General features: G+C 41.9%; 1 protein-coding gene across 10 annotated transcripts; it reads right to left on the bottom strand.

The window, feature by feature from the left end:
• Positions 1–36,121: 36,121 nt before the first annotated feature.
• NIN (ninein) lies at positions 36,122–129,727 on the bottom strand. Of its 10 annotated transcripts, none has more exons than XM_032871140.1 (31): positions 129,596–129,726; positions 129,075–129,128; positions 120,592–120,795; positions 108,848–108,929; positions 96,830–96,990; positions 83,871–83,910; positions 82,129–82,319; positions 77,878–78,024; positions 77,264–77,431; positions 76,637–76,773; positions 76,189–76,329; positions 75,764–75,938; positions 73,191–73,301; positions 72,708–72,797; positions 70,519–70,657; positions 68,608–68,729; positions 66,811–67,313; positions 63,811–65,958; positions 62,397–62,522; positions 62,215–62,284; positions 60,604–60,819; positions 57,761–57,874; positions 54,507–54,629; positions 53,333–53,446; positions 52,398–52,544; positions 50,667–50,846; positions 49,242–49,391; positions 46,609–46,713; positions 42,359–42,559; positions 38,768–38,881; positions 36,122–36,575 (listed from the first exon to the last, which is right to left on the bottom strand). In XM_032871140.1, the coding sequence occupies exons 3-31, from the start codon at positions 120,772–120,774 to the stop codon at positions 36,366–36,368; spliced, it is 6,408 nt and encodes a 2,135-aa protein (XP_032727031.1). In that variant the 5' UTR covers positions 120,775–120,795; positions 129,075–129,128; positions 129,596–129,726; the 3' UTR covers positions 36,122–36,365. The 10 variants fall into 10 exon arrangements, with proteins under 10 accessions (XP_032727031.1, XP_032727032.1, XP_032727033.1 ...); XM_032871141.1 differs by having other exon boundaries at positions 46,609–46,710; XM_032871143.1 differs by having other exon boundaries at positions 36,425–36,610.
• Positions 129,728–130,904: the final 1,177 nt, after the last annotated feature.

The raw sequence follows: 130,904 nt of genomic DNA, 5'->3' as shown, positions 1-130,904 counted from the left end.
TTTTGAGAACTAAAGGTCAAGACCTGAAATTTTTTATTTAAAACAGAACTTAGTTTCTTCTGTATAACTTAGAGGAGCTGCCAAATGTACACAGCATTCGGAAAATAAGGGGGTCCATTCTCTAGTAAACAGATTAAGGCTTTGATAATGGAGAATGCTTTCCCTGAGATCGAAAACGTGTTAAAACAGATGTAAAACAATTAAGCAAGGATTTTTTTTAACTACATAAGATTAAGAAGGTGATCAAATTTTGTTTTGCTGTGAACAAATGAGATGCTTAGTGTCTGTCTCCATCTTTGTATGATGTTCCCTTGGTATAGAGTTTCTCACAATTAATTCAATATCCAACAAATTCTATTGAGCATCCACTATGCTAGGCACTGTTCTAGATGCTTTGATCATAGCAATAAACAAAATGGACAAGAATCCCTACTCTCATGGGGAAGAGAAACAAAGAAGGAAAGTAAGTTATACATTCTGTGGCTGAAAATAAGAAACAGAGGGCTTTGATTTTAGGCAGTGTGACAGAATGACCAGAGAAGGCTCATGAGAAGAAGGTAATGGAGTTACTTGGCAAACTGAAGGACTGGGAAGAAAGTCTATGTGGCTGGAGTAGAAGAGCAGGGTAGTGGGAAATAAGTTAGGTAACAATGGCTGGAGCATCGAGAGCCTTGTGGGTTATTGCAAAGAATTTCACTTTGAGCAGAGGAGTGACATGATCTAACAATGTTATAATAAGATCACTTTGGATGCTGTCTTGATAATAGATTGAAAAAGAGAGTGAAAGTAGGAAGATCAGTCAAACTATTGCTGGCTTGGACCAAGATAATAGAAGAGAGAATGAGAAGTGCTCATATTTTGGGCGTATCTTAGAGACAGAGCCAATAGGAATTGCCAACAGATTGAATATGAAGTGTGAGAGAAAGAGAGAAATCAAGGATCACTCCTGTAGGTATATAAATCTTAATGATAGAACAGAACAGAACACCCAGTAGAATAGCAAATTATACATCTAGACGAACATGAGAGAAGCAGTGACTTGTTCCTGTGGCTCACATAAGAAGGCCCAGTACTGCGGTATTGGTTGTGTGGATGGAGAAGAAGGAGTAGAGAAGACAATGGGGTTTTGTTATAGATAGGGTATGGAGGCGGGAGATGAAGGAGGGAAGGGGGGCACTCAAAGTCTCAGGTTTCTGTCCAGGACTTACCTCAGAAGGATAAGAAAATGAAAGGATATTAGGACTTTGTTAATAAAGCCAGCTCTTCAACACTGGGGTTTTCCCAAAGACTGAAATACAAGCTAGCTTTTACATCCATGGGAGAAAGAATCGGAATCTTATAGCTGGAAAAGAATTCTGAGATCAGCTAGGCTAACCTCATTTTATTGATGTGGAAACAAAACTGGAAAAATTAAGTGTTTTGCCTCAAATTATACTCCCGGTTAGTGGCAGACTAGTCTCAGAACTGGAGTTTTCTGTTCCCATGTTGCTCCTTTTTCTGCTGTGGCACTGTAAGAATCCCACTAATGTGAATCCAGCCCTTTTCTAACACAGTTGTTTTGAAAGCTGTCCACGTTCCCTACTAAGTACTCCCCTTTTCAATGCTATTTCAATTCTTTGAATTACAGCACAGAGAAAGCCTCAATTAGGTGCTCTTTTTAAGAGTTATAATTTGCCATCATATCAAGTAGGGTGCATTCCAGAATCCACAATCTGCAGACAGTCTCAGCAGTAACAATGCATAGCGGTATGTAAGTTTTGAATACAAATCCTTAAATCCAGAGACTTTGAGTTCACATCTGTTTTCTAGGAGATCCTGGACTTCTGAAACTTTTATTAAAGAATCCAGACATGGGGTGCCTGTGTGGCTCAGTGGGTTAGAGCCTCTGCCTTCAGCTCAGGTCATGATCTCATCTCAGGGTCCTGGGATCGAGCCCCACATCAGGCTCTCTGCACAGCAGGGAGCCTGCTTCCCCCTCTCTCTCTGCCTGCCTCTCTGCCTACTTGTGATCTCTGTCAAACAAATAAATAAAATCTTAAAAAAAAAAAAAAGAATCCAGACTTTGCAACTATAGTTCTCCAGACATTGCTTTTGATAAGACTGATACTATATTACATAATAGAGATATTTCCCCCTTGCAGTTGCTTTCTCAGTGGAGAAAATCAATTAGGGAGTTACTTATGTCTTAACTATTTTTTATTAATTTAGGATTAAAATTTCTTTTATAGAAAGTGATAAGGTGTGATTCTTGGCTAATTTCATGACTCTGTGGGTCTTAGTTTTCTCATCTGAAAATGGAGGAATTGGGGCACCTGGGTGGCTCAGTTGGTTGGGTGTCTGCCTTTGGCTCAGGTCATGATCCTGGCATCCTGGGATGGAGCCCCAGATCAGGCACCCTGCTCAGTGGAGAGTCTGCTTCTCCCTTCCCTCTGCCCCTGCCCCCTGCTTGTTCTCTCTCTCTCAAATAAATAAATAAAATCTTTTAAAAAATGAAAATGTAAGAATTGGACTAGTTGATTTTCAAAGTGTCTTTCAGTCCTATAGTTTTGTGCCACATAGGCAGAAGGACATATACAAAAATTAAGAGTTGCCCTAGTAGGACAATGGGCATCTTCTTTTAAAATATTTGTGTTTATTGTTTTCACTAAAAAACAAAGTAAAAGTTACAATGTCGGCATTATATGTAATCATCATTAGCATAAAAATGAAATTTCAGCCTGACCACTACTTTCAAAAAGAGCCAAGTTTCTTATGCTATTTTTACTTTGTCTTGCTAGAAGTGTATAATTTGAAAGAGTAAACTATGTGATAAAGGATTGTTTAAGAAAGGACTAAATGGAAGTAAGGACTACATATGGAGCTTCAAAAATAAAGGGGCAGGGAAGAGGAGCTTCTACTCTCTAACCCATTCTTCTTGGTCATATAACAAGATAAGCTAAATCTGAATAGGAGAAAGTAATAACTATGTGAGGGTCTAGGGCTCTCTAAGCCTCCAAAGTTTTGTTCTTACCCTTTGAAGCAGAAGCTTTAATTGTTCCCTATGAAGGATAAGGATGTGTGATGTTTATATAGTTCTGAACATATAAATGCTTAATATTGGCAATGAGTTGAGTTCCCCCCAGCCACCCCAGTAATGTCAAGGTTTAGTATAATAGTTAAGGTCTGTCCCTAAGGTTAGCTCTGGTTCCTATAGACTGTTATTGCCCAGATGTAGAGGTCCTCTGAAACATTGGCAGGCAGCCAAAATGAGTCTTGTAGCTTGGCAATGATAGCCTTTGACTTCAGTTGTATGTTCTTGTAGGCCTTTCTGTATCTTTACCTCTCTAGCCCTAGCAACTTTCTTCTTCCAAAATTGGGTCTTACATTCATCCACTTTCAGTTCTATTTTTAACTGTTTTTTATAATTAACAACTTTTGCCTGGCCTACAGTAAGTTGTTTCTTTGTTTGTTTGTTTTTTAAGAACTCATTGAAAGTTTGCGCAGGGCTATCATTATTGGGGAGGTGGTGACTATTGATGTATACCTAATGTGGAAACATCTGCATCCTTTCCTCACTACATAGGAGCCAAGGGATACTTAGAAACCCCATTTCTACTCCATTTGCCTAAATAAGCCACACCACTATTTCTCTTTTGCTGTAGCTACACCATTCTGATGTAGAGTCCTCCTATAAAGATGATGTCTGGAAGTCCCAAATGGAAATTGAGACAAAATATTCATCTGTCTTCAGTAGCTATTGGGGATTTCACTAGTCTTTTAATACTACCATCTCTTACTCCAGCCTGGGGCCTACTCTCCCTGTGCAGGGTTTTTCTGCCTCAAATGCTTTACTTCATTTTATGTTTTATGGGAACTTCAATTATAAAGGAATGAGAATCAGACTAGCATCAGATTTTTCATCATCAACAAAGACTACTATAAAACAATGGAACAATACCTTCAAATAAATGGAGGAAAATCAGTTTTAGTTTATACCATATCCACCCAAAGTGTCACTCGAAAGTAAGATATTTTGGGGCATGAAGGAACTCAGAAAGCATACTTCCCATATATCCTATCCTAGTAAGTTACCAGCAGGTATGTTCCAACAGTTAAGATATTTTGGGGCATGAAGGAACTCAGAAAGCATACTTCCCATATATCCTATCCTAGTAAGTTACCAGCAGGTATGTTCCAACAAAATGAGAGAATAAACTCTCACACACCGAACAAGCAAAACAAAAAAAGAAAAGTAAGGTTTAAAGAAGTAATGACTCTAACCCAAGAGAGTAATGAATTTAAGTCTATGTATCACAATTGGACAACTGGAATTCAATCCAGATTGGAATTAGAATTAAGAGAACTCTAGGAGGAAGTACCTAGGAAAAGATGGAATTTAAGAAACATGTACAATTTGGAACAAATTAAGATGATAAAAGCTGAAGTTTCAGAAAAAAAAAGGCAAAGAAACATGAAAAACTTGTGGGTATAGAGCAGCATGACCCTTCTGAAAAGGACCTACATGAGTGTGAGAGCCAACAAACCAAGAGATTTGTCAAAAATTTTAACTTGGCGGGGGGTGCCTGGGTGGCACAGTCAGTTAGGCATGTGACTCTTGGTTTCAGCTAGAATCATGATTTCGGGGCCATGGGATTGAGCCCCATGTTGGGCTCTGTGCTCCATGCTGAGTGCAGAATCCGCTTGAGGGTCTCTGTCTGCCACTGCTGCTTGCGTTTGCTTACTCTCTCTAAAATAAATAAATTTTTTAAAAATTTAAAATGGGGATTGGAGTAGTTGAAAATGAACAGGTGGTTAGCATTAAACACATTTTAATACAGAAAAGCCTAAACAATTGTGGGAATTAAGACATTTAAAGAAATCAGAATTTGTCTTGCATTTTCTCATATTAATACATCTTTAAAATTGTTTACTTTAAAGAGTTTAGTATCTTTAAAAACTTAATCCAGATGCATTTAGTCAGGACAGGTCTAAACAGGATATTAAATATCAGGATCCTTTGCCTTTGGCTGGTGATGCTATTTACCTCATACTGATCAGGATTGAGGAATTAGAAATAACAAGGTAGACAAAGAGCAGATTCAGTGGAGTGAAGAAATAGGAGGGATGAACAGGTGGTTGTAGTCAGAGGGGAATTTTATGAGTTTTGAATGATGTTACCAGTTGTGAAACATTAGCCAGCAGATGGAGGAGAGTGGAAGGAATGGAATTGAAAAAGTTAAGGAATGTGAAGGCAGCATGTCAGAAGACATGGGATCTGGCAAAAATAAACTATGAGACATCGAAAAAGGGTGAAGGGAATGTCTCAGAAATCAGTAGAAAAGGATAGAATAAAGGGCATAAAAATACCAGATTTCTTCTTTATAATTAATGTATAACAACAAGGCCTCAGAATCCCATTAACTTCTATTGAGAACATGCAGTAGTGACATTCAAATATTGTATTTCTCTGATGTATTGCATTGTTAATGCACAGTGCTATTAGGCCTCTAAACAAATTGATGATTGGAATTTCCATAATAGTCTCCTCCAAATTAAGAGCACATACAGACTTGATACAGGGCCTGATTATTTTATACATGATAATTAATAGAACTGAATGACCATATCTGGCAACCAGGAGAGTTTCCTTAATTATAGTATCAGCAAATTACATTTGTCTGTAGGCTAACTGTAAATAATGTATAGTAATGGTTCTCAAACTTTTTGGTCTCAGGAGTACTTTGAACTCTTAAGAATTATTGAAGACCTCAAAGAGATTTTGCTTATATGGATTATAACTATCAACATTAATGACCATGTTAGAATTGAAATTGAGAAAAATTTTAAAGTATTTTATAATAAGGCCATTATATGTTAACACAAATAACATATTTTGTGAAATATGACCATATTTCCAAAACAAAAATATTTGGTGAAAAGAGCTATAAAGAAATCTCTTCAGGGGTGCCTGGCTGGCTCAGTCAGTAGAGCATGCAGCTCTTGATCTCGGGGTCATGAGTTCAAGCCCCACATTGGGCATGGAGCCTACTTAAAAAAATAAAGAAAGAAAGAAATCTCTTTAGAGTCTGGGTTAATACACAAGAGCTGAATTATCTCCTCTATTTCTGGATTCAATCTGTTGTATGTATGCATTGTTGTGGTTGAAGTTATATGAAGAACACCTGGCCTCACAAACGAAGTAGTAGGAAAGCAAGGGAATACTTTAGTATCTTTTTCAGATAATTGTGGTTATCAATCACTGATACTAAATCAGTGGTTGTGGTTATCAATCACTGATACTAAAGCACATTCAACAAATAGTAGTTTCTCAAAATAAGTTGTAATGTGGAATCAGAAACCAATGAACTTCTGGGAGCTCTCTTACATTAGTATCTACGGTCTGTCCTGGACTTTGGATCTTTTATCTTGGCAATTTTTTTTTTTTCCAACAGAGAGAGTTTAAGAGATAGAGAACTACACGAGCTGGGTGGGGTAGTGCAGGGGCAGAAGGAGAGAGAGAGAGAGAATCTTAAGTGGGCTCCACTCCCAGTGTGGAGCGCAACACAGGGCTCAGTGTCACCGCCCTGAGATCATGACATGAGCGAAAATCAAGAGTCAAATGCATAACTGACTGAACCACCCAGGTGCCCCTTTACAAGATTTTATAACTTCATGCATTGATCAAATATTGGTTAACAAGTTGTACATGTCTTTTTTGACACATACCATGATATAATATCTTGAAATCATATTAATAAAGATCACTACTGATTTAACCTAAGAAATCTTTAAGTATTGGGAGGCTTTAAGTATTGGGAGGCTATCAAAATCACCATGGCAGGTACAAGTTTTTTCAGAATTCTTTCTCTTGAAAGCTTAAACTTGGCCACTGACAACAAATATAGTCAGTTATTGTTTAAAATTGTAGGCTCACTTCCTTCATTTTCAAGGAACTGTCCAGATATCATACTCTGAATAACTATAGTTTGTCTGCCTATCTCCCCCGCCCACTTTATTGAGGGATAATTGACATGTAACTTTGTTAAGTTTAAGATGTACAACTTGATAATTTGATATATGAATATATTTTGAAATGAGCAACATAATTTTAGTTAACACCTCCATCACCTTATGTAGTTACAGTATGTGTGTGGGGGGGTGAGCACTCTTAAGGTTTTTTCACTTAGCGATTTTCAAATCTATAACTCAGTATTGTTAACTATAGTCACCATGCTGTGCGTTGCATCCCCAGAATGTGCTCCTCTTATAACTGGAAATGAGTATGCTTTGACCACATTCACCCACTCCTCCACCTGCACTACACACCCCTGGTAACCACCAATCTACTCTTTCTAGGAGTTTAGTTTTTTTCTGTTTTTGTTGTTGTTGTTTTAGATTCCACATAAAATGAGACCATATGGTATTTGTCTTGACTTACTTCACTTAGTGTAATGCACTCAGCATCTATCTATCCATGTTGTCACAAATGGCAAAATTATCTTCTTCTTTTTTGTTCTGGGTAAATAATATTCCGTGATACATACACACACCACATTTTCCTTAAGCATTCATCCTTGATGGACACTTTAGAAGTTGATTCATGTCTTAGCAATTGTTAAATAGTGCTCCAGGGAACATAGGGGTGCAGCTATCTTTTTGACCCAGTGTTTTCATTTTCTTCAGATAAATACCTATAAGTGGAATTGCCAGATACAATAGTTCTAGTTTTAATTTTTTTAATGTCTTCATAAACGATGAATCTTGGAACACTGAAAAAATAAAAATTTAAAAAGCATTTTTAATTACAGTATAATTTTAACATATAGTATTATAGAAGTTTCATATGTAAAAAATCATGATTCAGCAATTCTATACATTACTCAGTGCTCATCATAAGTATATTCTTAACCTTCACCTATTTTGCCCATCCTCCCACCCACCTCCCTTCTGGTAACCACTAGTCTGTACTCTATATTTAAGAGTCTGGGTTTGGTTTTGTTTTGTTTTGGTTTGGTTTGTCTCTTTTTAAATCCGTTTTCTTGAAATTTCATGTATGAATGAGGTCATATGGGATTTGTCTTTGACTTATTTGACCAAGTATTACACCCTCTAGATCCATCCCTGTTGTTGCAAATGGCAAGATTTCATTCTTTATTATGGCTGAGTAACATTCCATTATATTTATATATGTATATGGGACATCTTTATTCATCTATTGATGGGCACTTGGGTTGCTTCCATATTTTGGCTATTATAAATAAACTACAGTAAACATATACGCTCAGGGGTGCCTGGGTGGCTCAGTCATTAAGCATCTGCTTTTAGCTCAGGTCATGATCCCAGGGTCCTGGGATTGAAACCCACTTTAGGCTCCCTACTCGGTGGGAAGCCTGCTTCTCCCTCTCCCACCTCCCTGCTTGTGTTCCCTCTTTTGCTGTGTCTCTCTCTGTCAAATAAATGAAAAAAAAATTTTTAAAACATATGCATGCCTGTATCTTCTCAAATTAGTGTTTTTTAATCCTTTGGGTAAATAAATACTCAATAGTGAAATTACTGGATCATATGGTAATTCTATTTTTAATTTTTTTGAGGAATCTCCATACATACTGTTTTCCACAGTGGCTATACCAGTTTGCATTCTTACCAACAGTGAAGAGGGTTCCTTTTTCTCCACATCCTCGCCAACATTTGTTTCTTACATTTTTTATTTTAGTCATTCTGATAGGTGTGAGGTGATAGCTTGTTGTGCTTTTGATTTGTAGTCCCCTAACAATGAGTAATGCTGAGCATCTTTCCATGTGTCTGCTGGCCATATGTATGTAGTCTTTGGAGAAATGTCTCTTCATGTCTTCTGCCCGTTTTCAAATTGGATTAATTTTTGGTGTTGAATTGTAGAACTTCTTTATATATTTTGAATGCTGACTCCTTATTGGATATTGCACTTGCAAATATCTTCTCTCTTCAGTAGGCTTTTTGTTTTGTTGATTGTTTCTTTTGCTTCGTGGAAGCTTCTTATTTTGATGTAGTCTAAATAGTTTACTTTTGCTTTTGTTCGACTTGCCTCAGGAGATCTATCTAAAAGGATACTGATCCAGCTAGTGTCAGAGAAATTACTGCCTGTGTTCTTTTTTAGGATTCTTATGGTTTCAGGTCTCACGTTTAGGTCCTTGATCCATTTTGAGTTTATTTTTGTTTATGGTGTAAGACAGTGGTCCGGTTTCATTCTTTTGCATGCGCCTGTCCAGGTCTCCCAGCACTATTTGTTGAAGAGATTCTTTTTCTAATTGCATCTTTTGCCTCCTTTGTGGTAGATTAGTTGCCCATGTAATTGTGGATTTATTTGTGGGCTCTCTGTTCCATAGATCTATGTGTCTTTTTTTGGTGCCAGTACCATAGTTTTGATAACTACAGCTATGTAGTATAGCTTGAAATCTGAGATTATGATAACCCCAGTTTTGTTCTTCATTTTCAAGATTGCTTTTGCTATTTGGGGTCTATTTTGGTTACAGACAAGTATTAGGATTATTTGTCGGTTCTGTGAAAAATGTTGGTATTTTGATGGGGATGGTATTAAATCTGTAAGTTGCTTTGGGTACTGTGAACATTTTAACAATATTTGTTCTTCCAGTGTATGAGCATGGAATATCTTTCCATTTGTTGTCATCTTCAATTTCTTTCATCAGTGTTTTGTAGTCTTCAGAGTACAGGTCTTTCAATGCCTTGGTTATGTTTATTTCCAGGCATTTTATTATTTCTGGTGCAATTATAAATGGGACTGTTTTCTTAATTTCTCTTTCTGCTGCTTAATTATTGGTGTAAAAAAATACAAAGTTTTTCTGTATATTGATTTTTATGTCCTGTGAATTTACTGAATCCATTTATCAGTTCTAGTAATTTTTTTGTGGAATCTTTAGGATTTGCTATGTATAGTATCATGTCATCTGCAAATAGTGAAAGTTTGATTTCTTCCTCACAAAATTCTGGATGACTTTTATTTTTCTTTTCTAGTCTGATTGGTGTGGCTAGGACTTCCAGTACTATGTTGAAATATGTTGAATAAAAATGAGAGGACATCCTTGTCTTGTTCCTAATTTTAAGGGAAAAGCTCTCAGTTTTTCACCATTGAGTATGATGTTAGCTGAGATTTTTCATATATAGCTTTTATTATGTTGAGTTATGTTCCCTCTAAGTGCACTTTGTTGAGGTTTTTTTTTTTTTAAACCATGAATGGATATTGTACTATGTCAAGTGCTTTTTCTGCATCTTTTGAAATGATCATATGGTTTTTATCCTTTCTCTTGTTGGTGTGATGTATTATGCTGATTTGATTTATGAATATTAAATAAACCTTGAATCCCAGAAAGAAACCCATTTGATCATGATAAATGATTTTTTAATTGTATTACTGGATTTGGCTTGCTAATTTTTTTTAAAGATTTTATTTGTTTATTTATTTGTCAGAGAGAGCACGCAAAAGCAGGCAGAGTGGCAGGCAGAGGCAGAGAGAGAAGCAAGCTCCCTGCCGAGCAAGGAGCCCGATGTGGGACTCGATCCCAGGACTCTGGGATCATGACCTGAGTGGAAGGCAGCAGCTTAACCAGCTGAGCCACCCAGGCGTCCTGGCATGCTAATGTTTTGTTCAGGATTTTTGCATCTATGTTCATCAGATATGCTGGCCTGTAGTTTTCTTTTTTGTGTGTGACTTCATCTGGTTTTAAAATCAGGGTAATTCGGGCACCTGGGTGGCTCAGTGGGTTAAGTCGCTGCCTTTTGCTCGGGTCGTGATCCCAGGATCCTGGGATCGAGTCCAGCATCAGGCTCTCTGCTCAGGTAGGGAGCCTGCTTCCCCCTCTCTCTCTCTGCCTGCCTCTCTGCCTACTTGTGCTCTATGTCTGTCAAATAAAAAATCTAAAAATAAAATAAAATAAAATAAAATCAGGGTAATTCATTTATAGAATGAATATAGAAGCTTTCCTTCCTCTTTAATTTTTTGGAATAGTTTGAGAAGAATGGGTATTAACTCTTCTCATTTGGTAGAATTCACCTTTGAATCCCTCTAGTCCTGGTTTTTGTTTGTTGAGAATTTTTTATTACTAATTCAGTTTCACTGCTGTTCAAATTTTCTGTTTGTGATTCAGTTTTGGGAGGTTATATGTTTCTAGGAAATTTTTTAAAGATTTTATTTATTTATTTGAGAGAGAGAGAGTGAGTGAGAGAGCATGAGCAGGGGGAGGGGCAGTGGGAGAGAGAGGCAGACTCCCCTCTGAGTGGGGAGTTTGATGAAGGACTTGATTCCAGGATACCAAGATCATGACCTGAGCTGAAGGCAGATGCTAATCTACTGAGCCACCCAGGACCCAGGTTTCTAGGAATCTATCCATTTCTTCTAGGATGTCTAATTGGTTGGGCAGCATTTTTTTTAATAATACTCTCTTGTAATCCTTTATTTTCTGAGGTGTCAGTTGTTATTTCCCTTTTTTCATTTCTGATTTTGAGTCTCTATCTCTGAGTCTGGCTAAAGGTTTTTCAATTCTGTTGATCTTTTCAAAGAACCAACTCCTGATTTCTTTGATCTGTTCTTTTTGTTTTGTTTCTGTATTGTTTATTACTGCTCTGCCCTTGAGTCTGTCCTTTCTTCTACTGGTTTTGGTTTCTGTTTGTTCTTTTTCTAAATTCTTTAGGTACAGTTGGGTGGTCTATTTGAGATTTTTCTTTCTTTTTGAATTAGGCTTGTATTGCTTTAAACTTTCCTCCTAACAGCTTTTGCTGCATCCCAAAGATTTTTGGACCACTCTATTTTTCATTTTCATTTGCCTCTATGTATTTTTTTGACCCATTCATTGTTTCATAGAATGTTACTTGTGCTCTTTCCAGATTTTTTTTCTTGTGGTTGATTTCTAGTTTCAAAGCATTGTGGTTGGAATAGATGCATAGCATGACTTTAATCTTTTTGAATCTATTGAGACTTACTTTGTGGCCTAATGTGTGATCTATTCAAGAGAATGTTCCATGTGCACTTGAACAAAATGTGTATCTGTTTTAGGAGGGAATGTTCTGAATATATCTGTTAGGTCCATCTGGTCCAATGCGTCAATCAAAGCCCATTTCCTTCTTGATTTTCTGTTTGGATGATCTATCAACTGATGTAAGTGTGGAATGAAAGACCCCTACTATTAATTGGATTATTATCAGTTACTTCCTTTGTTAATAGCTGCTTTGTGTATTTGGGTGCTCCCATGTTGAGTGCATATTTATAATTGTTTTATTTTCTTTGGATTGTTCCCTTTATGATTATGTAGTCTCTTTCTTTGTCTCTTTTTACAAACTTTGTTTTAAAGCTCATGTTTTCTGATGTCAGAATTGAGTATTGCTACCTTACCTTTTCACATTCATTTGCATGATAAATGTTTTTCCATTTCTTCACTTTCAGTCTGCGTGTGTCTTTATATCCAAAGTACATCTCTTGTAGGGAACATATAGATAGGTCTTACTTTTTTATCCATTCTATCATGCTGTCTTTTGATTGGAACATTGATTGGCTGCCTCAGTCAGTTAAGTGTCTGACACTTGATTTTGGCTCAGGTTATAATCTCAGGTTTGTGAGATTGAACCCCATGTCAGGCTCCACACTGCGCATGGGGCCTTCCTAAAATTTTTTCTCTGCCTCTCCTGACCCTCCCACAACCAAAAAAAAAAAAAATCATAAGGATACTGAGCTGGGCTTGAGAAAAGCCTAGAGGACACTAGAGAATCACTTTCTGCAGAGATAAAAGAGCTTAAAAGCTAGTCAGGTCAAAATAAAAAATGCTATACTCGAGATACAAAACTGACTGGATACAATGACAGTAGGATGGATGAAGCAGAGGATCAAATTAGTGACACAGAAGATAAAATCATGGAAAATAATGAAGTTGAAAAGAAGAGGGAAATAAAAGTATTGGATCATGAATGTAGACTTAGGGAACTCAGTGACTCCATAAAGTGTCATAACCTATGTCCCAGAAGAAGAAGAAAAGGGGGCAGAAGGTTTATTTGAGCAAATTATAGCTGAAAACTTCCCTAATCTGGGGAAGGAAATGGTCATCTAGATCTGGGAAGCACAGAGAACTCCCATTCAATTTAACAAAAGCCAGCCAAAACCAAGATACATTATAGTACAGTTGGCAAAATATGGAGGTAAGGAAAGAATCCTGAAAGCAGGAAAAGAAATCCCTAGCCTACAAGGGAAGACAATCAGGTTAGAAGTAGATCTCTCCACAGAAACCTGGCAGGACAGAAAGAAGTGGCATGATAAATTTCAAGGGGCTGAAGGGGAAAAATATGCAGCCAAGAATATTTTACCAGCAAGGCTATCATTCAGAATAGAAAGAAAGATAAAAAGCTTCCCAAACAAAAACTAAAGGAGTTTGTAACGACTAAACCAGCCCTGCAAGAAACAGTAAAGAGGACCCTTTAAATGGGAAAGAAAGACCAAAAGCAACAAAGATTAAAAAGGAACAGAGAGGGTTCCTGGGTGGCTCAGTCAGTTAAGCAAATGCCTTCAGCTCAGGTCATGATCCTGGAGTCCTGGGATCAAGTCCTGCATCAGGCTCCCAGCTCCATGTGGAGTCTGCTTCTCCCTCTGACCACTCCCTCCCTCTCTCTCCCTCTCTCTCTCAAATAAATAAAATCTTTGGGGGAGGAGAAAAGGAACAGAGAGGGGTGCCTGGATGGCTCAGTGGGTTAAAGCCTCTGCCTTTAGCTCTGGTCATGATCCCAGGGTCCTGAGATCGAGCCCCACATCAGGCTCTCTGCTCAGCAGGGAGCCTGCTTCCTCTTCTCTCTCTGCCTGCCTCTCCACCTACTTGTGATCTCTGTCTGTCCAAAAAAATAAGAAAGGAACAGAGAACATCGTCAGAAAGAGAGTTTACAGGTAACACAATGGCACATAATTATCTATAAATAATTACTCTGAATATAAAGGGACTAAATGCTCCAATCAGAAGATATAGGGTAATCAAAATATATTTAAAAAACCAAGACCCAAACAAATGCTGCTTAAGAATTAAAAGGCATCCAGATTGGCAAGGATGAAGCCAAACTTCACTATTTGCAGATGACATGATAATCTATGTAGAAAACCTGAAAGACTCCACCAAAAAATTACTAGAACTGAAACGTGAATTTAGCAAAGTTTCAGGATATAAAGTCAGTGTAGAGAAATCTATTGTATTTCTACATACCAATAATGAAGCAGCAAAAAGAGAAATCAAGGAATCGATCCCATTTATAGTTGCACCAAAAGCTATAAGATACCTAGGAATAAGTCTAACCAAAGAGGTAAAAAATCTGTACTCTGAAAATTATGAAAGAAATTGAAGAAGACACAAAGGAATGGAAAAACATTCCATGCTCATGGATTGAGAGAAGAAATATTGTTAAAATGCTTATACTACCCAAAGCAATGTATATATTTAATGTAATACCTATCAAAATATCATGAGTATTTTTCACAAAGCTAGAACAAACAATCCTAAAATTTGAATGGAACTACAGAAGACTCTGAATAGCTAAGCAGTCCTGAAAAAGAAAAGCAAAACTGGAGGCATCACGACTATGGACTACAAGCTATATTACAAAGCTGTAATCATCAAGACAGTATGGTACTAACAGTAAAACCGGCACATCGATCAATGGAGCAGAAAAGAAAACCCAGAAATGAATGCACAACTCTATGGTTAGCTAATCTTCAACAAAGCAAGAAAGAATACCCAATGGAAAAAAGACTGTCTCGGGTACCTGGGTGGTTCAGTTGGTTAAGTGTCTGCCTTAGGCTAGGTCATGATTCCAGGGTTTGGAATTGAGCCCCACATTGGGCTCTCTGCTCAGTGGGGAGTCTGCTTCTCCCTTGGCCTGCCACTCTACTTGCTTGTGAGCTCTCTCTCTGTCAAATAAATAAGATCTTTAAAAAAAAAAAAAAAGATAGTCTCTTCAACAAATGGTGTAAGAAAGTGGTCCAGTCACATGCAACTGGACCACTTTCTTACACCATACACAAAAATAAATTCAAAATGGATGAAAGATGTAAATATGAGACAAACTGTTAAAATCCTAGAGAATAAAGGCAGCATCCTCTTTGACCTGGCTGCACCAACTTCTTACTAGAAACATTCATTGCCTGAGGCAAGGGAAACACAAAACTGAACTACTGGGACTTGATCGAGATAAAAGCTTCTGCATAGGGAAGGAAACAATAAAACTAAAAGACAACCTATGGAATGGGAGAAGATATTTGCAAATGATGTATCTGATAAAGGGTTAGTATCCAAAATCTGAAGAGAATTTGTTAAATTCAACTTTCCCAAAACCGATCATCCAATTAAGGAATGAGCAGACATGAATAGATATTTTTCCAGAGAAGACATCCAGATGGCTAACAGACACAAGAAAAGATGCTCAACATCACTCCTCATCAGGGAAATACAAACCAAAACCATATGAGATGCCACCACCTACCTGTCAGAATGGCTAAAATGAACACAGGAAACAACAATATTGGTGAACATATAGCGAAAGGGGAATCCTCTTAAACTGTTGGTGGGAATGCAAACTAGTGTGGCCACTCTGGAAAACCATATGGAGGTTCCTCAGAAAGTTAAAAATAGAACTAGTCTACAACCCAGCAATTGTACTGCTGGGTATTTACCCAGAGGATACAAAGATATGATTTGAATGGGCACATATCTATAGCAGCATTATCAACAATAGCTAAATTGTGGAAAGTGTCCAAAAATCCATCAACTGATAAATGGATAAAGATGTGGTATATATACCATGGAATATTACTCAGCCATCAAATAAGAATGAACTCTTGCCATTTGCAATGACATGGATGGAGGTAGAGTATATAATGCTAAGCAAAATAAGTCAGAGAAAGACATACCATATAATTTCACTAATGTGGAATTTAAGAAACAAAACAGATGAACATAGGGGAAGGGAAAAAGAGAGGGAAGCAAACCATAAGAGACTCTTAGCAACAAAGAACAAACTGAGAGTTGATGGAGAGAGATGGGTGGGAGATGGGCTTAAATGGGTGATGGGCATTAAAGAGGGCACTGGTGATGAGTACTAGGTGTTATATATAAGTAATGAATCACTAAATTCTATACCTGAAAGCAATTCTTACCTTATGTGTTAACTAACTAGAAATTAAATAAATACTTGAAATAAAAAATATTTTACTATAGGGCCACATGGGTGGTTCACTGGGTTAGGCGTTGGTGGCTCACTGGGTTAGGCATCTGACTCTTGATTTTGGCTCACGTCACGATCTCAGTGTCATGATATCAAACCCTGCATCAGGCTCCATGCTGGGTGTGGAGTCTGCTTAAGATTCTCTTTCTCCCTCTGTCCTGCTGTCCCCATAGCACCCCCCCTCAAAATTATATGTATATACATTTCTATATATGTTTATATATATTTTAGAGATTTTATTTATTTGTCAGAGAGAGAGCACAAGCAGGGGGAATGGCAGACAGAGACAGAGTTGAAGAAGCAGGCTCCCTACTGAGCAAGGGGCCCAATGTGGGACTCGATCCCAGGACCCTGAGATCACAACCTAAGCCGAAGGCAGATGCTTAACCCACTGAGCCACCCAGGCATCCCTGTTTCTATATATTTATGTTAGTATATATAAAAACTCTAAATTTTTTCTCCGCTCTCCCCTCATGTTTTAGGTATATGGTGTCCTACTTCACATCCTTTTATTTAGTGAATCTCTTGACTGAGTTTTATAGATAACACTTGATTTTACTGCTCTGGTGCTTCCTACTTTTGTAACTCCTGTTTTTAGTCTTTCTGTCCCATCTAGTTTTAATTTTTTGAGGAACCTCTGTATTGTTTTTCAGAGTGACTGCACCAATTTACATTCCCACCAGCAGTGCACAGTGTTCCCTTTTCTCCATATCCTTGCAGACCTTTACTATTTCCTTTTTGATGGTAGCCATTCTAACAAGTGGGAGGTGATACCTCATGGTATTTCTAAAAAAATTTTTTTAATTTATTTTTAAAAATAACAAAAATAGAAACCATTCATTCGTTTCTCTGACCCTCACCCCCTGCCTCTTGTAACCACCCATCTGTTCCTCCCTGCTAAGATTCCACATATTAGAGAGATAATACGGCATGTCTTTCTCTGACTGACTCACTTCACAGCCCAATGCCCTCAAGGTCTACCCATGTTGTCACAGGTGGCAACATTTCATTCTTTCTTATGGCTAGAGAATATTACTGTGTGTTTGTGAGGGGTGAGGTGTGTTTTAACAAGTGTGAGGTGATACTATGATTTTGACTTGCATTTCCCTTGTGATTAATGATAAGAATTTCATCTTTTCCTGTACGTGCTGGTTATCCAATGTCTTCTTGGAAAAAATGTCTGTTAAGATCTTTTCCTATTTTTTTCATTTTAATTTAATTTAATTTTGAAATCTCAGTAACATAATTTATTTACCTCTGTTTGGAGTCTGGCAAAATAAAAAACCAAAATGTGGGATTTCAGTTAATTTGGGTCCATTATCATGCAATAGAATTCCCAAAATCTTGGTCATTTTGGTTGTCTTTTAGCTTTCTCTTGTGTCATTAGGTCTCTAAGAGGAAGGAAGAAAACAAGTTCTGGCTGTAGAAATCCTATAAATGTTAATTGTTAAACAAATTGAAAAATACAGAGTTCTCATTTTTTAATTGGGGCTTTGGTTTTTGTATTGAGATGTATGAGTTCTTTATATATTTTGAATATTAGCCCCTTGTCAGATAAATCATTTGCAGTTATTTTTCTCTCATTTATTAAGTTCCTTTTCATTTTGTTGATGATTTCCTTTACTGTGCAGAAGCTTTTTAGTTTGATATAGTTTCACTTGTTTATTTTTGCTTTTCTTACTTTTGCTTTTGGTGTCATACGCAAAAAAATCATCACCAAGACTGATTCAAGCTTATCTCCCATTTACTTCTAGGAATTTTATGATCTTATGTTCAAGTTTTTAATCCATTTTGAGATGATTTTTGTATATGGTGTAATGTAGTGGCCCCATTTTATTCTTTTGCATGTCCCTCCAATTTTCCTAGTATGATTTATTGAAGAGACAATATTCTTGACTCCTTTGTTATGAATTAATTGACCACATATGTGTGGGTTTATTTCTGGACTCTGTTTTGTTACATGGATCTATGCGTCTGTTTTTGTGCCAGTACTATGCTGTCTTGGTGATCACAGCTTTGTAGGAAAGCTTGAAATCAGGCAACGTGATGTCCCAGGTATTTTTTTTCTTTTTTGACATTTCCTTAGCAATTCAGGGTCTCTTCTGGTTCCATACAAATTTAGGATTGTTTGTTCCAGCTCTTTGAAAAACGCCAGTGGAATTTTGATAGGGATGGCATTGAAAGTATAGATTGCTCTGGGAAGTATAGACATTTTAACAATGTTGATTCTTCTGATCCATGAGCATGGAATGCTCTTCCATCTTTTCGTGTCTTCTTCAATTTCTTTCAGGAGTGCTCTGTAGTTCTTCAAGTACAGATCCTTTATGTCTTTGGTTAGGTGTATACCCAGGTATCTTATGGTTCTTGGTGCTATAGTACATGGAACTGATTCTCTAATTCCCCTTTCTATTTTTTCATTGTTAGTGTATAAGAAAGCAACTAATTTCTGTATATTGATTTTGTATCCTGCGACATTACTGAATTGCTGTATGAGTTCTAGTAGTTTGGGGGTGGAGTCTTTTGGGTTTTCCAAATAAAGTATCATGTCATCTGTGAAGAGAGAGAGTTTCACTTTTTCTTTGCCAATTTGAATACCTCTTATTTCTTTTTGTTGTCTGATTGCTCTTGCTAGGACTTCTAGTACTATGTTGAACAACAGTGGCGAGAGTGGACACCCTTGTCGTGTTCCTGATCTCAAAGGGAAGGCTGTTAGCTTTTCCTTATGGAGGATGATATTCGCTGTGGGCTTTTCTTAAGTAGATTTTATGAAGGTGAGGAATGTTCCCTCTATCCCTGTTCTTTCAATTGTTTTAATCAGGTACAGATGCTGTATCTTGTCAAATGATTTTTCTGCATCAATTGAGAGGATCATGTGGTTCTTCTCTCTTCTCTTATTGATTTGTTCTATCACATTGATTGATTTGTGAATGTTGAACCACCTTGCATCCCATGAATAAATCCCACCTGGTCATGGTGGATAATCTTTTTAACATACTGTTAGATCCTATTAGCTAGGATCTTGTTGAGAATCTTGGCATCCATATTCATTAGGGATATTGGTCTGAAATTCTCCTTTTTGGTGGGGTCTTTGCCTGGTTTGGGGATCAGGGTACTGCTGGTTTCATAAAAAGAGTCTGGAAGTTTTCCTCCTGTTTCTATCTTTTGAAACAGCTTCAGGAGAATAGGTGTTATTTCTTCTTGGAATGTTGGGTAGAATTCCCCAGGGAATCCATCAGGTCCTGGGCTCTTGTTTTTTTGGGAGCTTTTGATCACTGCTTCAATCTCGTTACTAGATATTGGTCTATTCAGGTTGTCATTTCTCCTGATTCAGTTTTGGAATTTTATAGGCTTCCAGGAATGCATCCATTTCATCTAGCTTGCTTAACTTATTGGCATATAGCTGTTGATAATAATTTCTTATGATTGTTTCTATTTCCTTGATGTTAGTCATGATCTCTCCCTTTTCATTCATAATTTTATTAATTTGGGTCCTCTTTTCTTTTAGATTAGTAGTCAGAGATAAAGAAGGATGCTACATCATTCTTCAAGTGTCTATCCAACAAGAAGTTTTAACAACTGTAAATATTTATGCCACCAATATGGGAGCAGCCAACTACATAAGATAACTGTTAATATAAAGAGTCATATTGATATGAATACATTAATTGTAGGGGATCTTAACACACCAGTCTCAGTAATAGACATATCATCCAAGCAGAAAATCAATAAAGAAACAAGAGGATTGAATGACACATTGGACCAGATGGACCTCATAGATATAGACAGAACATTCCACCCTAAAACAACATAATACTCATTCTTCTCGAGCGCACTTGGAACTTTCTCCAGAATGGACCACATACTGGGTCACAAATCAGGGCTCAACTGATTATTGAGAGATTGAGATTGAGATTATTGAGAGATTGAGGTTATTCCCTGCATATTCTCAGACCACAATGCTTTGAAACTGGAACTCAACCACAAGAAAAAGTTTGGAAGGAATTCAAACCCTTGGAAGCTATTTATCACCCTACTTAAGAATGCTTGGATTAATCAGAAATCAAAGAAGAACTTAAACAATTCATGGAAACCAATGAGAATGAAGTCACTTCGGTCCAAAACCTATGGGATACGGCAAAGGCGGTCCTAAGGGGAAAATACATAACCATCCAAGCTTCCCTCAAAAAATGGAAAAATCCAGAATACTCCAGCTCTCCTTAGACCTTAAAGAACTGGAGAATCAACAAATTAAGCCAACCCCACACACAAGTGAAATAATCAAGATTAGAGCAGAGATCAATGAGATAGAAACTAGGGATACGGTAGAACACATCAACGAAACTAGAAGCTGGTTTTTTGAAAGAATCAATAAGATTGATAAACCATTGGCCAAACTAACCCAAAAGAAAAGCAAGAGGACCCAAATTAAAGCAGGAGGAGGAGCAGAGGCAGAGAACCTTTCAATCAGACTCCCTGGTAAGCTCAGAGCCAGATGCAGGACTGATTCCACAACCCATGAGTTTATCACCTGAGTTGATGAGGTGAGTCAAGAGTCGGACACCTAATTGATTTTGCCACCCAGGCACTGCTCTTGTGGTTTTGGTTTGCATTTCCCTGATGATTAGCGATGCTGAGCATCTTTTCATGTGTCTGTTTGCCATCTATATGTCGTCTTTGGAAAAAATGTCTATTCAGATCCTCTGCCCATTTTTAATTGGATTATTTAGGGTTTTTTTTTTTTTCATGTTGAATTGTTTAAATTCTTTACATATTTTGGATATTAACCCCTTACAGGATAAATCATTTGCAAATACCTTCTCCCATTCAGTATGTTGCCTTTCAATTTTGTTGAGGGTTTCCTTCACTGTGCAAAACCTTTTTATTTTGATGTAGTCCCAGTAGTTTATTTTCACTGTTGTTTCCCTTGCCTCAGGAGAAAATCTAGAAAAAGGAGATGGCCAATATCAAAGAGATTACCATATATTTTCTTTTAGGACTTTCATGGTTTCAGGTCTTACATTTAGGGCTTTTATCCATTTTGAGTTTATTTTGTGTATGGTATAAGAAAGTGGTCCAGTTTCATTCTTTTGCATGTGGCTCTCTAGTTTTCTCAGCAGCATTTATTGACTAGACTGTCTTTTCCTCATTGCATATTCTTGTCTCCTTTGGCATAAATTAATTGGCCTTAAAGTCATGGGTGTATTTATGGACTTTCTACTCTGTTCATTGATTTCTACATCTGTTTTTGTGCCAGTAATTATTGTTCTGATTATTATAGCTTTTGTAGTGTATCTTAAAATCTAGGATTCTGATACCTCCTGTTTTGTTCTTTTTCAAGATTGTTTTGGCTATTCAAGGTCTTTTGTGGTTCCATACAAATATCAGGATTGTTTGTTCTCGTTCTGTGCAAAATGCTACTAGTATTTTGTTAGGGGTTATATTTAATCTGTAGATTGCTTTGGGTTGTATGGACATTTTAACAATATTTGTTCTTCTAACTCATGAGTGTGGAATATCTTTCCGTTTGTCTGTGTCATCTTCAATTTCTTTCACCTGTGTTTTATAATCTTCAGAGTACAGGTCCCTTACCTCCTTAGTTAAGTTTATTTCTAAGTATTTTATTATTTTTGGCACAATTGTCAGTGAAATTATTTTCTTAATTTTTCTTTCTGTGACTTTATTATTAACATATAGAAATGCAACAGAATTCTGTATATTAATTTTGCATCCTGAAATTCTACTGAATTCATTTGTTCCTTCTCAAAGTTCTTTGGTGGAGTCTCTGGGGCTTTTTATGTATAGTACTATGTCCTCTGCAAATAGTAGAAGTTTTATTTCTTTCTCACCAACTTGGATGCCTTTTATTTCTTTTTCTTGTATGATTGCTGTGGCTAGGACTTCCAGTACTATGTTGAATAAAAGTGGTAAGAGAGGACATCTTTGTCTTGGAAAGTTTTCAGTTTTTCATCACTGAGTATGATGTTACTGTGGGTTTGTCATATATGGCCTTTATTATGTTGACGTATGTTCTCTTTAAACCCACTTTGTTAAGTTTTTATCATGAACAGATGTTGAATTTTGTCAAATGTTTTTTCTAGATCAGTTGAGTTGATCACACATGATTTTTTTATCCTTCATTTTTTTAATGTGGTATACTGCTTTGATTGATTTGCAGATACTGAACTATTGAATAAACCCCAACTTGATCGTGGTGAATGATCCTTTTAATGTATTGTTGGATTCTGTTTAATATTTTTGAGGATTTTTGCATCTATGTTCATCGTGGATATTGTCCTGTAGCTTTTTGGGGGGGAGGTGATTATCTTTGTCTGATTTTGTTGTCAGGGTAATGCTGGCCTCGTAGAATGTATTTAGAAGTTTTACTTCCTCTTCTATTTTTTGCAATAGTTTAAGAAGAATAGATAATGATTTTTCTTTAAATTTGTGGTAGAATGTGCCTGTAAATCTATCTGGTCCTTTTGATGGTAGTGTTTCAATTATCAATCCAATTTCATTACTAATAATTAGACCGTTCATATTTTTTATTTCTTCCTGATTCAGTTTTGGAAGATTGTATATTTCTAGGAATTTATCCATTTCTTCTAGGTTGTCTAATTTGTGGGCCTATAATTTCTTGTAGTAGTCTCTTATCCTTTGCATTTCTGTGTTGTTTGTCCTTACCTCTTGTGTATTTCTGATTTTGTTTATTTAGGTCCTCCATCTTTTTCTTGAGTCTGGCTGAAGTTTTATCGATTGTGCTTATTTTTTCAAACAACCTGTACCTGGTTTCACTGATGTTTTCTATGTTTTTATTTATTATATCCTCATTTATTCCCTCCAAGTTCTTTATTCTTTTCTTCTTTCTACTAACTTTGGACTTTGTTCTTCTTTTCTAGTTCCTTTGGGTGTAAGGTTAGATTATCTTGAGATTTTTCTTATTTCTCTAGGGAGACTTGTATTGCTATAAAGTTCCCTTTTAGAACTGCTTTTGCTGTATCCCGCAATTTTCGGACTATTGTGTTCTCACTAGTTATTTTTTATAGACTTTGTAGTCTTAGAAAATAAGAAAAAGCTTAAGTGATTTTTCAAAGGGGATCTTCAAAGATGCTCTTTTAGTGTATTCTCTACCTATTTGGAACTCCTCTTCATTTCAGATCCTCGTTGTGAGTGACTGTTCCTATGTAGGTGAGAAAATTTGTAAAAAACTGCCTTGTGTCTATGTCCTGATAAACTGCTATCTGTGGGCAAAAACACCATGGCTTCTCTTCTGAAGACCCTAATTTCATGTATTCACTGCAAGTGTTAGAGAAGTAGTGCCAGAAGGCCACCCCTCCAGTACCATATATGTGATTATCTGGTTCTGCCTTTTGTTCAGTGAGACTAAGACAATCTTATTTCAGGGTCTATGTGCCACCAAGTTAGTACTACTTGAAAAGTAGAATCTAGAGACTGTTACATGGGATGTCCATGTAAAAATAAAACTGTTGCACTTAATTTTCTTCCAACACTGAAGCCTGCTGCTTTTCTCTCTCTCAGGATTCCACTTTTGTCCTTCCCTAGTGGGTAGATCACCTTTAAAATAAAATTAACCCTGTTCACTCTAGGAAAGCTACTGTGGAATTAAAGTCTACCTTTCTTGGTCTTCTCCATCTTCCCCAGATTGGCATGCATCTTACATCTTCTCTAGGTTCAAGTTAGAAGGTCAAGACCACACCATGCCATCCCAATGTACGACAACCTCTTGGTCTCCATTGGGATTACATTTGGCTACATGTGACCACAAGATCTAAATTAACAATGGTTAAAAAAAAAAAAGTTCATTCCTTTAACGTAAAGATATCTAGAGGGATTTTTAAATAAATTTCTTAGACTTAACTTCCAATATGTTTAATATGAATCAATATAGTCCACATAAACACAACTTTCCAAACTATTGAAGTCTTCAATAGTTTATTTTTTATTGCAGTAAAATTGACATAACATCCTATTAGTTTTAGGTGTACAACATTAACAATTATTTATATAATCATTTGAAATGATCTCCATTATAAGTCCAGTTAATGTCTATCACCATCCATAGTTACAAATTTTGCTTTTTGTGATGAGAACTTTTTTTTTTTAAGATTTTATTTATTTATTTATGTGACAGACAGGGATCACATAATAGGCAGAGAAGCAGGCAGAGAGAGAGAGAGAGGGGAAGCAGGCTCCCTGCTGAGCAGAGAGCCTGATGCGGAGCTCAGTCCCGAGACCCTGAGATCACGAACTGAGCTGAAGGCAGAGGCTTAGCCCACTGAGCCACACAGGTGCCCCTGTGATGAGAACTTTTAAGATTTACTCTCTTAACAAATTTCAAATATTCAATGCTATATTATTAATTATAGTCACCATGTTGGAATTACATTCTCATGGGTTACATATTTTATCACTGGAAGTTTGTACTTTTTGATCCCCTATATCTTTTTTGTCCTCCTCCCCACCGTTTGCCTCTGGAAACCACCAGTCTGTTCTCTGTATATATGAGCAGTTTTTAAATTCTACATATAAATGAAATCCTATTGCATTTGTCTTTCTGTCTTTGACTTATTTCACTTAGCATAATGCCCTCAAAGTCAATCCATGTTGTCACAAATGGCAAGATTTCCTTCTTTTTATGGCTGAATAATATTCCACTGCAGATGGATTCAATTCAGGCCTCACAGACACATGCATAAATTTGTCAGAGATATTAGCCCTTTCCAGCAATCTGCTCTTCCATATGTAGGATGAGGCCCTCACTTTCATGGTCCAAAATAGTTATAGATCTCTAGTCATCATCTCTACTGCAGATAGGAGGAAAAAGGAAGGCACAAAGAAAGGTATATCTCATCCTTTTAAGATAATCTTCTCAGACTTCTTGTGTATCAGTGGCCAAAACTTAGTCATCTGGCCATAGCCAGCTACAGAAGTGCTATGGAATGTAGTCTTACCTTTTGGGTAATTCCATGCATGGTTTAATTTCAACATCCATGCTTTAAGGAATAGGCAGGAATGGCTAATTAGAGGCAACTGTTTGTTCTGCCTTTCTCTCTGTACTCAATACACAGACACAGCACAGCAAGAGATAGCCTTGTCCTTTGGGAAGTTGACCAAAGTTTAGTATGGCTGAATTGTGGGGCATGGGGGGCAGTGGGCAAGGGTGGGAAGTTAGGTTTTGAGCATGAAGGACCTATATGTAAGCCAGTTAAAGCACAGGGACTTGAGCTTGCGGACATGGGGAGACACTGAAAGACTTTAAACAAGAGTGTGATGTTTAATTTTGTTTTAGTGTGGCCTACGGTTTTGTTTTAGAAGGTCTAGCTTTGGAGGCTATGTCAAGTACAGTTTGGAATGGGGCAACTTGAAGAGGTTCCTAGTGACCTTGGCAAGTGCAGTTTTGGTGAAATGATGGGAGCAGACATCTGACAGGAAAGCAGTCCCAAACCTAGGCCTTTCAGATCCTTGATCTCTTCATTTCTCTTGATCTTTTCCTCTCCCCACTTTATGACCCTTATATGTATTACCTCATAAATTCTTTTAACCTCCCACTCTTTGACCATCACTTTCTACCTTCCTACGCATCTTTTTTAGCATCCTCCCTTCAAAAAGTCTTTACCTCCGAGCACTGACTCTACTACTTTTCAATATATGTCAGCTATTTACCCACATCCAACTCCTGTCCCCACTGGCCTCTTAACCTACCTTACATTCTGTGCTTCTTCCCTAAACTTTTACCCTGAATGTACCTTCAAACCCCTTGCTCTTTTCTCCCTTTATCATGACCAATTTATCTATTATTCCCTCCTTTTTTACTCTCACCTACTTGTCTGATGTCCTTTAGACTCACGTTTGATACTTAAGTATCTCCTATCTTAAAACAGGTCTTCTCTGTGTGCTAAGTCTACCTCCTACTCTCCTCCCATTCACAGCCCAACTTCTCAAAAGAATTGCCACCTAAACTCTTTACCTCCCTTGGACTCTCATCCTTTATATGGAATTGAAGTCACCAAGAATAATGACAGGAATAGTTGTCAACAAGATAATGATCCAGGTGTTAAATTCTGTAATAAATGGGGTTAATGGAGGGTAGTAGACTAAATATTAGTAGATGAGATTCTTGTACAATTTTTTTTTTTGCTTTTCAGTGTTCCAGCATTCATTGTTTATGCACCACACCCAGTGCTCCATGCAATATGTGCCCTCCTTAATATCCACCACCAGGTTCACCCAACCCTCACTCACCTCCCCTCCAAAACCCTGTTTGTTTCTCAGAGTCCACAGTCTCTCATGGTTTGTCTCCCCCCTCCAATTTCCCCAGCTCACTTCTTTCCATCTCCCAATGTCCTCCGTGTTATTCCTTATGCCCCACAAGTAAGTGAATAGATATGATAATGGACTCTTCTCTGCTTGACTTATTTCACTCAGCATAATCTCAAAAAGGAGGAGAACCATCCGATTATGACCAATCACTGACAGATTGAGGAAATTGAAGTTAGACTTACACTAGTTACAGAAAATAATGTGACATTTGTTACATAGGAGAATTATGGAGCACACCATATATATGCGTGTGAGTATGTGTATGTATATGTATATACACATGTATGCATTATGCTGTCCTTTCATAAAATTGTGTAAGTGTGAATGTGTGCCTATGTATACATATATAAGCATAAAATTATGTCCAGAAGAGATTTTACCCAAAATGTTAACAGTGGCTCCTACTGGGTGTTAGGATTTGGGGTCATTTTTACTTTATAGTGCTTTAAAAAAAAATTTTTTTAAAGATTTATTTATTTGAGAGAAAGACCACACATACACAAGGAGAAGGAGAAGCAGGCTCCCTGCTGAGCAGAGAGCCCAACGTGGGGCTCAATCCCAGGACCCTGAGACCTGAGCCAAAGGCAGAGGCTTAACCTACTGAGGCGCCCGGGTGCCCCTTTGGGAGACAGTTTTAATGAATTGTTCTGAAGTGGCCCTGGTCCTTGCCTACCTTCATTTTCAAGTACTAATGAGCAGAAGAATAGAAATAAAGGAGTGGGTGGGAAGAGACTGTCTTCTTGCATCATGGGATTGCTAGGTTCAAGCAGGTGGGTGACAGTTTATTGTGGGAAGACATTTAAATCACAGACAGGCACAAACATTGAGGCAAAGGCTGACCCCTTTGCATGCAAGCAGAACATGAACTTGCTTTTATCAGAAAAATGATGAATGCTGCAATTTGTTGACTAGCAAAGATTAAACAATTGTAACATTATGTGAGATAATTTAAGCCCAACATCTCTATCAAAAAGAAATCACTAGAATTTTGCCCTTTTCTTTAGAAAAAGTGGTACTTAACTTGTTATACGTTCTTACAAACCATTAGTCTAAGTAAATGTCATGAGCTTTTACTACTTCTTGCCAGTTATTAGATTGTGATTTAAGGGCCTGGAAAGGAAATGTATTCTTTCAACTGCTGGAATATAGCACTTGATTTTATCCTGCTAAAAGATTATTTTTCCTTAAATTACTTGGAAAATTCCCTACAGCTTCTTACTAATATATTTTTAAATTTTGGCCCTTTTCATAAACGCTGAAAACTGAGAAGAGCACCATTAAATCCTATACTATAAGACAACTGGTGTACATACTCTCCTGGGAGGGCAGTGCCACTATAGGATGGAAAACTCAAACATGTATACTTTTCCATTCATGTAATGAGTGTTAATCAGGCAACAATTTTTTTTCAGACATTGAGGTGCGAACTGGGAATACCTAAAAGTCAAATAGAGATGAGACAAGTCATAGGCAATTACACAGGGTGGTACCAACTTCACCTGAAAACGCACAGAGTGCTTATGGGAGCACGTGGGAGGGGCTCCTTCACCAGATTTTGAGATTAAGGAAAAATATCTTGAAAAACTTTGATAGAATTTCTTTTATGCATAGTCTTAATGTAAAATTTAAATCTTCTTTAATTATATATATATATATATATTTTAAGATTTTATTTTATTTATTTATTTGACAGAGAGATCACAAGTAGACAGAGAGGCAGGCGGAGAGAGAGGAGGGAACAGGCTCCCTGCTGAGCAGAGAGCCTGACGCGGGACTCGATCCCAGGGCCCTGAGATCATGACCCCAGCCAAAGGCAGCAGCTTAACCCACTGAGCCACCCAGGCACCCGTCTTTAATTATATTTTTAAAAAGACCTTTAACTTTTGCCTTCCCTGTCAATATTTTAAATACATTGCTACAAGGTGGCACGGCTTACGTAGGTTATGGTAGGTGGTATTTATTATACCCACTGTGACTTGGATGGACACCCTGACGAAGCTCTGTATGTGATAACTGGAGAAAATGTAGGAATTAGGACAAGGGCGTGGGGGCAGGGACCAAGGACAAAGGATAAGAATAACATGAACAGTAATGAGCAACTACTTTTGTCACCAGATGGCATCTTAAAATGGCACTTATTTTTGAATAGGCTCCCATAATAATGTGGTTAAACAAAAAAATCCGTCTTCAAAATCCTACCTTTAAAATCATCATTTTTATCCACTGTCTATACATCTTAAGCCCAAATATCCCTCACTATCTATCATAACCCCTTATCTGTGAGAGAATTCTGTCTCCTGTGGTAACCTCTGCAGATTGTACCATACCCCAAGACCCTGACCCTTGCTGTCCATAGTTGACCAGGCAACGGTCTTTCCATAATCTAATCAGATTCTTAAAGAATTTGGATGTGTGACTTGGAAGTAGTTGTTGAACTCTATTCGGCATTTGAAAGAAGAGTGATACCAGAAAAACACTGCTGCAGCCCCCCACTCCCACCACCAAACAGGTGCAGAGGGAGAAACAAAAACAAGAGACCATGTGATGAGAGATAAGGATAGAGATGGGGGTGGGTGGTGATGTGGTAGGGCAAAGCACCAAAGGTCTTTGATTTGATACCTCATGAAGTCAGTCTGTGTATTTTCTGCCCTTTGGTTCCATGAAACAAAGATGATTTCTTACAGTAAATCCCCCTTTACTTAAACTAGCTGGCACTAGTTTCTCTTTGAGTCACATCCTCCCTATGGTAACAGGAGAGTACAAGCATTTGTAGGCATGGATAAAGTGTGTTTTCTACCTCAGGAAAATTAAGTACTTGTGTGCTACCAAGTGAAGAGACAGAAGAGGGTGCACTGTTTATCCTAAGCTCCTACTGACCTTTATGTCTTGCTTTAAGGACTGTCCTTTGGTATCTGGAGGGAGGATTAATTTCCTGAACATCTTCTCTTTTGCCTTATAGACCCCCCTTGTTGCTTCCTTCTGGCTTTTACCTCTTCTGCCAAATGCCTCCATCTTCCCAATGTTTTCCCATTTTCTATATTTCCAGGGAAATAGGAAAAATATCTGGATCTGCCACACTTACATAATAAGAGCATAGGCATATGGATAGGCTGCATACATGGTTTCTTGTCAGTTTCCTTTTCTCTGACATTGGAGTACCATCTATGCTTCAGAGTTGCTGTGAGGGTAAGGAAAATTAAAGTTAAGTGCCTACTACCACATTTAATAAATTTCTATCTATATGTTGTAGATAGAAATGTTTTATTTGGAAGTAACTGCAAACTTAAGGTTGCAAGAATATTACAAATACTTACATACCCTTCCCCTATATTTTAAAAAAGATTTTATTTATCCATTTATTTATTTGAGAGAAAGAGAGTGCAAGGGAGTTGGGGGGGAGGTAGGGAAGGAGCAGAGAGAGGGACAAGCAGACTCTGCACTGAGTGCAGAGCCCAACATGGGGTTCAATCCCATGACCCTGAGATCACAACCTGAGCCAAAATCAGAAGTCATTCAACTGACTGAGCCACCCAGGAGCCCCTCCCAATTTTTTTTACACATTGTCATCATTGCTTCATTACTCTTTGTGTGTGTGTGTGTGTGTGTGTGTGTTGTGTGTATAATTCTTTGTTTCTGAATTGTTAGTTGCATACTTTATGCCTCTTTGTCCCTAAAAACTTCAGTGTGGGGACACCTGGGTGGCTCAGTGGGTTAAGCCTCTGCCTTTGACCCAGGTCATGGTCTCAGGGTCCTGGGATTGAGCCCCACATCGGGCTCTCTGCTCAGCAGGGAGCCTGCTTCTCTCCCTCTGCCTGCCTCTCTGCCTACTTGTGACCTGTCAAATAAATAAATAAAACCTTAAAAAAAAAAAAAACTTAAGTGTGTCTTTCCTTAGAATATAGTCTTACATAAACATACTAATTATCAACTTCGTTAACTTTAACACTGATGTAATACTATATTCTACTGTACCATCCATTTCCAGTTGGCTTCTCTGATATAGAATTCCAACCTAGGAGTACGTATTGCATTTAGTTGTCATGTCTCTTTAGTTTCCTCTAATTTAGGACATTCCCAGAGGCTTTTTTTTTTTTTTTGCATCTTTTTGTAGCATTGACTGTTTTCATTGTCCATAGCATTGTAATACTGGATAACGTTTTAGCCTGGGACTGAGTTGGTGCTTATGTGTTGTTTGAGATCTTGAAGACAGATAAAATTCCAAACAAGAAAAAAATGGTTGGTGGAAGCTCATCTGGGCTCTAAGGACTGCACAGATTTTTACTTTGCTTTAACTAGTAAAGCATGTATCATGCAATCATTTAGAATTAAATATTTTAACATAAGTGTACCTAGCTTTGTTTTACATGGTTGCCTGCTTTTTTTCCCCTTAAGTAAGCTCTATACCCAATGTGTGGCTTGAACTCATGACTCTGAGATGAAGAGTCAAATACTCTACTGACTGTACTAGCCGAGCATCCTGGGTTGCCTTCTCTTCAGCTGACATTTCTTTGATTCAGTTTTACAGTTCCCCTTTGTGGAATTTAAATTTTTTTTTAAAAAGATGTTTTAATTAACATTTTTTCCTGACTTGCAAATGAGGCTAAACCAGTGAATAAAAACCGCTTTTGTGACTTATCAACATATTTTATCTAGATTAAGTTTAACATTTTAATCAATAGAATATAGATAGTTTATATACTTTAGATCAAAATTCTGATCCTTTGGATAAAATCTAACCATTATTGGAAAATGAACATCAAATTAGTATCAGAGGGAAAATGGGACTTTTTGAATGCAACATGAATAAGAGACTACAAAACAAACAGTTTACACTAATTTCAATGAAGTACATACACAATTACACTTAACACCCTGGGTGAAGAACCTTCCCCATTTTACATTAAAACACCTGAAGATTTGGGATGCCTGGGTGGCTTAGTTGGTTAAGCATCTGCCTTCAGCTCAGGTACTGATCCCAGGGTCCTGGGTTTGAGCCCCACATCAGGCTCCCTGCTCAGTGGAGAATTTGCTTCTTCCTCTCCCCCTACTTGTGCTGTCTCTCTCACTTACTCTGTCAAATAAATAAAAATCTTAAAAAAATATATACCTGAAGATGCTAATCTTCCTTATTCTAATGCCCATAGTACTGAATCCATCAACAAAACTTAACCATCTTCTATATGTTATATATTTTTTCTAGTTTTTTTGGTGCATAAATCTTACTGCTTTACCCCAATCCAATCATAAACAGAAAACCAGGAATGATTTACATTTTTCTTTATAGTATGCATGGTAGGTATTCAGTCAACACATTATATGTTGTTTGATGGAAGTAGAAATTGAGAAAGTGTTTCAATATATTAATACAGACCAATCAGGGTCTTAAATCCTGAGTGCCAATTTTAGCTGGCTGCATGGACTTAAGTCACAAGTTTGCTAAGTTTCAGTTTACTCATCTGTGAAATGGGGATAATTATAGCTCTTGCCTCCTAAAGGCATTGTAAGGCTGATATAAAAGCTTTGAAAATAGTGAAACAAGGCCTGTGAGATGGGTCTACTTTGGCCAGCATTTCCATTCTACATTTCAGTATTCAGCATTGTGGCTTAATGTATTTCAGGCTGATTTTTTATGTATATGCTTGTATATATCTCATCACTCACAGCTCAACTAAGAAAGTCTGAGTCACCCATAAAGATGGCAAAAGGAAAAAAGTGCACCCAAAATCCCAAGTAGGGCCTCAACTGAGGTTAAGTCAGGATTTTGGATGTGAATTATGAACCACTACAGGGTACAGGGACCTCAAACTTGCTGGTGTAAAAGTAATCAATTCTGTGACAGAAATGGAGTCCCAGTGCTCTGAATTGCATACAAATCACTTGGGAATCTCCTTAAAATGCAGCAAATGAAGAATATGATTTATTAGGCTGGGGTGGATGCAGAGATTCTGCATTTGTAAAATGTGTTCGGTGCAGTATTTTAATGCTTTTATTCTAAAGACCAATGATGAACACACTGACACTGTATGAAAGTTTGGGATATATAGAACACAAGAGCCACATTTACAAAACTCTTTATTTACATTTTAAGCTCACATTAAAACCTTTTAGAATGGCTAAGATAAAATATACAAAGTTGATATCCACACATACACATTAATTTTTCTCTCAAAAGAATCCTATGGATGGCTTCTTGATGAAATCAGCCCCCGCTCCAGTTAGTGTTCCCTTAAAACATGGTATGAAAATGTTTTCCCATAAGAATAGTTAACTTAAATCATTCAAAATTGAGAAATAAAAGGTTAATTTTATTAAACAGCTATCCCTACTATAAAACAGTTTATTTTATTTAGTGTTGATATGTTCAAATATGTCCAAATTTGATATAATAAATAAGCTTTAAATATAGAATGCTTTGGTTATTAGGCTTTGATGTGGCTTTTGGCATTACTTGCATATCATTCCAATGAGCCATTACAGGTAATCCATTTAAAACAAGACTTGCTTAATACTATTACAAAGCGCTTAGCCTTGCCTTGATAGGGAATACCTTTAAGATGCTGACAATAGCAACATATTTCTCTTTTTCTTCACTCAGGAAAAGAAAAAATCAAACAAATTCATTCCCATGTTAAAATCCACCATAAAGTAGACTTTTTATTCATTCTTAATAATACATAACCTGGGTATTTGTACATTATTGAAACACTAGACTGTAAGAGCTCCTTCTGTGTCCTGAAAGCTTGACTTTGTGATCTATTTATGTAAAATATGCTCATGATTAAATATATAAGCAGTGTATTTGAAGCTTCTGGGAAGGATTCACATTTAAAAGTTTTAAAATCCAGGTTTTAGAAAAATAAATAAAATACTGTGATCGGTTCTACCCCTCCCCCTCTACTTTTCTCCCTTCACTATTTGAGCTTAAGAGTTCAGGCTTCTAAAATGCAGAAGAAAGCAAAATAGAACAACACAGGTTTTGTGATCCACATTTTCTTTGTCTTAGCGTAACATATTATCACAAAGGCAAACTTGACTCTTTCCTTGAAATGAATAGCCCATCTTCTCAGACTAATTTAAATAAATCTGAAGAAAGCCAAAGAAGTTTAACCAGTGCTTTTAATAAGCGAGTAGCTAAATGCCAATAAAAGAATATATTACTTGTGATTTTAAAGAATGTTGTTAAAGTCTGAAAGCCAAACCTAAACATTTAAGTTCAAATTCAATCTCTTTAAAAGATTTGTTAAAAGCTGTAAATGCTATTATAAATTGCTAGTTAAATTCCCACTCTAGGCTACAAAAATAAACTGCTGCACAAATATATAAACTTAAGGTAACTATTTCTCATGTTGATCTTTTTTCCTTTTATAAGTGCAGTAAAGCAAAAAAAACAAAGCACCTAGATGTTGATCCAATTAACTTTCATTTGAGCAGCACTTTGATTTTGGATAAAGGGATTCTAAATGTGGTCTAAAACTTTCCAGAAAGTCATATTTACATTCATTAAACAGCATTTTATATACATATAAATACAGATTTTTGAGAAATTAACCTACACTTTTCATAATGTAAAAACAAAAATAACAACACATGTGATCACATGCTAAAGCCAGTTACTGGAGCAGTCTGCTTGGTGTTCAGTTTTGATAGTAATAACCTTGAGTAACTCGAAGCATATCACATAAATACACCACAGATGCATAGTTTATTTATGACCTAAGTTGCCTAGGTCTATCCACAGTTTTAAGTGAAAAAGATTCTCTGTTAAAAAGCCAATGCCATATAAATAGTTGGGTTTACAAGTACTGTTTGCACTGGGAAGAAAGATTAGGGAAGGGATGATAGCAGATGTGACATGTTTTGAAGGGTCATTACAGGGAAGGATTAAAATTAATTATTTTTCCAGGGGGAAATTAGGACTTTCTGATAGAGCTATCCAGACCTGAAAAGGTTTGTTTCGTGAGTGTGAATTCCAGTCCCACAAACTGCCATGCCTTGTCAGAGCTCTTGTAGTAAGGACTTGTGTTGGCCCTAAGCTTGTCAGGTGGGACCAATAGATGGTTAGGCCATGAGGAACCTGAAAGTTGCTTGATGCAAATTATTTTGTTGAGATTTTGAAACATCATATGATTTCTTAGGCAGTGTTCTTGAATCTTTTGTTCCTGCCCATAACGCTGTGTGTGATTTTGCTGTTACCTGTCTTATAAATCGATGGTCTTGGCCTTCTAGAAATACATCAGAGTGAATATTTCTTACCTAATTGCTGTTCCACAAAAACAAACAGGTGACTATACTGAGCTTTGTTGGTGTCCTAAACATAAGTCCTCCACCCATGGCTGGCCGGCTGAAGTAGGCTAAGAAGCAAAGATTTGATTTGGGGGAAAATGATTACCCATCGTAAAAATGTTGACTGCTCTATAAAGTTCCAGTCTTGAGAACTGAATGGAAAATCCCACTTGGCACTCTTTTACCTCAGATGGCATGCCAGTGCTTATTGGGGTAAGAAATTCCTTTTTTTTTTTTTTTTTTTAAGATCTTATTTATTTCAGAGAGAGAGAGTGAGTGTGTGCGCGAGCACGAGAGGGGGTAGGTTCAGAGGGAGAAGGAAACTCCCTACTGAGCGGGGAGCCCCATGTGGGACTTGATCCTAGGACCCGAGCCAAAGGTAGATGCCTAACAGACTGAACCAAGCCACCCAGGCGTCCCCAAAGTAAGAAATTCTTATAATTAGAATTGAAGTGTTAGGTTAAAATTTCCATGCTTCCTATTCTTCTATGTTAAACAAGCAAGTAACTCTTCCATAAGTTTTTAATTCTAAAATCAAGGATTTTCAGAAGAGTAAATTCACCAAAAATGTAGAAATAAAAATCATAGTATAGCTCTAAATAAGGTCACATGGTTTATGCATTTCAAATTCTTAAAGAGGCCCTACAGTGTTTCAGGAAGACCATTCGAAGTATTGTTCCCTGAGTTCTTGAAGCAACCCTAAAAGTAAGTTCATGAACTCCAAGAGTTGAGAGAGAAACCTCTCTCTCAAGTAAACATGGTTTACTTATCTCCCTTCTAAGAGCAGATGTTTACTCCAAAGTGATTTGTTCCCTGCTTTCCCTATAGTTCAAATGCTTTAAGAATGTGGCTTTATCCATTTTTTAGAAGATAAGCTCCCCAAATGAAACTTCTAAGAAGGAAAAAAAATGTTTAAAGAAAGTACAGTTTTAACATTAGTTAACAGTGCAGTTGAATAAATCAGTTTCACATCTATTATACATTGAGAGCTGTAATACTGTCACAGGTGTTAGAAGATAGAGTACTTTGGACTCTGGCTTTTCCGACCTCTGTGGTTATTGAGTCCAGGGTCTGTTACCAAAGAACCAAAATTATTGGAAACAGAATGACTTTTCCATATTTGAATGTGTAAGAATACATTTTTTTTTTTTTTGTAAATAAAGATTAAAAGTCATCAGATCTCAAACTTTAAATATCTGGGATTGACATATAGCATTGTACATAGTATTTTTTTTCTTTTTTTAACTCATTCAAAACGGGTTTTAAGACTCTTTGTGTTGTGTTCATATATCTACTGTTCTGGTGGCTATTAGGATTTTTTTTTTTTAATTCAAAACTTGGGGATGATTTAGTCTCTTTAGAAAAACTAATTATACTGAATGGAGACTCCAGGTCTGTTGCTGGCAGTTTTAGGTTGAGCTTAACTTTAAACCATTAAAGGTTAAAAAAAAAAATGGTTGAAAGAACCTACTGAAATGTTCCATCCATTTTAGTCAAGTGCACAAAAATGAGTGTATCCTTTGGCTTGGCTATGACCTCAATGGAGGCGTAGAAGTCAGTGGTGCTGGTGCCAGATTCCTGACTATATTACTGAGGCTGGCAATCTTTTCTTCTAGGAGGTAATTTTTCTTCTCTGCTGTTTTTTGTCGCTGTTCAGTCATTTCCAGAGCTTTCAACAACTGGGCATTTTCAACATACAAGTCCTTCACCACTGTATCTGCTTTAGTATTCTTGCAGAGCTAGAAACAGAACCAGAAACATCTTGACTCCATTTCTGTAATTAAGTTTAAGGGGTGACATTAGGACAGTTGTTCATAAAGGCAAATGACTTCTATCGGTTACATTCTTTTATTTTACAACACAGGTTTAACATCAGACCTGGCATCAGGGATACAAATAGAGCAAATCCACTTCTTCCAAGCTGTTTCTTTGCATGTTTTTAGAAGTCACTAACAAAAAGAACATATTGATATTTGAAGGCTCAAAAATCAAACTCTTTTTCCACCTAAATAAATGGTTACTGCTTTTTCATTTTCTAAAAAAATATCAGAATATGTTTATAGTTTTTGAGGTATAGAGTATGAACTTTAACTCTGGGAAGCTCAAACATCTGTTAAGAACATTCATAGCTATAACCTCCTGATTATTTTAAACTTTGGTCCATGTATTACATAGAACAAAGAGGTAAGATCTGGGCAGTTATTTTTCCTTAACTCTTCCCCTTTTGCAAGGTAGAGCTTGCCTAAAAGATATATTTTAAATTTTTTAGGGTTAGAAGACAAAGTCTAGGTTGGGCTAGGAAAATTTGTCAGCAGCCTTGGGATAATTTTATTATGGTTCCTATTAATGTATTCCAATCTCCCATTTATGCCTCATTTTACACCCAATTTTAACCAGGACATCTGAAAGTATAGAGGTTTCAGGGAATGAAGAACTGAAACTTAGCTAATTTATTAGCATTTCAAAAGGGTTAACACTGAAGCCCAGGACCCGGATGCCTCTCAGGTGTAACATACTGACCTATTCTACTGAACTGGCCTAAGACAACTTTTCATCTCTCTCTCCCCCTCCCTTCCTTCCTCCCTTTTAAAAAACACTCTGATGGCTCTTCATCACCTGCAGAATGAAATGCAAACTCCAAAGCTCAGCACCTAAGGCTCTCTACCACCCACTCCTCCCTATTGCTCTAGTTTCTTCTGCTTCTTTCAGGACCGTATGAACTGTTAATGCCAAAATGTTCGTAGATGTCCACACCCCATATGTTGCCATAACTGCATGATGTTCCCATAGCCTAGGCTGCCCTTCTCACACTTCATCTGTTTAAATCTTATTCAGCATCAGTACTTGCTTTAAGAGGCCTTCAGGAAACTCACTTTAAACTCCTGAGTTGGATCAAGTACTTCTTCTCTATGTTCCCCTCTGCTGAAGTAGACTCCGTTTTATTTTTTGCCAAATGCTCAATACCTTGTAAATGAACTACCTTCCACATGGGCAGGATTTTGTTTTGTTCTCTGCTGTATTTCTAGTGCTTAGAACAGGACTTGGCACATAGTAGCTATGTTTTGAATAAGTGAATGATTAAAGGATTGAATAAATGCTTATTGTATAAGACTTTCCTTTCTTTCCATTTTGTGATTAAGACATTGAGCAAAGGAAAATTCCAGTCTACCTCTGCATTAAGGCATTTTCTTGGGCGGCTGCTTCTTTTTATATATCTAGAAAACCACTTGGACAATTTCTGCTCCCGCCCCTCAGTTCTTAATCTCAGTTTCCAAAGCACTACAACACATTCCTATAAAGTAGTCCTTTTTTTTGCATGTCATCAGATGTTACACAAATACTTTACAAACAGAGGACCCACCTGCCAGCAGTAGGTGAAAAGGATCAGTCTATACAGTGGTCCTGGAATTCCGGGTCCCTATTCTAATTCAGAGCACAGCCTTTTGGGGTCTGATTATAGCCATGAGTACTTTTACAGCCATAAGTACTTTTATAGCTGTTGCAAATAGGAAGAGCTAAAGTTCCACTTATTATCCCCCCATTTTACCAACGTAAATTTTGTGTTTACTTAAATTGAATGTTTCCGGTCTTGGGCAAATAAAAAAATCTACAAAAATTAAATTTGAGCTGAACTTTGTTAGGAATTAATTTGTTAGGTCTGCATCAGTCTCTGTCAGCAAACGTACATTTTTAAAATTGTGGACCAACCTGCCTTAAAAGAGCTTTGGGAGAATAATGCAGAATACAGAATTCATGCTTCTGGAGTGGTATGGGGGAAGAGTGAGTCCTAAATTCAGCTATATACATTTGTAGTAGCATTTGCCTTTATTTGACAGCAAAAGTGAATGAGTTAATGGCGATAAAGGAATGGAAAGCTGGAGTTAAAAGTGGAATGTGAGGTAGGCGGGTAGAGGTGACCCGGGAGGCTCACTTGTTCTTTGAGCTGATTCACTTTCTCCTGAAGAAGGCTTTTCACCAGTTTCAGTTTCTGTTCAACTTCCATCATTCGTTCCTCCATGACCGTTACCAGTTGCTCCTGGCTTCCCTGAAGGGAAGAACAGAAAAGGGTATTATCATTGGAAAATCATGCCATACTGGAAAGAAAACACTAGTAATTTATTTTTTCCCACAAGATGCCTAGACAAAGGACAGGAAATGTTTGCCTTTGGAACTGGAAGGGTGGATTTCTGGTGAAATGGGGGGTTCTGAACACCGGGGTTGCACATTAGGAAAGAAACCCTATCAGAGAAAGAATCAAAGATTTAAAAAAAATCTTACCTGTGTTACCATCTTCCCCTGAGATAAAGCAATATTCTTAAAACCCAGAATTTAGTACCTGTGTGCATCTCTTCCAGTAAAATAGGTATCCAAAGTAAATTAAGCTATGGTTATCAAACTTCCATCTGTCACTGGGGCCTTTGCCATACTGTGGGTCTCTCAAGAATAAAACAAACAAAACAAAGCCAATCGGCTTGCAATGTGTGTGTCCATTTCTCCTGCATGGAATGGCTGGTTACTGGAAGGGTGTTAGTGTTCCTTTCCTCATAACAAACAGCTTCTTCCTGCCAGTTACTGTAGTCAGTGGTTCCCAGTTTGCTTGTCAGTGTGAAGGAAACATGCGTACTGGAGGTTGGGTTTATACTAAAAGATGTAAAATCAGGAATCATCTCTGCCTCCATGACTCCTAGGTAGAACAATAGGGGAGAAGACCCTGGCTGTTCCTTCTCTCCCCACACAACAGTGATGGATTTAAGGAGTTGTGTGGGGTTTGGAGAGCCCGAGGACCCAGGGAGAGACTCAGTACTACCAACTGCCCCTCCCGGCAGGCCGCTAAAATGTCCACATAAGAAATTTGAGATTTTAAAAGGTTCTTCAAATGTTTAAGCAAAACTCAGGTGTTAATGGCTGATAGTATTATTCCTTTTAAAAGCACGCAGAATGACCAAACATGGGTTGAGAGCCAACATTGGTTGGGATAAAATAACAGCATTTATTCAGATAAAAGCAACTAAACCATGTGATTTGAAGACAAAAACTGTAGTAGGCAGAAGTCTAATGCAGAAAGTAAACCTCAAGAAATCAGGCCTTGACCACATCTAGCTCTAAAAAACACTCTTTTAAAAGCTATAATGGCTTTTTAAATTTCAAACATAAACGGAAAATGCCTGATTTCTACTTGCCTAAAAAAACAAAACAAAGCAAAGCAGCAACAACAACAACAACAAACCGTAACAGATAACTCAACGAACACAGAACACGGCAAAAGGGGAAAGAGGAAAAACAAAGGCAGTCATATATTTAAAATTTATTTTATTGTTTTGTCAAAATTTTCCTTTTTTCCTGTCAAAAAAGCATTATACATCTTATACAAAACAATATAAATAACCCAAATTTTCTTCAAATTCCATATATAAAAGTAGTACCTCTCATTAAAAATAGTTACAGCATATGGAATGAGAAAATAGAATACATCCTTTTAAGAATCTCAAGTCCACACTCTTTAAATGGTATAAATAAAACGATTCAAAACAAGCTTAAGTTTGTGAATTTGATTCACAAAATCTGTCATTTCTACATTAATAAATAAGAGACATAATACTGCAAAGGCATAAAAATAAAAATAAAAATTTAAAAGAGCACTTGATTCCAAAACATTTTTCAGCTTATGTGTGTGTGTGGGGGGTTGTGGGTGTGTGCACTGAGTATCTGCCAGGGTAAGAAATGTCAGCAAAAGCAGCCCAGTTTTCACAGGTGCCCAATCCTTCTGTAGGAATCTGCGTGCACTGCTCGCTGCTCCGGTAGCAAGGCCTAGAGAAAGAAGGCAAGTGGTACACTTCACCCTGATGTCAAGATTATGTTTTGGGAGGAGTCTAAATTCACACATTTTATAATGCAAACAGTTTTTAAAAGCACACACATTAACACTCCATCTGCAAGCAAAGCAACACAGAGGCAGGAGAAATCATCACTCCACACAGGCAAGGTGCAGATTCTAATAATGTTCTGTCATCTTCAAATTCGTGTCAACTCCGTTCTAACAGAAGTAGGAGAGTGGGCAGTGGCGTTCGAGTGAGAACAATAAGCAGTCGACTCTGCTGTTGGCTGGAGACATTTTTTTCTCTGTACAAAAATCTTAACAGTTTTTGTCCTCCTAATCCTGAAGTAATCAGAGTAAAAGGATATCATTTTTAAACACTGGCAGGTGGGGTGGAAAAGCGTGCTCTGAAAACAGTGTATATGAGAAAGCAGTGGATAAAGTCTTCCCCTAATCCTTTGGTTTAAAATGTCTGTCAAAAAGTGAGGTCAAGATGGGATGGGGAAGGGAGACAAACCATAAGAGTCTCCTGATCTCAGGAAACAAACTGAGGGTTGCTGGAGGGGAGGGCGGTGGGAGGGGGAGGAGTGGCTGGGTGATGGATACTGGGGAGTAGGGTATGTGCTAAGGTGAGCGCTGTGAGTTGTGTAAGACTGATGAGTCACAGATCTGCACCACTGAAACGAATGACACATTATATGTTGATTAAAAAAACTGAGGTCAAGGTTTTATAATTCAGTTCTGTAACTGTTGAATTGTTGAAGCATCTGTTCAATACCCCACCGGCACAGCTTTACTATGGGAAACTGAAGTGGAATAGCAGAAACTTCCAAAAACGTGGATTCTTAAAGCACAAAAGACAAAAATAATTTTAAGATTTGTTTGAAAGCAGAGCTGACAGAAGCGTATCATGACAGAGCACAGCTATCTACTACTAGAAGGGGAAGACAGAACTGCTTCAAGAGTATAATTCTGGTGCTAATTTGACTTGTAAAGCCACTTTGAGAAGATTACAGAAAAGGAGGTGGGGAAATTCCTTATGAAAAGTCAACTGAGAGAAAACAGAAGAAAAGCATCCAAACCAGAACGAATTCAGAATTATACAGACTAAGGAGTATTTTTCAATTTTATCCCTAGTTCTGAATAAACAAATTGGGCAAGCAAAAAGCGTTAAGAGACTTCTGAAAAAGCTTGACTATGAATGAAGCACTTTAAGAGAAGTATTTGAAAACCCAGGTAGTATCACATTGTGTCTGCAGCGAGCTAGGGTAATGCTGCTTCAAAGGAAAGGGGGAAAGATGTTCCTTTTCTTAAAAAGAGGTTTTCAAACTCGATCATTTGCACTGGAATTCTGTAATATTTTTGGCATCAGACAAAGGTCGAGTCAAAAAAACTTGGTCCGTTCGGTCAGTTGTACATTATGCTCCGGTGATCTTGATACTTCATCAATTACGAAGGTGCAATCAAGACCCACAACACACTGTTACCTAGCTTGGAAGCCGAGAGCACAAGAGCATCACTGCAAAAACACCAAAACCAAACCCCAAAATAACACTGCAGTTCTGCGGCTTTGTCCTACAGGAAAGGTGGAGCTCTCTGACAGAGATTTCGGTTCTCTGCCCCCACCCCAGAACGGGTACAACTTTCCTATAAACAGGCCAAACTCCGCGAGCTGAGTTAACTGGCAGGGAAGAAAGAGCCTCGTACCTGTGGTGTGTTGGTTTCGGAGGTCTTGTTTTCAAGTTCCTCCTGCAGGCACTGGTTTATCCTCTCTGCCTGCAGCAGCTGGTGTTGAAGCTGCAGAAACTGCTCCCGGGGCACCATTGGACAGGCTTGCTGCTGGCGCAGCGGGAGATCCCAGGCGTGAGGGGACGGGCTAAGCATCACAGTGGACCTCAGGTGCTGCTTCTGGAGGACAAAGGCAAAGCCCGGGTCAGCGGTGCTGCGTCCCAGCACAGCGCTACTCTTAAAAGTGTCAAGCAGAGTGAATGAAGCTGACAGATTCAGTAACGGCCTCTCAGACCCCCTGATAACTTGAAAACAGGACAGTACGTGACTGGAGTAGAAGTAATGGGGAAGCATCGTTTTCCTTAGGAGATAATATAGTTTTCGACTTGAAACACTGTACTTCCTCACTCTTGAGGGACTCTAAAGGCATGAGGTACACGATATACATAGTGTGTCTAAATTCTACCTCACTGTCTCCTTATACTAGAATGTTTAATTACGCCACTTTAAACAAACAAAACACAGGGTTGGAGTAAGCGAAGGGGAGAAGGTGATGATGCTTTAGGGTTTTGCCACTTTACTTACCATTCATAAAGATTCTTAAAAGCAAATGTTCAGGGACCACCTATTTTCCAGGATAGCCACAGAACCTCCTATCTAAAATTATTGGACTCCATTTTAGTTTACCAACGTTAAACTTTTAAATAGCACTGTAAGATAAGCAATTCTGGGACAAAGGGGGGATATCCGAGAAGCCCCCGGGGAACTGAAGTACGTGGAACAGAAGTATGTGTTCAAGACAATGAGGAAATGGTATGTGTATCACATGCCAAAGCTGGGGAGAGGAAAAAGGAGAACACACTGCATTTGGCCAGGGAGGCATGCCCCTTCCCATCTATCGACACATTCAGCAGACACAGGACTCCACAGAAGGCATGCAATGAACGTGACCAGGTACCAGACTCGAGCAGCAGCTCCTCCAGGCTTGTGAGAAGGGAAAAAGGCCCTCCAAGACACGACTCTAATTAAACGTTAGGAAACTTCAGAGCCACTATCCATTTTCTGAAATCTAAACTTCGGAGGTGGGAGAGGACCCATTTTGAAATTTTCTAGTTGTAGATTCAGAAACCCACCATTTTATTTTCAGGAATAAAAAATAGAATTTTGATCCCATGATTTTATACCAGCAGGATGATTTTCTTCAGGTAGGTCTTCAAATACGGAGGGAAATCCCGGTGTACATTTAAACAGAGACCTATTCCATAGTCAAAGCAAGATGAAAATGAATATTGGCTCTTATGTATTTACTGTCACAATCAGTAGAAATGATTATGTGAACAAAGAGGCTAATGAGATATCTCCATGCTATGAAATTCATTGAAAGAGAACGTTCTACCTTCACACACTATCTCAGGCAGAGAACTGCACCCTTCTCTGCTAGTTCCAACCACAGACTTCTAGGTACAGGTTAGCCACAGATAAAACAGAAACAAAAGAAAATTACAGGAGTCATAAAAAGAGGAAGAAACGTATGAGTTATAAAAAGAGAACAGTTAAAACTGGGTATATTATATACCCGAACATGTGTGCTCTAGTCCGTAAGAACTTACAAGGGACCAACATTTACATTTCTCTGTGTATCAGTTTCGCAGACCTTAAAATGTCTCATCGCTCTACTCCTGTAACTGCTTCTTCACCTACTGTGGTTTGGTTAGTTTGTGAACTTACCACCCTTACCTCCACCTATCCCTAAAGAATTATTTAGAACATTCCAGGTCCAGTCTGGATGGATCAGATACTAAGTTCTTTTATAGTTTATATTCTGCATCTCTAAATGACAATTTTGTTGCTCAAATGTTGGAACCGTTGGCTAAGGCAGAGCTGAGAACTGCTGATACAGATGTAACCCTTTTCCTGAACGTTCACATTGAATTGTTTATAGAACATTGCCTCATGTCACTGAAAAAGCCCTGGAGTGGGCATAGAAGATTCCAGATCACTAGATGAGGAAATGGAAGAATTTAATTGCCCTAGGCTATGGAGGCTATGGGTATGTATTGTATTAGCTCAGTGACGACTTCTTCTTCTTTTTTTTTAAGATTTTATTTTTAAGTAAAATCTCTACACTCAACACAGGGCTCAAACTCAGAGCTACACACTCCAATGACTGAGCCAGCCAGGGGCCCCTAGATCAGTGACATGTAAACTGGCATACAAGGATGAGGAGAAACTCCTTCCCGCGAGGGAGGGCATACACCAGATCAGAATGGCCTAGAAAGCTTTTCTTAACATCCTCCGATACCAAAGATTCTGATGGAGGAACATCTCCCCGCCTGCCTCTTGCTCCTCACCCAAACCCAGTGAGAATCCCTGCCAAGTGAGAGGAATGTACCTATCTCTCAGGTGAGGTGGGCATAAAAAAATGGTATGAAAACTACCATACGTGCCCCAAAGTGGCCTAATTTATAGATAGCAGAACATAAATAAGAACCTGTTTTGTAGGGCTAGCATGATGGGGAGAGTTACTGCTTAATGATTAGAGTGTTTGAGGTGATGCAAAAGTTTTAGAAGTAGTGGTGACGGCTGTAGAACACTGTGAATGTAATTCATTCATGCTGCTGAATTTTAAAATGGCAAATTTTGTTATGTAAATACCAAAGTCATAAAATTATACTTTAAATAGGTGTGTTTATATGGTATATGACTTACATGTTAAATTTGTATCTGTCTATACAGAGTTAATAGCTCTCCTATTGCCTAAAAAAGTTTCATTAGAATAGTGTTTCATTAGAAAAGATGTTCTTTTCAGTGTTCCAATGGAAAATTCATGCCTTTTCTTTATTCAGCTCTGATGCCAGGAACATTCAATTTGCCTCATTCATGAGCAAATATTTACTATTCAATCGAGGAGAAAAATAATGAAGGGAAATTGGTTATGATGGTTAATCATGTAAAGCGGAGTTAGGAAGAGAGAGGGGTTTCTGAGGCCGGTGAGAGCGGGTGGGAGAAGAGTGGGCCTTCTGGCAGAACATTTGGAGAGGCTCTCCCAGTGACTAAGTATACCCTGTTACTGTTCAGTTTGGGACGAGACATGTGGAGCTTAGCTTCAGATCTCTTATTCATCACAATATATAATTATTTCATCAGAAAGCATGTCTACATCAAATCACAGCCTGCAGCTCAAGCGCTGGAACACATTTATTATATGCTGTCAGAGAAAGAAAAAAAAATGGTTTGGATTTCACTATTTATAGTTTAATCTCCCTATTAGTGAATAAATCAGAGAACATAAAATTGGCAGAAACCTCAGTGGTCATTTAAACGCCAGTATGACATATCTGCCCGTATTTCACGTTTAAAAAACATTTATTTAAAGCTACTTCTGCATGTGTCCAGCTTCATAAAAGATTTAAATCTCTCTCATCCTCTAATTCTGGCTCTAAAATATTTGTATACCTAGTACTTTCTAAGAGCACAAAAAGACATTTCCTACCCATGCCTCTCTACCTTAAATAAACTTTACAGCTCACTACATGACATGTTCATCTACCCAAGCCAAAAATCTTGGTGCAATTTTTACTTATTAAGGAGGATTTGTACGTAAGTTGTTTTAGATCCTAAAATTGCATTTATATTCAGAAAGCGATCTAGAAACTCAGTGTCCAAGCTGAAAAGTTTTACAAGTCCATTTTTGTATTGAACAGATTACCCCTCACAAGGCCGTGCTGAGTTTCGAACGTAGTAATGCACAGTGACAGCACTTGAAGATTAAGCTTCTAAATGCTAATGCTCCCAAATTCCCTGCATGGATTTCCTAACTAAAAAGGCTGTTAGCAATCCCATCTGTAAAACACTACAACGGGGGAGGTATTAGGAAACTGTTATAACCCAAGGAGTGGGGTGGGGGGAGGGGGAGCTCTGGACCTCCTGGCCAAGATCAGACCAAGTCCCCATCACCTGAATTTGTGGAGGTCTGTGTCCTTCCTTGCATTTTAGGACAGTCAACATTATTCCTTCCTCTGTGAACAACTATGAATCCCTGTGACTATGTAATGAGCAAAAATGACTATCAGTCTTGGTAAGACAAACCAAAGAATTCAGCTTGGTGGCATACTTTTCCACTTTTCTTCATAATCAGAATTCAATGCTAGGTTAGCCTCTCCCAACAAATGTCACATCCATGGATTAAAATATTCTTCATAGCTAAGGCCAGCTGCTTAAAAACTTACCTCCATTAGCTGCTCGTCCAGTTTTACTTGTTTCTTTTTCAGGCCTTCATTTTCCAAATGAATTGTTTCTAGTTCTCTTTCAAGGGAATTCATCGGACTGACCTGCTAAAAAACAAATTCCCTTTAAAAAAGCCAAATCCTTGGATTGCTCTACTTTATTTTGACAAATTTGTGCTAGTCAGAAATCTTAACCCTTGGAAGAAAGCAGAGTTCACTCAGTGAAGGAAAATAACAATATAACTGAGTGCATTGGTTACATTTAAGTAGGATAGTGTTTTTTGTTTTTGTTTTGTTTTTTTAAGATTTTATTTATTTATTTGTCAGAGCACAAGCAGGGGGAGCGGCAGGGAGAGGGAGAAGCAGGCTCCCTGCTGAGCAAGGAGCCTGATGAGGGGCTCAATCCCAGGACCCAAGGATCATGACCTGAGCTGAAGGCAGATGCTTAACAGACTGAGCCAACCAGGTGCCCCTAGGATAGTTTTTAATGACCACTGCTTATGTGGAACAGATTCCAGAAGGCACTTGGCTTTCAAACTTCAGTGCCGCCCACTATACAAAATATATCCAGGACATAAGCCCACACCCATAACCAGTTATAAGTACATATCCCTGAAAGAAAGCTTTCATGAAATGAAATTTATCCTTATCATGAGCCATGTACTCTGATACTTCCTCGCATATTTTATTAATAAAAAAGGCTGAATCACTAAATTTCATGACCCCCTACTATGGAGTTGCAGTGGGAAAAACGTTGTCTTTAAGGCAAAGCTTATTTATTCTTTTTTAGGATTTTAATTATTTGACAGAGACACAGTGAGAGAGGGAACACAAGCAGGGGGAGTGTGAGAGGGAGAAGCAGGCTCCCTGTGGAGCAGGGAGCCCAATGTGGGGCTCGATCTCAGTACCCCAGGATCATGACCTGAGCAGAAGGCAGATGCTTAAAGACTGAGCCACGCAGGGGCCCTAAGGCAAAGTTTAAAGTTTTAAATCAGAGAGTACATAAAACCTGAGTTGGAGAACTCCATTCTCAATTTTAAAGATGAAATTTGAAGATTTCGTGAGTATCCATTTTTGGAATTCTCTATTATAGGAGGACTTCAATGAGCTACATGATCCTGGAATTCAGAATATTGCTAAGCAGAAAATACAGGACACTTCTAGAATGCTGATTTTGGTTTCTATCAAAAAGAGCTGAGGAGAGGAGCAAGAATTGTTAGAAGTGTAATCTTCTCAGGTTAAAACTACCATTAGAGGGGCGCCTGGGTGGCTCAGTGAGTTAAGCCTCTGCCTTCAGCTCAGGTCATGGTCTCAGGGTCCTGGGATGGAGCCCCGCATCGGTCTCTCTGCTCAGCAGGGAGCCTGCTTCCCTTCCTCTCTCTCTGCCTGCCTCTCTGCCTACTTGTGATCTCTGTCAAATAAATAAATAAAATCTTAAAAAAAAAAAAAACTACCATTAGACTTTTCCCTTAGCAGCTGGATGAAACCCTTTATCTTTCTGAAAAGTTTACTTGAATGTACCTAAAATTGAATGATATCTCCCCCTTGAGAGCACAAACCAGTCTTCTTACTGCCTATGGTCATGATAAATTTTACAAACTTAAAAGTTTCATATAATTTTTATAACAGAAGTAATTGTTCATCATTCTTCCCATAATTTTTACACAAACCATAATTTTCAGAAGAGGAAGGTAACAGTGAAAACTCTGGGTTTTAGTTTAGAAGAAAAAAAAGAAAACAAGTAACAATAAGAACTCCCAGGGTAACATTGGTTTTAGAACTCTTACTTCATGGAACAAAGTACAGAAAGCAAACCGAGTGATGCCACTGAGGTTTAACCACATGGTAACCAACCTCCAAGATGGTCCCTCCTGATCTCCACCCCCTTCCTGGGGTTCAAACCATTGCATAGTTTTCCTGTAACAGGGTCAGTCTGTGTGACCGACGGAAGACAGCAGAAATGATGGTGTGTCACTTTCACGATTAGCTTATAAAAGGCTCTACAACTTTTGGGATCTTTATCCTGTCACTGCTATGTCCTGGGAAAAGGCCCGGGTAGTGAGGAGCTGAGGCCTCTGGTAATCAGCCAGTAGGGAGCAGAAGCCTCCTCCTAACCATTACATCATTGAACTAGGAAGTAGAACCTCTAGCACTTCAGAAGCCTTCAGATAAATGCAGTCCCAGCTGATACGTGGACTGCAACCCTGTGAGCCCCACAGGCAGAACCACTCAGGTAAGCTGCTTCTGAATTCCCCACCCCCAGAGACGCTGAGACAACAGACGTGTTTTGTTTTAATTTGTTACACAGCAATAGGTAACTAATAACATACTAAGATGTTTCTAATATTCAGGATATATACACTTAAAAATAGATTTCACTAACTTAAAAGGGCTATAGTACTACTGAAGATTATTAACCATCTTCATTATGAATATTATACTGCTCCTATCTAACCATCACTAAATCAGAAAGAACTATGATACTCTTTGATAAGATCACAAAAGTATAGAAAGATGGAAGAACCAAAATAGTCCACTGGAATCATTTCCCTGGAAGCCTGCAGGCAAAGAAACCTATGCATGGGGACACATCATGGTAAGGACATAGACACATGGTACAAAGTCTTAAAACTCACTTTCTTATTAGTAGGAGATTGTTCCTTTTGAAACTGTTCACATTCTCTCTTTAAGCTCAACTTCTCTTGCTCTGTGGGCTTCACAGTACCTGATGGGTTTAGATGTTTTTGGTGCTTGGGGGGAAGAAGGTTGGATTCCAGCTGATGGACCTAACAAGAATGTGCATGAGAGGAAGAAATGGTAATCTAGTCATCCAGCAAGAAAGAAAAAAAATGAACATAAAATTTTTTTTCACCCTTGGGTTTTGTTGTATCAAAATGCTTTTTTCCCCCCCCAGTTAAGTCTGCCAATTTTTTTTTTTAATTCTATTTATTTATTTGAAAGACAGAGTTGGGGAGACAGAGAGAAAGACTCCCCACTGAGCAGGGAGCCCAACATGGGGCCCAATTCCAGAAACCTGAGGTCATGACCCAAGTCAAAGGCAGACGCTTAACTGACTTGAGCCACCCAGGTGCCCCAAATCTGTCAATTCTTGAAGTCTGCTTTTTTGCATTTCAGAAAATCCTTCTGGGGAAATCGATTTTTAGTCTGGCTGGGTGTAAAACTCCAACCCTGTAAGGATCAGACTGAGACACGGGGGACCTCTGAATCTACCAAACTACAGGGAGTCGGATAGTGTGACGTGGCTGTCGCAAAAACAGATGTAGTCCTAGGCATGTTCTGACAGGAGCATAGCTTTTAGGAGTCAACGAGGTGACAGTCCCCTCCACTTTGTCTTGGACTGTTCACACCTGAAACAATGCATTTATATCAACCAAGTTCCATGAGGACAGCGACCCCGTCTGTCTTGTCGACACTGCACCTTCTGTGAGCGCAGTCTCGGGCACAGAGCAGGTCTTCTAAATGACTCTGCGGCTCTTCTGAGAGTTCTTTCTTAAAAGAGGTGTTCCAGCAGAGTTGGTCAGCTGCTTAGTGGAAGAAAAGAATATAAACATCGGTGGCTAGAAAAGCCCCTCTTCAGAGACCATTCTAACCTTAAATCTTTTTAAAAAGAGGTCCCTTTTCTCTCCAAAAAGTCTAATTTTGCCATTTTTTTATTACCAGTCTTTTTGAACTAGTCCATTTGAACAAAGAATATATGGTTAACATAATTTCCCTGGGGCACCTGGGTGGCTCAGTGGGTTAAAGCCTCTGCCTTCGGCTCCGGTCATTGTCCTAGGGTCCTGGGATCGAAGCCTACATCGGGCTGTCTGCTCAGCGGAGAGCCTGCTTCCTCCTCTCTCTCTGCCTGCCTCTCGGCCTGCTTGTGATCTCTGTCTGTCAAATAAATAAAATCTTAAAACAAAACAAAAACTAAACATTCTGAAAGTAAGTCTGCCATGGCAGAATACTCAAATCCACACCCTAGAGCCATTTCAATCACATTTTCCCGTCAAACAAAGTATTTTCACATCTATGGCAGCAACTACAGCTTTTCAAGTTACCTTGTCCCGGGAGTGCGTGAGTTCAGCTCTGGTGTTCCGCACCACGGTTTGGAGTCTCTCATTCTCCTGCCGAAGTAGCTGTTGTTCGTCCTTTATCAGATGATCCATCTTGTCCCAAGTCAGCTTTGGCTGCTGCGTATGGAATCCTGGTGGATGCGTGGCTGTTTCTGGGGCACGGTTCTTAAAGAGCAAAGGGCAGAGTTAAGCCTTAAAAACAAGCTCACTTCTGTTTTGAATGTATGAAACTCAATGACAATAATTCTTAGCACCTTTCATTCTTCACTCTTTCTAATGGAGGTGTGACTGTATGTTGTATACATAGATATAAAAACAGTATTTTGGGAGTTTGATTTTAAAAAGGTTTGGAAATTCTGCTGAAAAGGATCTTTGGCCAAATAGCCCCAGCAAATCTAATAGGAAAGATGACTGTAGGGCAAGTCCTGATTCTATAGAGAACCCAAGTGTATAGAGATCGGTGGCCTTAAAAATTGCTCCATCCTTATGAAGGTAACGCTTTGGGCCCCAGATAACTATTCTTTTGGTTAACAGAGGACACAAAGGGGACTTTAAAATGCACTGCTAACTCGAAAGCCTTCACAAGCTAAACTCTTTTCACATTTGCAGTCAGATCCTTTTTTTAGAATCTAAAGCACATACTGTTCATGTAATTGAGGCCTGAACTCCAGAACATGCTTTTAGCTATCAGAGATTTTTTTGGATCCTGGAAAATGCTTTAAAAAAGGTAACAAGTAGGTAAGCCTTTTGCTTTTTAAGCCAAAACATGAAAAAAAAAAGTTACGATTTCATTTTGAGGAAAACGTCAGCCCAGAAGTAATTTTAAAAAATGGAAACAACTATTTTCCTTTAACAAAATAAAAAATAAAAAGGAGACACCTAGATGGCTCAGTGGGTACAGCATGAGAATCTTGGTCTTGGGGTCATGAGTTCGAGCCCCACATTTGGTATGTAGCCTATGTAAAAAAAAAAAAAAAAAAAAAAAAAAGATGTGAAATAACTGGATTAAAATAACTGTCCTACTTTTACAGTAGGCAAAACTCTTAACATCTCCACAGGGCTGACATCAGTAACACCATTTTTCATTTTTTTTTTTTTTAATTTATTTGACAGAGAAAGATCACAAGTAGGCAGAGAGGCAGGCAGAGAGAGAGAGAGGAGGAAGCAGGCTCTCTGCTGAGCAGAGAGCCCGATGTGGGACACGATCCCAGAACCCTGAGATCACGACCTGAGCCGAAGGCAGTGGCTTAACCCACTGAGCCACCCAGGCGCCCCACCATTTTTCATTTCTATGCACACAGATGAAGCAGAATTTTGATACATTAAAATAAGACATACTTTACACAAAATCAAAATGTTTTAGTTTTGTTACTACAAAATAACTCAGCATGGTCTTCTGTCTTGCACATTACAAAAAACAACCTTGTCACTGTGGTTCCATTTATCTGAAGTTCAGAAACAGGCATCCCTAACCTACAGTGGCAGACGGCAGAGAAGTGGTTCCCTTGTGGTTACCAACCAGAGAGGAGACCAGAGAACCAGCTGGGTGCTGGAAATGGTCTGTATTTTGAGCGAGGAGGTGTTTACACAAATATAAACATATGCACATAATAGATAGGTATGCACATAATAGATAGGTATGCACATAATAAGTTATAGACTTAAAACTTGTGCGCTTTACTGTATAAAGTTCTACCTCAATAAAAAAGAAATTACCTTGTCACCAGCATTCTGAAGTTGCTTATATAAAGACATCACTTCTTGTTTTAAAGCCTCCTTTTCCTGCTGAGTCACTCGTAGGTCAGATTTAATCAGTGACATTTGCAAATTTACATTCTGCAGGGTGTCTTCTAAACTCTGAACCTGTATCATAAGAACAATCTTACACTTGACACAGATCCTCACGGTCTCACCAAACATGTCCAGGAACATGTCTAGGACAAGAGGTCCTAACAAGGTCCCTTCTATTTCTTTTTATTTATATACAGCTTTTTTCAGTAGCTTAGTGGAAACCCCAGATATTATGTATATTTACAGGATGCAATATTTAGGTCAGTGATGAACTGTGCTCTGGAACAGGGTCTTGTTGATAGCGTCATCTGGTATATTACCAAGTGGTATCTCACAGAACCAATGAGAACCAACTGGCATGACAGAAGATGGCTTTACTCAATTTTGTAGAGATTGTGTTTTAGCCAGTGGTGTTGGTTTGTAAAGGATCTCTTAGTTAGAAATGAAAATATGTAGCTGTCAGAACCCTACTCTCCATGCTAAGATCTAGTATATATTTTAATTAAAAACAATTTAAATTTGTAAAAGCAAGGTTGATAGAGATCTTTAATAGGGCATGAATCTGCCTTAGAAACCCTTTTTCTAAATGAGAAAAAAAGCAATCCTTTCTACACATTATTCTCAAGCTTTCTTAAGTAATCTCATAATGATGAGATAATCTCATAATTCTAACAATGAGCTTTGAGGGAACTGTTCAAATTATTTCATCATACCATAAACATGTGACAGGTTTTAGTCAAGTTGCATCATCTGAGCCCTCATAGGCCAGTTCCACCTGGAATATTCTTTCTACTGGGAGTTCTGCTGGAATATCCAGGAAAATATTAACTGGGCAGATGAAACAAGAATTGGCCACATACCTTTTCCTGTGAAGCCATGAGTTGGGACTTTAAGGTTTCACTCTGGTGTTCCCAAGACTTCCGTTCTTGCTTCATAGTAGCAATTCTGTGCTCTAAAAGACTTGATTTTGCCAACTGTTTCAGGAAAAGAAAAGAGGGAACAGGGCTTTTTGCACACATATCTAGCCTCAATTTCTGTACTGTTGCGTATACTGAAAAGATCAAGCACCGTCTGTTTACATGGGGGAGCAGGGCAAGGTCAAAGAGAAGTGTCTTCCTGACTCCCTTTCTACCTTTAATTTTGAGGAGTCTCTTCTTTTTGGCGATTTCCATTTTCCTCTCTCATTGCCTCATTGTGGGTGAGAAATGGTAGGCTGGAATGCAATTAGAAATTTCAAGAGGCCCCTGGGTGGCTCAGTTGGTTGGGTGTCTGACTCTTGATTTCAGCTTAGATCATGATCTCAGGGTCGTGAGATTGAGCCCCGAGATGGGCTCTGCACTGGGCATGGAGCCGGTTTGGGATTCTCTCTAGGCCTCTCCCCTCCTGCAACCTCCCCACTTCAGTCTCGAGAGAGTACCATAACAGGAAAATATGAAATGCCTATCAAGGCCTGTGGGACAAATATAGTGTTTGGGGATTTGCTAGGGAAAATAGAAAAAAGTGTCGAAGTAATAGATTTCAGGTTACTAAAAGCAACAATATTTATATGTTAACAGTGATATATCTAATAATATACCTTAAGGGGCACCTGGATGGCTCAGTCAGTTCAGGGTCTGACTCCTGATTTTGGCTCAGGTCATGATCTCAGGGTTGTGAGATCGAGCCCCTGGTTGGGTGTGGAGTATGCTTAAGGTTCTCTCTCTCCCCCTCTCCCTCTGTCCCCTGCCTCTGCTCGTGCTCTCTCTCAAGAATAAATAAATGTTTAAGTAATATACATTAAGTAACATGGTTATATACTAAAATGAGATAAACTACATATTACTATATATATAAAAATATAATTATTAACCAACATAAACGCCTGTCAAAATCATGACCTCGGGAATTCTTAGGTCACATAAGGCCAGCTGAAATGTAGTTCTACTAGAAGACCTTGGAACAATTAGGCTAAAATGGGAGGCCCATATGCCATTGTCCAGAGAAATGCTCATTATAGTATACACTAATAATGGTAAAATGTCTTATGTTTACTACCTTATCCACACAGCTATTTAATTCTTCACTCAGAGCTTCCTTTTCTTTCAGCAGTTTTTCATTGTAGCTTAGAACACTAGAAAGTTTTTGCTGGAAGTCGGAGAGATCAGGACATCTGTGCAGCTGTAAGAGATCAACAATCCCATCACATCTCATGGCTGTGTTTATAAAGAGTATTTATAAACAAGGCATTTTCGTGGTTGCTGCTATTTCCTATCTATATAGATATTTCAGAGGACATATAAACTGAGGGGACTAAAATTAAATTCAACAGAATGCTCCCTGCTACATTCTCTCCATTCTCCAATCGACTGCCAAAACGTCTGCCCAGAGAGATTCACGTAGACAGATACGGTTACATCATGGTCCTTGCTTTCTGTTTAACTTCAGGGCAAAATAAGTAACATACCGCCATTCTGTCATCACTTTAACTTGTGCACATATATAGCATAGTACATTTTCCTCAGGCTTTTTTAATGAGAAAAAAATCTTTTTCAGAAATCTTAGTCAGGGGGCACCTGGGTGGCTCAGTGGGTTAAAGCCTCTGCCTTCGGCTCAGGTCATGATCCCAGGGTCCTGGGATCGAGCCCCACATCGGGGGGTCTCTGCTCAGCAGGGAGCCTGCTTCCTCCTCTCTCTGCCTGCCTCTCTGCCTACTTGTGATCTCTGTCTGTCAAATAAATAAATTAAATCTTTAAAAAATAAAAAAATAAATCTTAGGACTACAGAATTGGCATGAACAAAGTACAGTAAATCAATGCAAGGGCAAGTCTTAAAGCTAAAACAGTGAGTGTTTTTCAGTTTGATCCACGTTCCCTTCCCTTTGGAAGAAGCCAAAACTGACTTGCTTCAGAAAATGTTCAGCGTGGACAAACTGGCTTTCTCCTCTCTACTGAGAACAAGACAAACCAAGTTTCTGTTCCATTTCAGCACCTAACTTACAAGCATGGACATTTTGGGCCAGATAATTCTTTGTTGGGGAGAGTGTCCTGTGCACTGGCGGATGGTCAGAAACATCTCTGGCTTTACCTGGTAGATGACTGTTGCACTCCCTTCCCCACATACCAGTTGTGAAAGCCAAAAATGGACCAAGACATTGCTAGACGTCCCAGGGTGGGGGAGTAATTCCCACCTCCAGTAACAACTGCTCTAAAGAGACTGACTGTTTCTTATACTTCTTTACCCTTTCCCATAGTTCCTACATTTTTAAAAAAAGATTTTATTTATTTATTTGACAGAGATCACAAGTAGGCAGAGAGGCAGGCAGAGAGGGAAGCAGGCTCCCCGCTGAGCAGAGAGCCCGAGGTGGGGCTCGATCCCAGGACCCTGGGATCATGACTGAGCCGAAGGCAGAGGCTTTAACCCACTGAGCCACCCAGGTGCCCCAGTTCCTACATTTTTAATTTCCCTCTGTTTTACTTGGCTTTCCCATCTTCAATTCTTTATTATTCATTATGATTTTATGGTCATCCTTCTACTTCCTACCCTACGTTCCTTTACATTCACTTTAGGAATAATATGACAAACCGACTCTGAGGGTTGAATCTTGTCTTCAGCTGACAACAAATCCAGCATCCCTTACATATCTAAAGTCAGAAGGACATAGTAAAATGTATTTTAGAGTACCTGGGCTTTGGTTGACTAAAGGACCTGTCTCCTTTGCTCACTACCTTGCTTCCGCATCCCCAGACCCTCACAAAGTCTGGTGCCATTTTGGGTGTAGACTGGTATGAGACTTCTGCTGATGCTACTCTTGTTTCTTTTCTGTGCAACAGAGAATCTCTCACTCACGAAGTATTTTACTTGTATTAGGTCCTACAGAGCCACACATACTTCCTAGGTCCAAACTGTATGTCAGCAACAATGGGCGGATACTATCCCACTGTTGGGATCCAAAAGAGCCCAGGGGCCATGAAACACCTTCTACCAGAGGCAGACAGGGCTCACCATTTTTCCACTTCACTATTTATACCAATGCCTCTGTAAAAAATAGACAATAAAAATGTGCTGTATAATGTCCTCCCCATGCTGCTTTACTCCCCCCATCCACTCCTCTTCTGATCTCTAGCTTAGTGAAGTCACAAAACATGGACTTCTCTTGCTATGGATCTGGAGTCCATCATTAACCATCTTAAAGACTGCACAACAGATTTTCAAGAGGTAAAGGAGAATAGTAAGCCCACAGTAATCAGGATGAACTTGGTAGTAACAGCTTTGGAATACTTATGCATCAACAGAAAGGCCTTATGAATTTTAACTTCTGGAATGTTTATAATGGCAGACAGCTTTTGTTATGGCAGAAGGCTTATACTTTACATAGCAGCATCTGAGTTGAAAGGTTCTTATAAAGCTCCTATCAGGTATCAATCATGAGGCATTACGGGGGACACAAATTCCCTGGAAGTCTTACAATCCTATTAGGAAATCAAGACTTATCAGAGTCAAGTACAGATCAACACAAACAGAAAACTCAGTGGTAGAGACCCAGTGTTTCAGCATGCAGAGGACACCTTTATTCTCATAAGCTGAATAGACACAAGCGAGAAAATTTTATAATCTAAGGATGTCATAATATCAAAATAAACCTTCAGTGAGGCAAATTAAAAAAAAAAAAGAACCAAATTCTCCTATTCATAAATTTGGATTGCTCATATCCTGTACCCACTGAAAAGTTCAGAATAAAGAATAAAATAGAGCAACATTCAGGATATAACTTTAAGGTGAGCCCTCTTTTATGTTTAAAATTAAGTCTTTGTTTGAAACTTTGAAATAGGCTTCTTAAAGCCAAGTTCACAAGTGAGACTGCATCCCTGATAATGTTTTAGAATCTACTCTTTAGTCCAGGATTGAAGCCTCAAACTTGCTGTAAGAATAAAGGGAAAGAGGGAGGAGCTCCACCTGTGTCTTACAAACCTAAATGAATAGTTATTAAAGTTATGAGCAAGAAAGTCGCTTTCTTTTTAGACACACTTCTATTACTTTATCACCTGGCTGGAAGAAGGCAGAACAAACTTCTTAAACTGAAGTGGTTGTGACTGATTTGTAGTGATAGAACTTCAGTCTGCCACATATGTAAGTTACACACTAGAACAGCATTTAGAGAACTGGCAATTGGAGCTCTGTTAGTGGACTTGTCCTGCAAGCCCTCAGGACTCCGTAGAAAGGACATCTGGTTGCTGAAAAGCCAGACCATCAGGTACCATATTGTTCTATGAGCCTCCCCGACGCCCACTCCAAGCAGCAAACAGTCTTACTTGTTTCATTTGCTCCAGTTCATCTTTGAGAAGGAGGTTTTCCTGTTCCACGATATGAGTCTGTATTTTAACTTCAGAAAGTTCTGCCTCCAGAGAAGACACTAAAGTAGAGGACTAAGACGAAAAATTAGGAAGTCAAGACACGGGCATCTTCACGTAGCCTGGGGACACGTACGAGGCTCACAAAAGGCAGAAGTCAGGGAATCCAAGCCCCAGTTCAGTGACACTCTGAACCAAAGCTATCCTCTGAAAGGCTGGGTACCTGAACAGTAGGAACTTGATTTCTGAGATGGGTTTTGTGGGTTTCTCCACGGCAAAGTTACTTTCTCTTGGGGGAAGATAGTTTGAGACTACAAAAATCATGTTTCTCCTGAAACTTCTGTTTGTTTTAGTTTCTCTCAGTGGATTTTGTCAACAACAGTTATTACCGGCGTGTTCGCCTGGTGATGATCTTCTTTTTCCTTCTTTCTTTCTACATTCATTAATTGGAATTCTACTGTGAAGAAGAGTTGTTATTTCTCCCCCATTTATTTAATCAATTTTTAATATCAGGATGTGCCCATACATATTTCATTTTATATTTATCTTATGCTATACTAGAATTATTTATTTTGTTGATCACACCATTCTAGCTTTGGCCAGTAAGAGCTCCTTCAGGTGGGGCTTTGTGTCCTTTGAATGTGCCCTTCTTTTTTTTTTTTTTTTTTTCTTTTAAACACTTTTTTCTTTCTGGCACTACAAGGTATTCGGGCTCATCTTGAATTCCAGGCTCCAGCCCTGGAATAAATCATTTTTCCAAGGAGTTCTGGTTTTCTATAGGAGAATGGTATTTAGAAACCAAGATTTGGGCACTCCATCCATACACACACATTTCTATCTCTGTGTCAATCTGTATATATACTAAGAAGCACGAGTTTATATTAATGCCTCAAATTCCAGTCCAACACCAGAAGATAGTTTCCCCATTTTCCTACTTGAAGCTTCCTTCTCCAAAAGTGAGAGACTCAGTTCTGTTGCCTATAATCTATTTACACATTTACTCACTTCTATTATATACAGTTTCAGAATTACTAACTTATCCCCCATGAGAAACACATTTACGGACTACATTATTATAGCATTTGGGTACACTTCTATCTTTAGCCCTACAGTATGGAGTCAGATAATAATTTCCAAATGAATTCTTTTCTTGCCTATCGTAATTACATTATCCATTTATAATACGGTTAGATTCAATTCTTAAGTGTTTGCATTACATGTTGGTATCCCCTGCCATCTTGATTGATTCTAATTCTGTTTCTTTTGGGGTATGTGAAGAGTTTGGAAAACACTGCTATGATTGCTTGAGTCAGAGTTATGTGAAAAGATACACTCCCTTCCTTCCTCCCTTTGCCACCATTCCCATTTCTCTCTTCCGTCCCTTTCCCATCTACCCACTATAGGTAACCTTATCTTTAGTTTCTGGTTTATCATTCTTGGGTTTCTTTCACACAAATGAGCAAGTATATGTGTATTTTTTCCACATCCCCTTCTCTCTTACATGAAAGAGGCATCCTATACTCTTCTGTGCTTTTCTTTTTCACTTAACAGTATGTCCTGGAAATAATTTCATATCAAATAGAAGTCTCTCTTTCCTTCTCTCCCTTCCTTCCTTCCTTCCTTTTATAGCTAAATACTACTTTGCACTGTGACTGTATCCACATTTATTCAACCATTCTCCTACATATGAACATTTAGGTTGCTTCCAAGCTCTGTGTACATATGAATATTCACACTGTTGGAGGTGTACTTTTAGGGTAAATCCCTAAGAAATAGTATTGCCGGGACAAATGGTAAGCCCATATGTAATTTTGATAAGAATTAGCAAATCTCCCTCCAGAAGGATAACCTCAGTTTACAGCCCCACCAGCAATGTATAAAAGTGCCTGCTTCCCCAAAGCCTTGCCAACAGAAAGTCCTATTTTTAAATTGTTTCCAATCTCATAGGTGAGAAAAGATGTATCAGTATTGTTTTTATTTGCAGTTTTCTAATTATGAGTGATTTGGGGCATTTTTTCTTAAAGATTTTTTTCTTTTAATTTATTTGAGAGAGAGAGCATGCATATGACCATGGGGTAGACTGAGGGAGAGCCAGACATGGGGCTTGATCCCAGGACCCTGAGATCATAACCCAAGTTGAGGGCAGACACTGAACTGACTAGGCCACCCAGGTGCCCCAAATAAATGGATTTTTAAAAGCTCTTTACACAGTAGGGATATTAGCCTTACTCTCTGCAGTATGTGATGTAAACATTTTTCTCCCAGTTTGTGAATTATCCTTTGACTTTGTTTATGGTATTTTTTTTTTTTACCATGAACAAATTTTGATTTTTTTTTTTTTTGCCTCTGGTTTATGAGTCATAGTTGGACAGCTTTTCTCTACACTAAGGTTAAAGACAAATTCATTCATGTTTTCTTCTAGGACTTATGCAGTTTTGTTTCTGATATTTAGACTCCTTACCCAATTAGAGTTGGTCCTTATGTACTGTACAAGATATGCATCTCATTTTATCTCTTCCCAAATGTCTACTGAGTGTTCCAGGAACCACTCATTTAAAAAAAAAAAAGAAAATTCCATCTTTACCCCAGTGATTGGAGAAGGTACCTTTGTTATATACTAAGTTTCCATCTGTGCTGGGGTCTAATTCTAGACTTTCTAGTCCATGTATCTATTTGCCCATTCATTTGCTGGTACCACACTGTTGTAATTATTAAGACTGTATATGTAAGAAATTTAATACCAGCATTGCTTTATTTCTTGGGATTTCCTCCCCCTTGGGCTGGAGGGCGGCTCTCCTCTGTACCTGGGCTCTACATTGTTCCAGTTCTTCTTTTAGATGAGACTCTCGTTGTTTCCACTCCTCAAATGCACCGGGTCCCGGCTCTTCCTCCTCCTGGCACAGCATTTCCGCCAGACGCTCATGAAGTTCCTGCAGTTCTTTCTCATTCTGAGAGTTCTTTAGGCTAAGTTCAGAGTTTTCCAAATCCAACTCTTGGTTTTTGGTTTTTAATTCTGAAATCTAATTAAAATTGAGATAAGTTTTAAAAACGAGTTACCCCATGTCTACTAAAAAACAGATATAGAGACTAACTGGTTCTTACCCCTCTGTAGACAAGGTTTTCTACATAGATACGTACACACACACACACTCCAACCCCCATCCCCGTACTAACAGGATGAACACAGTACTCGTTATTACAAATTCCATCAGTTGGGAAGTGTATGAGGAAGTGAGAGACCTTCGGTTCAGTCTAACTGCAGGGGGATAGCACACTGTTCACAGCTGGGTCTGTCTCCCTCCAGATTGCTTTCTGTGTATATACAAAACTCAAATGCACATAGAGGTTTTTCTCCTCTTTAAAACAAAAATAGGAATCATTTCAGATGTTTGGACGACCTGCTTTTTTCCACTTAGTCTCTTGCAGACTTTTATCTAAGTCAGTGCATTTAGAAACTACCACATGCTCTGTTTCTTAGTGGCAATAGCATATTCTATGTGTCAAGACATTCTATAACGTATTTATCATTCCCACATTGACAGACATATAGGACAGTTATTATTTTTTTAATTGTGTAGAAACAATAATATTTTGAAAAATGATACCATTTTGTATTTAGGATAATTTCCTTAGAAGTGGGGCCGCTGGGTTAGGAGGTCTGCATACACATCGCTGTTTGGAGAGAGATCCCAAAGTGTCTTCCTCACAGTGCTACCAACTTATACTTCTCCCCAAAATGTATGAGTACACTGAGTTCTTCGCACCCAATTATCTGTCTTTCAACTGGATTTTGCCATTTATTTGTAAGAGTACAGAATATATTTTGGATGTTAAGACCCTGTTTCAAGTCCTGAAAATGCTCTTTTCTTAGGATGTCCTTGTCTTTTGGCTGTTTCATACACACCCTTAAATGGCCTTTCCCTGCACAATTGCCTGTTGTGAGATTATACAAATTGGGTGCCAAATGGCACAAGCTATCAGAATATACTGTAATTCTATGCAAAGATATACTGATGAACAATTACTCTGTATCTGTGAAAATTGTGTCCTTAACTTTCTGGTTTCAATCATGGTGATGAAAGAGGAAGGTGTTAACATTACATGAAAGAATGTGAGGGATAGAGCTAGTATTTCATAGAAATGGTTTTAGAGGTATCATCTCCCCATTCCCACTGGTTATAAAGCTTATATTAAGCACTCAGAATCTGGAAGTAGTATATATATTATGAATTCACCAAAAAATAGAAACCTAGTTTAGAGTCAACATGGGGTGAGTTTCCATTCTAGAACTCTGGATTTACAACTTGACTATCATTAGGTACATGCTCTTCTAGTAGCATATAAGTTTATAAATAACAAATAAGGAAAATTTCAGAGAATCAAGAAACACTGGGAAATACTAAGTATCTCCTTACCTGTTTCTTTAAACTTTCGACTATCTTCTGAACTGCAGCTTTTTCCTGTTTTACAGTTTCTATTTTTTGCCTAAAGGGACAGTGAAAATATAACCTAAGAGTTAGCCTTTAAAAGTTGAAGGAAGCAAAACAGTTTTAGTCCTTGCAAAAATGCCTTAAGAAAATTTAAGTATATGTCTTACCACATTTCTTCCTGAGATCCATTTAATTTCCCTAATTTCAGGTTAGAATTGCTATCTTCTTCATTCAAAGTAGTAATTTCATTTCTCAAAATAGAATTTTCTTCTTGAAGCTTCTCAGATTCATATCTGAATTACAGAGATTAAAAAAAAAAAACAAAACAGTTGTAACAAGGCAGTCATCTGGCATCTTTGGAAAATGCTTTCTAGTAACTTCCAATAAAACAAGTTTTCCATGCCAGTTAGAAAGAGAAGTCTAAATTAGTAGACTCTTAGTAATGGAAGTCAAGCTATGACATATTGATTCATTTCTTTTGGGAAGTTAAGAATTTCACGAAAAGACATTAGGGAAGTGTCTCTAAAATATTTGAGCATAGAGATAGGAATTGAGACTCTGCCCACCAAGGTTGCTAACTTTCTCAGTGGCAAGCATACTGCTTTGAGCAAATAACTTCATTTATCTCAGTCTCAAGCCCTACTTGCTCCGGATGGGAATAAGCCTATTACTTAAGCTTATTAGCTTTAGTTATAGACCTCAGGTTTCCTAGAGAAAGAAAATTCACTACATAAATCAAAAGACCACAATGAAATATGTACACTCATGTTTACTTTGTCATTTCTTTTCAGCTCATTATATTCTGATATTTAGAACTTCAAAATGGTCTGAAAAGGAAAAAACTACATCCAGAATTACTTTGTTTCATATCAAGATATTTCAGAAACATGTAATATTTTCCAAGTTTTTTTTAAAAAACCAAATTTGTTAGAAGACAACTGCACTCATAGTATATAAAGTCAAGTGAGCAATGGTTCAAATTAGTCTTATTTCTGTCTTTATTTGGAGCACATTTATTAGAATCTGATAGCTCTTCGATAAAATTCTACATTCTATGATAAATTTCCATCGTTTGCAGAATACCAGCGTGTACTTCAACTGCTACCAGTGAAAAACTATACGCCACAAGGCATGACCTTTTTCCTCTCTGAGTACAGGATCGGAGTTCTGACCTGCCGCATGAGTTAACAATACACAAAAGGCATTCTTCTGGAACGCGTTCCGCCACATGACGAAAATAACACTGAGCCAAAACCCAAACCGAACCACTATCAATCCAAATGAGACGCTAGATAGGAGTTAAAGACTTGACGTACACTGATGAGGCACACGGTTAAACGGCAAACACTCTCCACTCCGACACGGCAAACGAACGACACGCATCTCCTACGGGGGACGGGAGCGCCTCCTAGGCCGGGTTATTCTACTTGTTAATACGACACAGAAGCAGAAGGAAGTTTACAGTAGTGCTCTCTCCTTGAAGACTAGCGGGTTAGTTTCTCTAGGCAGAGCAAGCAGTGGGAGTTAGATGTGGTGAGGTGCTCTCGGGAGTCCGGGGAGCTTAAAAGGTACATACGTTACCTCAGAAGTTCAACTTTCTGTTGCATCTCACTGCACGTGCTTTGCAAGTCGTGCATCATGGCCTTCAGCTCTTCCTCGTTTTCTCCTTGACTAGGTGCGTCCTTCTGCCTAACTACAGCAGTGACTCGCTCCCTCAACTTCCTGGTCAGCTCCTGCAGCTTCTCCTTCTCCAGTTCTAACTCTGCTAGCGTGGCCTGACGCTGCAGGTGTCTGTCTTGAAGGCCTAGGAGAGCGGCGTCCTCCTCCTCCCGTATCACCGGGCTCTGGACGCGGGGCCTTTCTCGATGTGTCCGGATGGTTCTGCGCAGCCAGGAGATCTCACGGGCCTGTACTCTTTCCAGGAGCTGTGTGTTCTCCTGCTCGAGGTACTGGTTTTCTTGATAATGTTCCTCTATAACGTGGTGCACATCCGTCACCTTCGCTGCACGCTCTTCCGGGGTCTGACGGAGTTCAAGTACCTTCCCGTCGGGCGGGGCTCCCAGGGCGGCAAAGGGGGCCTCCCGGGAGGAGAAGCGGTCCCGCCGCAGCCCGGTGCCAGCCTGCAGCTTCTCTAGCTTGCCCCGAAGTCTTAACACCAGAACATGCAGCTCCTGGTTTTCCCTTTTGACCTCCTCGTAGCTCTTCTCCAGGCTAAGGAACGCGTCCATCACCTCGGCCGCCTTCTGGAGCTCGTCCTGCAGTTTGAACACTTCCGAAGCGAGTTCTTTGTTGCTCTCTAGGGCTTCGCCGTAGCGCAGCTCGGTCACTCGCAGCTCCTCCTGGAGGCAGTCATTTTCCCTGCTGGCGTCTTCATACAACAGCTTATACTTGGCGGAAGCCTCGGGGATTCGCTCAAGCATCTTCAGTTTCTTCTTCAGCACGCTAACATCAAAGAGCAGGTCCTGTTTCTTTTCGGAGGCTCGACTGCAGTCTGCACGTAGGATCATCAGTTGTTCTTTAAGCTGACAAATCTGATTCTGCAGGTCCCACGTCTCAGTCCTGGTCCCTTCGCTATTTTCCAGCTCGGAAAAGCTCCCCATCGATGCTTCAGACTCCTGCATCGTGACCTCCTGTCTCTGAGCAGAGCTCGTCTCTGGACTGCCCAGATCCCGGGTCTCATCGTCCGGGAGGTCACTGAGGACGCACCGTGGGCTCACACCTTCCGCCTCTTTCATCTGGTTTTGCAGCAAGAAGGGCTCTGTTCGTTCCACAGAGTTTCCAAATAAGCCAGTCGCTGGCTCCTCTGAACAAGAGGACGTTACCGACCCCGGCTCTAATGTTTGCAGCTTCTGTCGCAACCTCGAAATTTCCGCGGCCATTTTCACATTTTCCTTCACCGCTCGCTCATGAGCTCTCTGCAGGCTTAAGAGGACATCTCCATTCTCTTCCAACAACTGCTTTCCTTGCTGGAGCAGGGACATGGTTCCACTTCCGTCCGCCTCCTCCCCTCCTGCTGCCTGGCAGCCAGACTCTCTCCTGGATGAAAGACAGGCCACCTGCTGCATTTCCTTAATTTTGTTCTGAAGCCTGGAGATTTCGGTGCTCATCTCCGCCCTCTCTCGGTCTGCTTTCTCACAGGACACTCTGTGAACACTCTCCATGGCCTGAAGCTTGGACGCCATCTCCTGCCGCTCCTGGTCCCGTTCCGTGGCGAGTTTCTCCAGCTGCTGGCTGGCCAGGGGCTCTGAGGCCCCCGCCCGGCCCGGGACCAGCTCACCGTCCCTCAGCTCCCTTTCCCGACTGCTCTTCAGCTCAAGGATCTGGTCGGACAGGAGGCTCTGCTGACTCGCTGACACGTTTCTTAGATCTTCCAGGTCTTTGAGAAGCTGCTCCCTCTCAACAACCATACTATTCAAATGTTCTTTGTAGGTTTTCTCCAGCATCTCTCTCTCCTGGGTGAGGACCAGAGAGGTTGCTTTCTCTCTTTGGAGAGTCTCCTTCAGCTGCTCCTGGGCTTCTGCGCACTCCTGGGTGAGCTCGTCCTTCTCGAACTCCCACTGGGATCTCTCCTCATGCTGTTGCTCCAGGAGCTCCTTCAGCTGTTGGCAGTAGCGCCCCTCCAGGCTCCGTAGAGCGTTCTCACATCTCTCAGTGACTTTCTGACAATCAGCCTGAAACTGGGCTTCTATCTGACAGGTTCTTCTATTACACTCAGTCTCCATTTTTTCCCTAAATGTAGTCAACATACAGCATTACTGAAACTGCCACCAACTCCAGAAGCAAACAAAACACATTTTCCCATGCACAGAGGAAGCTGCCAGGCAAATAAATTTAAATGCTTTCTAAAAACGGTCTTCACTTATTCCTACGTAATGATTTCTACAGAGATAGGATCTCATTTCTGAGGGCTAAGACGGGCAGCCATAATCAATTTATAAGACCTACCTCTCTGTCTGCATTTAGGGGGAAAATTGAGACATGGGACTTCCTTGGCATACTCCTGGGTATATTTGTGTGTGGAAAACGTAAACTGATACTTCACATCAATGATCAAATGCATATTAACCTAATCTGTAACTTGGGAAATATATAAAATTCCTTCATTTTAATTAAGTACACACTGGAGGACAGTAGTCCTGTAAACCATACCTATTAACATAATCATTGTTTTTTTCTTCTTGTTTAATAAAGCAGCACTCAATGAATCCAATGAATCAGAGTATGAAGCATCAAATCCTTCACATATACCCGAGATTTCACGTGAGGAAGGGAAGCACAAAGCAGCATTTCATACTTTTGGCAGCAACAGAACTTTACCCAGAATTTAGCTCACAAATAGCGTTTCTCAAACACAATAATTATTCTCATCTGGAACCTGAAAGGATACTTGTTGATATAAGAAATATGGTCTTTGAAAAAAACAAAACAGTTCAATAATCCCAGGATAGGCTTATGTCTAAACAATGGCAAAATGGGCTGAGAAACTAAAGAGCCTAGTCAAAGTCACCCTATGTGACTGGAACTTCTGGTGCCCCCAAGGGACAGTGCCCCAGGTTTCTCCATTTTCCCCTATTTTCTTACCTTCCCTCTTGAAGTTCCCTTTGGTGTTTCTCCAAGAGCTCTTTTCGCAACTCCTCTTTCTCAAGAGTGTGCTTCTCCATCAGGCTTTTAAGCTGCTCCTGGTGAAACTGCTCTAGTTCCTGAGTCAAGCCTCTCACCTTCTCTTCTGTCCAGGCGCCACTTTGAATGAGTTCTCTCTCTCGGTTAAAGCTTTCCTCTGCCTGCTCCAGGTGAGCCTTGAGTTCCAACTCGTGTTCCAACCTCAGCTTCTCCTGCAGGTGAGTCTTTTCCTCCTCCCATTTCCTTTGCAGTTGTTTTTTCTCGTCCTCGTGTCTGCAGATAGTTGTATCTTGTGACTCCTTGAGCACCACCGCCTGACCCTGAAGTTCTGCTAGTTCACTTTTAAGGTCACTTATTTGTTTTTCCAAGACATGCACTTCATTCTCATACTTTTGCTTCATGTTCTCTTGCTCCTTTTCATAGGCGACCTTGGTTTCATCTAGCTGCTTTTCATAATGGTGCACCTGAGGTCAGAAAGCGAAACCACCACAGTGTTATTCAACTCAAGGCTATGGAAAGGTGACAGGGGCTGTGGCCACTTTTTGCCTATGACACATTCTTCAGTTTTCCCATTTTAATGACTTGAAAACATGTCAAATAAGATATATTTGAGTCAGGCATAGTTTGCTTTCCTTTTTAACTTCACTGAATCTTATTATTATTATTTATTAGAGATGTTATTTATTTATTTGAGAGAAAGCGTGCACACATGCACATGAGCAGGGCAAGGTGGGGTGCAGAGGGAGAGAATCTCAAGCGGACTCTGCACCGAGTAGTGAGCCTGATGCGGGGCTCTATCCTATGACCCTGGGATCATGACCTGAGCTGAAATCAAGAGTCTGATGTCCTATCAACTGAGCCACCCAGGTGCCCTGAATTTTATTAGTTTCAGAACAACTCTAAAAAAAATGACTAGACTTTCCCATAGATACCATCTGTCTTCCCAGGTATCCTATCCAGCTATAAATGTAGGGTCTTAAAATACTTAATTAAATTCAAGCATTTCTTAACACCTATCACAGGCACTCTGTGGGCCTTGTGGGGACCCAAAGTGAGATAAGATGTAGTCCTGCCATCCAGGGGAAACCACCCTAGACATGGTTTTGACAAGTACAAAAAAGCATACCACAAGGCAGAATGAAAAATATAAAAGGTCTAGGAAACAGAGCTACATTGTAACCTGGAGATCCAAAGATGGAAAAGAAACCACATTTGGTCAAGGGTATTTGGGAATGGGTTCATGCAAGAGGTAGCATCTGATACAAACTCTGAAGAGTAAGGAGACTCTTAAGAGTAGGAAAGAAATAATGTAGCATGTAATAGCATGAACAAGAGAGGACAGTTTGATGGAGAACAGTGAACTCCTGGTTTGACTAGAGAAGAAGGTAAAAGAGAAGACTAAAAATATAAGTTGAAGCAACATGGTGGAGGGGTTTGGAGGCCAAGATTCAGAACTTGTACCTAATGCTAGCTATATCAAAGGGTTTTTTTGGTTTTATTAAGATGTTTTGGAACCAGCTGGAAATAATGTATTGGCCTTCAAGTTTCATGCTTGCTAGGTCTGAAGATAATACATTTTGGAGAAACTCTCTCCTAGAAGAAAAGTCCTCAGGCTCTGCTTATGAAACCATCCTGAGCTACCAGACACAAGAGGAAATGTATAGAAAGTGATGCTCTATGAGTAAAAAGAATTAAGAACGTCTTTCATGCAACACTTGTCAGAGCTCAAAGAAATGTACAAGGATAAGAAGGACTTACTTTATCTTCAAGCTCCAGTCTCAAGTGACACAAGTCCCTGTGATGTTGTTCTTTCATCTGTTCAATGACCAGCTCCGCCTCGATGCTCATGTTCAATGGATTGCATTCTTCGGAACTGAGCCCTGAAAACACATGGGATCTGTTGACCCTGTGACAGGTTCTTTCAGTAACACAACTGGCATCTGAGGAAGGGACGTCCAGCTTAAGGGATAATTTTTAGCCTAAATTACCACTAATGAGATCTACTAAGAAACCGTAAGAACCCAAGAGGCTTCTTATTTTCAAGCATTAAAAATGAAGGTGAATGGGCAGTACCGTAAGATTCTTTCATGGATAGATTCTGTGCCAGACCTTAACAGAATCCATCTTTTTGTAAAGTAGGTGGGTAGGGGTGGAAATTGTTTAAAGATGACCTTCTAAATGAAAATGCCATGGAGAGAGGTAATACGGTGACACCAACCTTCTATCCCATCCAACAAATACTATGGGACAAATTAGCAGAGGGACAATGTGGTAGAAAGTGCCTGGAGGCATTACCTTCATGGGTCAAGATCTCCAATCCACCCCTCAGTTACAGAAGATCGAGTTTTACAGTATTGGTTCCCTACGGTGCAAGTGGAACCCCATTTTCAATTATCAGCTCAAATTTTATAAATAGGGGGCACCAGTTAGGGACCTAGATATAGGCAGTTTGGGAGAAAAATTCTCAACTCATACATATGGGTTCACTTCCACAACTGCCCATGATGATGACTGAGAACAACACTGAAATATGAAATGAAAATTGGAGGCTGAGGCAGTACACAGACAAAATGATGATGTCTAATACTATGTGGAAGTCTCTGAAGGAAGGGGATTCAAAAAGGCTTTTTGTGTGGGGGCCCATAGGCAGATAGGAGAAAGAGCCTGTCTGGCACCTGGGACTGACAGTCTTGCCTTGGGGTTTCTTTTCATATACTGTTTCTTTTCAGGTGGCATAGCCCCCATGTGAGAAGTGATACTTGGGGTGTAAGCCTCCCCAAGATGGCACAGCTTCACACGCCTATGAGGAGAACCCCCAACACTATGAAGAAAGTCCCAGAAAAGCTTCTGAGATGCATCATATGATCAGCTTGGTTCCATCCTCACACTACAGTAAGGCCACTGATCACATACTCAGAACCACCCGCTCTCTCCCAGTCCCCTCCCCAACCCCTTATTTATTCTAGAATGAATAGATAAGAAGAGAAATAAACAAACCTTCTAAGAACCTGTACTTCTGTAGCAGTGGGGAAGACTATAACAGAAGAATTTATTATGAGCCCTTTCTGAAATACAAACTCAGCACAGGAAGGAGGAAAAGAGCTAATAATGAATGTAGGAGGGCTGACTCTGCCTTTCCACCTCACCACTCAAAATCCTCCTCACAGGCACAGTCAACCAACATTGACTTACTTGTTGTTTTACAGAGGCAATGCTGGTATTTAGCACAGCCGGCATAAGAAAACCAAATTCTGGTTTCTGCTTGGCCTATTCTCCAAAACCATAACTATACTGCTGAGGCACTCAAGAAAGGGAGGACTCTGCAACAGCTCAGTGTCTGAATTCTAATGCTCCCAAGGCCTTAGACTCTCAGACTTGTGGTCAGTTCTTTTTGTTTTGTTTTGTTTTTTTAAATAAAACAAATATCCTTGTGGTTTGATTTTTCCATTCTTTTGTTGATACATGTAAAAATCAGATAGAAATATTTTCATAAAGACTTTAAAGACAAATGAAAAAATAGACCACAAGTGAAATAGCTCAAGAAAATAGTACTGCCAGGTTTTTTTGTTTTTTATTGGTTGCCAAAGTTGTGCAATTTTACAACAAAACATGGCCCTAAAAGCAAAAACTGAAGCCCAGCCTCTGAAAAGATGATGTCGAATGGCTTACCCTGGTCAGGCTCAATGCAACCCCCATTAGCATCAAGTTCTTCCAACAGTGAGTTCTTCAAGGGAAGTCTCAACACTTTGCCTTGTGTACGAAATTCTTCCAGCTCAGACTGGAGTTCATCCACTTGGTCTTGTAATACCTTGAGTTTAAAAACCAACACTAGTCTTATATGTGACAGCAAAAGCACAAGCAGCAAAAGACAAAATAAACTGGACATCACCAAACAAAAAACCTTTTGTTTCGAAGGGTATCATGACCATAAGAAGACCACCCACAGAGTGGCAGAATAATTTTTGCAAATTATGTGGGATAAGGGACTTGTAACTATAATATATGAGCCTACAAAAATAGTTACTACGATTCAATAATAAAAAGACAATCCATTTAAAAATTAAGCAAAGGATGTCAGATAGATCTTTTTCCAAAAGAGGGATGCTGATAAGCACTTGAAGAGATACCCAAAGGCTTTGTCATCAGGGAAATGCAAATAAAACACCCAGGAAGGTACCATTTCATAACCCCAAGGGATAGCTCAACTCCAAAAGCCACAGCCAGAAAACTGTTGGCAAGGATGTACAGAAACTGGAACGCTCATATTGGTGGGAATGTAAAATGGTGCAACCCTCTTGGGAAAAGTTTGGCAGTTCCTCCAAAGGTTAAACATGCAGTGATCTTCTAACCCAGCAATTCCCCTCCTAGCTAGATACCCAAGAGAAATGAAAACCTAGCCACACAAAAACTTACATACAGATATTCACAGCGGCATTATTCATAACAGACTAACCCCGATGTTCATCAACTAATGAATGGGTAAATAAAATGTGCGTAACCATACAAGGGACTAGAACGCAGCAATAAAAGGAAGGGAGGGCTGATGCATGCTACAACAAGGATGGGCCATGACAACATTACGGTTAAGTGAAGGAGGCCAGAAACTAACGACCATGTATTTTATTATTCCATTTACATGAAATGTAAAGAACAGGAGAATCTACAGAGACAAAAAGTAGATTAGTATTTGCCTAGGGAGAGATTATAGCTTAGGGAGAGATTATAGCTAAGTGGAGTGGGAGTTTCTTTTTGGGATGATGAAAATATTCTAACCTTGACTGATTATGACAATGATTGTATAATTCTGTGAGTATACTAAAAGATACTGAACTGTACACCTTAAATGGATGAATTATATGGGTGAACGGTATATAAATCTATTAAAAAAAAGAAACACTGTGTGAATTTAGGGACTCTGGGGAGATAGAGATGACAGATTTTACTAAAGAAATCATAACTTTTAAGATCTATAAGGAAAATACCTCTCCTTGATTAGAGCCCAGAGTCAAAGCTTAATTGTAAAAGTGGCACTAATGTTTCATTTCTTTTCTCAAAATGTGCACATGTATTTCCTGGGAAGGCAGGCCATGAGCGCCCTCATAAGGATGTGATTATTTTCCTCGTTTCTGCATGAGTACAATTTTCATCTAAAGTAGTTATTAGAACTGTTATATTTACCCTTGTTAAGAGCCACAAGTGTTTGTGATTTAAGGGAAAAAAAAAATCCCAAATGCCTAAACTTGGGAGAGTTACTTAAAAAAAAAAAAAAAATCAAAGATTCCTATTATTTATAAGGACGTTTTGTCTTTTCTGGTAGGAATGTATGAGGATTTACTGGCTGAAGACTTGAGTGGTTTTGCTTCATTTGCATTTTGTAAATAAGGAATGTATTCAGAAATAAAAAACCCAAAACCACAGGACAAAGCAAATTACATCAGATTAGGTCTGCGGTGTTTGATTAAGAAAGGCTCATTTTGGAATAAGCCTATCAACATGACCATGTATTTCTCCACTTGGAATGAAATGATATTCTCCTCTAAGCACTAGTAATTTCTGACCTAGATAAAGCAGACTTAAATGCAGTTTGCATGATTTCCTAATATTTTGGGGATACAGCTAACGTTTGGGTTAAGTGCTTCCTAGGTCCAGGCTCTGTTCTAAGCACTTCACAAATATTCACCCATTGACTCTTTACAATAAGCTACTGTGCGGGAAACCCTCATGTTTCCCGTCTTACCAATGAGGAATTGAGGCATCCACAGATTATTAAGTGACCTGCCTATGGTCACTAGTAAATGGTGACGTGGGCCTTGAACCCCGGCCCTCCTGCACCTGTTGGGTTCTCCTTAGTCACTCACCCTGCACTGCTGCTCATATTCGTTTCTCATCTGGGTCAGCCTCTCCTCTTGCAGAAAGAATTCGGCACTGCTGGGATCAAGGTCACCAAACTAGAAACAGAGAAAGGGCATAGTTTTCATTTTCCCCAAGAATCTCTCTTGGACCTTTAACCCACCAAAAGCCCCAGATTCTGGTGTTCACCCAGAGGATGGTCTCTTGAGTATGAAAGGAATGTGACATTTAAGCAGAACATTACCAACTGCATGATGGGAAGAAAATACTAGAGCGGTGTGTTCAGCTAAGGCAGGGATCACGTCTCAGCGCTAGGCAGTATTCTCCCTCATATCCAAGCTCTGAAATTATATCCCTGCCAAACTGATGGCCTCCTTGAGCCATCAAAATACTTCCCTAATAGAAACTTCCTTGGGGGCGTTGCTTCTGCACTTTTGAGTAAAACTACACTTTGGGCTGCGTGTCAGGAGATCAAATTTAAACGGATTTACCTTTTCGGCTAGCACGTTTTCCAAATTTCGCTGGAGTTTGTTTGTCAGATTCTCATACTCTGCCAACTTCTCTGCATTTTCCAGAAGCTCATTTTCTAGACGACTGTTCTCCTGAAGAAATTTGGAGAAATTAAATGGGCACAGAATTAAAAATAAGCAAAGTGTTGAATCTTTTGGGAGGATGCATAAATTAATTTGTGCTCTAGATTGAATTTGTCCATCTTGAAAGTTTCAGTAGATTATAGAGGACAAAAGTAAATATAAAAAAAACTGATATTTACCTTATAACCCAAAAGTCTACCTCCTCTTTCTTGGACCCTACAGAACGATGCTGTCTAATACGGTAGTGACTAGCAGTCCTGTGTGGATAGTGAGCACTTGAAATGTGGTTATATGAGATACACTCTAAGTGTGTAAAAAACTCACCAGACTTTGAGGAGTTAGTGCAAAAATGCAAAATGGCTTAATAATACTTTTTGTATCCTGATTATGTGTCAAAGTAATGTTTTGGAGATACTGGATTAAATAAAAATAATTCAGGATTAAATTCACCTGTTTCATTTTATGTGGCCATTTGAAAATTTGAAGTTACATATTTGGCTTGCATTGTATTTCTATGGGATAGTGTTGCAATATAGTATTTATTGACATGAAAAACATTCTCCATATATTGTCAAAATTGGTAGCAGGATACCTTGTTCATCTGATAGCAAAAAAGAACTCAAAAGTTTAAAAGGAGAATAATGAACATTGCTTTCATTTACTGATGATATAGTTTGATTTATATTTATAATTTTATTTTGGCTTAAAGATATAAAAGCTACACATAAAGATTTTTCATTACTTGCATGTATAAATTATTATAATAAAATAATACATCAACTGATATCACAAAAGATTTTTTTAACCTGTATGTATAATAATTGTTAGAGAGATTTCTAGTTACATTTGCTAAAAAAAATAAATAAAACCTCCCAGACGTGCATTTTGACATATGTTCTGTTCCAGTGTTAAAGGCTGATGGGAAGAACATTATTTTCAGAGTATATTTTGCCAAAAGAATATAAAGTCAGTATATTTTTAATACATTCTTGTTCACACCCTCACATAGCAATATGGAATAAAAAAAGAATGTGCTTGAAGAGTTTTCTTTTTTTTTTCTTAAAAAAAAAAAAAAATCACCTTCTCTCAAAATGCCAGTTCTAAAACTCTAATCTTTCAAAGTATGTCTAAATTTAGATGTCAAAACAGTTAGGAGTGATCTCTGTGTATCAGGCCTGTGCTGGTGCTCTGGAAACTAAGAAGTCAGATTCTGTTACTGACCACAAGGAAAACACAGTCTGGACCGTGGGGAGGGAGACAGATACAGATACAATCATCTACGATGCCTTATCTTCTGGCAAGAAAAAAGCAAGCATCACGGGAATGAAAAAGTCATGCAGTTGGCCATGTTGGAAAAAGCAGTGAAGGAGCCTAAAAGCCCATTGAGGAACCGAGAGAGGCGAGGGCAGGTGGGGGCCTACTGGCGGGACCTGCAGCTGGAAAAGCAGGAGGCCAGGCTCCCTTCTGGGGCCTTCAGTGCTACCAGGCTGCACCTTAAGGGTAACAGCATGTTCTTTAGTCAGTTCTTAAGTGAGGTAACTCTGGTGGCCGTATGGGGGTTGGGTAGATGGAAGAAAAGGTGCACAGAGGTCAGCAGAGAAATTCTGACCAATTTGAACCTGTGCAGAGGCTGCAGACATGGAGAGGAAGGGGATAAATCTGAGAGAACTTTCAGAACATCAAGTCTGAGAGACCGATGAGTGAGGACGACTGAGGATCTTAGCTTCTGTGACAACACATGGTAATGACGGAGACTAAGGAGGAAATTCCAAAAAGGAACCAATTTGATGGTGAGAGTGGGAGAATTCACTCAGTTTTTGATGTGTGGAGTTTCAGGAACAATATTTCATATTCTATGTATATTTACTACCTTCCAAACTCCACATATTTAAATATGCTCTGAGGTAGACATTACAATGACGCCATTTTTAGGCATCAGGAAACAGGCTGGGATAATGTGATCAAGCTTTTCCAGTAAGCAGTGGTATCCAGAATGGAACTAGGCAGTCTGAGTCCACAGCCAACCCCCTTTAGGCTACACTGTACCATATCAGAGTCCAATAAAGAGAAAGATTGCTTCCTCTCCTGAGACACAGGAGAGGAGAGGAGGATGTATAAGGCAAAAGCCATATTTGGAAGCAAAGAAACAAAACTGTTGAGCTGTGTGTGGCAGGAGACAATGCTATCTGCTCTGACCTGGGGTGGGAGACAGGGAAGGGAGAGGGCATTGACCAGGTGGAAGGGGGAAGAACAAGATACACTTATCAACACTGTCGGCAAACCAGAAGCCTGGCTCCTCCTGAAATCTGGATCCCGGCAGGGGCTTGGCCATGTCTGGGTCATGACCAGCAGGGCAAACTTCCAGGAATCCTGGGACTCAGTCATGTACAGACCTGCCCTCTTAGAGAGCCCTAGTCTTCCAGCAGTATCCCCAGCAGGGACATAGGCCAGAGACCTCCAAGGAGGATTACCTTTAAAGAGAGAGCAAGGCGGTCCCGGATGTAGTTCTCTTCTGTTTTTGCCTTTTCGATTTCCTGCTCAAGTTCCAAACGCTGCTTGCCCACCTGCTGCAGGATCTGTTCTCTCTCCTTCCGGAGTTCATTCTTTAAGGCCGCTATCCGTTCCTTGTACTCTTCATCCAGTTTCCTGTGAGAAGGGAAGACCAACGAGCTGCCATCCAATCCCTCGGAGGGCTTCTGCAGATCCACCAAAAATGGAAACACAGGGTCACAGAGATGGGAACCTCCTTGAAGGATCTAACGTGTCCTGCTTTCCTCTAGGCTTGACCACACCTACAGTGCCCCAGCCCGGGTGTGGCCATGCAGGTGGGCAGGCTGAGTCCCACCTCGAGGGGCTGGGGTGGCGGGAGGGAGGGCCGTGGCCCTACCGGTCACACCTGAGGTTGTACTCATTCCGCCGCTCTATGGCTGCGTGGTGATCATCCACCTCTGAGGCCATGAGAGTCTTGAGCTTCTCAGCTTTGTCCAGATCTGACCGTAGCTTCTCCTTTTCTCTGACCACTTGGTCAACCCGCTCCCTAGGAGAAAGAGACCAAGTTCAAGAGAAACTGTCTTGAAGCAACAAGGAGACCCAGAAAGGCTCTCATCTGGCTTGCTTCGACACAAAGCCAAAACCAAGACAACCCAAATCCTTCCAAAACAGAAAGACATTTCCATGGCCCCCTTCTAAAGCCTAACGCAAATCTAAGTGCTACCTGGTTTCCACAGTAGTGAGGTGCAAGGACTTGAGCCACATGTGTGCACAGAATGTGTCCCGGGCATCTAAAGGACGTGTGGCTCAAGTGGGAAAGGGGATGGGGCAGGTGAACCTTCTACTCAACTCACAGCAAATGCCGGATCTCAGCCTTAAAGCTGGCCAGAGCTGCCTGGTGGATGCCATTTTTGGTGACCAGAAGTTCATTTTCAAGAGCCAGTGTCAATTCTGTCAGGTTGACATTTCCATCAAGGCTAAAATCCAAGGCCTAGAAATCACAAGTTGAAGATGATTACAGGTTCTGTCCTCTAAAGCAGAAGCAGAGGAGGGCATACACACTCAGAGAAGTAGACTGTATAGTCAAGAAGCTGGATAATTACGTCTCTTTAGTGACTGCTTAGGGACCATCTTCATCTAAGTTCCCTCTGAGGAAAAAATAACGTACTTATTTGCATGTTTAAAAAAAATACTATCTGGCACTGTAAATAAATACAACAATATGACTCTAATCTTTATCAACCAGAGGTCCCTTAAAGAGCATTGCACTTGTCAATAGTTTAGGATTTACGAACATGGAAAGTAGTTAGCAAAAGACTCCTGGTCACACGGGGTAAGAAAAGTTACCTCTTATCTCTGAGATCTTATGAAAAGATCTCAAGAAATCATTAAGGAGAAATCAAATCAAATCAGTTTCAAAATTTTTGGAATTTTCAAGCCTTCCCCAATTTGTCCTATTTGTCCCATGTTAGCTGCCATACCTTAAGGATCTCCTGGCTGTTCTCAATACCCTCTTCCTGCCAGGAGTCGAGTATCTTCTCCACTGATGCATAGCCCATCCCATCGTCCAGACAGGAGAAGACCCGAAACCCAATGGTACTTGTCATCACCGATGGGGTTGTGGTGCGTCGGCCACTCTCATCGAAGGACTGGAAGAAGAAAGAGACTTAAGCCAGATGCTGACCCAAACTGGACAGTCCTGACCACAATGAGCAAGAGACATGTCTAACACTACTAGAAAAACAAGTCATACAGCCCCTTTGATCTTTCTTTCCCAAGTGAGTCAAGAATGCAAAACTTATCAAGAACAGTCCATCTGGTAGCGAGTCCCTCAACATAGATGTGTCTGCTTAACACCAGGTTTCTTCTGATCCACAGCTAACATTAAGGAGCCTAATTAGTGGCTTCCCGCTCTGTAATTTATGGTCACTTTTCAAACCCAACTTTTCCTTCCCAGTGGTTTAGCCTGTCTTCTTCTTTGGCTTCTTTCTCTTCCTCCTCCTCCTTCTTCAGACAACAGGTTAATTCATTAGAAATGATTCAAATGGGTTCTAACTTCTACTCACAGAGAAACCACTTCCTATTGCTTTCTTACCTGCATGGAGAGGTGCCTTTTCAACTGTCTGTAGGGAGTAGACGCTGATGGTGTGAGGGATTTTCCATTTTTGAATAGGCCATAGAAAAAATCTTCTACACTCATTGTACCATCAGGATCAAGATTATGGAAGACTTCCTCAAGCATCTAGAAAACAGTAACCGCTTACTTTCAATATTTCCCTCAAAATAACACAAGACCCAAAGTACATCTGTGGTCAATAGAACTGGCACCACTGTTGACCCAGAGCTCCAGGAATAGAACATGTTCCTTTATTCTCATTTCACTGAATTTACTTTCCTTTTCAGTAATATGTCCTTCCTCCTCCACTTCCTTCTCCAAGGAAATGTCCATTTTCATAATCTTATGCAATTTAGCAATTACCTGTTTTTTCTTTTATTCGTACTCTTCAAATGGGTCATCTGTAATGTTGCTATACATTAGTCTATGGATTAAAAAATTACTTAAAAAAATATAAAGGTCTAGCTTCCCAGTGTTGTAATAAAAGAAATAAGTTTGGATTGGGGGCAGCTGGGTGGCAGAGTCGGTTAAGCATCAGACTCTTAATTTCAGCTCAGGTCATGTTTTCAGGGTCATGAGATGGAGCCCCAAGGCCAGCCCCATACTGGGCATGGAATCTGCTTAAGATTCTCTCTCTCCCTCTGCCCCTCCCCAACCTCTCTAAAAAAGAAAAAAAATTTTTTTGACAGTCATTAAGCCATTATATTGTGGTGACTCTACACATTTTGCTTATATTGAATTTTTGAAATTGGTACATTAGCACAGCAGAATTTGGTCTGGGACAGATTGCAATGATCTAAGAGTTTGGGTCTGAAACCCAGGACCTGGGATTTAGAGCACTACTTGGAACAGCACTGCATGTTTTGGGTTTTTATTTAATGCTTTAGCGCAGGAGAAATAAAGATCAGCTGAGACAGATTTGTGTGTGTTCAACAGAAGGATCCAAAAGATGTAAAGAGAAGGGAATTTTGCCTGGCTATTTTATACCCTCTAACAATAACCAAGTGGTCCTCATCATGTAACCGGGGAAGGAAAAACCAGACTATAGTCCCTTCCAGAGGCTTGCCTAGGAGGTGGTTTGTGTCCTAGCTCAACAGAAGAATATAAACGGATGAATAAAGCAGCATGAGTCACTGACACCACGAAACGTGGAGGAAAGGCAATGACCTTCTTTTTCCTGACAGTTGGATTCCTCTTTACTTTGGGGGCTAAGATTTTTCTATACAGAAACATCTCCATTGTACAAATCACCTGAGGATCTTGTTAAAATGCAGATTCTGCTATCAGGGGGCTGATATAAATCTGGGGCAGGGGCCCAAGATTCCGCATCTCTGACAAGCTCGCAGGTGATGTCCATGTTGCTGAGTGGCAAGGGAACAGAAAAAAGCAGCAGAAATACTCTTGAGGCAGTAGAGTCTGCAACCGGGTCCATTCTAACAAAGGTCTCTTTGTGACACATCTTCAAATTTTGAATATTCAATTCACCAGTCTGGACTATTGCTAGGGTTTGCCGTCTCATAACTGTTGATTTTCTGTTGATTTTATTATTTGTGGAAGTGCCTGAGGCATTTATCTCAAATGCTTCTTTCCAAGTCACATCCAATAGGAAACATCTGTCTCTATTCTTTTTTTTTTTAATACCACTTCCTCTGGAGAGGTCTCCGAAACAAGAAACCATTCTTTTCTTTTCTTTTTTTTAAAGAAACCATTCTAAAGAGTGGAAATCTCTGGAAGAAGAACAGTTCCTAAGAGAGAATTAAATGGTAAAACCAATGGAAAAGTATTCGGGGTGATTCTGAGGTTACTAAGATCTCTTAGCATTTCTGTCTCATTCTTACTGACCAAAAGACCACTTTCTTGGAGGTCCAACAAGCCTGAAGTCACAGTAAATCCAGGTGTGCTGACCAAAGTTAAGCATGATTTTGACTCTAACCTTAGCTCCACACTGCTTGGTCTTGTGACCTTGGCTAAGCCTATACACAGCTTCCAGAATGCCTAAAAACCCATCGCCTCATCCCTTCAAAATGGCGGAGCAAGTGAGTCCCACTAGGAATTGCACACAGCAGAGCGGACAAGTGGCAAAGAGATGCCTGTGGACTCTGGAGAAGGAAGGGTTGGGCTGAACAGAATGCAAGGCAAATGGGCATCAACAGGGGTACCCCCCTGGGCCCTGGACAGGAGCCAAATCTAGAACCCTAACGACATTCTTACTCCTCATAACACACCAGCCGGGTTTCAGATGTTTGATTTCCCAATGTGTCAGTTGGGAAATGATGCACCAGATTAGGATTAACAGACCCAAATACCCAGAGAGGCCAGGAAGGTGACGTAGATAGATGAGGCTGGGTGGTCTTGAGACATCACAGAGTGGCACCATTTAAAGCGGGGAACTGAGCACATGAGCACAAGCCCTGTCCAAAGGAGCTAGCCAGTCGCCTCCCACTGCTAGCAGAATGAAGTCAAATACTCTGGTTCTTAGAAAAATCTCCTGATTTAAAAAAAAAAAAAAAAAGTATAGCAAAAGTTAAGTTTTAAACATTTGGCAGGCCTAAGGAGAAAACCAAAAACCCCCAAAACTTGGGCCATATTTGGCATCTAGGGCCATAATTTGCCATTCCTGCCCTAGAGTTGTCCTTGCTTCTAGAAAGCAGGGTACATGAGATAGGCAATCTAGTTCCCCTTCAGGGTAACAAGCAGCAGGGACATCACTTTCTTTATCTATAAAATGAGGAGAGAACTAAATCTATAATTGCTTTCAGTCATGAAATCCCATGATCCCAAGTTGCAGAGTGATGAGATCATCTTGAACTTTTGGCTCTTCTGTGGCCTAGAGCCAGTCGTATGAAGTACTATAGTATTTCATGATTTTTTTTTTTTTTTTTTGGCGGGGGAGATATTAAGTAAAAGCTATATTCAATGAGCAATCTTTTACTCATTCTCGATCAGAGGAAAATAACCAGCTGTGCTACTTCTCTTCCTGGGCTTTAGAAACTCCACCGTGGAAGAAAATGCAACTCCCCGCAAATGGCTACAGATTATCCCAAGAATTGCTCTTAGAGAAATAATCCAAGTGTGTGCAATATTTCTTGGCAAAACTGCCCAAGGCTCTGCATACTGCGCTGGTTTACAGTATGAGGATGAATTTAATTTTATGATTCAACAACCAACCCTGAAAAATAAATGACCACTGAGCCATTAAGAAGGTAGTCAAAGGGCACAGAGCAGTCACACATTCTAGGGAGAAGCAGGGAAAAGGCTTTACTGCAAATTCGGCTACTTGGTGGCTTTTGATGATAAATATCTTTCTGGCTTAGGAAAATAATACCACGTAGCCCCCGCGCAAGCAGAAAGTATGGTTTGAAACATCATTATAACCCAAGACTTCCCCAACTATAAGTGCAGCCCTAACCTCTGAGTCCCTCCTTGTTTTCAACTCTTGGAAAAACACATCTTAGAATTACTTCTCGTGTTTCACAGCTGTTCAAGCACCCAGTCCTGCCAGTTCCCCTCTTCATTCTTCAGATAAGATAAAACTCAGAATCTCAGCAAGCAGGAGTCTTTGGGTTTCCTTCAAAATTCTTCTGTGTCCCTTCAAAACTACCAACCTACCCTTTTCCATTTCTTCATGACTAGAAGAGTGTGATGCCTCCCGGCTGGGCCCCTCACATAGGCCGTCCTGACACCAATATGCCCCACCAGGAAAGCTCAGACCCACCTCAGTATCCAAGTTTGTCATATATTCCTCACTCTACTGAAGAACCCATGGTTGATACTAAGATCTCTCCAAAAACCTAACTCATCAGCCTGGCCTTTGAAATAAACACTCGGTCAGCTCCCATTCTCTCAACTCCCTGTGTCATCCATCCTCGGAGTCTTTCCCACGTTTTGCTCAGTGAAAGCTACTTCTACAAATACATTTGACATGGTGGCTGCACTGAGGTCATGGCTGATAATGACGTGGGGTAACACGCTTAGCACAGTGAGGGGCACATCGTGTGTGCCCAGGAGGTGTCAGCTATTGTCAGGGTTGGTCCTCCCCCCGCCACTCCCCATAACATAACATGAGCTTCTCTAGAAAGAATCTTCACGGCTTATTTCCTAGGGGAAAAAAGAGACTAGAGTCTCCGTAACATGCTGCAGGAAGCCAAAACACGGCTGTTCTTAGCCGGTGGCCTGTCTAGATTTTATTATGATTATTATTCCTGAATGAAAACACGGTGCAAGGCTTACCTCTCCATCCACATTCTGCAGACCGTACTGCTCACAGATGGAGACCAGCTTCTTTCGGTTCAGGTGACCATCACGGGTGATCCCCAAGTCTTCACAAACCTCCTGTAGTTTCTCTTCTATCCAGTCTTGGGGAGCGGAAGACCCACTTTGTGAGGCATTCAAGTCATCTGGGTTCCAAAATCTTAACTGACCTGAAATAAAAACATCTATTGTGCTGTCCACAAAGGAAGTGCAAGGAGAGCGAGCCTATCCTCAAAGAGAATTGTGTTTTGTAAAAGTCAGTATTACAGGAAAGAGACTATTGATGCTGGTTCCATTTTGATTTGAATCTGCAGCCCAAATGAAATGGAACCACGGGTTCTTGGGCTGCAACTAGAGCCAAGAGGCACCTTCTTCTACACCACGCAAGAAACACCTCCTGCACAGGCATACGAAGGTTCTAGGTTTGTTTTCTTCCAACTGAAAGCATGCACAGGCTTCAGGCTTTGGTGTGATTGGAAGAGAAGGCTAGCAGAGAACCAGTCCAAAGAGACTTTTATGCCCTGCCCCAACTATAGCTACCAGACATCACTATCGCCACTCCTTCTTCTTTTTTTTTTTTAAAGATTTTATTTATTTATTTGCCAGAGAGAGAGAGAGAACACAGGCAGGCTGAGTGGCAGCAGAGGCAGAGGGAGAAGCAGGCTCCCCACCGAGCAAGGAGCCCGATGTGGGACTCGATCCCAGGATGCTGGGATCATGACCTGAGCCGAAGGCAGCTGCTTAACCAACTGAGCCACCCAGGCGTCCCTTGCCAGTCCTTCGAGTCCAAGCACGAGAATTGCTTTTACTGAGAAGGAAATGATTTCATGATAAATATCAAAACATAATCATTAAAAGTCTCAGGATTAGCCTCTTTCTGAATCTTTACACCTTTAGATATTCTGCCCTACAAACCCACTTGAAAGAGTACATGGTTGTAAAATGCAAGTGACTCATCATCTAAACATTAAGGATAGGGTTTATTTGAGCGCTTAAGGGTCAGACTTCCTATTTAAAAATCAAAATGTATTTATCCTCTATTAAAAGTTCTCACTTCAAGTTAAATTTTTCACTTGTGCGTTAGAGATTTATGAAGTCGTTACTGAATCATGAGATAATTACTGGCACAATTTTGTGTGCCTGGAAGAACCTTAGGAGGCTGAGAAGTGCATTTAGTGCTACCCTTACTATTTATTGAAATAAGAAATTTTTTAAGCGCCTTACTGCTGTGTCTTTCCAGGTTAGACACAGTAATTACACTTAAGTGGAGTTTCACCAGGGTAGGCTGTGAAGCGGGGTTGGGGAGCGGCGAGGTTCTGTTCGCTGAACCACAGTGCCACCTGCTGGCCACAGAAGTCCAACAGGCTCTGCAGCGGCTTCAAACCATGGGAAACTTGTCAATGAGTGCGTTTTAAAAGGGCTCTATTTAGTTTTAGGACTGCCCATAGATTAATTTGAAAGTTTGTATGAGACAGTAATTGACCCATAAGTAAAATCCCACATCTTAGTTGCCATACCTTGCATGAGGTTAAAGGCTAGGGTTTTAAAACTATGAACGTTCCCCTGGAAATGAGGTTGTTCTTGTGAACGTTGTTCTTAAGGTTACTTCGCGGCTGGCCTCCAGCCTAGGAGGCTGTTGGGAAGAAGGCTGGGAGATGCAGGAAGTGGGGAGTGGAGAGTGCCCTGTGATGGGCAGAGCCGGACACACACTCAGTTCCTACCTTCTGCTTCATACTCCTCACTGCGTTGTGTCTTCCAGGGCTAGAGAAGGTGAGAAAAGATTAGTGTGTTTTAGTACATATTCAGTTTTTCCAAGATCAGAGCACTCTGGTTCTGGAATCATCGGCTGGGTGAGTCCCATGACTCAGAACCCTCCAGGTGGGCTCTCCGGAGTCAACCAGCCAATCCAGAAGAGACTCCTAAAAAACACCAGGTAGCAGCCTGCACTATTTCACTAGGATTTGCCTTTATCGCATTTGCAAACTGACTCATTCAACAGCAAAACCTAGCACAGCCAATAAAACCAAGCCAAAGCAAATATTTAGAATCCGTCAACCAACAAAAAATTCATACCATGCATTTATGAATTTGTTCTTCAATGTGTACTGGGTGTGAGGTATTATGGTACATCTTCAGAATACAACTATGAACAGAACAAACACATTTCTTGCCTCAAGAAGTTCATATGCTAATGAAGACATGCAGACAAGAACACAGAAACTACATTACTGTAGCATATGAAGTGTTATGATGGGGAAATTCAAAATGTTAGGAGGGTAACCCAGTGGGATCCTCCAGACTCAGGAAATCAGGGTAGACTTCCTGAAAGAGGCAACATCTGAACTGAGACCTGAAGGGTGAGCTGGAGACAGCCAAGTGAAAAGGAAGGGACAGCCACTATTTGCTGAAGCACAGAGGCAAGAATAAGCCTAATGTGTCCATGACTCAGTGAAGAAGGAGACAGAGATGCAACCCAAAACAGGCCAGAAAGCTCAAGTTAAATAAAATCTATGTTACTGGTAAATTGCATAAGAAGCCATGAAAATTACCTGAACTGGACCAGTTTGCTGGACTACCGTGCTGTGTTACTACTGGGTCTTTTTCAAGTCACAGCAAAGATCTGTAGTCCATGTACTACACAAAGGCACCCAGCCAAGGGCACGAAGCAGAACCCGACTCCAGTCCTTGCTCCACCGACCAAGCACAGCACAGGTCTACTTCCGCTCAGTGGCAACAAGGAGGTCCGCAGTAGCTTTTGGCTAGCCAGCAAGCTGCCTAATCACTCCTGCGGGGAGGTTCTACAACCATCGCAGGAAACCCTGTTGAGAAGGGGGTAGTCCCCCTTTCGAAAGGGGCTGCTGTCTCAGCAGAGATCCAACTTGATGAATGAAGCTGCCTTTGATTACAAATACCCAGCCTTTCTCTGTGATGGCTGAACTACACAAATCGATCTGATTTCCTGGGATCCTAAAGAAACTCAACAGGAAAATACATCTTATTAATTCCAGTTTGCAAGAGCTTGGATCCCTCACAGCAAACAGTGTACCACCCAAAATTCTAAGCCGGAATGTGGACTTTCAGTATCTCATTCAAGCTGAGATGAGTTGCGGTCATCTACTTTCTTCCTTCCCATACTCATTTACGCTGGTCCTCTCCAGTGAACTAAAGGATAGATGTCTACCAGGGTTTCACAATTCCATATTTTAGAAACTGAAGCTAGCACCAGAAAGTTCCCCCGGTTCTGCCACACTATACCAAAACCCAAGCTGGCAATGCTGGGAGGGGTCATTCTAGCCATGAAGAACACGTCACAAGGCCGACTCGAAATGCGGAACTTTACTACAAGTCCTTCAGATTACAACTGCAAGTCGCTAATACACATGGTAGTTATGGAAACAAAATGAGGGGACAGTGTGACTTTTGCTTGTCTGTGATTACAATTTTAGCAGTCCACATTTCCTCAAAAAGACACACTGCCAACCCGGTAGACGGAGGAGGCACAGTGGGGGTGGGGAAGGAGCAGTGGGGTAAACAGCCCAACATACAGTTTCTTACACCACTGGTTCCAGGCAGAATTCAACTGTTGTCATAGGAAATGATTTAAATCAATAAAGCTCCACTAATAAAAGCAGCCTGCCTCTCTGTCCCAGCATATTTATTTCCTCACCCACAGAGCAAAGAATTAAATTCTTCTACTACTTTGGCACCCCACATTGTGAAAATGTATCATTCAGCATGTCAGTTGGAAGCACCCTAACACAAATCCACCTGAAACAAATAAAATGTGTTTCTATGATCTAAGAACCATCGTGCAAAATAATAAAACCTACTAAAATCATGAGCAGGGAACAATTTTTTAACAGCACAAATGGACAGAAAAGTAACACAATTTATATCATCACTGGACCCAACAAGCAAGGGAGCCCCCACTAGGATACACACATGGGAAAATGCAAACACACACCTTCAAAAAAAACCCTTAGTAACAATCCCTGACATATGAGGTGCGTATAGTGACAGAAAGATTTATTTCACATTTGCTCACTTCTCAATTCATTTTAAAATAGGGAGCAATTCGTTCAGAGGTGCAAGAGGCTCCAATATGCCGTGTCATATATTTCGTGACTCTATGGGCCTAGATGCGTGTATCTGAGTCACTTCTCAGAACAGTATTTCCAGTATTGCCCTCCTTCCCTGATTCTTCCTCCTAACTAATAAGAGTGTGGGGACTCTTACCTACTGCCTTACCTACTGAATTTGGCCTGCACACATTTATGAATTGCTTTTGCCTCAGTTTCTCCATCAACAAAATGGGAATAAAGTAGTACATAGTTCACAGAGTTGGGTAGAATGTTTAGAATTGTGCTTGGCAATAATAAGCATGATAAGACCTTATTTTTATGGGGCACGTGTTTATGCAGTACCTATTAAATTTATTTTTGCAGATTTTATTTTTATTACCATATTTAAACTTAAGGCATTAAGTTGGGTGGCCCTGGGACAGTATCAGTTATTCATATAAATTTATAAGAAAAATGCCAAGTCTGGCAGATATGCAAAGAATAGACAGGCAACACAGTTAAAAAATTATGGGGAAAGACTCATTTCAACAGCAAAGTATAAATTAAAACCAAGGAATCACTTTGTTCCCATTAAATTAGCAGTATTTAAGATAGGAGTCCTATTACCATCAAGGTTATGATTTATTTAAAATAGGCCTGTTTAAATGTTACTGGTAGCAATGTGTATGGACATTAGCCTTTTAGTAAAGAAAATTGCTTCATGTTTGAAAGCCATAAAAATGTTCACACTCTCCGACCCAGTAATTTCATTATTTCTAATGATAGTAAAATCAAAGGAAAAATGTATATGATAGATATGTACATTTAGCATTTTTTATAAGAGTACTGAACACAATTTAAACTTTGAACAATGGAGCACAAAGTACAATTATACATCATAATGCAGTCATTAAAAGTATAACTACAAAACCATATAGGAGATGGAAAAATGCTCTCTACACTACAACTGCCGCTGGCAAAAATATTTATACAATTAGACAAAGACCAGAAGGAAACAGACATAATCAGAATTGATGCATTTGGTTGAGGGAATGTGGCAAACAATTATATTTCCTTTGCTATTCTAGATGTTCACTGGGGTCCTTGGGGTGCCTGGGTGGCTCAGTCAGTTAAGTGTCTGCCTTCAGCTCAGGTCATGATCTCAGGGTCCTGGAATCAAGTCCTGCATCTGGCTCTCCGCTCAGTGGGGAGCCTGCTTCTCCCTCTCTCTTGGCCTTTCTCCCCCCACCACCCTCCCCTGCTTGTGCACTTTATCTTTCTGAAATGAATAAATAAAATCTTTAAAAAAAAATACAAACAGGTCCGACTTTGTTTTTTCTTTTACCCACCTGCCCTCAAATCCTCACCAAATGAATTTCGTATGTTGTGGGGATGGGGAGAAAGAGGGAAAACTTGCCCTTTGCTACACAACTCTCTGTGATGTCTGCAGCATCCTTCCTCCTGTGTCCTGGCAGGGGAGTCCTCGCAGGAGGCCCAGGTGCCCTTCAGGAGGGTGGAAGCTGCTGCTGGAGCCTCCCGGTCTAAGCAGAGTGTGGAAAGATCAGGGACACTGGTAGGAGACCGGAATAGGGCCCTGAGATCCTGACACACTAGAGGCAGCTTAACCCGGTGGCATCAGGTTCAGCCCAGCTTCCTGAAGGCCAGGCAAGCAGCTCGGGCAGCTTCAACAATCTCACCCAAACCCTCTGGGCAAGCGGTAGTGGGTAAGGGAGAACTTGTTAGAAAACGGCTAGGGTGACGATCACGCACGCATTTCTCCCATGGCCCTATGTAAGAAACCTAGATCCAAGCTAGGACCAGCCTTCTAGAAGCCGCAAACTTATGCTGAATGGCTGTAGTTTCATTCCGCAACTGCTTCAGTTGGAGATGGAGTTTGCTGCCCAGAAATGAGCTGTGCTTGTCCCCATTCTCCACCAAGGGTCCGTTCCTTTAGTAAGGCGGAGGGATAAGCACACAGTGGCTGAGTGTTTGTTTATTAAATTGCAATTTTGAGGGGTGGGTGGATTGGGGGGTGTTCAGTTCATTCATAGCTCATTTTTATTCCCACTGCCTGGAGCCTGCAGTTCCAATTAAAAAGCAAGGGGAGGGGGAAGGGGGGATGTCAGGTTGGAAGGTTGTGGGGATGAGCTCATTCGCCTACTAGAACAGCCCAATAAAAGGAGGCATCATTCTGGAACAAGGTCTTTTAATTGCTGCTGCTGTACCCAGTGCAGTGAAAGCCTGGCAGGCACAGACCAACCATGAGCATCGGAAGGGAGAGAATCTCACAAATCTTTGGAAAAGTCAGGAGAGAAAGGAGGGACAATTGCGGGCTTGTGTTCTCGAGCCTAATTCATGAAAAGGGATTTTTAATTTTCCCCCTGAAGTCTTTTATCACCTCTCGCTGCAGAAATGGATATTAATAAATGCTTCAAAATCATCCTGTGGGACTTCAATGACTGCAGAAGCTGGAGGCAAAATGGCAGAAGGTGTGAGCACAGGGCTGAGCGGAGAGACGGGGTTGGGTCCTGCTCCGGCACTCTGGGAGCCCTCAGTACCCAGCCTCAGCCATAAGGTGGGGGTGAGCCGCCCCAGGGGAGGAGGAGGCATGAGCCTGGCACCTGGGATGTGTCAGCCACTGCTACTAGCTCAGCCATGATGATGTTGTGATTAAGGATCTGGGCTCTGGAGCTGGACCTCCCCCAGTTCCGTGCTCCTCCCACTTATGTGTGTTCAACCTTGGCCTCGTTACTTAACTCCCCGCCCGCCTCGATTATCTCACGATGCCTGCCTACAAAGGTGTGCTAATACTTGGAAGGCACTTAAAACGGTGCCTGCTACAAATTCAGAGCTAAGTGTCTGTTAAACAAATAAATATCACTATTACTACTCCTATTATTTGGGTGTCCAAAGCTAGGACAAGGGCAGAGAAAAGACACAGCTGATAGACAAGTGTCAGCTTTCAGAACAAACCCAAAAGAGACTATAGAAACGACAGCTTGGAACACAGTAGTTGTGATGAAGCCATCAATCTGTGATTCAACTTAGGAACAAGGCTCCCCAGACCCCTCCCCATGGGTGGCAGTGTTCCCTGGGTGGCCACAGCTGCAGGGGTGGCCGGGGCTTCTGTATTACCGTGCCCAGCATGCTGGCCCACAGCCCCACTGAGAGCAGCCAGAGGGGAGAGGGTCAGAGGTTGCCGGGCCCCGAGATGGCTGCTACAGAAGGCAGCCTCCAGCCCCCTACCACCCTACCCAAAGCAGACAAAGGGAGCCCCGCACCCACTACATGGGTTGTGCCTCTTCACATCCCCTGGGCCATTGTGGCTGGCGTTCTGGCTATCCTCTAGCTGGACCAGGGAGCCCCATGCACATGGGCCACACCAGCGAAACTGCTTTCAGGAATGCTTTCTTGGGAGGGCCACCTGCTTTGCTGGACTGCAGAGCAGATGGCCTGAGCCTCTTGGAGCCCAGGCTTCCAGCCCTGAGGTGGGGGCAGCATCTGCAGCCTGCCGGCCTGGTGAGACCCCCGCCCACAATAGCCCAGTCACAGCCCCCACCAGCCATCTGCTCCACAGCGCAGACCTGTGCCCCACAGAATGTATGGCTAATTAAAACGATTATGGGGGCGCACAAGGGGTTATTCTTTTCCAGCAGAGGTGGCTGAACTGATCTCAGCAGCCTTAAGCAGATGTGTTGGTTTTGTTTTGTTTTGTTTTTCCTTCTTCTTTTTTTGAAAGGGGAAAACCTTGCAAGCCCAGAGAAAGGAGGAAGGAAATTTACCGGGATAACAAAGCTCCCCAAATAAATGGAGCTGTAGTGTCCATTTGATGAAGGCAGCAAACTTAGGTGTCTCAGACTGTCTTAGGAAGTCTCTGGCAAAACCCACACAGAGATCAGTTTAGAAGAGTTCCTATAACCAAAAACTTGAGACCTTTCAAAACTACAGCATCTGTGGAATTTGTAACGAATAGTCCTAAATGTCTATAAAGCCCTTGCTCTGAGCCAGGTCCTGGGAACCCAGGACGCCCAGCAGGGCCCCTGTTTCGGCAGGGACACCCTTCCTGGGACTTCAGTTCCTTTCTGCAGCCCTGCCTTTGAAGGCACACCGGGCAGTGGAGGGCCTGACTGCCCAGCCCCTGATCTCTCCGCTCGGAACCCAGGGACAAGCTGCTCAGTTGCCAGTCTTCTGCCTCGACCACAAAGCCAATCACTTCCTTTATCTTCACGAGTAATTAAGAGCTACAGGTAAGGACCGCGACAACAGGAGTTAATGTAGGATTTTTAACGGCACACACATGTAGAGGAGTCCTGCTACACTGTCAAAACGCCTCCAGGACTGCCAGTGTGAAGAAATGCTGAATTTAAGAGTTTGAGCCATAAGTCTCTCCTCCTACCAAGGTTGGGGAGTGTTCTCGGTTCACTGGGTTCTTAAGTCCCTAAGGAAAGGGGTTTTTAAACACATCTGCTCACCGCATCTTACTCATCAGAGCCGTTCTCGGTGGGTAGTGAACACTGCTTTTCCATTTGGAAAATAAACTTAATGGTATAGTTGGAAAATGTTACTCTTATCATTAAAATTAACTTGTTGATTTTTTTAATTTGTTGTCTGTTTTATTTTCTAGTTGGAGAATAATTACTGGAAACTGTTGACCTGGAAGGACGTGGGGGTTGGGGCTGGACACCAAAGGAATTCCCCCTGGGATCAAGTCAGGAAGGCCTACCAGGACGGCAAAGCCTCAAAGTCTGAAAGCGGCAGTCTGTGTTCCAATGAGAGATACCTTATTAGCTTTGAAGGGACTTCTTTATATCACTTTCAAGTGGTCTACAATCGCATCTTGAATGAGCGTTTCATCTCTGGGAATAGCCAAAGGATCTAATAGACTTAAGAAAAAAGAAAACACTGGAATTCCATTAATAAAAAAAAAAAACTATCCTGATGATGTCACATCGTTTGATGGAAATAAATGGCATCTCTAATGAGACTGCTTACTTTGTCAGACTGGAACAAGAAAATCTAATGGGAGGAAGGGGAAAATAGGTACATTTCAACTACCAAAGTTCTTGGCAGACCTTCTCTCTGTTATTAACATGTTTGCTCCGGCATCAAATATTGCCTCTATACAATATAAATGAATAATTCATGAAGGTTAACAGCAAAGTTATGCACATAAGAAAATGAACGTAAGGGGACCAGAAGTCAGTTTCCCACTGCTTGGCCAAGTTTGGTTTTCTGTAGGGTAGTAAAACCAGTTTGGAGGGTTGGTTTGTTCCTTTCTGAGTTCTTAAACCCCCAGCACCCCTCCTCTCCCTCCCTCCACAGGCCTGACACAAAGCGGTGATTGCTTGGATACTGTTGAGCAGACGAAGCAAATGGCTTCCACTTTTCTCTCAGGTCCTCACTTAAACTGCCCGGTTTTGGCTTACACTCCAATTGTCTATAGTTGAAGAAATCATTGTTTAAAGCCTCCTGCTCCCGATAATAATCTTACTAGACCTGCTTTACTCCCTGTGGAGGAAAACAGTTAACAAGGTGTCCCCTGTTTTCGACAAGGGCAGAAAGCAAAGTAGCCCTGCCCCAATTATATTCACGGAACCGCCTCGCCCACGAGGTCTGAGGAAGAGACTAGAACTGGGCATTAATTTTGTTTCTCCCCTTTTCCACCTATCCTGAGAAGAGAGCACAAAAATAAAATTCAAGGTCATTTCAGTAGCCACTGCAGGTGTGCATATAAAAAGGGGGGAAAATGTACTCTTTGGACCCTCAAATCTAATTTCTGTTTCTTAAGCAAGTGAAGCAAAAACCACCACCAAAATGGTCTCATTAATCACATCTTACACTGGAATCAAGAATGTGCCCTTTGTTGGTCTCAATTAATTCAGAATAGAATGTCCAACTGAACCACCTTGAGTGAAAATAATCCCATAAAAAGAAAGAAAAGAAAAATCAACACTTTCCTTTCAATGCCACCTGAGATGAGCGGTCAGACTCCCAAGGGGAATGCATTTGCCTGATAAACACACTAAATTGGAAGGTGGACACACAATCAGCTGACGGTGGAGAACACTTGTCATTTGTGAATCATCACATTCTGCTTCGGGGTTTCCAAAAGAAATTTTGAAAGACACATTCTAGCACTGAAAATTTAGGAAGATTCTAGGTCTTTCCCTATGCGATAGCTTTATGGCCTTGTGAACCACACATGACAGGGGAGGCATGCTTAATAGCTAGGTAAGAGATTTTCTGTTTCAGCAGGAAAGAATCAAATTGTTAGAATAAAGCTGGATTGAGAGGATTAAAATGTGTACCATTTTATCCGTTCAACGTGCACGAACTACAACTTCAAAAGCACCTCCTAACAAAGTTCATCGTCACATAGTCCATTCCGAGGATGAGGCCAAGGTGGTGAGCATTCGGTGCCCCCCAAGGCACCGCAGCACGGGGGTGGACCCTGAGCAGTCATGAGAGGGATTCCAGGTAACGAACCAGGCCTGAAGCTTCCCATGGGACTTACACTAGAAATAAATTCAGTTGCTTGAAAGCAAACTTTACAATGGCATTCCTCTCATCGGTCTGCGTGTCTGTGTCTTCTCGGGTGGGAGGGAGGGCAGTAGTTCCAGAGAAGTACAACTGTGCCACATTCCCTGTAATTCGGACATATGGGAGAAGGACATATGGGAGAAGGCCTCCCGAATAAGGATGCAGAAAAAATGTTGTGAGCCACTGACCCGGGAGAGAGGAATGGACTGTCAATCCATGGCAACTTCTCTATGATGGAATAACCCTAGAAAGGGGGGGGGGGGGGGGGGGGGGGGCACACGGGAGCATTACTGTTTATCCCTTCAGATGATTGTCTGCTCACTTACCCCTATAGGAGGAATTCCTGGAAGGAAGAAAGCCACCCCGAGGACAGCTTTCAGAGGTGTTTGTGACACATTCCATTCAGTTGCCCATCCCCCTCCATGTGGTCAGATAAATAAAACAAAAGATTCATCCAAGAGCAAAAGTTGGTCTCCTGTTGCATAGCAACAGAAGGGCCTCTGCTCCAGGTAACTTTTGACAACAAGTTCAGGTCCTTTCATCGTCACCAAAAAACTCTCAAGTCACTTTAGAGAAAATCAGGCGTGTCTGAGAGCAGCAGGGACGGCAGAGACAGCAGTCTGATGGCAAGCTAGCGTTCTCACCTTTCCTGAGCCAGGTCCCAGGCGCCGAAGGAAACCCACAATCGAAACCAAGAAGGCCCATCTCCAGCTCCCCGTCTGACAACCCCTTGTGAATTATTCACGTCAGGAGACAGCTCCCCCACCCCCGCTCCCTCCTTCAGGACTGCCCAGCGACACCGAGATGAAGTATGAACCACTGGTAACAAACACACCCAAGAAATAAATTTTTAACACCCAAGGGCAGGAGACAAAAGGGCCTCCTTTTCCAAAGGGAAAAAAGAAGCCAATGGAAGAGTGAAGAACTCCTGACAGATTCTCAACTGCTTCTAAGTTAAGAATAAACAAACCCTGCAGGTTATTAAGAATGTTCTCCTCCCCACAGTTCCTGCGTGGGGGCCACTCTAGCATAAGGAGGATGAGCAGGCACTCCCAAAGACACAAGGGCACTTCCAGGACAAGCTCGAGCCATCCAGAGCATGAAGCTCTGTTGGCCCACAAGTGGCCCTAGATCTCCAAGGCTCCTGTGGAAACCGGCCAGAAAACAGGAACGCTATCCTGACAGGACAGTGTGCCGTAGGACCGATATCCTGAGGAAACGACGTCACTGTACTATACGGACGGCGGTGGCTGGGACAAGAGTTGACAAGAGGAACTCCAAACGTGTCACTGGTGCAGCTCTTAAAGTGAGGAATCCCTTTGAGAACTGAGAGGCTCAATTCAGCTCACAAAACACTTCATTTTTAGGCAAGAAAGCATCTGGATGAACTTTGGCTTGGGTCCACCTTCAGCAATTTAAAAAATGGTAAAAGGGGGTGATCCAATGCCCCTGTAAGGCTTTTGGGGGGCGGGATACAATGGACTGGCCAAGTCAGGTCAGTAGGTGTCCTCTGGGAGAACAAACATGGAGAGAAAGGACCCTTTGGGGCCTCCATCTTCTGTTCCATGGAGAGGGCTCACTGAGTACTAAAGCATGTATCTACAGTGTCAGAAGGTCTCATCTACGAGGTCCTGGAAGACTAAGGGGAGCAGAAGTATCTGGCGTGGTGGGGGGTGTGAAATGGTTCTCCCAATGTACCCTTTTACTAAGATTTTGCCCAAACTAGGCCTCAACTCTTACCATTATGTATACATGAGCCCAAAGTCTCACTTTTTTTTTTTTTAAGATTTTATTTTTTATTTATTTGACAGAGAGAGAGATCACAAGTAGGCAGAGAGGCAGGCAGAGAGAGCAGGGGAAGCAGGTTCCCCGCTGAGCAGAGAGCCCAATGCAGGGCTTGATCCCAGGACCCTGGGATCATGACCTGAGCCTAAGGCAGAGGCTTAACCCACTGAGCTGCCCAGGCACCCCCAAAAGTCTCACTTTTAAACAGTAAATCTCACTGGAAGTTGGAAGATAAAGCAAGGATGTAAGAAATAAGCTGCCAGCAACAAAATCAGCTCTGTCCAAGAACTTTCTGGGTACCCCCAGGTAGTAACTAGAAATCACCTTATCGAAAAATTAGTAATCATTTTATTCCTTACCACCAAATAATAATGCCTTGGGTACTGAAAGTCGTCGGGAGACAAGAGATACTAACCTTAAAAAAGTGTGTTCCACATAAGGAAAGCTTACCCCCTAAAGTGTTGAGACAGATTTTAACCATTTCTTCCCCATAGAGAAGTGTCTCAGATACATTCCACAGTACTTAGGGCTATGATACAGACTTTATGGAATAAAATGGTACCCTTCCTGAGAGCAACATAAACATTATGGACACAGCAATAACTCAAGTAGGAAAACCACTTGCATCTCTGAAATTGGATATGCCAAAGTTTTGTGCATGTGTTTTGCTGGGGAAAGAGCCCAATCTAAATCCTCACAGGGACCCAAAAAGGGTTTAAAATTGAACCCAAGAAGGGAAGTAGCCTCTGCCCCAGACCGACTGGCCCCATGCTGTGATATCCCAGGCAGCGTTCTCTTCTTCGCTTCTTATGGCCTTTTCTGTCTTCAGCTGTCACCCTCCCCCATGACACTCTTACACCATTTTGGGGGACTATCTTTCTCTGTCTGCTTTTCTTCCTCTTGTCTCACTCACATGTCTGACACTGTTTCTTCACTTCTGGTGCAAGGATAAGTATTCCTTATCTTTTTTTTTTTTTCTCTAAAGATTTTATTTATTTGAGAGAAAGAGTGAGCAGGAGAGTAAGCACTAGCAGCAGAGAGAGGCAGAGGGAGAAGCAGGCTCCCCTCTGAGCAAGGAGCCTGATGTGGGACTCGATCCCAGCACCCTGGGATCATGACCTGAGCCAAAGGCAGACATTTAACTGACTGAGCCACCCAGGTGTCCCCAGGCATTCCTTATGTTTAAAACCATGGTGGCCACCTCTTGGGATCGGCAGACCAGTCCTGTGTCTTCTAGATTACAGTACTGTGGCTGGTTTCATTTCTGCTCATTGCCTGCGCTCTTTTCAGTTACCTCAGGGTTTGTGGGCATTCTGCAAGGCGAAAGATGCTAGAGGTCTGGCTGCTGGGGACGCTATTGGAGCAAGCCTCCTGCGGGCTTTAAGGAGCTGAACATGGGCGTCAGACAGCAATGAGCATATGCACGTGCACGTCCACCAACCCCTAATGGACAGACTGCTTTGAGAAAGTTGAGGCACTCTGTCTCTTCCCCAGCTTATGTTAACATCTGAAATATTCGCATCCCCAGTTGGAGCTGGGATTTGCAAGAAATATTTAGAGCTTGCTCAGCACGGCCTTCTCGACCACATTCTATAAATGGCATGCTGGTAAATGAGCCGTAAGGAACGAATAAAGAAAATGCTACTGCTTCCCCTTTGCGGGTAGATAATGGTGACGTGCATAAGGAAAAGCAGGGAGATGAGCAAAGCAGGCAGATCGGGCTGCTGGAGGACCAGGCGGGCCCCGGGCGCTCCTCACCCAAGAAGGAGAGCTGTGGCGACAGCCAAGGCCACAAGAACCATATCTGAAAGCTGCCGTCTGCTGCTACGAAAGATAAGGCGTGGCTCTCAGGATGCCCATGCACACCGCCTTCCTCTCACACCTGCCACGGACGCTGGTTTATGGACTGCAGGGTGCCAGGGCTGGGGGGCAAAGAGGGCAGCTTTTTACACAACTAAAAATGGCAGTGCCGTGAAGAGAGACATATCCCCAAGCAGGGCTGAAAGTGGCAGACCCCAGATAACGTGAAAGTCATTTGAATTTTAAAACACATAAACATAAGGCTGGCACAGAAATGTCAGCTCTCCAGAAGAAACAGAGACGAGAACGTTCAAACGATAGACAAATCGGCCATATATATCCCAAAGGCAAGTAATAAGATTAGCCAGTGGCTGGTAACAGACAGAGGCCATGACCACCCCACCTGGTTCACCTGTCCCCACACCACCGCCGTGGGAGTGGGTGGGGGTGTCCCCACCGCTGGCCGGAGAGGGTGCACCTGTCCGACTCCTTACCTCGTTGCGGTCCCCGGCGGGGGTATGTGAGGGCCGAGCTTCTCCATCCAGGGGCTCGATCTCTGCAAACTCTTCCACGGATTCTTGAAACTCAGGTAAGGACCTTCGTCCGTAACGCTTGCCACCTTTAACATATTTGGGCTGAGCTTCTAGTGAGCAGTCTAGGCGAGGAGACAAGAGTTGAGGCCACATTACATGACAGACTCAGCCTGTGGCTGACAGTCACAGCTGTCAGACGCAGCCTCTTATACTAGCCCCAAAATAAACCACCGCTGTTGGCCAGTTGTGCTGGCCGTGGGCGGATCTGAGCCATCAGGTCAGATGCAGAGCACGGCTTCTAATTCTGAGTGACTGACAGCACCCCGAGCACATCACTGCTTCCAACGGGAGAGATGCAATGCCGGCAAGGAAGGGTTCCCCTGGGAAGGACAGGACTAAGAATGGGATAAAGTCAGATGTCCTATCTACTCTTCTTTTGATGAAGCTGGTGTCTTGCAGAGAGGGGAAAAGGGACAGGGCAATAGAGGCACGTCGGAGGAAGTCTTGGAGAATAATGCTAAACCAAACACCACATCAGCACCGTTAGTATTCACACACCCCTCCTGTACCTCAGTGACTCCTTTGTTACCCATCCCACCTTCAGATCCATCAGACAAGCGGGATGACAGAACAAAGAAACTGACACAGTGGCTCCTAATAAATTAATGACAGCTCATCGCTTACATGAAACCTGGCATTGAGATCTCATTATAAAATTTAAATCCTAGGGAATAAAATAAAATAGTCAATGCAAAACTGTAGAAAGGCAAACAGGAGGTGATGTTTTTTTCTCCTCTTCATGAACTTCAGTGTTGTACAAAATAAAAAGGATCGTGCATTAAAGGGAGAGTCATTCTTGACCTTAAAGGAGGACCTCAGCATTCTGATGTAATGTGTCTCAGGTGCAACAGTCACCACCATCACCCACCACCATCACCCGCACCGTCACCCGCCACCGCCGCCACCACATGCTAACCTTTCTCTACAATGGGTAGCTTTAAAGCAGTAGAATAAATACTTCACTCTATGCCAATGTCATCTTAGATTTATTTTTTTTAGCACCTTGCACAGAATTAGGAGAATAAGATATTCTATTAAAGTACTAAAGATTGGTAAAGCTTTGATTGCAGTTCTTATCATCCATAAAAGCACTGGGTCTCTCTAGAGAACATAATTTTCTGTTTGAACAGGGCAGTCTTCACAAGATGTGTCTGAACTCAGACACGCAGATGTTCAGATGAGCTGCGGACACTCCGTCATCAAAACTGGGGCGTGGATGATTAGAGAAGGACTGGAAGAGTGAAACCCTACCTTGACTATTGTGGAAACCATGTTCAGGGTTAGCCATTATGTTGTCCTTTCCCTGGGAGGCCGAGTGATCCCATCTGGCCAACTCTGCCCTTCCCTGAACCCCCCGCCCCACCTCCTTCCTCTGGTATCAGCTCAGATTTCAGAGATGTGGTCAGAAGCATCCTGAAAATGCTCAGCAGAGCTCAGAGTGAAGTATTTATGCTCGCTCTATAATTTCCAGTGATATTTATATCCAGCTTCTTAAAAGTCCCAGCCAAGTCATCTCATTTGGTTGAGCGATTCTCTCACAGAGAGGCTTTAAGCAGACGCAATTTATATTGAAAAATCACATGCATGTTTGAAGGTACCTTTCATCAGGAGAGAGTGGGTCAGCCTGCGTGCATTCAGGAGCGGCCCAGATACCCGAGCTACGTGTTGGCAGCTGACCCCCACAGATGCTGGTCAGACAAGAGGCAATGTAGAACCATCCTTAATTTAGTACACATTCTTTAATTTTCCTGGCAGACAAGATACACCATTTGTGACGTTGGGGGGGTGAGGGGGGGAACCAGGGGGAGTCGAAAAAGATGAAAAGAAAAACTCAGGATGTCAGAAACGGGAACGTGACATGTCCCCAACGTGACAAGGTTGGTGGTCTCGGGATGGGAGTGACAGAGGAGCTCCCGCTGCGTTTTGTGCTTTTACAGAGGTAAAGACTGGTGGGACAGGGGACTGACCTGCTTAAAACAACTCCTGGGATTTATTTCAGAACCCACCTGCGGGGAAAATGACTCCCCAGTTATGTGGGGAGCAGCTGGTGGATTTGGATAAGGGACAGAAGGTAATGGATTGCGAGCCATTAGGAACCCTGTGAGGTTTGGGTTTATTTTATCTATTTTAGCACTGCCAAGAATTTTTGTTTTAAATTTATTTCATATTTTATTATTGTAAGTAATTTTGAGCAAAATTTAAGTTAGCATCTTTAACAGAATGTAACTACATCACAAAGTCAATTTCTAGAGAACTCTATGAAACTGTATACTCTTTGGGGATACTAAAGATATCAGCCCACAGAGAGGAAGAACGGGGTGTTCATGTGACCTGATAGCGAATTTCCAAAACCATCTCTGTGACCAATAAAGACTAATTTAACCAATTATCAACAGTTACTTCTCTGACTTACATGCTCACATCTCTATTTCAAGCCTGAGCATCATTGTACTTACACGCTAAGTAGCGAAGAGAGAGCAAAAGTAAGGACATCTGGAGAGAACATTAATGGACAACAGTCATTCATGTGTTAAACATTTGAAAACTATGATTTTCTTCACCAATCTCAACCAGACCTTTAGAAGGCCACGGCAGCAGTGCACCAAATGAACGTTAAGACACTCTTGTACCCCTAAATTAAAGAATGCTCTACCCCATCCATACCATGACCAAGAGAGACTCACACAACTGCAGCCTGGGGGCAAAGTTTCTGTCCTTTATGAGTGCATCCAGCTGGAAGACACACATTTCAAGGTTCCATCACGGAACAAGTTTATCTATGCCAGATAATAGGGTGTAGCTTGATTTATTTAGAAATGAAATCATTTACGTCAAACAGTTTTAACATAAGTGTAAGTGACTGCTCCAATCACGTGCTCCAAGGAGGGCTATGAAATGCCAGTGAAACAAACAATATGTAAAGGACCGCCAAACTTTCAGTGTCTATTTCCTTGAACACTTATTTATGACTCTGCCTGGACTGCCAAGCTTCAGAGTCACTTTTGCTTCTTTCAGTTTTCTGTTTCTCCTATTTGAGAAAAGTAAAAATGGTCTTTGAAGGAAAGAGAACAAGCCCAGACTGCCTAGAGGAGTCTTAGACCCCATCCTTGGAGAATTTATTGTGAAATGCACCAGTCCTAATAAGGTGGCTTTGAAGCAGTCCTACGTGACTTAGTTTAGATAATCTGGGTTTTATGCTATAAACCAAATACTTGGTTATGAGTAAGGAACAGAGAAATCCTGATTCACTTCCCTAAAGACTGCTAGAGAAACACAGTACCAACCAACAGTCTCTACAGAGCAGCTGGAGGGGAGGAAGATCTAAACGGAGAGTTCCAAAGACTAAAGAAATACCATTTCTCCCAGCCTCAGCAAGGAAACAAAATCTGGATGCTAGACACCGCATTCTTTACTCCATATCCCATCTGTCCCAAGGAGAGGAACTCCAGACTTGTGGTAATGTCCACCTTCCAGAATCAGGATGAACCAGCACGCATATGTATGACTTGTAGCCACATGTCTTGCACTTACAATAAAAGGAAAACTGAAATGCAGAGTCAGTGAGAATGACCACTCAGGGGACAAGCCAGCTGCAGGCAGGGAAAACCACAGACACTCACCCACGCACCCCTCTCGACTGCCTTCCCTGCCTCAAGCTCTAGTTGATCATTAAGGAGGGACTGTCCACCCCCCCTCCTTGAACTGACTGCAGACTGAGGGACGGAGATCTCCACTTGGAAGCTCTGCCCTCCCAATGTCCAAAGAGCAAAACAATGAGGATCCAAGTAGTAGTTCATAGGCAAAGTATTGTATCTTTTGAGGGATAAGATGGATATTTTATCACTTTTTGATTTAAACCTCCCTGTTCCCAAAACTGACCTCAGGATATTTCCAGGATGAAAGAGAAAGCTCTTTTTAGTGCTGATATTCTTATTTTTAAATGCTTGTATGGACCCTTGTTTTCTCCTTCCCCATTCAGTTAGCCTGGGACAATAGTTCCCGGGGACAGCAGCCCCTTCCAAAGCCAAAGGCCCTCAGCACGGAGTGACAGCAGTCTGGGGTCCCCTGTATTACATTTCTGCTGAGCTCATGGGATTCCTGAAACTCATTTAAAAATAAGGAGTCCAGGGGCACCTGGGTGGCTCAGTGGGTTAAAGCCTCTGCCTTCGGCTCAGGTCATGATCCCAGTGTCCTGGGATCGAGCCCCACATCAGGCTCTCTGCTTGTCGGGGAGCCTGCTTCCTCCTCTCTCTATCTCTGCCTGCCTCTCTGCCTACTTGTGATCTCTGTCTGTCAAATAAATGAATAAAATCTTTAAAAAAAAAAAAAAAAATAAGGAGTCCAAGACGAAGCACATGCGACCCTCAGGACAAGGGGCCCCAAGAAGCTTCCCTGGGCGAGGGCAGCCAGGCAGCAAATGAGCACCACCCACACCCGTAGCCCATCCACACCTCCTGGCCTCCTGTGAACACCCTTACATGCACATGAACAGAGTGCAACCCCATACCTGACCCTAAGTAAGAGAGAAGAGAAAGAATTAAAGGGAGACCAAGACCTGGGGGTGGAAGGGAGAAAGAGGGAGGGGTAGAGGGAGGGAGAGAGAGACATGGATGGACACAAGTGGGGAGAGGGTGAGGGGAGGGGAGGAGGAAATGGGCAGGGACCTAGAGGCCTATGGAGGGTGGGAAGCAAGAGGAACAGGTGGGGCGGGGATCAGAAGTCGGGGCAAAGTGTAGCGGGGGTCCAAGAAGGAGAGCAGAGGTGTGCTGGAGTGGTAGAAAGAAGAAAGGGGTAAGGAGGGGAATGTCCCCAGGAGGGAAGGGGAGAAGAGAGTCCAAGAGGGAATGAACAACATAAAGACGTTGGGGAAGCCTTCAGACGTTCCTTCCACCTCCCCACGTGCTCTCTGCCTCCGTGGGAGGTCACCAGCCGGCAGGGTTGTCCCCCCACACCTGTGTGCACATACGGCCCTTTCCAGGGCAGCTGCTCCCTAGCTGCCAGCACCCCGCTCCACAGCTACCCCTCTCTCCAGGAATCCGCACACAAGACGCAGGGGCTCATCCAGGGCTTTCAGTGAAATGTGGTGACAGAATTTCCAGAATGGTCACCACCAGTCTGCATTGATGGTTCTTGCTGGAGTGCAAGTGCTTCAGGACACAAAGTTAATGGAGGAGGGGGGCCTCTGATTAACCCTGCCTGGGAGGAAAGCTCTGCGGTGAAGGTCTGCACCTCCCCAAGGTGCCCAGGATGGTGGAAGGGTGTGGCCGGCAACAGGACTGAGCGGTCTGACTGGCTGCTTCGTGGAGCCCTAAAGCCCTTGCAGATCCACAGAAAACCACTTTGAGTCACTAACGATGACATGACTGTTTCCCCAGCCTTCTCTTGGGGTGTCTGCCTGCTGGATCCCTGTTGGAAGGCCATGCAGCCTGAGCCATTTTGGGGGAAGAGGCAGAGAATTCACATTCACTTAAGTGAATCTTCCCCATGGTTCCAGGTTCAACTCATGATGTACTTCTCTCAAGTCACTGCTTGGCCCAACTCTCATGGAACCTTTTCTTCTATGAATTCAGTGCCACCCACACTGTTGACAGCACCTGACTTTGTAACGATCACGGTCCTCTTTTCCTAAAAGCATTTTACCTGGTAGAATTACCAACCCGGCTGGGCTGTGATGCTTTCTAGGGCAGCAGAGCTTCATGGAAAGAGCTTGGGCTTTGATTCAAACAGACCTGGACCGGAACCCTCAGTCCTTGTAAAGAACAGGAGTACTTAATGTCATGAAGGCTTAGCCTACTTATCTGGAAAGGAAACCTACAGGAGCTCAGTGGGACAAGGTTGCTGCTCTGTCTTGCAGCTCGTGCTCCATTAGCTCGAGACACACCCCATGGGGTCCCTCCTCCCCGCCGACTTCTGTGGGGCCAACAGTGGCCTGGAGCCAGTGGGCCGAGGCTGGGAAGCAAAGTCAGAGACTCCAAGGCCCCCAAACCTGCAGCAAACTTCCTTAACCTCATTTTTTTTTTTTTTTTTTTTTTTGCAATGGGTAAGATTAGCGTCAAACACATAATGTGATCCAGTCTGTCATCTCAGAAACTGGAGTCCCCTCCATGTCATTCTTGCCTGAATTTTCTTTCTTGTCACCTCTTTCCCCATTACCTGATATGGGAGGGATGCTAAGACTCCCTAACTCTCCTCTCCATGTCCCTGCTTTGGAAGCCTTCTCCAACTCTGGAGCAGACACAAGCTTACAACACTGGCACAACTCCTGAGGCCATGGTTTTGTTCAAAGAAGTATTTTGGGTTTTTTGCACAACATATGTAGTTTTTTAAAAAAATGCCTTCCTGCCCTTAGTGAAAATAAAGCACATGCAAGATCATCATAGCAAACATTCTTAGTAAAATTATCACAAGCATTCTTCTCTGGCACATTTGAATTGCTATTTATTCTTTGATTACAGACACATCACAATTTGTCTAACTATACATTATCAAATATTCACGCTTGATATATATTTTCCCACTATTTCAAATGACTATCCTTAAACACACATCTTTGTACACGTCCATAAATATTTCCATAGCATAAAATCTGCAAGCCACACTGATTAGCCAAAGGCATTTTTATAGTTTCTGGTGCCCATTCATTGTTTCACATAATTCCAAGAAGGTCCTATCATTTTATGTTACCAGCAGTGTTTCCAACTCCCCCTGACCTTAGGAAGTGACTCCTCACTCCTTTTTTGATGGTAGTGGTGGTGATTTTATTTTGCCTTTAACTTTTGGAAAAATGTTCTGGTCTTCATAGACAACATGGGAACGGGGAACCAAGTTCTTACTTATTTGACTCAACCAGACAGAGCACAACAGAACTCAACTCTTGGGCCATTTGTGTGTTCATCTCCTAAAAACAGGGCCCTTGGCCAGACTTTGGTGCCTGGCCCCAACGCCTCTGAATACAGTGGCAAACACCACCTCCAGCCCGATGCCTGGCCATAAGACCTGCTTCAGTGCAAACTTGGTGAGTGAATGAAAAGGTATCTGTTTATTGTTATAGCTTCTTCAAGATATAAGAAAAATAATTAAACTAGGGCAGCCCCTGGAATTAGGAATATTATCTAAAAAATCAAAGAGTCAGCTGCACCAAAACCACGCATAGTCTTATTTTCTTCATGATTTGGCTTTTGCAGATCTGAGCTTTCCCTCCCCAGGTAAACAAAGGGAAGATTTTTACACTAAGCATATTGGGGAAAGAAAGGGCTTTCTTTCTTTGCTAACATCTTCCTTTCTATGCTAACATGTACGACTGAACAGAAATCTAATGCAAGATGCATCAAACAAGGATAAAATCTCTGGAGAACAGACCCAGGCGGTATGTTAATACCATACAGTGTAGAGCCCATGCCGGCATTTCCATTACAAAAATCCTATAATCCAAAGCCAGAGCAAATTGAATAAATAACCAATAATTAAGCTTTTGTCCCTCTCTTATTCTGGGAAAATAGTTTAAAAATTAAATTGTGCATGTAGATATGAAAGAATTAGTCACTGGTGTTAATTAATTAGGAATCTGCAAATAATTCCCTACATCCCCAATCCATTTTTTCTGTCCCTATCTCAATATGAGCATTTTTCATTTTGTTGTTGTTTTTAGGGGAAAAGCTCTTCTCTAAGAGTCTTAGAATCATAAATTATCAGAGTAAAACAGATGCTGAAAATCATCTAGTATGAAAAATCATCACACTAACTTTAAAAATAAAGAAATTGTACCTCAGAGAAATTATAAATGGCAGAACCCAAGTCTATGAAATAATGACTTAATTCCATCTCCTCACAAATTCTTTTTTTTCTTCTTTCTTTCTTTAGAGGGAGAGAAAGAAGAGGCAGAGAGAGGGAGAGAAAAAATCTTAAGCCGGCTCCATGCCCAGCCCAGAGCCTGACAGGGGGCTTGATCTCACCACTCTGAGATCAGGACCTGAGCAGAAACCAAGACTCAGACACTTCACTGACTGAGCCATCCAGGCACCCATCCTCTCAAATTCTAATAGAGCTTTGTTTTTGTTTAATTTATATATAACTGTCTTTTATTAGAGGAACGTGAAAGCATGAGGTCCGCTAGGCATTTGTCCTTAGCAAGCAGGACTTCACAGTGTCAGTTTATGTTGGGTAGAATCTGACAGAAACACAAAGCTAGCCATTTTCACGAATTTAGATGTCATTTAGATATTCAGAGTGACATGACTGAATCCTGGAGCTGAACAGATTTTAAGTATCTTCCAGTACAACCTCTTTCACATTTGAGGTGACTGAAGACCACAGAGGTGGTGACATAGAAGGCCACCCAGTTAGAGGGGCAGAGCTGGTATTTTGTAACTCCTGGCTCGAGGGCCCTTCCACCATATCAAGCTGGGATTTCTATATTATAGTCTGGTACTGCATCTGGCATTTTTAACAGATAAAAATCTCAGGTGTTACAAAATATCCATTTGTGACCCAGTCCGTTTCAAAGGCTGTGCACTGTGGCCCTGTTTTTTCAGTCACCTTCTGCAGTTGAAGGGCAGTCTTTGCTCTCAAAGTCTAGTTGGTCCATTGATTTCAAAAGACAAGACAAAAATACCACACGTCTGACCCTTATGGTACAAGATGAATTAAGTGCTGAAAAGCCAAAGAATGCTGCAGACACAGGCATTCCTGTCACTAATGATCAGGTGAAACTTGCTCTTTTCAGTCCTTCCTGCTGACTCGGGCCAATTGTCAGAATCCTTGGGGCTGGGCTGCACGGACTGAGGGGTGGGTCTGCCCCCAGCTCATCCATCTGGGGGTTGACATTCTTAAACCAGAGCTTCCTCGAGAGGAGGAGCCACCCCAGTGACATGGCAGCAGCAACCCCCTCTGCCACTATCTGTGATACTTTGATGAAGCCACGTGTCACTTCAGGTCTCGGTGGGCTCATGGGGAAAATGCCAGCATTCTCTCCAGCCCTACAGGGATATGGCCTAGGATTTAAGGGACAGTCATCTTCATACAGAGGAAGAAGGGGGTGACCTCAGGTGGACTCCTGATATGGCATTTGAGTCCTGAACCTTCTTTCTCTGTCGCTTGCCTGCCAAGCCAGTCAGCCTGTGGGGGCTGAATCACATTTTCGAGTGGGTGGGAGGATGCTGCAGTGGAACAGACTGCGTGATCCCCAGGAACAACTGGAGGGGCCAGAGTGAGATGGGCCAGGGACAGAAAAAGCAGAGATGCCTGGGCACAAAGCGGGGAGTGTGGGAGGCAGGGCTGACTCACTGGCTCTGAGGAGATCAAACACTCTTTAAGGCGCTGGCTCAATCCTAGGTTTGATCCTGCAGGCCAGGCATTGCGGGGGGGAAGGGGGGGAGCACAAATGCTGTACAAAATGCTTTTGAGAGGTGCTCGGCTGCTTTATCCCGCTTATTTGGGACGGCTCTCTCCCGAAGGTCTGCTGCAGCCCCCCCAAAGGATGGAGCACACAGCGACATGATAAAACCCCTTCTGTGTGTTCTCCTGGAAGACTTGTCCAAATTATGGTCTTGACCTGCACAGCAGTGGGGCACACCCATATCTCCAAGCCCACCATCCGGAGCCAGATTTGTAAATGTTACTTCCCGGCTATGACCAAGCTCAGCCAGCCTTTGCCTACCTTCCCCATCCTATTATTTAGATCCCAACACTGAGCAGCTCTAGGAGGTACTATTCACATCTGGGGTCACCATAAACTGGCATATTTAGTATGACCTTTTTCTGGCAGGTGACCATACAGGTTTTGAGGAAAGGGTAGCACAGAGATCATGTGGACTGCTGGCAGGACTGCCCATTCCAAACCCACATAAAGGCACAGGATCAACACAGAAGAGCAGCAAACTGGATTCTGAGCTTACAGAGGCTCTCATGAACTAAAATGTGGAGATGTCACCGTAGCTCTACTCAGGTCCCTAGGATCTTGCCCTATTGTTATCAAGATGAAAGACGACCTTAAATAAGTAAAAATACCAACAAAATGTGAGACCTCCTGAGAATAAAAGCCCATGTTCCAGCAGTGGTTATCTACAGAAATTCTATTAGTGGTCTGGAAAATCTCCAGAAGGCAATAACCTCCCCCACAGGCTCACTGCAGGCTTCTAGAGAGCACTGCCGAGCCTCAGAGTTGATGATAACCTTCTTAGAGGTGGTGACGATAGGCAGAAAGGGGAACTTCAGTCTGGGGTCCAAAACACTGCTAAACGCAATGTTCATACATACGACACAAATCTTAACCATTCTAGAAGGTAGAGTGAAGAACTAGATCATCAGTGAAGAAATGAAAGTGCTTTATCTAAATAGGTCACATTGAATGAGTCCTTCTAGTGACAAAATGTTAATGAGTTCTCCTCAATCTCATAAACTGGATTATATTTTTATGTTATCTTTTCTAAAAGCAGGTTTATAGGGGCGCCTGGGTGGCTCAGGGGGTTAAGCCTCTGCCTTCGGCTTGGGTCATGATCTCAGGGTCCTGAGATCGAGCCCCGCATCAGGCTCTCTGCTCAGCGGGGAGCCTGTTTTCCCCCTCTCTCTCTCTGCCTGCCTCTCTGCCTGCTTGTGATCTTTCTCTCTCAAATAAAAAAATGAATAAATAAAAAATCTTTAAAAGAAATAAATAAAAATAAAAGCAGGTTTATAGAGGTGTAATTCACACAGCATTTCACTTTCAGCACACAATTCTATGGATTGGAAAAACTCATAGTATCTCTAACTACCACCACCATCAAGATATGAAACAGTTTCATCACCCCAAAAATCCCCTCATGCTCCTTAGAGCCAACCCCTAGCCTAAATCTGACAACCAATGATTCGATAAAACTGGACTGTATTATAATACAAATTTCAACCCTGTTCAGACTTTCCTTTAAATATTCATCATAGGGGCGCCTGGGTGGCTCAGTGGGTTAAAGCCTCTGCCTTCGGCTCAGGTCATGGTCTCAGGGTCCTGGGATCGAGCCCCGTGTCGGGCTCTCTGCTCAGCAGGGAGCCTGCTTCCCTCTCTCTCTCTGCCTGCCTCTCTGCCTACTTGTGATCTCTGTCAAATGGATGAATAAAATCTTTAAATAAATAAATAAATAAATATTCATCATATTTCACTGATCCTGTGACAGACAGACAGACAGACACACACAGACACCCTCCCCCACACACATTTGAACACTGACTTTAGGATAAGTCTTACAATCAATGGTGTTTTACTAATATAACTGGCAAAAGATGTTTCTTTACAGAGATACATAAAATAATGATGTCTTATAATCTATGGTGCTTTCAAAAAAAATCAGTGAAGTGTGATGTTAAGTTCTTTATTTTTTTAACATTCGTTGAATATTTACTATGTGTGAAGCATTCTCCTAGACACTGAAACTACGAAAATGAACAACATGGCCCACAAGAACTATCGCTGGAGACAGATATTATCAATTATGATATAACGCAATAATGTCTATAGCAGAGAGTTATCCACCTACTAGGACTAAATAAGATTATCTTTAGATTGATGACTCTTCTTTCAGGCAAAATCCCTACTCCCTCCCCCCACTCAGATCCTTCCATGAACACAGGAAGTAGGATGAAGGAGGTACGGTCCGCCTTCACTCAGCTCATTCCGGGAATGAGTTATAGGCGCTCCATCTGACATATTGCCTAGGAACAATCCAATTATTTCTTCCATAAAACACTGTTGTGGTAGGGAAGCCTCATTTTAGTGTTCAACAGCTGCAAGGCTTTTAGGATAATATCAGAAGACAAGTCACTGAAAATAACTGTTCCATCTGTAAAAGGCAGACACCAAGCTTTCATAGACATGCTTCAAGGTCCCTGAATTCTTCCCTGGACAATTTTTAAAAGGGAATGTAGAGAAGAAAAGTGAGTGAGTGCCCTTACCTGGTTCTTGAAAGTGTTCTTCATTTGACAGAGTTCTAGACAAGATCAGTATTAATGCTTCTTTAAATTGGTCAAAATGTACCTAAAAATAAACAGCAAAAAATAAATTCAAAATAGTTTCCACAGCCTTAAGAAAGTAAATCCATCTTCAAGGTACCAGAACCATTAGGTAGCATCCTGACAGCTTCGAAGTGAGTCATAACTTGCTTTTGTCCCCTTTTCTTCATTTCTGTAAAGCACTGAAGGCAAAGTGGGCTGATCATTTCTGACACCCAGCATCATAAACACTAATGTCAACATCAATATTTATTCAACCCTGAGGGGGAAAGCTATAGAGCAAAACCCTCTTTATAAACTCAGGAAAAGATGTGTTTTGAACTCAACTCCTTTTATTTTTCTGAACAAGACCACAAGAGAAAGAGGTTAAGTGAGATTTTAGGAAAAACTCCCCAAGTAAATGATCCATTGTAACAATGCCCCCAGGATGCTTTCATCTCTTCAGACATTCTCGAGGAGAACGAGCAACCGTTTCAGGATGACTTGAGTATAGTCTTGCCTGAGGCAGGTATATAATATTTACCGCCCAAGGCCCCTGTGATTCTATAAACAAAAAAATCAATAGCAAACACAAAGAATAAAAGAACCTTGGGAAGCATTTTCTTGAATTTTTAAACACACAATTACCTTGATAGAAGGATGAATTACTCAGAATTGGGATATTGCTACGGCTGAAGGGGTAAAATGATTTTCTTTACGGCCAAGTGTATTCTTCTGTAACTTAAATTTATGTGACCTCACCATGGGGCAGAAGGGAAAGATGGTATTCCTTCTCGTTTGATAACGGGGCACCTATTTATACAGAAGCCAGTATATTTATACAGAAGTCAGTTGATTTGATATTTGTGCTGCTATGGGTCTCTTTGGACATCATTATAAAATACTGCCTAGAAGTTGGAATATAGGTGACAGTGACACTGCCAAATTATACTGGGAAAAGCAGGAAACCTCGTCAGTTACCTAAACAGTGGAGAAAGGAAAGCATGTCTTATCCATGCAAATCGATGCAAGGGAGAGAAGTCCATCAAGGTTCCTATGTCATAAAATTATATATGCTTGCAATTCATTACATTCTCCCCAAGTATATGTGCTTTTTCTACCACATCCATTTTCATCACTTACAATTACTTTCTAAAATCATGTTCCTTTAGCCAGTATAGACTAAAAAGCAGCATACTCTGTGGAGACAGCAGAAATCTGTCAAGGCAGGGGGTGGCCTGGGTGGCTCAGTGGGTTGGGCATCCGACTCTCGGTTTCAGCTCAGGTCAGGATCTCAGGGTCGTGAGATTGAGCCCCGTGTAAGGCTCTGTGCTCAGAGGATGGTCTGTTTGGAAGTCTCTTTCTCCTTCTCCCTCTGCCCCTGCCCTCCTCCTCTCCCACTTAAAAAAAAAAAAAAAAAAAAAAAGGCAATCCATCAAGGGAAGCAGGGCATCCGCTAGAGAGCCAGGGCGCAGCAGTCAACAGAAGGTTAAGAGACTGAAAGGGACAAATGACTAAGGAGCCTGCAGGAGGAAGAGGGTCAAGACCTGCTGCTGGCCCAAAGTCTGAGCATGGGCTTTAGGCACTGGGGCAACCTGGCTCCTGTTTCCAAGGGCAAGGCAGTCTCCCCAGCAGCAGCCAGTTCACAAACAGCACATACCCAAGGGCTCTCCCATCTTGGACACTTGCCAGGCATTTACCACTGCCTACTAGAACCATCCTTTCCCCTTAGGGTGGGCAGTAGGAGGGTTAGGAGCACAGGCTTGGCGCTGGAGCCAGCCGGGTCCAGGATCCGACCCTGCCCCAGCCACCGCCTTCCCGCTGTAGCTCAACAACTCACCCTCTCTGCGCTTGAGTTTGCTCAGGTATAAAAATGGGGACCTCTAACAATTTTTTTTTAATTTTTTAAAAGATTTTATTTATTTATTTGACAGACAGAAATTACAAGTAGGCAGAGAGGCATTTCAGAGAGAGAGGGGGAGGCAGGCTCCCTGCTGAGCAATTCAGAGAGGTGGGGGGAGGCAGACTCCCTGCTGAGCAAAGAGCCCGATGTGAGGCTCTATCCCAGGACCCTGAGATCATGACCTGAACTGAAGGCAGAGGCTTTAACCCACTGAGCCACTCAGGCGCCCCACCTCTAACAATTTTTATGATCCATCCAACAAATATCTATGGGGCAGCTACTATGGGCTGGGCACTATCCTAGCGAACAAGAGTGACGGAGATCATGCCACCACGGGGCTCATCTTCCAGAGACGGCACAGTGAGCCCGGGCACCCACCGTGTCAAGTGCACGGCAAGTATTTCATGTGATTTGTAACAACACCTCCCTCACAGCAGCAGGAGGAAATCCAAACGAGAGTTACACGACGTGTCTAGAATTTCCAGGGACCTAGCAGGTACTCAGCAAGTGATAGTAAAGCCACTTGGTGTAGTTAATTACCGATAGGTAAATGCTAGTTACTACCAATCGGTATATGGCATGACTGCTTCCTCGACTTGTACAGAGAGATGGCCACATTTTTAAGCAAAGCCTTGAGAGTAACCAGGACAGCCAGGGGGCATGGTGACAGCCGGGATCTTGCCTCCCCACTGAGATCTGGACAGGTGCCCCCCATCAGAGAGACGTATCCAGCATGCTGTGTTTAGGGACCTCAGTTTGGAGGTTTCTCTGCTTGTAGGATACTAATGGGAAGGGCCTGAAAGAAAACTCCGTCTCTCCTTCCCAGCTGTGAGTTGGACAGAAAGGGATCCTATTTCAAAAGGAAGGTAACTAGCCTTGAGAACTTCGAGTCCTTTACACTTCACTTATGGGTCTCTACTGAGTCTTCTAAAGACCTAAGCCTCAGCAGAGGCTACCAGAAAGAGCCCTTCTGAATCTAGTCCTGACATAGCTCAATTCAGTGAGTATGAGCTGTGAAGGTCGCCCAGAAGTCTATGGACCTCAATCTTACCCTGAAAAATGACCAAGGTACATACACTCTGGACATTAATCCCATTCAACTTCCATGACTTTGTTATACCACATCTGAGGGGCATTTAGCCCTCCTAGAAACACACCAGCCTCTGAGCCAGTAAAGCCTCATTTATACAGAGACTGCTTATCACACAACCCAAGAGCAGACAACTAGAACACAAACTAGTGGTGTCCAAAGCTGAGGAAGGTGCTAGAAAGCCCACACACTCTTCTCACAGAAAATGCTGCCCAAGCAGCTCAGGAACTATTTACATCACTTTACCTGATTTATGAGTAGCTCTGTTGTCCTGCTTCCCCACCCACCACAGATGAGAAGCAGCAAACAAGAGACAGGAGTACTCGGGGGTAACCACTCCAAGAAGTAATGACTGACATCTTGGGATTGAGTAAAAAGACATGAATTCTCTTCCCTCAAGCAAAAATACAGCACTATTTTTATACTTAAAACACCTGGTTTTAAAAACTATACCAACTGTTTAAAAAGCCATGGTATCAAAAACCTAATAAGCTGGGCTTGTTTAGTGCTGAGGCAAGGATTATGTGCCACCAAGAAAATCCTGAGAGAACGGCTCTTATAACACAGATAAATAACTGACAGACCAAGAAGATTTTAAATGATTGTGAATAACCTTATTTTGTGTCATATCCTCTTTGGTAGGGTAAAACTTTAATAAAATGTTTGTAATCCCCAGTGGTTAATTCTTTTTTTTAAGACTGTCACTAAATGGGGTAAGAGATCCAATTATTAGAAAATTGAATGAAATGTGGGTCCTGGATCACACGAGAGGAACCAGGTATGTTATTGCTGGTTCAATCTTTCCCAGGCATTTGGTCATTTGGATCTCACAACATCCATGGGAGTTGGTCAAGGCAGGCATCTCCCCATAGAACTGAGGAGACAGAGCATGAAGAAGGCATGTGCCTTGATGGGCACCTCACATCTTGAAACCTTGGGGTTACCTGCAGAACCCAGGCCTTCCGACTGGACTCAAAGCCTGGCAGCCCTGCCCGCCCCAGACAGGCTTCACTGCTGGTCTGACATCTCAGGGAAATCCCTGTGCCCCGCCTGGTGGTCAGATCCTCGACACAAACCCCACTAAAGCAACATGCTGGGATGACAGGGGGTAAAAGAGCAGGAAGAGAATCTTAACCGTGGGAGAGCAGAAGAGAGGAAAGCTGATAGCACCTAGAAGGTAGGGTCAGGTGAGAGCTTTGAAACTCGTGGGAGAGTTTCGGGACATTTGGCTTCACGAAGATATTCCCAGGCAGAGCTATACCGTTTCCAAAATGGACCTATTAGATGAGCCACATTTTTTTTTTTAAAGGAAAAGGGTCTATAAAAGACTAGACATGATGAACTCAGAGGTTCTTCATAATCCAACAGTGCCTATCTGATGGACCTCTTCAACACACACAGACACACACACACACACACACACACACACCTAAAAATCCAGAAGTGAAAACACAGCAAACTGGTCAAAACAACTGTCGTTCAGTCTTAAACTGATGTTTCTTTTTCCTTCTGCAAAGGCACATAGACGTTGGACCCTCCATTTTAGAGAACAGTAAATTCTGCATCTTCCAAGAAGATAATTCGCTCATAGAGGCAGGTGACTGCTATTTTCTGACAGTGCTCATGAATACTGATGTGGTGGAAAAGCCCCTGAGGGCACATCCCAGAACACAAACATTAATAAATGCCCTCTATTGTGAAGAAATGTGCACCAGTGGGCTCGCTAAGCTTGTAACTGGAATTTGTAAGTACCATTTTTCTCCTCCGAGGGAGCTTTGCTGTTGCCTTATGTTAAAATTTAGAAATCTTCACAAATATACAATCCAATTAAATCTCATGCGGTAACAAGCCTCCAAGCTGTGCTTCCCTGGGTTGGTACCCCCCTCATTTGAATAATAATTGCTGTCATTCATTTTACAAGCATTCCTCTATCTTATATGCCTCAAAGGGCAGTTTGCAGCAATGGGAAAATTACCTGACGCACTAAAAACACACATGACATTTAAACTAAATTAACAGGAAGACCAGTCAAGTCTGATTTTTTTTTTTGTCCTGTGTCACTCCCGCCTAATAGAAATTTACCTCATCATCTTTCCTCTCCACATTTTATTCGAATGCTCTTTTAGAAACACAATTTGCCTTTCTGAAGAAAGAAAGAAAGCATGGCATAAGAAACAAACATTACTTCAAACCACACACGCACGCACGCGCGCACACACACACACACACACACACACACACACATACACAGAAACCCTGTAACAGGAAGTAGAATAAGGAACTTAACGTTGCATAAAATTGTCTCCTGCAATCATGGAGATGAAATACATAGAGTTTCCACATGTGTGCAGGCAGCATTTCAAACAGCCCCGGGATGAGAGGCTCAAGCCAAGTGTTCAACCAAGTGATCTTATTAAACGAGACAAAGGCCTGCGTAACTATCACCACACCAAGGAGGTTCGGATCTCCTAATACAAAGGGAAATCGATGAAAGAACACTCCACACATGAAGGGGTAGCTGCCACGGGAAGAGAAAATTGGAAATCTCCAGAAGGTCACCGTGCAGAAAAATGATGTGTACAGCATTATGCAAAAGAGAAAGGATACAGATAGACACAGCTTCATAATGAAAGACATCGTTGTGAAATGTCTGATTCTAAATAACGCACTCAAGTTATTGTAGTCATTTACTGCAGACAATGAGAAGAGAGGCAAAGGCAAGTCCAAACCTAGAGCAAACGTTTGAGGTCGTACTCCAAGAGTGAGCCAAGGGGCCCTGCCTACAGATGGAAACAGATGCAAACTGCGGCCACACAAGAGAATTTCTAGCAAATCCATTCTCCATGCCTAGGAGCTTTCTCAGGAAATCATTACTGGGAAGCCACTATTTATCAAAGACCCATTCTGGGTATATAAAGGAGGGAGGGAGGAGAGAAGCAAATAGGCCGACCTAGAACATGGTAGTGAACTGTGTGCCCGGCTCTAGGATAAGTCTTTTGACACACACAATTCAATCCAACCCTCACCTGGGTGGCTTAGTCGTTAAGCCTCTGCATTCAGCCTAGGTCATGATCCCAGGGTCCTGGGGTCAGCCCTGTGTTGGACTCCCTGCTCAGTGGGAAGTCTGCTTCTCCCTCTCCCACTCACCCTGCTTGTGTTCTCTCCCTCTGTCGAATAAATAAGTAAAATCTTAAAAAGAAAACCAAAAAACAATTTTGTAAAGAGGGTATTATTTTTCCCATTATACAGATGAGGAAATTGAGGCTCAGCCTACTTAAGATAACGTGCCCATAGGGCTAAAAATGGCAAGAATCTGTACTTGAATCTGGGGCTGACTTCAAAGACTGTGCTCTAATCCTATACTGTCTTGATGTGGTGCTAGTGGTGATGGGGGTGGGGGTGGGGTGTGGAGAATGAGATTCTTTCTTGCCTATATTTGGAGTCTGAGGAGGCTGTGAAAACATGCACTCAAATTCAAGGATGGAGAATTTGGGTTCCTATCCTGCTGCTGCCTGAAATGAGTTGGACAGGCCAATGTACTTTTCCAATTCTGGGTTCCAAGGTTTCTCTGTCATACAGATGAACACTGAAGTCTAAACTCCGTGATAGACGCTAAAGAACTGTAAGTCCACTCTGTCCAAACAAGAAGCTACTCATAAGAGTATCAGTGGGATACTGCAGAAATCAAACTGGCGGTCTGGACCATACTTTCTCCAGAGAAAGATGCAGTCATCACTGAAATCAAGCAGGTAGGAGAGAACAGCCTTTCTGCACTTGTTCCCACCTTCAGCCCTCCCCTTGCTCTGGCTTCCCATTAGACTCAATAGCTCTAAGAGGCTCGAGGTTTGCAGCATGCAAAATCGAAGTTAATTTTGCAATGAGTTTGACAACAAAGTGTTAATAGAGAGTAGAAGCAAGTCTTGCAGCCTCGTAGTCAAAATGTTTTTGTTTTTTTTTTAAAGAATGTCTTCTTGTCTATAACTGAGCACCACTGGCCCTTGGGAGTTCAAGTCAACCCCAATGGATACTGTTGTAAAGGAAGGGAGTGATGGTTTAGAGTCACAAGACCAAATGGGAATGAGATAATACTCCCGTCCCCATTTCAGGTTAACCTATGGTGGTTAAACAGTAAGATACAGCAACTTTCAGACATTTAATAAGAGATGAAATGAGAAATGCTTGCCACCATTTCCTCCAAAGCATTTAAAAAGCCTCAGATCAATACTACGAAACAGAAGCATGAACATGGGGTAGTTGTAAATAGACACTATTTGATGATCAAGCACAATTTTGCACACGGAGAACAAGCCCAGATAATCACAACCAGAAAGTACTTCTGTAATTCTGATTTACTTATCAAATGGTTAAAATATGTATAAGAGAAAGAAATCTTAAAAAGCTTTTAGGGAACTGAAAACAAGCAAATCCACCATATGAAATTAATCACGATATTCATAAAAGAACCCCCAAGCACTTTAAAATGAAAGGTAGGAAAAGTGAGCTAAATCATATATTTGTAAAGCTATAAGATTTTAACACTAAATATTCCAAAGTGCCTTTGATGACCAAAGTCCACACACCAATGGGACTCTTTGGAAGTCAGCTGTGGGTTCTGCTACCAGGTGGCTTGTTCAGATTCTAAAGCGTGCCAAGGGCATGGAGCACCTCAGTGTCCAGATTCCCATCAAAGAGCAAAGCAAGGAAACTCCTTAGAATCTCAGGGAGCTGTTATGTCTCAAAGTTGCTATATTCCTCAAGTAAAGGAAAATGCATTTTTAAAACTGATAACGACAGCTTCAATAAAACCAAAGTAGACTATCATAGTTATGTCCTAATTTCTAATAAAAGAGAGAGGCATATGACTACATTTAATTTAAAAGACATATTTAAGAGAAAAGCAGATTAACAGAGGGGAAGGGAAGGAAAAATAAAATAACATAAAAACAGAGAGAGAGGCAAACCATAAGAGACTCTTGACTATAGGGAACAAACTGAGGGTCGAGGGAGGGGAAGTGGGTGGTTTATGGGGTAACTGGGGGATGGGCATTAAGAAGGGCACCTGATATGATGAGCCCTGGGTGTTACATGCAACTGATGCAGTCTAAACTCTACTCTGAAGCTAATAATACACATTATATATTAACTAATTTGAATTTTTTAAAAAATAATAAAAATAAAAGACAAAAAAGAGGAAGCACTAGGACCAATATCAGTTGCTTAGAGGAAAACTTGGTTCCATAAAAGAGCTAATGCTGTTATATTTTCTTATATGTTTGTAGTATTTGCTCTTGGGGCTGTTCAGCTGGGGATGCCTGGGTACTCAGTCAGTTGGGCGTGTGCCTTCAGCTGGGGTCATGATCTCAGGGTCCTGGGGCAGAGCCACAGGCTGGCCTCCCTGCTCACAGCAGGGAATCTGCTTCTCCCTTTCCCTCTGCTCCTCCCCTCCCTGGCCCTTGCTCTCCCACTCTTGCCCTCTCTCTCAAATACATAAAACCTTTAAAACAAACAAACAAACAAAGGGACTATTCAGCTGCCGGGCAAACATTAGCTGACCAGCCTGAAAGTTCTTCAGTATCTTCAGGAGTCCCTGGGTCTTGGACTCCCACTCACCTGACAGGTGCTTAACTAAGGACAAAGATATGGATAGAGCTCTTCTGATAACTAGCAGGAAACACCCACTGTTGTCCTGCTTCTTTCAAATCAGTAATCCACAATCGTCAGGCATTTCAAATCCTTAACTAGTGAGCACCATACTCAGGGGAATATGACTTCAAGTTATAAAGGCAGATCAGATAGATGAATTGAAACCAATTGGGGAGGGGGTGCCTACGTGGCTCAGTGGGCTAAAGCCTCTGCCTTCAGCTCAGGTCATGATCCCAGGGTCCTGGGATGGAGCTCTGCTCAGCAGGGAGCCTGCTTCCTCCTCTCTCTGCCTACTTGTGATCTCTGTCTGTCAAATAAATAAATAAATAATCCTTTTTTTTTTTTTTTTTTTTTTTTAAGTAAAAATAAAGAAAGAAAGAAAGAAACCTGATTTGGGGGTAAATGGCCTAGGAGTAAAATGCATGAAAATGGGGAGTCGATGAGTCAATTTCAGTTACCTTCCTCAACAACTGTCAAAAGAAACATCAGGCCTTAAAAAAACCCAGGAAGTTTTACAGATGGATTTGGAAATTAAAAACCAGACAATATTCATATTCTTATTGAGGAGGGCAATGCCTTTAATTTTATTTCTTTTTCAAGAAAAAAATGATTAATTCAGCCTGATTCCAACAAAGGTAAACTTGGAAGTTTTGTTTCATTTAGAAATTATACTCATTAATATTTAAAGATACAATTAAACCCTAAGCCTCTTTGGGTTGGAAGCTGTCGGATACTACTGTACCCAAAAGCCAATTTAGTGGAAAACCTTAGTCTATGAAAAACATAAGTAAGTTGCACCCCACAGACCAGCAGAAAGCCTAACATGCGGGACCCTTCAGTACGTATTTGTTGAATTACTGAATAGTTGAATATATTGAGATTGGTCATGCTACTACTTCCTTCTCCTTATTTATGAAACCAAACTGCAAACCCTTACAAGTTTTTCTATAAATACCATCTAAAGAGAAGAAAGATGACTGGCATTGGAAACAACATATAATTTTCCAACTTAAGCTCCATACTCAGTAGATCAAGAACGTGTTCCCTCTTAGAATTCTTCAGTAAGTTCTAAGGAATTTTTTTCCTTATAATTTAAAATTATAGACCATATAGAGTATCTTACCAACATACGGCCAAGTTTATGTGATCATCTGAGGAGAATAATTTCGGTTTCATAAAAAATGCAAATCGAACAGGAGCGTGCATTAATTCATGCCAACCCTGCTCTCCAGAAAGTCCCCAGGGACCTCCCACATGAAATCAACATGCAACTCTCTATTTAACTTTTATCACTGGCTCACTAAGTAAATATCAGGCTCTAGACCACTTAGGTATTCATTATTCATAGGCAAATAGCAAACGGAAAAAGCAGGCTGATAGTGTCAAGTCGTTAACAAATCAATCGATAACTGTTCCCCTGCTTTAGTTTGCCGAATGGTTGCGGTGGGGGGGGGGGTGCTGCGTGCGAAGATGGGCAACATCTGGAGAGGGAAACCGTGAACGCGCTGCCAAGTCGGGGTCTGTTAGCAGAGGGCTGTGTATTTACGCAGACTTGGAGACAACCTCCCAAGGAAGCCTCAAGTTGTACCAGCTCTTCCCAGGCTTTCATCAGCCCTGAAACATATCCACTCTTGGTACTCCTCCTTCTCCCCCAGGACCACAGTGGGAAACTCGGCTCCCTTGGCTCCCCTCGCTCCCCAAGGTGTCTGGGATTGAGACAGAACAAAAACACATCTGAAAGCATTACGGGGAATTGGGGGGTGGGGTGGGAGGGCGGGGGAGTGGCAAATGACTTCATCCTCAAATCTCCCATTGCTAAGGCTTCAGAAACAAGGTTTTCAGCACTTTTTAGAGCTCACAAGCAGCTAGTCCCCACTCCCAGAGTGACCGAGAATGGTTCCAGTTTTGTAAAACACCTCACATTTGTTTTTCTTTAAGAGGGAGCCCTGTTAGCCATGGCATTCATAGTGCCAAGCCCCTGAGAACAGCCTCCTTTGTACATTAATTTCAGGATAATCGCTACTCCTGTCTGTCTCATGTCACAGACAGTCAATACTTCGTACTGTCTCTGAGGTCACTTACCCAAATTGTCAACTCAAAGTCAGTGAAAATGAAATGAAAAAAAAGGAAATTCAGTCACCGGAATAAAGTTGAATTTCATAACTCCTTCCTCAGTTTGCACCACGTGATAAAAACCATGGTCCACGAAGTGTCATCGAGGATAACAACAGAGCTCAGAAAGCATTGCCCATTTTTTCCCTCCCATCCATTCTAACAACCAACAGCAAGACTCAACTCAAAGCCATACAAATGATGCTCTTAATTAGAATTATGAGAACTGAAGGCAATGGGAGGTCAAGACAGATCAAGCACCCTTCCCACTAACAGCAGGAATTAAAAAGGCCCCTTCTCACCCTGTACTGGTTCCTGTGACTTGGTTTGCAGGAACAACAGGACTATTTGTTGTCAAATGCAGAAGTTACCACCAGCACACACTTGCATATCCCTGCTGAAGTCGTGCTAGGTTTTAAATGAACCTGCCCTGTATTTACTTACCCTCCTGTCATATTTCCTAGGTGAAAGGTTTAATTAATCCTTCACCCTAGAAGCAATCTGCACAAGAAATAGCTTTATTGGGAGTAAAAGTCAGAGCAGCAAACTGTTCATCCTGTGAGTAGCAATTTTCTTACTGTGTTTTCCTGCTCTTCAAGGGAAACCTCAGTCCCCTCCCTGTGCCCCAGTGATGAATGTGAAGTCCATAGAATGATCCACCATGAACAAGAGTTGGAAAACGTGCTCCTATTGCCTCTTTTCCTCCCTTCATTTAAGATGCTCTGGGCACACATACACTCCAGAGCACAAATTCAAACAGGCCCTCCATATCCCAAGCAAACCACACTGCTGGTCCCGCCCATTACATTTTCTCTTTCTGTTTATCAGGTTAACAGCTCGGGGCACACACAGCCAGGATGTGAGAGGCAGGTCGCCACAGGCGCTCTCCCCCCACCCAGCCCCCCTCCCCACAAAAGCCGCACCCACTTCCATCCGCCTGCCTTCTTCCCCAGACCTTACCCTGCCCAAGAGGTTGTCCTGAAGCAGTGTCTCCTGGAGCACCGGGGCCACCTCCTCCAAGCTCAACATGTGGCAAAGGTCGGTGAGTTCTTCCTGCCCCAGGGACCCGGTGCCCGTGGTGTCAAAACTGTCGAACAGCTCCTTGAGTCGGGCCTCATGCTGGTCCTGTTCCACCTCATCCATCCCATAGCCCACAGCGCTCACCTGTGTGGGACAGAGACAAGGGGGATTGTGGCAGCCCCCGGGGCTGACTGACTGGGACCTCGGTGGATGCTGGCAGGAGAGGCAATGCTGCACCTCGCCACCCCTCCCCGCCTCCCCCCAGCGAGATTGCGGGGCTCTCCGGGAGCCAACCCTGGCCAGTTGAGCTTCCATGGCCACTGCCACCAGGGCCCCAGTCACAGGTTCGGTCATGCGGGGTAGTGTTACCAGAATGACGAAGTCTCCTCTCCTGCCTGGTCCTTGCGCTAGCGAGCGGCCAGTCCCAAACTCAAGACCAAAAGCAGTTCTCTATCAGCTCGTCTGGCCCCTGACTTACAGTGAAAGGCCACCTCGGATGCTCAGTCCTTTCCAACTAACCGGTAGTACCCACAAACTTCCACATAAGTCGGTGAGCTGTGGACCACCTGCCCAGATGTAGCACCCCACTCCTGTGGTGGGGCTATCTAGTTCCCCTTCGTTCAGCCTAGATGCCCCCCATCACCGTCAGCCTGCAGGCAAGCAGCCAGAGAGAGGCTCCGGGCAAACCACCTCCCTGTTTACAGGAGACACAATGCCTTTTACACAAGTTCCTCAAAAAACAGCCCAATTAACTTCCTTGGAGCAATTACAGGAGGTGTGACGGGAAGAGTATTCCCTGAAGCTCACTTTAGCCCTCAGGAGTTTTAGGTAATGCCTAGTTGCCTAGAGAAAGGAGAAAACACTACTCCCAGTTTTCAGATAGGGAGGTTCAGAGGAGCCGCAGACCACATGAACCCTACAGTGTCAGGGAGCCTCCCTCACCCCTACCTCCCATCTGCACACCTGGTTCATCTATCTTCCATCCTTCCAACCCCAGTCTTCCATTTCTCCACCTTCCGTGGGATCAGTGGAAATGTGGACTCGGGATTAAAGCAGAATCACTTCTGCTAAAAATAAACATCATTAAATTCTCAGTCCCTCATTTATTAACAGTCAAATCTTCTGGGGTGGGGTTGCTGACACAATAATTCATTTTTAATGTGGTGGGGCTTCCGACGAAAGCCTGAAATGAGCCCATCGGAAGCTACCTTCACCCTGATGCAATGGAAGCCAAACACAACATCGCCCTCGAGACGGTGACCTCAGCCATCTGAAACCAGGCTCTCAGAACCAGCCCCCAGACTATAAAAAGCAGCACTTGCAAAAATATTCTTATCTTGCCATTATGTTTTTTACTATGCTAAAAAAGACATAACAGGACATCTAGTCTAACAAAAATTTATTTAAAATTTTACGTGTGCAGGACAGCCTTCTTCACTCTATGTGCACCGCTGTACAGCAGACCTCTGGCATGGTTTCATCTCGCGCAGTGGAAACTATACCCTCTGCAGAGCCACGTCCCACCAACCCTTCCCCAGCCCCTGGCAATCCTCACTCTAGTTTTAAAAGCAGCACCTTTAACTAATAAAAGCCCTGAGTAAGAGAACTCTCTAACTTAGAGGTGATGTTTGTTCATAGAGCAGATGGGAAACACGGGCAATGTACAAGTTCAGGTGTGGAATGTGGCCAGAACTGAAAATGAGAGAGGCTCCCAGGACCCATCAGTGCTACTCTCTCTCCCCCACAGACAGCTGTCCGGAACATCACGAGCTCACCCAGAGCCATGACCATCCCAAGAGTTTCAGCAGAACTGGATGGACTCAAGGTGGATTCAAACAGCTGAACCACTCCTCGGTTTTCACTGAGGTCACTCCTGAAAGCAAAGGAGCACCACTTACGTCCAGGCTGCTGGTCTGGGTGTGTGTGTTGGGGGTGAGGCGGTGGGATGGGGGTTCTTCTCCTAATTATCAGCTTTTCTGTTACTAAGGTGCTGCTGGCTCTGGCTGCCTTCCCAGAGTTGGTCTGTTGGGTTAACTAATCACCATGCAAATGTTTTCACAATTAAGTTGAGAGTGCTATATAAACATGAGAGCACCAGAAAAGAAACACCAAGGTGTTAATGCAAAGCCACCAAAGTTAGGGATTTAGACAAGGCCAAAGCCTGGCTCGTTAGATTCACTTACAAGTCAGCCAGTTTGCTGTCTGCTGCTCTGGGGTTTTCAGGGCTTCCATACCTCTTCAGCACCCCTACCCAGGCTACAATCTGACTAATGTCAAAAAAGGCAGTCTATTCTGCTTTCACTTGATTTTGCATATTAAAAAAACAAACACACCCTCAAAAGCGAAAGAATTCTAACATTTCCTCTTTTTTTTTAAATTATTTTTAAGGCATGGGGATTGGTTCATTTAGACCAATGAAAGAGGGGCATAAAACTCATAACACACTGAGAAGTCCTATCTTATCCACAGCTGTGAATCTGATAAGCTATCATGCCCTGTCTTTGGGAGGTCATTGGACTTTCGCTAAAGCAAATCTCTTTCGCTTTTTTTTTTTTTTTATCTCTTTATTTCATCTTCCCTCTTCCCAAGACACTGTGATTTGGAAAACATTCTTTTGACTGAAGGGGGAAAACAGTCCCAACTCTGAGGAACAAATGAGCATACGGAAACATCCAAACGATGTTGCATATGGTGACAAGTTGTCAGATCTCGTTTGGCACAGAATGCCTTTTTACTGGATGATATTATCTCCCAAATGTTCATGAGTAATTTCATGTGCAAGAATTTTTCCCCCTGCTTGGCAGAAATTTCCTTCAGGACAAGGTCCACAACTCATTTCTTTTATATCCTCTCCCAAATACACAGTACAGTCTGTTCCTCACACCAGAAACTCAGTAAACACCAAGGACTGACTTAGTGAAGGGAGATCCCTTGAGCGGAAATTTCCCCTGGATGAGAGTGACATAATGAGCACAGGAAGAAGACTTTGAAATGACTATTTCTTCCACAAGCACACCTCTCCTTCCCCCCATCCAACCCTTTCTTCAAAGGCATTTTCAGTCTTAGATGTACCTAGGCAGAAGTAGAAGCCAGGACCCACTCCCAAACTATAGCATCCAGAACCGTCTGGAATTGGATTAAGGAGTTAGGGATTAAGCCAATGGAGTCATAAACTTCAGCTGCATTTGGGGTTTTTGTTGTTGTTGTTTTGGGTTTTTGTTGTTGTTGTGTTGTTTTGGAGGGGGGGTGGTTATAGGATGTGACTTTGGAGGAGAGTCTGTACTAAAACACTTTCCCAAGTCCCCTTGTTTATAAAATGGGAATAATAATACCCATCTAGAAGGGCTGTCCTGGGGGTTAAAGACGGCAAGCGAGTGACAGGATAATCCCAGAGAAAGTTGATACAAGAGGGGAATTGAGAAAACAACCATGAAAATAGAAACAACTGACCAAGGAAGAATAAACTGAAGAAAGGTAACTTACAAGTCAACCAACCATGGATCTGCCTTCGAGGAAGCAGAGCAGGAGCCGCAGAATGCCTTACAGACAGGGAGAACGCACAGGGTAGGGAACAGGACTATAAACAATATTATACTACTAACGGGTAAACGGCAATGGGTAAGGCTCAGCGCTACCTCCATCTTTAAAGGCACATTACTGATAAATTTAACATCAAACAAAAGCAGAAAGGCTGAAATACAGTTGGGACTTAAGATGAAACTTTTTTTTTTTTAAACTTCTGGAGATCTACTAGAAGTCTGGCCTATGCTGAGTACTTTACATAAACGAGCTCATTTAAGCCTTCTAATTCTTTAAAGTAGACCTCACATTCCCATTTAAGATGTAGGCATTGGGGCTTGGTGAAATTAAGCAACTTGTCCAAGGAGAGAGTGCTAATACGGGGGTGGAACTGAGATCTGAATTCTGGTCTGACTCTAAATCAGACCCTCTCTCAGGGCTATGCGTGCACACAGAACACAGGAACGGGACCACTGAAATGACATCAAGACAAATCCCTTATCTCCACCTTCATGTGTTAATCAGCTAGACTACTGAGTACCAGAAACCGCCAGGAAAACCTGATGGCCACAAACTCCTCCCAGTCGGAGTGGGGGGAAGGGTGGGGATTCTCCCTGCCTACCGCTCTAATCCATTTATTGAATAATTAGAGCCTATAAGGCACTAGAGATATACAGAATAAGCACTCTTTTTTTCCAAAGCAGCTTTGGAATTTAGAGCAAGGAAGAAACACTTTTTTTTTTTTTTTTTTTTTTTTTAATAAAAATGATCGGAAGAGCCCCGTATTTTCCAACAGTGGCCCTGGTCCAGAAATTGATCATTGTTAAATTACTCCCTCAAAATACTCAAGTATGTCTAATCTGTGCCATCAGTGCTTTCCAGAGTTAAAGCCTAATGGACACCCACCAGCGACAGAAATCTTCCTCAGAGATGAAGAACGTTGGGTTTTGAGTGACAAACCCTCCTTCAAATCACAAAGAAAAATTCCAGTTTTATAAAGCTCCACCCCACCCCGGCCAAGCCGGGGCCTCTCTTCACCTGCTACCTTCCCTATCACACTGACAGAAGTCTTCACAGTTCCTCTGGAATAGAAGGGCCAGGGTGGGCAGTATTTGGGAGTTCTAACTAGGGAAGGTTAAATAAGAAGCAGATGCACAGAGCCATTTATCAAAACATTTACCCCCCAATAAGCACCCATAATGAGAACTATTTGGAGCGTTTTCCTTCCAAATAACTCAAAACAAGGCTGCCAAAATGCCTAGACCCGGATGGGGATGTCCATCAGTCTGTGCTACTGTGTGCTACTCAGCAACCCTGGCTGATGAAATCAGCACCACCTGGGACTGGGAAAGACACAGGTGAGGAGCCGCTGGAATAATGAAGTCCCCAACATAAGGCCACCATGAAGTGGCTACGTGAACTTCTGAACTTTCCGGCATGCAGGGTACAGAAAGGAGGTTGTAAGAATGGCACCCCAGCCAAAGGGGACGTCTGTTCTGGGCCACAGGGAGTGAAAAAGGGACAAAGTCTGGCAAGGGAAAACCAAATAATAAATGAGCACAATGCCAGAGCCCCTAGCCCAGGCCTTTTATTTCCCTCCAGATGGTCCAGCAGCTGAATAGCTATGTGGAATGTCTGGATGCCCCTCTTGGCTCAGCCGCTTTCCTTGGGTATCACAATAGATGCTTTTAGGTTTGTGTTCAGACATAGCTGCTGGGGATCCACAGACCAGGCAGTGACCACCAAGTGACTAATTTAGTTACTTTATAACTAAAGCGGTCAACATGGACAAACCCTGCTCTGGGAACACTTTTCATTCACACCATTAGCCTTCACCATTTGGCAAGTCGGAGCTTCATAATGCCAGTGATCAAATTAAAATGTTTCTTTTTCTTCTCTCTCTCTCTCTCTCTTTTCAACCACTCTAATTGCAAAGATTTCCATTCTTAACATTTGGATTCATTTCAGTATAAAATGAAATAGTGACAAGAATAAATTCAAATTGAGCGAAAGCTTAATAGAAAAAGCAACTATTTACATATCTATATAGGATATTTCTGCCAGAAACCACAACTGCTCATCACAAAGACTCCTGTCAGGTAGCCTCCTCTGGGCTCCGACAGTACCTCATTCCTAGCTGGATACCACAGGCACCCGAGTATCACCAGGAATAAAGTCACGGGATACAGATACAAAAGTTTAAATGCCACTGTACAGAAACAAAAATGACACTACATATATTTGAAAGACAATAACTACCTTGGTTAACTACACTATTAAACTTAATTTAACCAAGGACGTTCTCCTAGCATTTATTCTAAAACGTTAAAAAAAAGTTTTAGTATGTGACTATCCTGAACCATGTGCCAAACCCAAGCTTTTGTTAAACCTAACAGTGAGGTGGATTACCAATCAAGTAGTTAACTCAGGATAGCTGGAGGAAAAAAATCATTAGCCTAGCCCGTTGTAGAGTCAATAACCTGTAATCAGCTACTAAGTAAAATTATAGAAGCAGAAAACAGAGCTCCATGTTTGTTACTTTCTTAAAAGAGACTGCTCATAACAACTTTCACTTCTTGAGCCATATTTACTGGAATTAATTCAGAATGCCTGCAGCTAGGGACATAGTCCCCCGGGGGGAGGAGAATTCCCCCCCCCCATAAACAATGTTTTCTCAACTTTGTATTTTATGTGAATGGTAGGACATAAATACTTTGTAACTGTTCCATTCAAAAGCTTCAATAAATGAGTAACTGCTGATATACATTGCAACAAAGAAGTGTCCTAATTTAAAAAAAAAAAAAAGTTGCTCACTTGTATATTCCCATAATCTTTTTAAAATTCTATTTTATTTGTAAATAAGAGAAAAACATCTTTTTGCAAGCCTTGGTTTCTCCACAAGTTCCTGCCCAACAGATGTAAGCTCAATAGCCAGAATTCAAACCACATAATTTATTGGCTTACAGATGAATTGGCATCTATAAAAATAAACCTCCTGAAAAGGCTTTAGGCTGCTTGAATCCAGCTAACTTGCCAACCCTTTATCAACGTGAGACTGATAAAATGTATTTTCATTATCAACACAAAATAGAAGCATCAAGACTGGTTAAATGTTAGTTTAGAAAGTCATTTGCAGTGACATTTAAAACAATTTATTTTAACATTTGACTTATGATAAGAATATTGCCCATTAAATTAAGGTTGGCTGTTCAGAATTCACTGGGGTCCTCTTCTCCCCCTCTATGACAGTCAACATATTTTGATATTAAGGGTCATCGCATATCTAAAGTGAAAAAAGACGAAGAAAGAAACCAGGCCATTCTGAGCAAGTTCCTATTAAAATGACTGATCCTTGACATTTTTTAATGTGAAGACTGTGCCTCTGATGGCTTCCTTTCCACTGCCCCTGTAAAGCCTTCTCCTGCCTTGGCAATATCTTTATTGATGCCCAACCCATTTGGAACATCTATAAGTCTCTACTGCAGTTCAGAATGGTTTCCCCTGCAGCATCCCCACAAACAGGTGAAAATAAATCTGTAAACGAACTCCCCAGGAGTTCACTTCACCTCCTTAAGAACACTGACAACAGCTGAAGAGACAACAACAAACTGCTTTTCAGCCAGCCTGTAATGTTACTTTTACACACAGTCTGGAAATCTTCACAACACCCCCCCCACACACACACACACAAACCTCAACTCTAGAGCCAGTTGTCTGCCAGTATTTCAGGTCATCCACTAATATGTTAGCCAGTAGAGAAGATTCAAGACAAAATTAAGCTGACACAGGAAAAATATATTTCCTTGTAGAATGGCAAGCCTCAGGAAACAAGCAGACATAAATTTCTGTCAACCTATTTAAGGGACCCCCACTGAGAAATCCTCCATGGCCTCAGGAGCTCGGCCCATATGCCAGGATGGATTTTACCGGGATTTTAATCCTAAAAAGCTACTATGGCAGTCACAAAAGACAACTAGGCTATCTGATTTGATTTCATAAATTAAGAGTTAAGTTGTATGGCAAGTCCACCTCAGGAATTCCGCTGTCCCTGTTGAGTAAAGAAGGCCCCGGTTCTCATAATCGCTAAGTTGTCGAAACAAGATACAGGGTAGAGCAATCTTTACACTCCCCCCCCTCCCCTTTTCTGTGCGCCTTGACCCCGGTTTGTCAGGGCTGGGACTAGGAAAACGCCTCTTTCTCTCTCAACTTCACAGAAAGAGCCTTCTGCAGTAAAGTGTTTCCATCAGCTTTGTCCTTTTGTCAGGGACCGTTGTGGTAGTCGCAGAAGCCCCGCACTGGGAATCCTGGAAGCTTCTCCCGCAGCACGCCACACTTCCATTCCAGTGGTCTGGCGATCAAGGTTTTCAGGCAATAACAGCGTGTCATTTGGTCCTTTTCCCCTTAGTTCTTGCTCAGTGCACTGGGAAAGTCTTGCTATATGCGTTCCCCCCGCCCCCCGCCTTCTGAGATGCCCGCCTTTAAGGGCCCCAAACAGCTCTCCGCTGCTCAGACAGCCCAGGCTTATCACCTCGGGTTTCCCCAGACAGGTTTCTCTTCCGAGGCTCCATCACGAGGCTGCCTTGGTGGCACAAGGCAACAGCACCACCCCCCTTTCTGCTCCCTCCCGGGATCAAGTCCACTCCTGGGTCTACACACAGAAGCGGCTTTCAGCCGCCGCCGGCGGGCCGGGACCGCGGGGGCGGCCAAGCAGCCCAGATCCAGCCGCGCTGCTGGGCGGGGAGGCGGAGGTGCGGCCGGAGGGCGGGCGCGCCTCCCGAGTCCCCAGGCAACCTGTGATGCCGATGCGTCTCCGACCTGCCTGCCCGTTGCACCCCCAGAAACCTCAAACACCCCATTGTGTCACCAGGCGGCACGCCGCCTCGGCCCCCGCCGTCCTCGCCTACCTTCTGGCGGCCTCTCCGTTGCGCCCGCACCGCCGGCCGCCCGCCTCCAGTGCTCTGCAAAGCGAAGGGGGACGCTTTGTTAGGGCTCAAGAAACGGGACAATACTTCGCAGCCGGCGCCGTGGTTCCGGGCGGGCGTCCTTCAAAAGGACGCGACTGGGGACCCGCGCGAGCGTCATTTCCATATGTAAGGAGCCAGCGCGTACAAAAGCGCGGCTCTCCGGGGCTGCGGCGCGCATCCTCCCCGCCCGCCGGCCCGCCCCCCGGCAGCGCAGCCCGCGCCTCCAGGACCGGCCCTTCCTCCCGCCCGCGAAGCCGCCCCCTCCCCGCCTCGTCCCCCAGGGGCGCCCCGCGCGCAGGGACAGCTCCCGCCCGGGCCCCGAAGGGGAAGCCCCAACCCGTCCCGGTGTGGAGTCAGCCCTGGGCGCGCAGGGCCCTGCCGACGGCGCGGGGGCGGCGCGAGGCCTCTGCGCACCCCCAGGCCGCGGGGCCGGAGACCCCGGGAGCGGGCTCCTCGCTTACCGCGTTCCGGGGCTCAAGCGCCCGGAGCCGCCGCGGGGACCATGGCCGCGGGCGCACTCAGGGCTCGGAGGCGGCGGCAGCGGGACGGCCGCGCCCAGCGCGCTCGGCTCCCGGCTCGGCCGCGGCCACCCGGAGCTTTGGACGCCGGGGAGGAAGGGCCAGGCCCGCGCGGGGAGGAGGAGCCAGGGCGACGCCGGCCCGGGCGCGGCTCCTCCTCCGCGGCCCGCGGCGCTGGGGGCGGCCCCGGGAGGAGCGCCGAGCAGTGTCCCGGCCCTCGCGGGGTCCTTTCCCCCAGCCCCCACCTCGACGTGGACTGCGCCCCGACTCCCCGGGACTGCTCGGGTCGCGGGAACACAGCCCCGGCCCCGGCTTGGCTGCTGCGTGACGCTGGGGCGGTTGCTTTGGAGATTTGAACTTGGAAAAGACAGGTTCGCGGGGTGCAGGTGGAAGAGGTCGCCGCCAAGCAGGGGCTAGCGCGTCCACCCCGCGACCCCCCTGCCCTCTAGCCTCTCCTTCCAAACCCGCCCGCTCACACTCGGCTGCCCCTAGGACTCCCAGCCAGCCACGTCTCCGTGTGGAGGAAAGGCCTCCTCCTCCAGCCAGGTGGGGACTCAGGTGCCTCTCTTGCCCCCGGGCGGTCCTCGATTTCTTGGCCCTTGAGCGCTCTTCGGCGGTCCTTGAAAGAGGGCTCCAGAAGACAGAAGAGCTCTAGACTTGACTGAATTCTGGAAAGAGGGTTATCGCCCCTCCAGGTCTAAACTGGGCTCCGCACCTGCCCACCATGTCTTCAGAGGCTCCCGCCTCCTATCTAGCCTTCCGCGGGTACATCCAACCCTTGGTCACTAGCCACACCGGATGAAAAATCCTTGGAACTGGTAGTTCTCCAGCCAACGGTTGTTCAGTATTTACCGCTTCCTACCCCTACTCCACAGCTCCCCCAGAGTCTCTCCTTTTTCACTCCCCCCACCCCCATCTCTACACTTCTATCTGGATACAAATAGGATCCCAAGTCCAGGCCTTCAGGCAGCAGCTGTGGGCAGGTGACATCCACTTTGCTCTCTTTGAACGGCAGGGTTAAATGCATTGGCCTTGAAGAAGGAGCCGCCTGATTTCTTATAACCCACAAGTCTGGTTATTTCTGCAAGAAACTGGAGGATATTCCCTTGCTACTGAAAGAACAAGGGATAGACAGGAAGGAAACCAGCATTTATTGAGAATCTAGTGTGCTGGAAACTTAGCAGAAATGATCTTACTTAATCCTGGCACCATCTTTAGAAGACAGACATTATACCCATTTTGCAGATGAGGA

The sequence above is a fragment of the Lontra canadensis genome, unplaced genomic scaffold, assembly GCF_010015895.1.
Source record: "Lontra canadensis isolate GAN:19392208 unplaced genomic scaffold, GSC_riverotter_1.0 scaffold42, whole genome shotgun sequence".
NCBI lineage: Eukaryota > Metazoa > Chordata > Mammalia > Carnivora > Mustelidae > Lontra > Lontra canadensis.
Note: the sequence above shows the minus strand (reverse complement) of the source record. Positions and strands in the feature narration are given on the sequence as shown.

Excerpts from the sequence above, each read along its gene's own strand:
- NIN (XM_032871140.1), bottom strand. The coding sequence starts at position 120,774 with ATGGATGAGGTGGAACAGGACCAGCATGAGGCCCGACTCAAGGAGCTG. Across the intron at positions 76,330-76,636 it reads GCTGAGATCCGGCATTTGCT|GGAGCGGGTTGACCAAGTGG; the intron begins GTGAGTTGAGTA and ends TCTTTCTCCTAG. Across the intron at positions 65,959-66,810 it reads AGGGAACTTCAAGAGGGAAG|GGAAAAAATGGAGACTGAGT; the intron begins GTAAGAAAATAG and ends GACTACATTTAG.